At 41.0% G+C, this 144,179-nt stretch overlaps 2 protein-coding genes, 2 long non-coding RNA genes and 1 pseudogene across 8 annotated transcripts in view; 4 read left to right on the plus strand and 1 right to left on the minus strand.

The window, feature by feature from the left end:
- Window positions 1–9,461, plus strand: part of LOC121399081 (BPI fold-containing family B member 2-like) — a 12,537-nt gene extending 3,076 nt beyond the window's left edge. Inside the window, exons 5-16 of the mRNA XM_041578910.1 lie at window positions 314–463; window positions 554–614; window positions 1,329–1,389; window positions 2,159–2,247; window positions 3,228–3,416; window positions 3,987–4,040; window positions 4,342–4,512; window positions 6,461–6,528; window positions 6,620–6,671; window positions 7,322–7,385; window positions 8,435–8,511; window positions 9,338–9,461. Of these exons, the coding sequence (XP_041434844.1) occupies window positions 314–463; window positions 554–614; window positions 1,329–1,389; window positions 2,159–2,247; window positions 3,228–3,416; window positions 3,987–4,040; window positions 4,342–4,512; window positions 6,461–6,528; window positions 6,620–6,671; window positions 7,322–7,385; window positions 8,435–8,511; window positions 9,338–9,376 (1,075 nt within the window). The 3' untranslated portion in view covers window positions 9,377–9,461. The remainder of the gene's footprint in view (window positions 1–313; window positions 464–553; window positions 615–1,328; window positions 1,390–2,158; window positions 2,248–3,227; window positions 3,417–3,986; window positions 4,041–4,341; window positions 4,513–6,460; window positions 6,529–6,619; window positions 6,672–7,321; window positions 7,386–8,434; window positions 8,512–9,337) is intronic.
- A 7,690-nt stretch (window positions 9,462–17,151) lies between these two features.
- LOC121398746 lies at window positions 17,152–30,085 on the plus strand. Of its 2 annotated transcripts, XR_005964482.1 has the most exons (6): window positions 17,152–17,254; window positions 18,683–18,736; window positions 26,634–26,795; window positions 26,891–28,111; window positions 28,697–28,782; window positions 29,537–30,085. It is a non-coding gene; the product is annotated as an uncharacterized LOC121398746 (long non-coding RNA). The 2 variants fall into 2 exon arrangements; XR_005964481.1 differs by having other exon boundaries at window positions 26,891–28,782.
- Window positions 30,086–48,643: 18,558 nt separating this feature from the next.
- On the plus strand, window positions 48,644–88,923 carry LOC108702738 (annotated as a pseudogene).
- On the minus strand, window positions 85,755–92,785 carry LOC108702739 (serine/threonine-protein kinase N2-like). The gene is made up of 11 exons (XM_041578078.1): window positions 92,770–92,785; window positions 92,679–92,698; window positions 92,433–92,524; window positions 92,006–92,179; window positions 91,666–91,728; window positions 91,281–91,357; window positions 91,018–91,160; window positions 90,626–90,703; window positions 90,341–90,421; window positions 90,004–90,179; window positions 85,755–85,857 (listed from the first exon to the last, which is right to left on the minus strand). Exons 1-11 carry the CDS (start codon window positions 92,783–92,785, stop codon window positions 85,755–85,757), a joined length of 1,023 nt encoding a protein of 340 aa, XP_041434012.1.
- A 45,929-nt stretch (window positions 92,786–138,714) lies between these two features.
- Window positions 138,715–144,179, plus strand: part of LOC108702741 — a 17,450-nt gene continuing 11,985 nt past the window's right edge. The window contains exons 1-3 of one of the 4 annotated variants that reach the window (XR_005964479.1): window positions 138,715–138,757; window positions 140,360–140,530; window positions 141,787–141,929. This is a non-coding gene — a long non-coding RNA (uncharacterized LOC108702741). Of the gene's footprint in view, window positions 138,758–139,992; window positions 140,531–141,786; window positions 141,930–142,307 lie in introns of those variants that run through there. The other 3 variants (XR_001933352.2, XR_005964480.1, XR_005964478.1) reach the window with 3 other exon arrangements.

Consider the following 144,179-nt stretch of genomic DNA (forward strand, 5'->3'; position numbering starts at 1 on the left):
TTCATAACAGATAGACAGCAGCACAACCTCTTCTCCTCTCCCTAACAAAGACTGCTGTCCCTTCATCTGTCACTCCAGAATGGCCACCGTATTTCCTATTTCTGTATGCTTTGTCCACTTTTCAGTACCAACAACTTTCACAGTTCAACTTAGGAAGCACTGCCAACTCTTGGCCAAATTAATTATACATTAACTAAAAATTCACATTTACCTCCTTACAGATGGAGGTCTCAAATATCTATGTTAAAGACTTCAAGATACAGTATGTGTTTTTATTACAGTAGTAATCAGTACTCTGCCTCTCTTCCTCTAGACTTTTTTTTGCCAATGTTGAGGTAAATGTAGGCTCGGGAATTACAGCCGATGTGTCTGTCACAAAGACGTCTGGAGGTTTACCTTTGCTAAAAGTTTCTGCATGCAAGTGTGCTATGGGACGAATACAGATCAATGCTTTCGGAAAAAGGTAACAATCCACTTATTATTCAAGATCTCATACTGTACATGAATATTATTTTTCCCATAGTTAATATGACTTTTTACCTTTCTTACACAGTTTAATACCTCCAATGATTTCTGCAATTCAAGGGCACATCCATGCTATAGTCAGCAAGCAAGTACGTTTGAAATTTATGTTCAAAATAGTTGACCAACAGGTACAACTGTACACCAGAAGTAACCTTATTCACCAAATATTGAAAGGGGAATCCTAAAGGATCCCTAGCCTGTTCTGCCACCTTGCCCTGGATACTGCCTGGTTCCTATGCTCGAGTCTGCTGTCTAATAACCATGAATAACTATGCAAAGGTTTATGGTACAGCTCTGTAGAGACTCTTGGAATGATTCCCATCTGAGGCTGCTTGGACTCATTTTTAATTTTTTGAATTTCTGACAGACCAGATCCCTTATAGCATTAATTCATGTGCAACACAATATAAAAGTATGTACCAGTTTCTAAAAAAAGTCACTAAAACACAAGGGACAGGGACAGTTTTACAAATGCACTGGCAATGTCATTTAGGTTGTCATGATCCATAGTCCACAGCCTGCACAATCATGCACCATATTTAATATGTTGCCATAAAAAGGTGGGAACACAAGCCCAATACAATATAAAAAAAAATCTAAATGTTTGAAGATGAAACTTCCCGCTTCTGCCAGCTCCCATACCTGACCAGAGCAATAAAGGAATGAGAAGGGAATGCTCTGTGGCCGGGCCTAGTGGAGACGATAGGAAGCAATAAGGGTGATTAAAGAAGAACCCAGACAAGGAGGTATTTAAGTGAAGGCCTGTTCAGTAAGATCTGAACCAATGTTTTTCTCCTATCCAGCTCTGTCTCACAGTATCAAATGTATTCGTGGATGCCAATATGAATTTGGGACTAATGTGTGGTAAGTGACAACTGCAATATCGCTACTTTTTCTGAGTGATCCTGCCTAACTGTCAGTTAATGCAGTGAGGATGCAGAATTCTGGGTAAGTCGTAGATGTGTGGGGTACACTGAGATCCACTAGCTTGTTGACTTTTTCAACCCTTCTTTGGTCATAAGACCAGAACCAAGGTTTAATAAATATGACCAAAAAAGGGTTGAAAAAGTCAACAAGCTAGTGATCTGTGATGTATTAATTTATTAATTGCGTATAAGCCAACATTCCCTAGTTCGAAAGGTTTCATTTTCCATCTATTTTCCCCTAAATTTTTATATCAATTAAAAATATATATGTCCTCTGCATGTATGCACTGATACATATAATGGCAGCAGCTCTGTTACATGACTCAATAATGGCCTTCCAGATATGCTTCAATTAAAAAACCCACTATGAGAGTTGCTGTTACTTTATTATCTATGGATGCAGTCTAATATTTGTATAAATACTTTTATCTATAAATACAACAGTTCTACTCTAATTAAAACAATATGACAGCTTGCAGCCATCTGGATAATTATCTTTTAACATAGCATTGTAATATTTATGTAGAGCTTTCAAAATATACAAGAAGTCATACTTTTGCACTGACCAGCAACAATAAGATTGCTCCCTGTCACATCACCCTGGGTCCATATTGGCTTCATAGTTTTTATTATTTAGTTGTTGTCACCTCGCCCTCGCTCACAGTTAACATAATGAGAACTTTTTGCATTGTCTTTTTTTATTAAAGCAAAGCACCTCAGCAAGAACTTTGAACTCCAGTACAAAGTGCCAACCCCTCCAGTGGTGACAAATGAATATGTGCAAATGGATATGTATGTAAGTAAACAGAGCTTCACACTAGGCGACATTCAGTGAGACAAAACTATGTCCCTTTGCTCTTACACCCTGTTATAGCCCTGGTGCGAAACTATTGATTGCTATATACTGTACAGTAACCTTATTATATAATTGTTTAATTATAATTCTCCCCCAAAAACATTGTATCATTTTCCCACAACATGGACAAGTAAGACAGACACTAGTGACATTCTCTCTCTCTACATACAGTATATATATTATTCTATATATAAAACAACTTGACAATTTATAAAATAAAACTGTTGAAGAATTCAGAATTGGGATATATATATTCTACTATATAAAAAAATGATTAACCAGAATCAAAATAGTATAATTTCCAGAAAACAGCTAAAATGATTCAATTTTCAGCATTTTTTCTCCCTTTAGCTTCCCATTACAGACAAAATTCTCTAATAACATATCTCTGACATCTCCTAACATAATAACAATTTGTTTTGATGCTATAAGGCTATGTTTTGGTAAAATGCTGGATCATTGCAGAGGACACAATTCTCACATTATTTTATAGCTCACTGTGTTAATACTATTAGCATACAATTCCCTACCCCCTGTGTTTTTGGCTATTGACCCAACCAACATGATTTGGGATGCCTGGAATAACTAGCAACTTGGAAAAACTGCTGATAGTAAATCCATGATTCCTTTGAATCCACAAGTGCACTGTCTTACAAATATATCGACAAATACATGAACTTCAAGAAGCCAGGGATCTGTTTGTAGTTGGGAAATTTAAAAAAATGTGACCAAATGAAGGCTGATTTTAACATGACAGCAAAAGCTTGTGTGTATTATTATCAACTTAAGCACAATGCCACTGTCCAATCTCACATCTTGGTTTCATCAGTGAAAAACCTTTGTGAATGGCATAAAGTTCTCTTTAAGCGCTTAATGAAAAGGTAAATATACATTTAATACTGTCTGTTTTCTATACACAGGCACAGTACAAGGTGGAGGAGAAGGTCCTGGAGCTTCCAACTGGCGCACAGGATTTTACTCTTCCTCCTCCTTCTCCAGATGCCTCAGACTCTATGGTCACCATGGGCATTTCCAAGGACTTCTTCATTTCTATATTTACAGCTCTTCACACTTCAGGAAAATTCAGCCAAGCTATTCCAACTACTACTGTAAGTGAAAGACTGATACAGTTATGACTAGAAGCTGGTCAGCCATGTTCTTTAGCTTCGTAGTCATCAACATGTTAGTTGCAACTCGATTTGCTGGTCGTTAGGCCTTAAGATAGGTGGCCAAACACAGTCCAGTCAGATAGCATAGGAGCATACTCCTATGCTAATATTTCAAATTGAATAATGTAAAAAGAACAAATAGGTAGTTTCAAGTGGCTCAGACAAGTTGGAGGTCTGATCTTGTTAATCAGTTCAAAGTCCAGAGGATGGCCTGTCTGCATGAAGCATTAATTCACTGTTAATTCATCTGTAAATTATCTGAAATCGTTTTCTTTGGTCAGAATTGGTCCCATTAGTGTGGTAGGAGCCTCAGACAGTTAGGATAAGGTTGCAACATTTCAATTGGCCAGGCCTGAAAGAACAAACATCAGTCCTGGAAATCAGAAATTGGCACAGAGTATTGACTATAATTCCAGACATATTAAACACTACAATGAACAAAGTAAAATAAACACATATAAAAAATCTATTTGAAAATACTGTGTACATATGTATTTTGTTTCCTTACAGAATTCTCTTATTAATGAGCTGAAAACATCCTATCTTGGATCCTACATTCCTGAGGTATGTATGTTACACTGATTCTAGTTGTTGCAATAGCAATTTGTTGTTACCTGTGCGCTTCCTTGTTACAGTAAACTTTATTATTACATTTGTCAAAACTTAGTTTGTGCCCTACACATATGTTTAGAGTTGTTTATTTTATAAAGCTTTGTAATGGTTTTTTAGACTGCGCCCAGTAACACAAAGAGCTTTCTCCTATACCAGCATATTCAGATTTCATCATAGTTAATGAAACAATAAACATTGTTATGTAAGTTATGTAACCTTAAATCTAATATATTATTCCATTCTATTTATGCAGATCAATCGGAAATACCATGAGTCTTTAGCTGTGGGGATAAAGATTTCTCTTAGCCAAACACCACTGGTTACATTCCAGTCTAGCCAGCTAATAATTCAACTGACTCCTTCCGTGGAGCTCTATGCTGTGTCACCCAAATCTGGTAATGAACACCTGCTGACTTTTAGTGTGGTGAGTAAATCAAAGTGGCTATCGATGAAATCGTAGGACAGATATTCTGTGATTTGGCCATACCTAGGTTTGGCCAATTACCATTCATAAACAAGAGGATGTGAGCCGAATAGAAAAGGATCTGTAGTTTCTCTAACCTTCTTTTCTGCTGCTGACTGCATTTAAAAAATAGAAAGTTCATATTCATGCTTCTTCTCCCTCTATTTAGGCAGGACATTTGACACTGCATTGAACTCTGTGTAGTCCTTTATATATTTATATCTACAGCTTCACAGAAGCATTTGGGATGCTCAGTGGGTACTACAGGTATAGGATCCATTAACCGGATACCCAGCGCCATTTCTGACGCCTGAGGCGGCTCCTGCAATGCCGCCCCCCTCGCTGACTTACCTGTCGGGAGGGAAGGCAAGAACACTATTGCGGAGCGGGTGCAGGAGCGGCTTTTTGCCGCCCCTGGAATCCTCTCTGGCGATGCAGACTGAGGCGAGCGGCTCAGCTTGCCTCATTGGCGGAGCGCCCCTGCGGATACCCATTATCCAGAAAGCTCCAAATTATGGAAAGGCCATTTCCTATAGACTCAATTTTATCCAAATAATCCATGTTTCTGAAAATGATTTAATTTTTCTCTGTAACAATAAAACAGTACCCTGTACGTGATGCAAGCTAAAATAGAATTAATCCTTATTGGAAGCAAAACCATCCCATTGGTTTAATCTAATGGTTACATAATCTTCTAGAAGACCCAAATTACAGAAAGATCCATTATCCAGAAAATCCCAGGTCCTCAGTATTCTGGACAACAGGTCCCATAAATTTATTATACTTTGGAGTTTATTGAGTGGGTTTACTTCCCCATGAAATACAATATATGACTTATTTATAGGCAAGGTGTATTTTCAGTTTATTTTTCTGTATACAATATATATCATGAGAAGATGCCATTTTCCATTAGAAAAAAAAGCATCAACAATAGGCTGAAACAGTTATCCAATGGATTTATAAAATGTTTGAAACCTGTAGAATGTCTGCTTGGCTTTACAATGACTGTATGAGGGGAGTCAATATAATAGGTACATACAACTTAAAGGACAAGGAAAGTGTATACATAAATCCTGCTTCAGATATAGTCATACCTTTTGTGTATTCAGCCTTGCCTTCCAATCGTCTCTGTGTATAGCCTTTGGTTACATCTGCAGGCTGCTTACAGAAATAACCGCACAGTACTGTGTAAAAAAATCCCATGATGCATCCGATCTCAAGACAGACAAAGGCAGAGGATTCTGCGCAATGCAATCGTTCAAAGGCAGCGCATGCACAGTAAAGCTCATATGTGAGCGAGCTAACAGAGCTTGAGGACGTGAAAACTGTGCTTTACAGTGTCGCGCGCGCACGTGATGCGCGTAATGGATTTGGCGCATGCGCATTAGAACAACCGGCGCCATCTTGATTAAAGAAAATGTCGGCGCTGAATATGATTTGCTTCACTTACAGACAAGGATGCGGAACAGGAGAACGGAACGTATTTGGCACAAAAAAACTTAGCGATCAGGTACATCATAGGGCGGACTTTACAATCATAGGGGATAAAAAAAAATACTTTCCTTGTCCTTTAAGACCAAGGAGTCGGCTCAAGAAATACAAGGGTCAAGGTATTTGGAATTAGCCTAGTAAAGAGGCATCAGTGGACAGTATCTGTATGATATTGGCATGTACTTATGTTGACCATTTAGAAGACAACATGTGATGTATGGGAAAGTACCAGATGAGTCTAAGATAAAGCCTGTGGAGCATTAATATGGAATATGGAGCAAATCCAACTCCATGGGGAAACTTGGGGATGGTAAAATATGTTGAACATCTCTTCAGTACTGGGAAAAATGGGCATATGTATGGCAATGGGCTAATATTGGATAGACACTTGTTCATTTTTTTTTTTTGTTATTTACAGGGCGTTACTTTGGCTGCCAAGCTGGACATGAACGTGGATAAACTGAAGATCTCAGTTTCCATACAAAAGTATGACATATAGTCTGTCCCTAAATATTTACTTAAAATAATGTTTTTTTCAAAATGGAAAAGTAGTACAACATGTTTTTTTTCCCCACAGGGAGCTGAGCCTTTCCCTGGCATCTTCCTCTATTGGACGGTGTGGCTGTAGTGTGAGTACAAACCTTGTGCTAAAGAAATCTATGTGTGCTTCTCTGCTTATGACAGAAGTCATTCATATTTATAATAGCATAGACAGTACCCTTACAAGCACACCAGTGCCCAGACTTATCAAGTCACCTGATCAGAATCACATCATTTCATATATGATTTTTCATAGATGCCCCATAAAAAGTCTTAATAACATTTTCTGTAATATTCAACAAAATGTATCACCTAATTGGGTGCAGAGAACGCCATCATTTTTATGAATTGACATGACCCACCCCTCCAATGACATTATCAACGGTGAGGGGTAAAAGCATTCATTCCAAAGGGGCAGACTTTGCTTTAGGCAAGAGATTTTATGTCTGGCCAATACCCAGCCTTACTTATCGGTGTAGTGCATCACTAATGTGTACATTTATGGGAGTTGCCATAGTTCCTAACTCAGCCAGGCATTTCACTTAGTTAGTATTAGAGCATGGCTCCTAGCAGATATACTGTAAGTATGTATGCTGTTCTTCTGCAGTCTACAGAGAATGCCTCCCCCCAAGAAATCAGTTTAGAAACCACTAGTGTGAATGCAGATATTCGGAGAGATTATTATCTGTTTACTAGAAATCCACTTAAAACCATTTTATTCATCCTATGTATCTTGCAGTCATCCTCAGTCTCTGGTTACATGCAGACAGTGTTTGAGAAGGCCTACTTGATTCATATCAATGGTAAGCGATTGTGTTTCTGAAAGTTTTCACAAAAAATACATTATTCCCTATATAAAAAATTGTAGTGGGGAATTATCCCCTAAAACTTTAATACAGGTATAGGATCTGTTATCTGTAAACCCATTATCCAGAAAGTGCAGAAAGGCCGTCTCCTATAGACTCTATTTTATCCAAATAATCCAAATATTTATAAATAATTTCCTATAGTAATACAACAGTACTTTGTACTTGATCCAAAAATATACTTCATCCTTATTGGAGCAGAACAAGACTGTTGGGTTTATTTAATGTTTAAATGATTTTCTAGTAGACTAAGGGGCCCATTTACTTAGCTTGAGTGAAGGAATAGAATAAAAAAAACGTTGAATTTCGAAAAAAATTTTGGCTACTTCGACCATCGAATTGGCTACTTCAACCTTCAACCGACTACGACTTCGAATTGAACGATTGGAACTAAAAATTGTTTGACTATTCACCATTCGATAGTTGAAGTACTGTCTCTTTAAAAAGTACTTCGACCCCCTACTTCGCCACCTAAAACCTACCGAACTCAATGTTAGCCTATGGGGAAGGTCCTCATAGGCTTTGGAACAATTTTTAGGTCGAAGAAAAATCGTTCGATCGATGGATTAAAATCCTTCGATTCGAATGATTCAAAGGATTTAATCGTTTGATCAAACGATTTTTCGTTCGATCAAACTATTTGCGGTAAATCCTTCAACTTCGATATTCGAAATCGAAGGATTTCCATTTGGCAGTCGAAATATCGAGGGTTAATTAACCCTCGATATTCGATAATAAGTAAATTTGCCCCTTAAAGTATGAAGATCCAAATTATGGAAAGATTCATTATCTAAAAACTCCAGGTCCCAAGCATTCTGGATAACAGATCCCATACTTGTAAAATAATGTTATAATTATCATATATAAAGTATTGGTGAAAGTAGCAGTCCCTATTATGAAATCTTTGGGAATACCTTGTTTTTATTTTTAAATCTTACTTTTTTTTGATTTCCCTTTCACATCTGATCTATCATTTTATATTACAGAGGTGCTTAGCGTAGGGGTGTCACTGCCGACATTGCCAAACATGAATCTCGTTAAACCTGTTTTTGAGGTTAAGAAGGTAGGTCTTTCTGCAAAATATAACTATATAAATAATAAAAATAAATGTATAAATGTTAATTGCTGCAAACATACTCATGTTAGTTTGTAGCTAAAACTTCCTAATATGGCAAGAAGTGAAGGTTAGAATTGGTTAAGTACTCTGGCTTATAATGATCTGTATTGCAAAGGATAAATGTAAAGACAAATTCACTATTTAGCCTTCAGTACTGTGATGGTATATATAGTGAATAAAGTACCCCCTCTTGTAAAATATAAGGATATTAAAAGATACCGAGGAGTTTCATGACCATATAAAAACACGAGGCCGAAGGCCGAGTGTTTTTATACAGGTCATGAAACTCAGAGTTAACTTCTAATATCCTCATATTTTGCAACAGGGGGTACTTTATTTATTATAATACACAAGTTTCAGTGAGTCATGTGACAGAAATGACATCAGAACTCACCGTTTATAACTATATATATACCCTAAAGACTTTTGGGGAATATATATATTCTAAAGACTTTTGGGAAAGATTGAAGAGTATTTGGTGTAGCGAAACACATAACAGCATTAGGCTCTTATGCTAACACTCCACATATGTCTATGGGAAGGAACAGCACTAGGCTTTTTGGTATACACAACTACTATGAAGAGCACAGGCTCAGAATATATCTATGAGATGCAATTTCTAGCATATCAAGCCTATCCGACCTTTTGGCATGGATATAATGTTCAAGTTTGCATTCATTGCTAATATATGGTTTAGCACAAGATTATTGGAAAACCTACCCCATTAACACCTTGCCTCTACCCATTAATGTCTTTAATTTTCTACTCACAGGATTATGCTGTCATGTCATGTGATGTGCAATATACTTAGAGATCTAAAGATGGAAGAGAATCAACAACATTTTGAGTAGCCAGATTATATGAAGAAAACGAGTCTAATAAAACAATACACCATACATTGGTTGTACTTGTTTTGATGGTAGTGATATAAGAATTTTCTGTCACATGCATAGAGTTCTTTCACCCACCCAAACACACACACACACACACACACACACACACACATCCAAACACACACACACATTTTTACAAAGGTGACTGGAGCTTACTTTTTAATGTAGTGTAAATTAAAACTACATTAATCCATTTCCATCTCAACTATGTTGTTCTGCACCTCACACCTTGGGGGGAGGCCAGTAAATGTCTTTTTTTGGGACCTTCACGTTCCTTTGTCCTGCTCACTGATCAGGGAGCCATCCTATATAATAAAGTTGAAGTGTCTCTGCATCCAGTCCCTGTGTCCGTGGGATTGCGCTACTGCTCATGTGCCCCACGGACCGTCTCTGGCGAATGTTTGACTACATATGTTCTAGCGCCCGTTAATTTAACAGGCTTAATGTCTAGTATGATATAATAAGTATAAGCCCAGAATTTTACTGTCAACGTTTCACTCCGCCATCGTCATCTTTTTCCTGGATCCACTCCATGTGCACATGCACAGTAGAGTGAAAAGTTGAACTTAGAAGAAAAAAGCAAGTTTTTGGCTGCACATACTATAAAAACACGCACCACCACATCATTAGCAGGGCTAGAAGCAGAGAGGTTGGAGAGTGGCCAGGGGAGTCATCCTCAACGACGAATCTCTATTACCCAGAGCTGGTGCAGTCTTCTTCAAACCACAGCACTAGCCTCAGTCTCAGTTAAGTGACTATAAACAAAGGGGGACCCTAACATTATAATTGCATCTCCTTTAATAATTCCAGTAATCAGTCCTTCTCAATAGTGATTGGTGAATTTATTCGCCAGGTGTGGATTCACAGAGAATTTCTGCTTTTCGTCACCTGCAAATTTTTTCAAGAAACGGCTGCAAAAACTGTCATGAAAAATTTGTTGCTATGAAAAAAAACGTGTGTGTAAAAATTGACGTTGCAGTAAAATAATTTTGATGGCCATTGACTTTAATGCATTTGGACAAATAAAAATGTACTTTAATAATGTCCAAATAAAATACAACAATGGCCATATATACAGTAAAAGGAAGATTTAGTCTTCATTGTAGGACAGTTTACCTGGTATGCCTAGGAGTTGCCATTCTGAGTGCCACTGGCAACAAGAATCTTTTGCAGCACCAATTAAATAAAGTGAATAAAGTAATTTTTCATGACAAGGGCAGTGTCTATTGACCAGTACACCCTCTGAACCAAACCACCCAAGAAAAGACTGCAGCTTGGTTTATTTAATTCTATTCTACACATAATCATATATAAAGTCAACATCATTAGATTACAATAAACCATATGCTAAATATTAAAGGCCACATAAATGACCAGTAGCTACTTAAAGCTGCATGTGGTTGAAAACTGTGGAGAAAGTGAAAGGTCCAACCTGCTTTCACTCATAGGTCAGATTCTACCTCCACCAGTCTTGTCCCTTTCTGTCACTTTAGACTTAGGCTTTACCCCACGAGACAACAACATTGGCCCCTCCCCATCACTGAAACCCCACCTCAGGGGTGCCCCTTACTACTGCTGTGACTCCTGTCACCTAGCCACCCAACAAACTTAGGTTTTACACCCCAACAGTGGTCTCCATCTTATTTTATAAAGTACCTTTCCATACTTCTATCCATGATCCATTCCTCATATTCTCAAAGCCAGTATCTTTGGACAGTCTAGCTTCCTATTCCTAAGCCTGTCTTGGCCATATCATTCCCCAGTCCCTGACCCATCATACTTGAACAAAATCAAATGTATGTTCCATGCAAAACATTAAGTGATTTAATTAGGAGAGATATTGGCATAAGAAAGATTAATACACAAAGGAAACATCTAGTGGAGATAAGTCTAGAGCAACTGGATTTTTTTGAGTATTATTGTAAATGTTTTACCACTCATCCAAGTCTTGATTGTGATGGTTGAGGGTGAACCATTTTCAAGATTTATGAGACAGTCCAAATGCTTTAAATTTATTCTACTAGATGCTGTATTATGACCCAGGTGAATGAAAACCTTCAAAGACAGATACTTTTGTATTTTTAAAGGAAAAAGTAGCACTTTGGCAAAGGAAAAGACAACACAATTAAAGAAATATGGTTCATATATAGTTACATAGTTAAATTGGGCTGAAAAAAGACCAAATTCCATCAAGTCCAACCCTTCTTATATGGGTTTAGTTTGTGTTTAACGATCCATTTAATTTTTATGTCCTGCCAAGTGACAAATTACATCCTTTTCTTCCTAACAAGAGCACATACTTTATTTCCTGAGATTAAATAAGGAAAATACACTGCAGCTTAATCTTGTTAGCAAATAGATTAAGGTTATCCCTTAAAAACGCTCAGGCACTGATAATGGGATTAATCAACCATTAATTCATTTTCAGGACAACATTTCTAATCTACAGCAGTTAAGAAATTTAATCAGTGAATATTAGACATTTCAGTAGGGGAAAGAATCTGTAAAGTACAACAACACTATCATGAGAAATAAATTGCCTTTAATTTTTCTATTTCTATCACGTAGTCCGTGCATAGATCTTCCTACATTAAATTGAATGTCGTGAAAGTTTACTTGTACCTGCATTCCTCTGATACAAAACTACAGTCAGCTGTTTTAAGGCAGAGACCTTCTGCAGAGATTCTAGGCAGTTATATTGTCTACATAGTGTAGGTAACAGGTTACATTTTTGTGCATGCTTTACTACTGTAACACAAATGCCTGTGAGGCGAAGTTAATCTGTGAATAAATAACCCTAAAAACATTCTTGTAAAACACACAGGGATGAAGCGAGTTTGGTATGCAAATAATGTATATCGACGATTGTTTCCTGACGGGGGCAAACTTAGCCCGTGTTTTTTCAATTAGATCTACAGATGGAGCACAGTTTATTTTCTTGTCTTTTCCAAACAACTCACAGTTTATGGTAACAAGGGGCATGGCAATGTAAAGCAGTAATCTCAATTAAACTATGTTTAATCTGTACACCTGGGAAATTAACACAGCTATTTACAGTGGAATTAGCATCCATTACTTCAACGCATGGGTACTTGGAAGTACAGGACATAAGCATTAGTATGATATTAGCTGTTGGATCATTGGTGGTGATGAAATTGTTCTTGGCTCATCCAACATTCAGGAAACCAATGACAACATTAAGCAGGAATATTTATGATCAACGGACTGCAAAACCCAGAGTTACATAACCATACTAAACGAGAGTCTGTAGATGCAAGCACGCTGTCTGTGTTTTACCAAGCTGTAGAGGGTGAGTAGAAGGGTAAAAAAGACATTTGGAAATTATTTAGAAGAGATTGTTTCAAATGTTTTTGTCTAACTTGAATTTTTATTTAAATGATGTTTTGTGAATAAACTATTACTGAAAATTACCACTTTCGTTGGTGTTGGCTTGGAGGAGGTAAGTCCACTACTACCTCCTCTGAATTACCCATTGGGTTTTTAAGTGTTTTTAGCTAATTTTATCCTTTTGGCGCCTCTGTTTTGTTTTACTACTTTATTTAAATGATGTTGATATTGGATATTTGAGAAAGAAGTGGGTTGTATAAGAATACCATATTGTTTTGGAAGAAAAATAAAAGCTGTTGCTGATCTGGTGGTGGCAGTAAGGTCATAAATGGTGGTACTGTTTAATTTCAGTGATAGTTATGGTCAGATAAGGTGTATTTCAGTTAGAGTAGTGGCAAAAGGCCTGGTAGTTTACTATTCTGGTATTGGTAGCTGGTTTAGAGGTAAACTGTTAGTATACAATACTGGTGGTGTCAGTGTCAGATGTTTTGTATTGTTGGGGGAGGTGGAATAAACAAAAGTAATATGATTTTGCTGTCCTGGTGGGTTTGATAGTGTTAGAAGAGTGGAACTGTGCTGTCCTAGTAGTGGTGCTCTTGAAGTCCATGAATTGATCTGGTTGTATCTATTGTTTCAGATTGCATAATGATTGCCTGTTCAAGGTGGCACATACTGTTGATTTCATTCCTTCTGCCCCTGTCTCAAAGCCAAGATCCCAGGGCATTCTTGCAATTGGATGGCTGTACTTTACAAAATGGTGAGCAATATCTTGATGATGGCTATATCTGTTGGGGAAATTCATATGTATCCTATACCAGATTTTTTTTAAAAAAAGAAAGACTCCCATCTCCTTATAAATGGTAATTTAGTACGTGGCCCTGTTACAACAGACTGTTAAGGTTTATGTCAATCCCTATATAAAGACTCAATGCGACTGCTTCATTTTTAAAGCTGAGGCAGACACTGATATTCCCAGGCAGATTGCAACTAACCATCATATGTGTTTTTTTTAATTATTTGACTCTCTCAATTTGTTTGACTCTAAATTACAATTTACAAGTGCTATTGGAATTCCAGCTATTGCTAATGCAGGTGATTTATTCTTATAGCAACTATGATTTATTATTACCGTATATACTCAAGACAAATGGAGGACACGTAAGAAGACATCCAAGACACCACACACTTGCTCTTTTATAACAAATATTGCACCATTGCAGTGAGTGTTATGATGCTGTGAAGTGAGATTTCTATCATCTGAGACCCTTAGAACTTACAATCTCTGGGTCCCATAAGCACACTGACATACAGGGACAAAAGGGAGAGGGACAAAAGTCCCAGTGCTCCTGGAAGGAACAGAAGCAAGGTTTTGTAACTGGGAAAGCAACAAACTTTAATTTATCACTGTTTTCAGTTGTCACAGGAATCTTGACGGACAAAGAAATACTGAAGAAACTGGCACAGTCCCCAATAGCTAAGAAGACCTTAGGCAAAAAAGGGAGCCCTGTCAAAGGCTTTAAAGAGTAAGATAGAACATTTAAAGCAGTTTAGAATATATAAAATAAAGAAAAGGAAGTTTTGTGTTCTCAGGACATATGTGGTTTATTGGTGTGATCAGAAGTTTGGTCACTTAAAGGACAGGCTAGTTCAGTGAGGTGGGGAACAAAATGTTAGACACTGCCGGGTCAGTCAGTCAGTCAGTATTTCGTTTTTGTATAAAATGTACCTACCTAAGGTAGTGCCACCATCTTGTGTAGCACAATATTGCTGCTTTTTATTAAATTTTGATGGTTTTTAATTTATACTACATTAGGCACCTTTTAAATCACTAGTATAATATCCACATGATTGAGAACAAGTACTGTATATTAGTTATACAATTTTTTTATTATATTAGCATGTTTACTCAAAAATGCTGAGCTTTTAAATTGTCAAACATGTCAAGGAAACTTGGAAATAGAATCTCTACAAATTAAAAGTTAATGTAGGATTTAGTAGAAATATTTTGTCCATTTATCTCTTTAAATATATGTTTCATTATATTTTGACTACAGCATTAAAGTGGATAGTCTGAACTTCACCCACATTTCACTGAGCCTAATACCAGGTTCTGGTATCAATATATCTGTGTTAAACAATATTGATATCAGTGGAAAAAGGTAAGATTATGGTTAAGAATCTAGGGTTGATAATAATGTTATTTGCCAAGAGGAACAGAATATATAAAACAAATTATTGGTTTCATAGCTTTCTAGGTGGGAAAATAGTAATGAAATTGGAAGTCAACATTATAACCATAACAAGCCTCAAGACAAATGGATCCAACTGCCCACAATTCACTAGAGATGAATGCCAAATCAATCTCATTGATGTAAAAGCCAACATCCCAAAAGGGTATGTTGTCTAAAAACGTTTTTCCCCATTGTCATAGTTGTGTTCATTTGGTTTAACAAACTAGGTTCAATAGGGACCCACTGAATTATTTGTCTATAGTACTGAGATAGCCTGGTGGTGTTGGACCTCTTTAGTCAAAATTCCATCACAATAGCAGCAGATGTTACTATGTCAGACTCAATTCATCCATCTGACAAGATAAACTTTCAGTTGTGTGTTAGAACTTGGACAACTTAAATTGGTTTAGTCTGACCCTGCAAAAAACAGTATTTGACATGATATATTTCTTTTCCAAAGTATTCTTCCAAACCTGATGAATAATTTTCTGGATAAAAATCTTAAAAATCTATTGCCTATGACGGTGAGTGTTATGGTTTTTTTTTTATATTTAGTGCACCGCATTTACTATTTGAAATACAAAAAAAGGGATTGTTATAGGTACACTGGCATAAATGGTATATTGTGCTAAACAACATTACCTACACACATATACACATTGCAATATTAAAAGCTGTTCATGTTTTATTAAGTAGGAGCCAATTTAAAAGCTTAAATACAAAATGTATTTCATAGTTCTATGTTTATTTCTAAATAATCAATTAAGTGGCTTAATTACTGGCTTCTTTGCATTATGTAAACGCCTTTTGTCTTTCAGTTGTGCCCTGCAGTGGACTGCGTGCTTTCCTCTGTCAGTGAAAAACTGTGCTTGAGACACAGTAAGTGTGATAAACTGATTGAAAATGATGGACAATAAATTATTGTATAGAGTATTCACACACACTCCTCAAACAGGGCTGTCATCATAAATCACAGGGCCCTATACCACTAATTTAGCAGGCTTCCCTCCCCCAGGAGGCACCAGTGGTCTGTTGGTTACCTTGGTCATATTGGACCCCTGAGCCAAGGACCCTGCTAACAATTAAAATAGGCCTCATTATGTGTTCCTTAGAGACACCTACTCCTCTCAAAGTGAGAGTGAGGTAATATAGAGCCTATTTTTATAAGAATATTCCATTTGTATTAGAAACATCCAATACACAAAACGAGGCCATGTTTAAATGCATCAGTGCCACAAAGACAATCACTAACCACTCAGTGTAATTCAATTCCAGTTGATTTTCCTTTTGGTAAATCTGGAAACCTAATCTACAGTGTGTCTTCTCGGGTGCCAGTTGTGACCAAGGAACATATCATAATGGATTTGAATGTAAGTACTTATATCTGTATGGGTTTATCTATTACATTCTTGCCTAAACCAATGAAAGGAAATAGTGTTTTTAGTCTACACACGCACTTACGTTCAAATCAAAAAGCTGTGTAGAGCAGACATGGGCAAATCAGCTAGCAGATTAGTAGTCAGCACAACTGCAACTCACTTCTTTGGCTGGGTGCACGTCCTCCAGTGGCCACCTTCCACTGGCAATATTAGCGAAGAAAGTTAGTCCAGCACCCACTGTTTCATGAATAAAACGGCCTTTATTGGACCAAGGGCATTACAGCTGTAATGCCCTTGGTCCAATAAAGGCCGTTTTATTCATGAAACAGTGGGTGCTGGACTAACTTTCATGGGCAAATCAGCTGCCATGGGTACTGAGCTCTGTGGTTCCATAACAGCTGGAAGACTGCAGGTTCCATATACCTGATTTTCTTTCAAAACTTTTTATTGGATGAAAAAACAGCATATACTTTTCTCATAACAAAGTTTTTTATGCATTCGTAGATATAGAAAATGTGTATCCTCCTACGCAGAGGGGATTATAGGCATAACATACAAATGTCCTGAGAGTGAAGGAAGACCATATACCTGATTTAAACGATTCTAGAATGCATTATCCAAACTTTTGTATGTGAGCAACCATCTTTTTTAACCTTGGCAGATCCCAGTCCTCCATGGAGAAGATGTCATCAATCCACCAACTGATATCACCAATGTTGCTGACTTGCCATCATTTTCTGGTGTTACTTCTTTAGTTCTGACAGCTAATTTTCTTGGTAGTGCCATGACAGTTCTGCAGGAAGATGGAGCTTTTCACTTCCAAGCTAGTGAAATGGAAGTAAGGATAAAGTCATTGTTGCCCTCAAGATATTCTTTTGTTCTCCTGATTCTAGCCCAGATGGTCATCAATCATATAAATATAGACAACACTATATTAGATGTCTTAGAATTAAAGTAGTTTGAAGCTTCAAAGAGTTCCACTGATATCAAAAGAATTTTCAATAATACATATTAGAATGATGTATGGAAATAAATTAAAGGCAAACTATACCCCCCCAAACAACATAGGTCACTATAAAAAGATATTGCATAAACAGCTCATATGTAAAACCCTGCTTCATGTAAATAAACCATTTTCATAATAATATACTTTTCTAGTAGTATGTGTCATTGGGTAATCATAATAGAAAATCACAATTTTAAAGGAGAAGGAAACCCCCTGGGTGCAAAAATCCCTCCCCCCTCCCCTGTGTTTCCCCCCCTCCCTCCTCCACCCTGGCCTACCTGTCCCCCTAGGCAAATGCCCCTAACTTGTTACTCACCTCTCTGCGCAGGTCCTGTCCACGGAGCTCACAGGCGCCATCTTCTCCCAAGCGGTCTTCTTCCTGGATTAATCGGCATCTTCTGGCTCATGCGCAGTAGGAGCATTTACCGATACGGATCTAATGCGCATGCGCCGAATGTCACAAAGTGAAATCGGAAAACTTTGTGACTTTTGGCGCATGCGCAGTAGATTCGTACCGGTAAATGCTCCTACTGCGCATGAGTCAAAAACGCTGGTCAAAGCAGGAAGAAGACCGCTTGGGAGAAGATGGCACCTGTGAACTCCGTGGACAGGACCTGCGCAGAGGGGTGAGTAACAAGTTAGGGGCATTTGCCCGGCGGGACAGGTAGGCCAGGGGGGAGGATGGAGGGGGGGCAACAGATTTTTTATCAGTATAGTATGAGGCCAAAATACCTGTGTACCTGACTGATATCTTGTCACAGTTCAACCAGATATCAATTATGCTTGTTGGAAAGTTGTATAGGGATGAGGCCCCGTAGGATGTTGAATATGATCCTTTTCTGACAGGTCTACATCGGCTCTTAATTCAACACTATTTGCTCAAACATCAAACCATAGGATAAAGCTGATTTGGCCCATTTACTTCGTTTCAAAGTAACCTATATAATACGGTTCATTATGTATGAAATTATTATCTTAATCATTTGGTTAGCCTTTGGGCTGGGATTCCAGGGAGCAGCAACACTGTATGAAAACCACTGCTTAATACTATTTCAAACACTATATTTTGAACTAGGTTTCAATAAGATTTTTACAAAATTTTCCCCCTATAATAAACAATGTTTTTTTATCAGTAAGTAGAAATAAAATTCACGCTCCATATACTTAAAAAAACACATTATTAGAGAATAAAGTGAAATGAATATCTAATGCAAGTAAGGAAAGTCATTTGTAATACTGATTTCCTTCTGTATGTTTTAGCTAATGGAGGCAGGTGTAATGTCCCAGTCTATGCTTGGAGAAATCTTTCCTGAGGTTGGTGCATTTATATAACTAGACACTCATGTGCATTAATAGTCTTGAAAATAATAGCCAGAAAAGCTCTCAGTCGGTCTATTAATGAGGCAAGAAAAATAATTAGTCTGGACTTGAATGTAAGTCAGAACTCTGATTTAAGGAAAATTGCATTATTGCTTGAAGTCTAGCAGCCTATATGAAGCATTGAGAGGTTTATTTTTACAGAAACTGTACTTATTTGCGACCACGACTTACTAAACCTGGACCAAATGTTTCACCTGTAATACCAATATTGCCTTACATTATAGGATTCATCGGGGCCTTATCATGGGGGTAATGCAGCCAGTGGAGTTGCAAATAATTGCAGCTTCCTTAAAGCAAAACATTTACTATGTAAATGGACAAAATTAACACACATTTTTGGAACAACAATGGGTGTGTAAAAGAGAGTCTTCATCAGAATTATACATAGACTTTTCAATAACAGCTTTATCATCAGACTCCAGAATGCCAACGTAGGAAGACCAAAGTTGCACTAAAACCAATGTTGCTATATCTAAAATCTATTGCTTAACCTAAGTAATGCAAATTCATGAGATAATTTTACAATAGAAAAGACTCACGTGCTTGAATCCCAGAGTTCCTTTCTGAACATACATTCTGCCAAGACATATGCCTCCTGAACTGGTCTCCGATCCAGTAGAATTGCACTCCACACAAAATACGATTTTTAAGGAAGCATTAGTAAAGAATTCCAAAAAAAACGTTATTTCCAGAAAAGCGACAAACAGGCATCATCTTTTAGACACACCATGGGGCAGAAGGAAGGATTTTTCAAAGTCGAAGGATTTTTAAGATCGTACGATCGTACTTCGAATCGTGTGATTTAATTGTACGATCGTACAATTTAATCATATGATCGTACACTTTTACAAAAAAATACTTCGGCTTCTAAAACTTAGCCAAATACTGGCAATAGGTTCGAGGAGGTCCCCATAGGCTAACATAGCAATTTGGCAGGTTTAAGGTGGCGAAGTGTCGAAGTTTTTTGAAGAGACAGTACTTCGATTTTCGCACTTCGCCACACTTTGCCAGGCATATTTTCGCCAGCGCTCCGCAAATTCACTAAAATCCGAAGTTGCGCACAGGGGTAGCGTAAGGTTGCGAAGTTGCGCTAGCGTTGATTCGCTAAGCGAAGCGAAGTTACGCTAGCGATGGTTAATTTGCATACGGCGCCAAATTCAAATTTCAATGGAGGAATACGTAGAATCACTACAAATGCCTGGGAAACCTTCAAAACATCAAATAAAATTTTTTTTTTGCCCTACACATGTGCCCACTGTATAGTTAAGGTGCCATGAGTTAGGAAATGTAGGGGGGAAGGAGGGTAGCCCCAAAAAAACTTTCGATCTTTTTCAGCCTATCACCCATAATATAGAAAAAACACCAGCGTTTTTTGGGACTTAGAAAAAATTTGAACTTTTTTTGAAGCAATCCCTATCTACTCTATTGCGCTTCGCCTGGTCTGAGGTGGCGAAGGAAGTCTAGCGTAAAAGGTAGAGTTCAGTACACTGCGCGCGTTAGTGAATTTGCGTAGTTACGTCCGTAGCGAAAATTCGCCAGGCGTAAGGGTGCGAAGTAACACTAGCGAATTTACGCCAGCATTCGTGCGAAGTAACGAAAATGTCCAACGCTAGCGAATTGACGCTAGCGTTAGGGTTTCGTCGCTTAGTGAATTTGCCCCATAATGTGTTTATTAAAATTCTTATTCAAGGATACTCTAAGTAATATTAACTTTTAATAAGGATGACCAATTTTTTGCTAAGTTTTGTAAAGGATGAAGATTGTCAGGAGAGGATCGAAGACAGAAGTCAGTAATATATGATATTCTATTAAAGGCAGGTTCATCTATAATTTTCTGAATCCCTTTGTACAGAGGAAGTTGTTCAACAGCAACAGTATTTTTATCTATGAGCAGGGCTGATCCTATCAAATGTGGGGCCCAATTGGGACCATGTTGGCGGGGCCCTTAGACAAAGTGTTGCTGGCTACTGACACACCAAGTATTTAGGAAAATAAGGGCATACAGGCACAAAATAGAAAGGAAAGGGGCAGACAAGGTAAGAGAGTGAGACGGATGAAATAGGGGCACATAATAGGGGCACACAGGGTAAGAGAGAGAGGGAGGAAATAGGAGAGTGGACTGGGCCAATTAGTTTGGGGCAGGCTGGGCCGATTCAGCTTGGGAGCAGGCTTGGTTGGATTGGGGACAGGCAGGGCCTATCAAGGTTGGAAGAAAGCTGGGCCTATGAGAGTTGGGGGCAGGCTAGACCTATGGAGTTGGGGGATAGGCTGGATTATCAGAGTTGGGGGTGGGCTGGACCTATGGATTTGGGGATGGGCTGGACTCTCAAAGTCGGGGGCAGGCCAGGCAGCATCATGTGCTGAGGGAAATATTATCTGTGTTGCCCTGTGGTGCGGGGCCCCCAGAGGTGCGGGGCCCTATTGGGCCCAATTGGTCCAATAGGCCTAAGGCCGGCCCTGTCTATGAGGAGGTCTATACCACACAGAAATTTTGAATGAACAAACCTATCACATTTATTGAGATCAAACTTAAATTTTAAGTCTTCCCATAATAAAGGTGAACCAGAGACATTATCAACTAAGTGCATCAGTTGGGAAAACAGGATTTTTTATACTTACCGTTAAATCTGTTTCTCTGTGATCAATAGGGGGACACAGGGACGATGGGGTTAAGCTCCACCCTCCAGGAGGCAGGACACTTACTAATAAATTTGTGGGCGTGCCTAACCGGCTTAACCCCCACACTCCAGCTTATCCAATCAGTTTGTCACAAAAAAAGCTGTAACAAGATTACGTAATAATCAAAATAATAATAACCCACGTAGAAGGTAAATCAGGGAATTATCCCGACATGACCAAACGGTCAATAAACAAAAGTTTTAGGGCGGGCCGCCCTGTGTCCCCCTATTGATCACAGAGAAACAGATTTAACGGTAAGTATAAAAAATCCTGTTTTCTCTGTCATCATAGGGGGACACAGGGACGATGGGGACTTAACAAAGCAGCCCCCAAAACAGCAGGGTGGGAAAACGAATTAACCATTACTTCAGCACAGAATGTAGCACCTTGCGCCCAAAAGATGCTTCAGCTGAAGAAAAAATATCAACTTTATAGAATTTTGAAAAAGTATGTACAGAGGACCAGGTAGCCGCCCTGCAAATCTGGTCCAATGAGGCTGAATTACGCCAAGCCCAGGAAGCTCCGATTGCTCTTGTAGAATGAGCTCGAATTCCCTCCGGTGGAATCTTCCCTTTGGCCATGTATGCCTGTCTGATGGTCTCCTTGATCCATCTAGAAATGGTAGCTTTAGATGCAGGATGACCCTTCCTGGGCCCTGATGGTAATACGAAGAGAGTTTGAGACCGTCGAAAAGACCTTGATTTTTCAATATACCATCGTAAGGCTCTAACTACATCTAAGTTGTGTAGCCGACGTTCCTTATCATTCTTTGGTTCCGGACAGAGAGAGGGAACAACAATGTCTTGGTTGATGTGAAATGACGAGACCACCTTAGGAAGGAAAGACGGAACTGTGCGTAGGACTGCCTTATCCTTGTGGAACACTAGAAAAGATGGATCTGCCGATAGTGCACTCAGTTCTGACACTCTTCTAGTGGATGTAATTGCCATTAAGAACACTACCTTCCAGGTAAGCCAAGTATCTGAAATAGATCCCATCGGTTCGAATGGTGGATCCAGAAGGGCTTCAAGAACAACATTCAAATCCCATGCTGGAACTGGAGGCTGATATGGAGGAACTATATGTGCCACTCCTTGTAGAAAAGTGCGTACTGTATCATTCAAGGCTAGTTTGGACTGAAATAGGATTGACAGAGCTGATACTTGTACTTTCAGAGAGCTGAGTTTTAGACCTCGCCTGAGCCCGCGCTGCAGGAAAGACAGAACTCTCGGAATGCTAAGCTTGTGAAAGGATAGATTGAACTCCTCGCACCAACTCCGATAGGATTGCCAGACTCTGTAGTATGATTTTGAAGATGAAGACTTACGAGCTCTCAATAATGTGGCAATAACTTCTTCTGTTAACCCTTGTCTTCGCCAGATGTCTGCCTCAACAGCCATCCCGTCAAAGCGAACAACCCTGGGTTGTGATGTGCCACGGGCCCTTGGAACAGAAGGTCCGGCCTGTTCTCGAGACGTATCGGTTGTGCTATTGACATTTCCTGAAGGTCGTAAAACCAAGTCCTCCGAGGCCAGTAAGGAGCCACCACAATTACCGTGATGTCTGACTGTCTGATCTTCTTGAGGACTCGTGGAAGCATGGGTAGCGGAGGGAATATGTACGCTAGACTGAACTGCCACTTCTGTGTCATGGCATCGACCCCTGCTGCCAGTCTCTCTCGGTAACGAGCAAAGAATCGAGGCACCTTTGTGTTGTTTCTTGACGCCATTAGATCGACCTGTGGTTGTCCCCAATGGAGTACTAGTTTTGCAAACACTTCTGGGTGAAGTTCCCATTCTCCCGGATCTAGACGAATTCTGCTGAGGTAATCTGCTTTGGTGTTTAGAACTCCTGGGATATGGATCGCGGACAGCTGTACTTCGTTGGTTTCTGCCCAACTGAGAATTTGTTGAGCTTCCAACAGCGCCGCTTTGCTGCGAGTACCTCCCTGGCGATTTATGTACGCCACTGCGGTAGCATTGTCGCTCTGTAATCGAACCGGACTTGCTTGTAATAACTCTGTCCATTCGGCCAGAGCTAGTCTTATTGCCCTTAGCTCTAAGATGTTGATTGGAAGTTTGGACTCCCTTGGAGACCATTGACCTTGGGCAGACAAGTTGTCCCAGGTTGCTCCCCAACCCCTCAGACTGGCATCTGTGGAAATTATCTTCCAATCTTGCGTCGCCCAGGATTGACCCTTGGAGAGATTGGTCGGTCGCAGCCACCACTGGATGGCTACTCTTGTCGACTGAGATAGATTGAGCTTGCGAGTGAGAGCTCCCCCTCTCCATGACGTTAGAATGTTCGCTTGCAATGGTCGTAAGTGAATCTGTGCAAATGGAACGGCTTCTATGGTAGCAACCATGAGTCCCAGTACTCTCATTCCTAGATGAACAGTTGGACTCTGATCTCGGAGGAGTAGACGGACTTGCTTCATGACCTTCATTTGCTTGTCCAACGGAAGATGCACCATTTGTGTAATGGTATTGAACTCGAGACCCAGGAATGTCATGTGATGACTGGGTCGCAAATTGGACTTCGACCAATTTATGGTCCAGCCAAAATTCTGCAGAAGACTGATTGCCTTGCTCCGATCTTCCTCTGCCTTTTCCTCTGATCTGGCTTTCAGAAGCAGATCGTCCAGATAAGGAGTGACTGAAATCCCTTGCAGACGTAATGCCGCCGCCGATACTGCCATTAGTTTTGTGAACACTCTGGGGGCTGAAGAGAGTCCGAATGGCAGAGCCACAAACTGGTAGTGTTGGTTCCTGAATGCGAATCGAAGGAAGGAGTGATGCGGCGGCCAGATTGGTACATGGAGGTACGCATCTCTGATATCGATAGACATCAGCAGTTGATTTTTCTCCATCCCTCTTATCACTGATCTCAGAGTCTCCATTTTGAATCGTACTGATCTGACGAACCTGTTCAGCTGTTTGAGATCTAGTACCGGCCTGAAGGAGCCGTTTTTCTTTGGCACAATGAAAATGTTGGAATAGAATCCGGAAAATCTCTCTGAATGTGGCACTGGAACAATCACTCCAGTTTGTTCTAAATTTGTGATGCAATTTAGAAAGGCAGCAGCTTTGTCTGGATCTGCAGGAACCCTGGACATGATGAATCTTTTGCCAGGAATGGTTGAGAAATCTATGTGGTAACCTTCGGAAATAATTTCGTTCACCCACATGTCTGACGCATGGTTGATCCACACCTCCCGGAATTGGAGTAACTTGCCCCCAATAAGTGTGTGGGGCAGTCAGCAACCGCTTACAACTCGCTAGCACTTGCAGGAGCGGAGAAATGGACCATCCGGTGCGCAGCAGAAGCACTATGCGCAAGATGGCCGCTGGAACGCATACGCGCATGCGCACAAGTGCGCAAAATGGCCGCTGGAACGCATACGCGCATGCGCACAACGTGCGCAAGATGGCCGCCGGAACGCATACGCCGCATGCGTTCCAGCGCAGCGCGATCCGGCCCTCTCCCCCCTCAGCCGTCTCCTCACTTAGACAGAAGGCGCAGCGAGCGCCCAGACACAGCATGGAGGGAAAGAACCGGCCAGTACAGGAGCACGCCCTGCACCTCTTACCAAAACAGTAAGGATAAGGGGGGGAACGGGGGGAGGGCTACCGTGCTAGGGGGGAGGCTGCCAAGCCAGACCTGTGAGGTGAGTTGTTATGCCCAAGGCAGGTACTCACCTCGTGCCCATCCCGGCCAGACCATCTGCCATCGCCAAACTTAGCAGGGATACGTCTGGGTGGTCGTTATAGCCTATAGCGGCTAGAAATGACCCCGGTGGGCGGAGAAATACTGGGACTGTACTAAGGACAAACATGCGCTGCCCAGAGTAAGACCACAGAAAGAGAGTAGTCATCCTTGACTAACATCGCTGGACGTCCATCCTCCTGGTAACAGGACACTTAAAAAACTGATTGGATAAGCTGGAGTGTGGGGGTTAAGCCGGTTAGGCACGCCCACAAATTTATTAGTAAGTGTCCTGCCTCCTGGAGGGTGGAGCTTAACCCCATCGTCCCTGTGTCCCCCTATGATGACAGAGAAATACCCTTTATCCTCCAATAGGGAATCAGAAATGTTCTCTCTGCTTAAGTGAATAAACACAAATCAAAAGGGAACAGAAAGGGAGAGATTTGGTAATTGCTACCATGCAATTTACGAATTAGCTTCAAAGTCGCAAAAGTGTCACGTCAAAGAATGTTTTTCTTAGTAAGGCCACTTCATTTCTATGAAGAAAAGCAGAGATATAATCTCCCCCTTCCAAATAGGATTCCAAAGAAGGATTAGTATAAACTTCCCCACCTGATGTATCTACATAATGAAGCTGTATTGAAAAACCTAACACTAGAAATATTTAGCCCCCCTAAATTTTTTGATTGACGTAACTTAAAGGGGTGTTCACCTTTCAGTTAACATTTAATATGTTCTAGAATGACCAATTCTAAGCAAATATTCAGTTGGTGTTCATCATTTATTGGATTATTTACCATTTTCTTCTGATTCTTTCCAGTTTTCAAATGGGGGCCATCTAAAACTAAATGCTCTGTAAAGCTACACGTTCTATTATTGCTCTTTTTTTATTACTCCTCTATTCTAGTTAGGTCCTCCCCTATTCATATTCCACTTATTGAAATCAGTGAATGGTTGCTAGGGTAACTTGGATCCTAGCAACCAGATTGCCTAAATACTTTGGGGGTTATTTATCAAAATCCGATTTTTTAATTAAAAAAAGTCTGACCAAACTAGAATCCATGATTTGACCTTATTTATTATTATTAATCGGTTTGGGTAAAAACTTGATAAAATCGAGCGAAAACCTGAATTGTATAGTTTTTCGGATTTTTGCCTGAAAAGGATTTTTCAGGCTAATTCCAGCACAGACCACAGAAACTTCAAAATAGGATAGGATGTATAGGATGCCATTGACTTATACACAACCTCGGCAGGTCTGAGATGGCGGATTTTTGCAGCATTGGGCTTTAAGAACTCTTGAAAACCTGAAAAATTCAAGTTTTGCACCAAAAAGTTTAGTAAATGTCCCCCTTTATGTTTGGTGCTTGGACAAGCCAATTTTTTTTGTGATCTGCCTACTAATAGTCCTGTAAATTAGTTTTTTTTATTATTTCTTATGTTACAGCTTTCACCAGCATTTCAAAACTATAAAGTAGAGATCAAGGTGGATGAACTACCAATGGTCACCTTGGAGCCAGCCAAAGCCATTCTCCACCTTTACTCTACCATGGAAATGAGGGCAGATTTACAAGACACTTTAGAACAGTCTTTGTTTGTGATAAATCTGGTAAGCAGAACACTTTTCTGTTCTTAAAAATAAACTGCTTTCATAAACTAGTCATGTCACTTTAAACAAATATCCACAATTATATTTATTTTTAGCACATGAATTTCAGAATACAGTTTTCCATTTATAAAACAAGCCTCCACTGTGAGCTTTCACTAGACAGGTAAGAGAATGGACCATATTCATGACTTTCTACAGTGTTAACAGTGCAAAACAATTCTGTCATGTAGTAAAACGTGCTAAGATTGTTCCAGGTGTAGCAAACCTCAGTAACCAATCATATGCTTTGCTCTGCCAGACAGGAAACCGGGGAATACTACCTGCTGAATGGTTGTTGTGGGTTACTATAACTTTCTCGTTTAATACTTTATCCTCTTAGTTTCAGTAGAGAAGGAAGGTACAAATATTGGCATATAATTTGAAAAGACTTCCTTCAATGTATTCTCAATCTTCATAAAGAGTGAAAAATATAAATATTAGAATAGGGTAGGGCTGGGACCCACAGCCTTTTTTTTTTTACAAGTGAGCCACATTAAAAGGGCATAATAAGAACCAAAGTCAGTTTAGCTCACTTTATTTTCATTAATGCAAGGCATGGCATTAGAGTTATCAAGGCAAAGCTGCCCCAAGTTTGCTCCCCAGTTGCCTTCAAGTTGTCATTGGTTTGGTCCATCTTCCTGCTCCTCCTCTACTTTGGTGCAGCACCTATGTACCAGTACTGTGCATGACATGGCTACAAACCTATAAATAAAGAATTCTCCACTGAAAAAATTCACTGGAGGAATCTAGAATGTAAGTGGTGGGGATAAAAGTCTGTGGTAAGTCCATTTATAACATGTAAGGTCAGGGTGCAAAGTCCAAAATACAGACGCAATCAGAGCACCTTTTGCTCCTCTTAGTTTTCCTGGACATTTAGCAAGGGCAGATTTAAATGAATGATCAATATTAGCTAGACCTTTAGTTGTACTCAAATAATCTTTTCAAGAATCATTATGATTAGTTTTAATTGGATATGCCTACTTACTGTATCCAAGATGATTACAATAATGTACCTAGACCTATTTCCTCTACTGCACGCTCATCATTTTTTATTTTATGTGCCAAGAACTTTCCTTACGCTGAACTCATCCTCAGTTGGCCAGTTTGACGTAAGTACCATGTGGCACAAGCCAAAAGATTGACTAGGCTATAAACTAAAAATTAGTGGCCATTTAATGTAAATTGTCATACATACAGTATCTGTTATGTTTAGGTTCAAAACCTTGATGACTTTATCAGATCACTGATTCATGAACTGTACACAAACTCAGTGAATGGTATGTATGTAGGTAACTTTAAGTTGTATTATAATTGATGTTCTATTCCATAAATATCCCAACACCAATATCGAGGTTCAAATAGGTATATAGTTTTCACTCGCTCGATCCGTTATAATATAAAGCTTAATAGCGGTTGATAGCCGCTCACCGTTGGTAGTAAATGGCTCGGGTGCACCTGCCCCGAACCCTGCTCTTGTTACACAATCCTCCACACATTATTCCCAACGCTTGTTTTCACACATAGATAAATACAAGGATCGGCTTACCCTCTCCACGGGGTGACCCGGTTGCTGCTGCCCCGAGTCTGTTGCTAAGGGAGACGTTTTGACAATACACATCCAAGAGTCAAAAGATCGTGCAGGTTCGTATTCAGTTAAAAGATCATCCTTTATTAATTACAACGAAATGTCTTACACATTTCGTAACTATGTTCTTCATCAGAGACCTGATCAGGATGATCTTTTAACTAAATACGAACCTGCGCGATCTCTTGACTCTGGAGTGTGCTGCAACGTCTTGGATGTGTATTATAATTGATGTTCTAAAAATAAACTCTTATTTTGATTTGATTGTCTTGTTTAGGTGTACTCCAAGCAGGTATCCCTCTACCTGATATGGCAACGATATTGGATATAGACTTCACCAAAGGTCACATTAAAGCAATCAAGGTGAATATTATATAGAACACAAAGGCGGATAAATATAGATGAAGACTATGGGAGGTGCTTAGAATGCAGTGACCTTTCTCTTTTTAGAAGTTAGGTATTTGGTTTCCCCTTTAAATTCTGCCCATAAGTGACAAAAAATATCTGGACAAATTACTTTTCTGGAAGCATCTGGATTGAAGAGGCTGAGGGAAAGTTTCATATGGGGAATTGATTGAGAAGTAAAGAGCTACAAGAGAGGAACAGTAACACCAAATAATGAAAATATCATGCAGTGTTGCCCTGCACTGGTAAAACTGGCCTGTTTCATTCGGAAACACTACTATAGTTTATATAAAAAAGCTGTTGTGTAGCAATGGCTGAAATTGAAAAAAACTATATGGCACAGGTTAAATAGCGGATAACAGATGACACCATTATGTTCTACAGAGCTTATCTCCTATCTTTTGTGTAACCTGAGCCTTTTCTCCTTTGAATGGCTGCCCCCATTGTTACACAGCAACTTATTTATATAAACAATAGTAGTGTTTCTGAGGCAAACACACCAGTTTTACAAGTGCAGGGCAACACTAAATTATATTTCAAAGAAGAGATGACAAGGAGTATATAGAGAAAAATGTGAAGAGAAGTAGTAAGATGTGGAGGAGAGATGGGTTTTTTATGTTTTTATGAGTTATCTTTTTTGTTGACAGACAAGTAGAAGTTTCTCTTTTATATGATGTCTTTCTCATGCCACTCTTTTCTCCCTACTTTTCAGAATTTTCTGGTGTTTTCAGTCAATGTTTGCAAACACTAAGTTAAAGAGTTGGAGCAGTCTATTTGTTACTCAAGAAAACCGCAATCAAAATGTGCACAACTTCTAAAGTAATTCTTCTTGACCATGTCCAGTATGGTCTCATAATCCCATGATGGTTTTTATTTTCACACCTTTGGATGAGTCCTGTAGTCCAGCCCACAACACATAAAATGAGCACCATATATAATGAACGGCAAAAAAAGTTTTAGTCCCATCAATATTGTTTTAAATCTTGTATTGCAAATGCTCAGATGTCTTATAACATGTAGTTATGAATAAATTCCATTCTGTTGCTGTGCAAACTTTTTTTTGGTCACATTATAACAAGACAACTATAAGCTCCAATGGCGAGTCAGAGTACAGCACCATTTTGCATTAAAACCCTTTATTCCAAACACATAGCTCAGATCATGGAAATCAGCAACATTTCTGGCAACCATTGGCCATTTTTAAGCTTACAGACAACTGGCAATCAAGCCTTTTTATAGAAAGTGCCATAATGCCATCTAGAAACACAAAGATAATTAACTTACATCCAGACAACAATTGTTTCAAATTATCAAAGCAACAATTATCTGTTCACAAAATTTGGATTGTCCAGTGCTGGAACATATATGGAAAAGATACAACATTTAAATCAGCAAACTTTATACTTGAAGAATGGCATGTGAATCATATTCTGTATTATGTCCATGTGGGGTTAATGTCTCAAGCCTACATTTCCAAATTGGCTTCTTTTCATGTTATGACTTTCCTGTTTGACTCACTCTGACTTTATGACTCAAGTTGTGAGGATATCTGATAGGGAGATACTAGTTATGGTGCAATCATCTAAAAAATTAATGAGCGTTTGATCATTTTTCTTAAAAATGGTTCAAAAGTCTATAATAGAATTAGGCATGGTCCAGTGTTGGAGACTAATTTGCCTTGGTTTTATAGAATGGCAATAGGTCCACACCATTCTGCTAGCACCATGTATTCTATGTATTTGGGTGCCTTTTTTATATTTATGGCTTAATACCAAGTGTAGCAAAGATCAGAATAGCTGGCATGACAAAATATTGTACATACGTACATGGCCGCCATTGGAAATACAACAACATTTTCGGGGGCCCCCTTATAAGTTTATTTTAAAAAAGCATTGGTGCCAGGGCCGCCCTTACAAGTAAAAAAAAAAATTGGGGCCCCAAAAAAATATTTTTTAAAAAAAACATTGGAGCCAGGCACCCCCTTACAAGTTACAAAAAATTGGGGACCCAAACATTTATTGTTAAAAAAACATTGGTGCCAGGGCCCACCTTATAAGTTAAAAAAATTGGGGCCCCAAAAAATATTTTTTTTTTAAAAAAAACATTGTCACTAGGGCCCTAGTTAAAAAAAAAATGGGGCCCCAAAAAATACAATTTAAAAAAAAAAATATTGGTGGAAGGGGCCTATAGAATATTAAAATAATACTTTGGTGGCCAGGGGATTAAAAAAAAAAAAACCCTGCCCTCATGTTCATAGATTCTGGATTCGGATCTATACTATTATATATTCAGTGACACGGGTTAATCTTAAGAAAGATCCGATTCAGGCTTTATTGAACCAGAAGATCTCCAATGTTCATAGTAATACAAAGTCCCTAATTACTTTTATGTTCCTTGCTGCGAAAATTACAATAGCCAAACATTGGAAATCGTCTCAGATCCCAATACTGCATTTTAAAGAGAAACTAAATTGGATCATGGTCAATGAAAGGTTAACTAGCATACTTGTGGACAAATATCAAAAATTCAAGGAAATCTGGGAACCATGGTACAGATATTCCTTTCCATTGGCAGAAACCCCTTCTATTCTCTGGTAATCCCCTCTGAATGTAAAGTGTTTATAATCATTAGACAGTACCTGACGTGACCTGAGGTAATGGGCACTTGATACTATTGTTTGGATAAGCATTGGTTTTTTCCTGAGCCGTGAGCCAACGAAAATGAATCCATCTCATCAAGATATTCTACATAGTCAAGGGACCCCGCTGAAGTCGCCAACATCTCTGCTTCACATATACAGTTAAGCATACGTCAACTGTACCATGTCATCTAAAGTTAGTACTATCATTGTTGTAGCTCGTCTCTTTCCCACTTCTGACAGAGTGTCTGGAGGGGGGGAGGATGAGCTCGTTTCATTATCTTTCTCTCTTCTCTGTTTTCCTCTGTTTGAAAATACCTGACGACACTGCTTGATTGTATAACCTTTTTCTTTTCTTGGAAAATCAATAAAAAACTATTGAAAAGAGAAAAAAAAAAAAAAAAACACAAATTGGTGTTCAGTAGAATTGAACTCGTAGCTTCAGGACTTCAACTTCGCCTCCTTTCGTGACTTAGGGTCTTTTCCCACTTCAGGACTTCAATTCGGGCTGTTTTCATGACTTCGGGTCTTTTCGCCACTTCAGGACTTCAATTCGGGCTGTTTTCGTGACTTTGGGTCTTTTCGCCACTTCGGGAGTTCGGCTTTTCGGCACTTCCGCATTTTAGGCTGGCAGCAAAATCTTGGGCGACTGGCAAGAGGGGCCCCGGCTCTTTCTAAACTGAAGCACTGCTTCATGCCCGGGCCCGGGTCACTTGTCCCCCCTGTCCCCCCCTGATGGCGGCCCTGCATACGTGCAAATGGGAACATACGTAAATGGACTTATGCTTGTCTGGAAATCCTTGAAAATAAATCATGCGGTCAGTGGCGTAACTACCGGGGGTGCACAGGGTGCAAGTGAACCAGGGCCCTTGGTTCCTGCACCCCCGGTGGGGCCCCGCCAGGAAAATACTGCTCCTGAATCCCCAGGCTATTCCACGGCCACCTAAGGAGGTCCTTCAGCACGAAGGTCCTTCAGTGTGCAAATAGGCCAATTAGGGAGCTTTAACAGCAGCACTTTCAATTTGCTGTAAAACCTGGAGCGCCCCGTGATTGGCCAGTTTGTATATTGAAGTACTTTGTGCCAAAGAAGTTTTTTTTTCTTTGTCTCTTCTGCTGGCTCCTGTCTGTGTCTCCTGATTCCCCCCCCCCCCGCACAGAACACACAGCTAAACAGAGAGGAAAGGAATCAGCTGACAGCAGCAAGGAACACTATTTTCTTATTCACCTGCTGCTTCCAAAGTAAGATTATGTTGCTTATAATATTTTACTTAGTCAATGGTGCATCACAATGGAAATCTGGGGCTGGGGTTATTTTACATGTTATTTCCAATTTGTCATTTTCCTATGACTTCTGGGGGTATTTATACTTGTAATTGCCACTGTACCATCTTGCTCTGAGTTCTGGGGGTATTTATACATGTAATTGCCACCGTACCATCTTGCTCTGAGTTCTGGGGTATTTATACATGTAATTGCCACTGTATCATCTTGCTCAGAGTTCTGGGGTATTTATACATGTAATTGCCACTGTATCATCTTTCTCAGAGTTCTGGGGGTATATATACATGTAATTGCCACCGTACCATCTTGCTCTGAGTTCTGGGGTATTTATACATGTAATTGCCACCGTACCATCTTGCTCTGAGTTCTGGGGGTATTTATACATGTAATTGCCACTGTATCATCTTGCTCTAAGTTCTGGGGTATTTATACATGTAATTGCCACTGTATCATCTTGCTCAGAGTTCTGGGGTATTTATACATGTAATTGCCACTGTATCATCTTTCTCAGAGTTCTGGGGGTATATATACATGTAATTGCCACCGTACCATCTTGCTCTGAGTTCTGGGGTATTTATACATGTAATTGCCACGTACCATCTTGCTCTGAGTTCTGGGGGTATTTATACATGTAATTGCCACTGTATCATCTTGCTCTGAGTTCTGGTGGTATTTATACATGTAATTGCCACTGTTCCATCTTGCTCTGAGTTCTGGGGTATTTATACATGTAATTGCCACGTACCATCTTGCTCAGAGTTCTGGGGGTATATATACATGTAATTGCCACCGTACCATCTTGCTCTGAGTTCTAGGGTATTTATACATGTAATTGCCACTGTACCATCTTGCTCTGAGTTCTGGGGGATTTATACATGTAATTGCCACTGTACCATCTTGCTCTGAGTTCTGGGGTATTTATACATGTAATTGCCACGTACCATCTTGCTCTGAGTTCTGGGGTATTTATACATGTAATTGCCACTGTATCATCTTGCTCAGAGTTCGGGGGTATTTATACATGGAATTGCCACTATGCCATCTTGCACAATCCCTTGTAGGCTATACGTTGATTGCTACTTTTTTTTTTATTCAGGCTCTCTGCAAATCAATTTATAGTTGCTAGGGTAATGTGGACCCTAGCAAACAGACTGCTCAATCTGCAAACTGAGAGCTGCTGAATAAAAAGCTAAATAATAAAAAACATTGCAAAGTTTCTCAGAATATCCCTCTCTGCAGCATATTAAAGTTAATGTAAAGGTGAATGACCCCTTTAATGCTGCACTGATTAACCCTTGCCATTAACACAGTAAAAATTTATTTCAGATTCTCATGCTTAGATCGTTTGAGAACAGGTATAGGACCTGTTATCCAGAATGCTCATGACCTTGGGGTTTCCGGATAACAGATCTTTCAGTAATTTTGGCTCTACCTTACCTTACCATACCTTAAATCTACTAGAAAATCATGTAAACATTAAATAAACCCAATAATCTGGTTTTGCTTCCAATAAGGATTAATTTTATCTTAGTTGGGATCAAGTACAAGCTACTGTTTTATTATTACAGAGACAAAGGAAAATAATTTTTAAAAAGTTGGATTATTTGATTATAATGGATCCTATAGGAGACAACCTTTCCGTAATTCAGAGCTTTCTGGATAACAGGCAGTGGCGTAACTAGATATTACTGGACCCCACAGGAAATTATTTTTCAGGCCCCCAAAATGTTTAGAGGTTGACTTGTTTCTCCAATATTTATTGAAATTGTATATGAATTATGGCCTCATAGGGCCCCTATACCTCATGGGCCCCCCTGCAGCCGCAGGGTCTGCTTCCTCTATAGTTACGCCTCTGATAACAGGTTTCCGGATCCCATACCTGTACTAAAAGACTAGTTGTCTTTCATAGATTGTGCGCGTGTGTGTGGTGCAGCTAGAACAGGAACATGATTCATACATATATATTTAGGCAGAGATATATTATCATTTTGCCATCCACGAGTGCCACTATTTACTGTCCAAAGCTGCACTGTTTTCATAAGAATAATGTTGCTGTGGACTTAAATGATTGAGAACATACATGAATTTTTATTCTGAATTGGTATATATGTATGTGATGAGCAACCATATTGATCATATTAGTGTTAGCTTTACTGGAACAGTTTAACTGCTCCTATGACATTAGGTCAGTAATGCTGTGTTCCAGCCCAATACACGTGTGTGTGTGTGGGGGGGGGGAGGATTAGGGGGGCCCAGTTGTAAATTTATGTACCAGGGCCCTTAGGGGTCTAGTCATGCCACTGGTGTTTTGGCTGGTGGTATTAGCGAGGGAAAATACACTGTGTATTAGTTAGAGCCCTAGAGGGGCAAGGGATTGGTTTTATTTTACTTCTGCACCTGTTTGCTCACAGAGTCTGGTACTTTGACTAATAAATGGACTTTAACCTGCTAAAGAACTGTCTGTTCATCTGATCCTGCCAGGGGTGCTGCTGCCATGAGGCAAGTTGAGAAACTTGCCTCAGGCGGCAGCAGCACGTAGGTTACCGGGGGAGGCAAAAAAGCTGCTCCTTGTAAATTTTTAAATCAGAATTGTGGCTCTTCTAGTGCAGAGAGTGCAATTGCTCCACTCCGGCTCTTGGAAAGGTAAGGGTCGTAGGGTTTGGGGGGCGGCATCTGAAAGGCCCCCTCAGGTCTAGATCCTGCTCCTGGTGAAAGGCATACTTCATGAGATGATTACAGATGAACACAGAATAATTTTTGTTTGCAATAAATGCTTTAGCACTAATGGACACCAGGTTGCTCTGTAGTACTCCTTTGTTCAACCCAATTAAATCTATGCACAATAAATTAGTACTGTAAATATAAGTCAGATTACTTACTCTACTCTGATAGAGCCAAACTTTTTGGCCATTGCTTGTAGCTAAAAATTTGCATCAATCAAATTTGGCTGCATCCATGTACCGTAAACTATAAGGAAAGCAATTGCAACAATGAACTCATTACCTATATATATTCTGTTTTCATGAACAAGGTAAAGATCCTGTTTCGGCATATGTGCAAATACTGTATAAATGGTCTAAATTGTAAGCGCAACTTGCTTTTCTCAAGGTTAGGAATACCAATGGCTGCCCTTGTTATTAGACACCACAGTGATCACCTGCCATTAGTTGGGAATGATAAACGCTGGAAACAGCACCTCATTAATCAACAAAAAACTGTTATAATGGCTCACCACTGAACTTTTTTTTTTATTATGGGGTTGTTTCTCCTTTAAGAAGTGTACCACCAGTTCAATAAATCATTTAACTGTTTTAAATAACCACTGCCCAATGTTATTTGATCAAGAGTGAATACTGTGTGCCCATATCCAGACCTGGATTTGTGGAAAGGCCACAAAGGTCCTAGGGGTACCTGCTATGTAAATCCGGCCATATATATATATATATATATATATATATATATATATATAGCAACAAAAACCGCACTCAAAGGACTTGTATAAGTGCAAAAAATAATAACCAATTTATTGCGACGTTTCGGCTCCTGTACTTGAGCCTTCTTCAGGTGGTGTGTACAGTGCAAATAACAGCTTATATCAGCTTTTAAACACAAAATGGCGCCAAACTGCACAACCTGTGACGTCATGGGGTCAAATGTGCGTCACTAGCTAAAGTGTATAAAATTATAACATTGGTCGGCCGCTCAATCTAAAGGACTTGCGTCCCTGTAGTGAAGGAATGTGTCCGTGCGTGCTGGGTGAGGCCGATCAGTGCAGGTAATTTAATGCTCACAATGTGCAAGAACATATTCCCCGTTCGTGCTGGATGGAGATCAGTGTGGCTTCACTTACCCTAGAGGAGACAGAGCAGCGAGCGGACGGAACCGCTAAATTATCGCCTTACAGACAGGAGACATTAACCCACTAGTGGCCGTACACACCCACGTCAACCTCTCTACTTGGGCTCAGGTCGCGCCCCCGTTGCCTATGGTATGTACCGATCAGCGGGTCACACTCCCCTTTCTTTGGTTACGCCCCCTGGTCCATGCGCTGCGGGTATTAGCCACGCCAGCATCGGCCTCAGTGTTCCTCTGCGTGATCCAGCTGCGCAATCCAGCCATCAGTGCTGAGAGGCACGAGAGCGCTCAGGTGCTAGACATAGAGTATATTCAAACACTCACAATGCCCGTACCTATTCGCGCTACTCCATTGTATCTCCGCATGTACAAAATGCCCGCACCCATTAGAGCTGCTCCATTGTATCACAGCTTGACAAGCTCGTTTCGTGGCTGTGCACAGAGGAGCGTGGTACAAACCCACGCATAGACCAGAGCCTATAATTGGGAATCACCGCCTTATTGCAGCCCATACTTCGCTCACTTAGTGGGGTGTCTGGCTCCTGGGTATATCATCACTGTCAATAGGCCTACCTGCAGATGTTGCTGTTGCTCCAAACCTCATGGGCTGTCGGAACCTCTCTCTCCCCATCCTGGTGTTTGTGTGTTCATTGTGATACCGTGCAGTGCTAATAAAGATAATAAAGATAAAATAAAAACCAATCTTGTGTTCACAGCACACATAGACGTTACAGTGTCCACGTCATTCTCATTAATATACACAATAATATTATATGATAAATTAACACTGTGTGGCTATTCCATTATGCAGCCACCAATTATGCAAATAGGAAAAACCAAAGCTGGGAGGCTAGACTGTGTGTAAAGGGGGGGGGGAAAAAACGTCCAGGGCAAATAGCCCTATGTGGAAACATGAAATTCTGGAACTGAGAACAGTGTCCAACGACTGTCTAGTTTTTGTTAATAAAACTGAGACATGGGTAAAGTCTCATTTAACCCTTTAGGGGTTAGTGTCTCCAAGGTAAAGATCCACATGCTCTCTTTCCTCAGTAGTAGAAGGTTCCTGTCACCTCCTCGCTTGGGAATCGGCACATGGTCGATGATCATGTGCCTAAACTGAGGGAGCGTATGTTTCATCTTCAGCCAGTGTCTGGGGACTGGTTGATCAGCCTTCCCTGTTGTTAAAGCACTCCTTATGGCACTTCGATGATTGTTCATACGCTCACGGTATGTGGTGGAAGCTTTGCCCACGTAATGAAGTCCACACGGGCACCAAATCATGTAGACCACATGATCGGAGGTACAAGTCACTCTGTGTTGTATCCTATATTTGACCCCTGTCCTCGGGTGTACAAACTGGGAGCCTTGTAGCATCCCTCCGCAAGTGAGGCAGTTAGCACACTTGAAGCATCCTGGTTTCAGTGGTCGGTCCAACCATGTGGTACCTGTTTTCCGGTCCTTAGTCAAATTTTTGACTACTAACATGTCACCTAGATTCCGTCCTCGTCTGTAGGCCATCATTGGGGTCTTTTTGCCAAAGAAAGGTAAGTTAGCATCAGAGTTGACAATTCCCCACCGATCCCTTAGAGCTTTCTTCACATATTGGCTTGTATCTGTCCATTCGGTCACAAAAATAGGATCAGTCCCTTCCTTTGGCAATTTGGATTGTTCTTGTAGTAGGTCATCCTGTTTGTGGAGACATGCCCTCTGAAGCTGTTCCTCAATGAGGGACTTTGAGTACCCTCTGGAAGCAAACTGTTCTGCTAATTCTGTCAGTTGTAATTCCGCATTCTCCCTGCAGGAATTGTTCCTAATGATCCTTAAGAACTGGGAATATAGCACCCCCCGGGACATGTGTGGAGGGTGATGGGACTGTGCTTGTATCAAACTATTCCTATCGGTCGACTTCTTGTATAATGTGGTGTGTAGCCCTTGGTCCTGTATGTAGATACTCACATCTAAGTAATCTATTTTCCGTCCATCAAATGTCATTGTCAGCTATATATAATATAGTCTCCACTCAGCCAGTCACCATAGGGCCCCCCTTATATACATACATACATACATTTATTTTTATATATATATATATATATATATATATATATATATATATATATATATATATATATATATATATATATATATATATATATATATATATATATATTAATTAAACTTGCACTGCATTTATCCTGCCATGTGTTCTGGAAAAATGTTTTAAATAGCCCCCTCCAAAAATACACCCCCCATTGGCTTTACAATAAACAAGCCTCTTGATTTGGGCGGTGGGACAATTCAGGCTGATTATAAGGGGGGCCCTATGGTGACTGGCTGAGTGGAGGCCAGATCAGCACTCAGAGACTAGTTCTCACCTATCTGAATTGCTAAACCTGCAGGATCAACAGGCATACAAGGTCTGAAAAGCTGCCAACTCAGTCTGGAGGGCCGAGTGGTAAGTATGACCTGTGTCCACCAGGGTCATTTATATACAGTATATAAGTTAGGGTATGTAAAGGAGGAGCTAATATGTGGCTTCTCCTCTTCTTGTGAATACAGAGGTACTGAACGCAAATAGCACTATATTCATTGGGCAATGCAGGACTCAGCGGTCCATTTTGAGGTGCTGAATCCTAAGGACATTTTTCTTTGTGAGGAAAAAAGAATGCAAAGTGCCCAACAAAAGTCAAATTATATCTGTCTTTTGCACCCTGCCCTGCACATAGTTAATGACCCCTATTATGCCTGTCTAGGACAGCTGGAATACATATATTTCTATATACCTACACTAACAGGTTAAACAAACTTGCTAGTAAAAATGTATTCTACTGTATCACACTGAAGATTATTGTATCCTAAATAGTGCAAAGCTTCACTCTTTTTTAGCAATTACTTGACAATAGAATTTTGAGGGAATATGCAACAATTCTGGTAAATAAACATTGTGATTTGCTTCTCGTTAGGGTGCCATACACTGCTACCCTGTTACCTGTACCACTTGAGGTTACATAGGTATTGGGAACATTAATATGTGGCTAACAAACTTGTGTAAAGGGGAGAAATGGACCGAAGTTTCTGTTGGCTGCAGGCGTATTTGCAGGGATGGGCTGCACCTCAATGATAAAGGTCATAGGAGACAAATACAGCTTTTAAGAAATGTGGGTAAATGTATTAAAGGATACAAAGTTTGTTACTGATCTATTTATAGCAACCAGCACAGATTCAGGGGAAAACGCTGCCTGAGGCAGCTCCTGCAATGCCGCCCCCCTCCCCGGTTTACCAGTCGGGAGGGGAGGCAGGAACTCTAATGCGGAGAACGCAATTGCGCTCTCTCGCATTAGTAAAGCCGAATTTCCGGTTTTTAAACTCTTACAGGTACCAGGAGCGGCTTTTTCCCGCCCCTGGAAACCTCTCCGGCGTGCCGCCTGAGGCGAGTTTCTCAACTCGCCTCCTTGGCGGCGCGCCCCTGATAGAAACCAACAACAAGTTGTCAGTGGCTGACACAGAATATGTTGAACATTTTGGCAAAATTATTGTGAACAAAGGGCCTGATAGAGTACACCCCAGGGTACTTAGGGAGAATAAACCAGTATTAGCCAGGTCACTGTTTCTAATTTTCTCCCTGTCATCCTGTATGGTACCTATGGATTGGCAGAAAGCTCATGTATTTACATGAAATAGGGTTTATTGTGTTAACTTGGCAATTATAGGCATGTTAGTTGTTAGAAATGTTATAGTGTGCTCATATTCTGTACTAGTGAATGGCATTATAAGTATTAATTAGCATGGATTTATGAAGGACAGATAATATCAACGATGTGGGTGGAGCTTCATGGGAAAATATAAATTGCTCTATGATGAATTGGCCCATACAGATATGTCCCCCGAGGCTCCAAAAGAACCTGCAAAATCTCATCTTGTGCATCATTAACATTTCCGTAAGCCTTTATACAAAGTGTATTAATTCAACGGTTTAATCTAGCTCAGGTTACGGAATTGGGTTACACAACACTGACAACTCACTCATCAGTGAATTCTCGTGAAAGGTGGCAGTCCTGTTTGCAATTGGCTCATTTTGTTCCGTAAATCAACAGTCGCTGCCCTACCTACATACTTAAGGGGATGTTCACATTTTGCTAAGTCCTACCAAAATAGTCCTTTCCAAAATACATTTGGGTAGAATAAGCTGATGAGGTTGAAAGGCACCTTAGGTTACTTTAGGATAAGTGGCAACTTTGGTAGGACTTTGGAATAGGTTAATGTCCAATTTCAAGATAATTTTGAAACTTAACTTAGAAGACTCTTTTTATCCTTTTTTTTTTAGATTTCATATTAAGGTTTCATGTTTCCTTCCAATGCCAATGTTAATCAAGTCCAACCCCTTTAAATGAATGAAAAGCTGTGATAGTTGTAACTCAAGTGTTCATTCTTGATTCACTTTTAGAACCTGAATATCAGATGTTTAGCTAGAGATTCATGGACCCCATCTTGACTGCTTCACTGCACTCAATTAAAAGAAAAAAAAACTGGATGCTTTTGTAATTTCATCCCTCTTTTCCATTATGTGGACTGTTCCCTTCTTATGCAAATTTTTCACCCTCAGTGTAACTGCATGTATTCTAAACCATTGATTCCCCCTATGACCTCATGTTATTACTTATAAAATCCACTGATTTTACTCATGTATCTAAATGCAAAGGATACAAACAATGAAATGATGCACTCATTGCACATTATCAAGAACCACTTGTGTTGTTTGGTGACCCAAAATCCAGGGAGCAAAGCACAGTGGATAGCAGCATTTTGATCATACCGGCAAATACGTTACATAGTTTAAAGAGAGGGATGGATATATGTATATAATACACAAAAGCCATGAATATCTTGTAAATGATATCCTTATAAACTGTGAGTTCTGATGTCATCAGATATAAACGGTGAGTTCTGATGTCATTTCTGTCACATGACTCACTGAAATTTGTGTATTATAACAAATAAAGTACCCCCAGTTGTAAAATATGAGGATAATAGAAGTTACCTTCGGCCTCGTGTTTTTATATGGTCATGAAACTCATCGGGAAATTATAATATTCTTACTATATTTTACAAGAGGGGGTACTTTATTCACTATATAAAGTAAGATAATGCAAATTTACTGGAATAAACTCTTATGAAGGTCCAATTTTGGAGTTGGGAAGGATTTTTTTCTCCATTTGAGGCAAAGTGGAGACTTGAGATAGGTTGTTTACCTTCCTCAGGATAACTAGCAATCAAGCAGGTTTCAAAAAGGTTGAACTTGATGAATGCATGTCCTAATTTAAAGGAGAACTAAACCCTACAAATGAATGTGACTAAAATACCATATTTTATAAACTGAACTTATTGCACCAGCCTAAAGTTTCAGCTTCTTAACAGCAGCAATGATCCAGGACTTCATACTTGTCACAGGGGGTCACCATGTTGGAAAGCATCTGCAACACTCACATGCTCAGTGGGCTCTGAGCAGCTGATGAGAAGCTAAGTTTAGGGGCGGTCGCAAATGTTCAAGCAGAAAATTAGGTTGGCCTGTCATAAAAGCTGATGCTACAGGGCTGATTATTAAATTTCTGTGCTGCTATGTAGTAATTATCTGTATTACTAATCAGTCTTATATTGTGACATTTATATTCTATGTGTACTGTATATTGTGAGTGGGTCCCTAAGTTCAGTAAGTGACAGCAGCACAGAGCATGTGCAGGGAATCAGCAGAAATGAAGATGGCGAGCTACCTGGGCATCTTTAGATGCACAGATCTTTACTGCCAAAGGGCTGTGGTTGCCTTGGGCTGGTACAGAAGCCCAAAACATAATGTACAACATTTCTAGCCTACTTCTTTAATTAAGCTTTAGTTCTCCTTTAAGATCGTCATCTGCTATCCATGTTACTGTGATCAACATGTACAAAAAATGTAATAATCTCAAAGGGAATACAATCCAGTTGTCACATCCTTGTTTACTGTATAATGACCGATTGTAGCCTAGTCATTGCAAAGTGCCACCTGGTCAGTCTAGAGATTATTGTATTCCATTTATGTTTTCTTTTGAAAAGTCTTTAGCAGAGAGAATCCACACCAAATCCTATTATAACTACACTTTGCAACCTTAAACCTCGTTTCGCTAAGTGGATCAGAGAATAGATGCACCTCTCAGCTTAGAACGCAAATGTCACTCTCTCCCTTCAGGCTGCACAGCACACCTCCACTGCACCTCCAGGAATGAAAGCAAAGAAGAGAAAAATTGCACACAATCTGGAAACGAGGGCAAATCCCCTGCTTGGTTATTACTTACAGGATCCACTCGAAAACGATCGCATGGTTTCTCGGATGTGGTGCGGCTTGGTTAACACTTATTTCGGCTGCCTCTTGTTTCACCGCCTCTCAAACGTTGATGCGCTTCCTGGATGCTTCAGTCTCAGCTGCAGTGATTCACTCGTTGCACTCAGCGGGTTTCAAACTTTGTGGAAGAGGAAATCGTTTCAGGCAAAGCAGAGAAAGGGGCTCAATGATATAGTTTAAATTTTATTACAAACAAATTATCCACACTTACTTAGGATAAAAGCTCTCGGCCTAACGCATTTCGTGAGTTATCACTTCATCAGAGGCTAAATTACTTCTCACTAAAAATTTTCAATTATACCCCTCCTCATTGTCTTTGCCAAATTCAATTGGATAAAAGGTATGGTGAGTTCATGAAACAAATAAATTAATTAAGAGTGGTCAAAGTTCATAGAAAATGTCCTTAAAGGGTAGAGAAATTATTTGGACATTATTTCCACCTCTCCAATTACTTATTTTATGTGAGATTCCTATAACTTTCAAACCACTTGGATCATTGTTATGATATTTAGAAAAGGGTTCAGAGACACTAGGGGGCAGATTCATTAAGGGTCGAATTTCGAAGTTAAAAATACTTCGAAATTCGACCCTCGAATTGAAATCCTTCGACTTCGAATATCGAAGTCGAAGGATTTAGCGCTAATCCTGCGATCGATCGATCGAAGGATTTTTCGTTCGATCGAACGATTAAATCCTTCGAATCGAACGATTCGAACGATTTTAATCCAACGATCGAAGGAAAATCCTTCGATCAAAAAAAGGTTAGCAAACCTATGGGGACCTTCCCCATAGGCTAACATTGACTTCGGTAGGTTTTATCTGCCGAAGTAGGGGGTCGAAGTTTTTTTTAAAGGGAAAGTACTTTGACTATCGAATGGTCGAATAGTCGAACGATTTTTACTTCGATTCGTTCGATTTCGTTCGAATTCGAACGAATTTAACCAATTCGATGGTCGAAGTACCCAAAAAATACTTCGAAATTCAAAGTATTTTTCATTCGAATCCTTCACTCGAGCTTAGTGAATGGGCCCCTAGGTGTTTTTAAGCCCTTTTTTATGTTTCTTATATGTTCACCTATATGTGTTTTCCTGGTGGTCCTACCAACATATTGCTTATTGCAAGGGCATTCAAGTAAATAAACTACATTAGAGGTGTCACATGTTATTAGTTTTATTTTATATTGCTTATTAATTTGATTTGATTTAAACTCATAAATACGTCTCTCTTCCTTTTTAAATGTTTTACAAGCTGAACATTGCATGCATCTATAGAATCCTTTACTATTACCTGAAAATGTCTGTTTATTTTCTTTCTTTAGGAAATTAGGGTTCAGGGACTGTCTAAGGGTACTAGGCCGTGTGAAAATGAGGGACGGGTGTTCACCTATTATTCCTTGTAAATCTGTATCCATTTGTAGGACAATGTTTCTTTATTATATTAGTACGTTTGTATCCACCTTTACTAAACTTCGTAATAAATGGTACACTTGGTGAGACTCTTTCTTTTTTCTTAGTTGCCAATAAGTCTGTCCTTTCTAATTTATCTATTCATTTTATTGCATCTGGATAACCCCCAAACTTTAGCCTTTCTCAATAAAGGCATGCTCCATTATCTCACAATTTTTCTGGTAATCTTTTGGGTCTGAACATTTTCTTTTTAATCTTCCAAATTGGCCCCTGGGTATATTATCTAACCACTTTCTATGGTTCCCACTGTCATATGGTATATATATTCTATATAGATGTGTTCTTAGACCATTCACTGTGGTATATATGTTTAAATCCAGAAAATTAATTGATTCCTTACTGGATTCGTGGGTAAATCTCAGATTATGGTCATTAGAGTTTTAAATTACGTATACATTCCTCTAGTAATTCCTCTGTGCCTTTCCATATCATCACACAGTCGTCAATATATCGCCGCCAGGTGGTCAGATGGGTATCCATTTGGAAAAGGGGGTTAATGACAGAATTCTCCCAGTACCCCATGAAAAGGTTGGCTTAGCTCGGGGCGAATTTACTGCCCATAGCTGTGCCATTAACCTGCAGATAAAATACCAAGTTATACCAAAAATAATTATTATTGAGTATGAACCTAATTCTTTCCAAAATAAATTTTCTTTGTGGCGGTAAAATAGTCATCACGTTCTAAATAGAATGAAAATGGCACAGCTATGGGCAGTAAGTTCGCCCCGAGCTAAGCCAACCTTTTCATGAGGAACTGGGAGAATACTGGGAGAACTCCAACTTGCAGTGAAGCAGTGAGGGTTTAAGCACATGGGCAGATTCAGGGAGATTTAGTCGCCTGGCGACTAAACGCCTTTTCTTCTGGCCGACAATCTCCCCAAACTGCCTTCCCATTGCCTTCCACCTACTAAAATGAAAAGACGTCTGCGGCAATGCACTCGCGGCGCTTCGATTTACAAAGTTTAATTGTGAGGCAACTTTGGGCGACTTAGGAAATTGAAGCACCGCAATAACCATGACTTCACAGTGATAAACAAAACATTGGTACTCTCTCTCCGTTCATATTATGTAGTTTCCATTCTTGGCCAAAGGATATAATTAAAGGGCTCTGTGGTAAATTATCATATAGGTTAATATTGTTATACATAGGATAAAGAATTCATTTTATCCCAATTACAATATATATTGGACTTTCTATACTTTTGCTTGGAAAATATAAAAAAGTAATAGCAGTTAATTTACCCTGTGATCAGTATGATTATTGCTGCGGTCAAAAGTTAATTGAAGCCAATAATTTCTCATGGCTTTGAAAAAAACATCGTCATTTGAGCGTAAGATGAATACAGTTTCACCATTCACCACTTTTGACAAATCACACATGAGCCACTCATTCAGATTTTAGGGAATTGACCAGTTTGCTACCTCCTTAAAGGACCAGTAAAATTTAAAGGAAAAAAAAACACCAAGACACGTTTAACTTTAAATTCGCAAAGTTTTTTTTTAAGAAATAAACAGATTCTACGATTGCGCTCCTTTTTAGAAACGGCGACAGGGCAACTATCCATTGTGCGGCGCTCGATTTCTTCTATAGAAGGCAACTTTTTAGAACAAATCGTATCATTATATCAACAGGTGGGGCTATGATGGGGTTCTGGGAGTGTTAATCCCCTGCTTAAAGTATTTTAAACTATAATATACTGTGTAGTCTCACAATTCTTGCCCTCACGACTGATCACAATGTTATTGCACATAAAACACACTCATGTGTTAAGTAACGGTATATGGTTGTAATTGTTTTGCACCATGTTGCAATTTATGTGCTGCATTTAGTTGTATCCACCAGTGTGCCTTATTTTGCTCACTGTGGATACTGTGTAGAAGGAACTCAGGTTGTGTAAAGTAGAATCCAGGTGGTGTGAAGTACAGCTCATGTGGTGTAAAGTCCAACTCAGGTGATAAAGTGACAGTCTCTGCACCTTTATGTATTTATAGTGGCGGAGAAAACACCATGTTTGACACTAGCCTTAATGTCAAGCAGAAGACAAACGCATGACTTCAACTGCTGAAAAGCCTCATTGCCAACAGTGGTATGAATGCTATCAGGGACAATTCTAACCACTCTGCTGCCCTTATGTGGATTTTGTGTTGGCAACCCCCCCTTCCCCCCCCCAAAGTCACCTTCCGATTGCCCAGAGGGGGTCAAGGAGGGTCCATATCACTAGTGCAAAGAGCACGATTGCCCTCTCTCCACTAGATGAAATGAATTTCCAGTTTGATAACCAGAAATGTGTCTCTTAAATTTACCAGGAGAGGTGTTTTGCAAGTTTTTAAGCTCATCTCTTTGGCCCAACTCCCCTGAATGCAATTCACATCTTTTTTGCTAAAGGCAAAATCATAATTCATGATATTTGAGTCAGACTATGTTAGGATAATGAGGCAGCTGCAAATAAATCTGCTTGGTTGAAGGGGTCACCTTTGTTAGGTGGTGACTGCATACCTCTTTAGATTCTAAATTAAGAGCTTACACCTGCCAATTTCTAGTTACTAGAAAGTCCCTTTCCCCAGTTAGGTCATAGTTATACATACATGTGCACACTGGGCACATGTAATCTGCTTTGACCAGGTTGTAAAGGTGATAAAGACTCCAATGGAGGAACCTGAATGACAAAATTAGAGGAAAAGTTTAGTATCGTAGCTGTGTCAACCTAGGTGTGCTTTTGTGGAATGCAGAACACCAGCCATCGTAGAAATGGATTTAAAGCTACTTTTGTTGTGCCTTTATTTGCCCTTCAATTACAAAGCTGCATGAGTATAACTTATTTTGTGCAAAGAACATTGTCTCCATGATGATCAGCATTTGTTCCTCTGAAAAGGAGTTTCCATATTACTTGTCTCCAATATAGTTATTTGATACTTTCCCCAGACAACAGCAGTATCACTATCGTCACCAATGGCACTGAAAGACACAGTTATTATCTGGTATTAATATAATGTCAATATAAATATATGTGTGTGTGTGTAGCACTTTACAGGATTTTTTGCATTATTCCTTGCCTCCACTGAAGCTTAGTATCTAAGGCCCCTAGTAGGCTCAATTAACCTGTCTTTATGTTTTTGAAGTGAGGAAGGAAACGACAGAATGTGGAGGAAACCTATGCAGACACAAAAACTTGAATTTCGGCCCCAGGTGCTGCAAACAGAAGCCACTACCATTTTGGCAATTCCTGCCGACTTGTATACAGGCAATATACAGTGAATGAAGATATTTACCTAAAAATGCCATAATGAACACGTGTTGCGTTTCTAGAAGGTTTTTGAAGCTATTGAAACATGTCAATCATAACTCAGATTTCCAGTCTCTGTGCCTATTAATCTTAGCCAGGCTTTTCCCAGAAAACTCCCTTGGGTTCTGGGGGTAACATGCCATCTGATATCTCAGGGGTTAAGGAATGGAGGGGCTGAGTGACAGTAGTAAAGATGAGCTTTAGGCGTGCCAGAATGACAGCATGCACTGGATTGGGGAGTAGACAGACAGCTGTGGGACAGAGAGAAGTTTCAGTTCAACACTGTAAGAACTCGATACCTAATCTGTGCAACACAGTGTGACTTTAAAAGCAACGCCATGTAAATAAACTTTTTCTATTTTCTATTCCACATGTACTATAGTCTTTTTTGTATTACACAGCCATAAAAGATAATTGTTTGGCTTTCACACGTTGTACCGTCCCTGTCGTTAGATGAATTTGTTTCACTGGAGATAATGAGCTCTGCATAAACAATCCCTCCCATCACCCAGATGTTGTGACAATGGAATCCGTGCAAAATCATTGCTCTTATATCTGTAAGGGCAGAAGCCCAGATCCTGTGTCTGTTTGCTGTAAGCTGTTACCTAGCAACCAGCTATTCAGTGCAGTAGGAAGTGACACAATAGCTAGTGAGTGGCTGGCAGGAAGAGGAAGTCACAGAGACTGGCAAAAGAAGAAAGCCTGGCATAGAGAGCCGCATGGTGGACAGAGAAGGAAGCAAGAGAGCTGCTGGTGGGCCCAGAGAGCTGAGAGGCTGCACCAAAAGTATTTATTTGGATCGGGTTGGCACAGGGAAGCCACATACTGTGCCTGGAATGACAGAGAGTGTGAAAGGAATCCAGACTGGAGGAACAACCAGCAGGAGATTCCTATCTGAGCATCCAAAGGGGCTGGTAATCGCACTGTATGTCTGAATGTGTTGGATTCACCTGGAGAGAGCTCTAAAGTATTCCAAAGAGGATTTGTGAGTATCCTGGTTAAAGGAACAGTACTCAAAAGAGGCGCTGAAGAATAAAGAGACTGTGTATTAAAGGACTTTGCTTTTATTAGTTAGGCAGACTGTTTTGCGCTAGCCAGTTAGTTAGTGAGTCTTTATTGCCACCGGTTAGGAGTGCTGCATGTACTAGTTGGCCATTTACTTTAGATAAACCGTTATTTAGTTTAAAGGAAAACTATACCCCTCAAACAATGTAGGTCTCTAAAAAAAGATTGCATAAGCAGCTCATATCTAAAACCCTGCTTCATGTAAATAAACCATTTTCATAATAATATACTCTTTTCGTAGTATGTGCCATTGGGTAATCATAAATAGAAAGCTGCCATTTTAGAAAACAAGGCCCACCCCCTGGGATCGTATGATTCATGGTGCACACAAACAAACCAAACAAACAAACAAACTATATTTGTTAGGTCACATGAACCAATTAACAGACAGAGTTCTGTCTTTTGCTTCCACACTTCTTCCAGTCCTGGTCAGGTGATCTCTGAGGCAGTACACAGACTATCACAAAATGGTGGTTCAAGGCAAGAGATGTAAAAGGGCAATATTTACTTAAATATATATATACCAGTTTGATAAGATTCTTTAATATACCACTTTATTTGATATAAACTGTCTGTTGCTCAAGTATTAATTTTTGGGGTATAGTTTTCCTTTAACCAATAGTGTGTGTGTAATTACTGTATTCCAAGTGGGGCCAACCTTAGGTACATTCCCGGATCCCACTAGGTGGAGGCACTGCGCTAGTAAGTACCAGGTACCCCGTCTCTCCCCATAGCACTGCGGAGAGGCTCAGGTTTGTCCCGTACCATCAGGTGTCGAAAGGGTTACAACTGTTTTGGCTTACAGACTAATCTAGTATTCAGGGAGTTTATCCATTCACTGGTAATTTGGTTATCTAGCTTGGTAGAACCACTTAGTAAGAAACACAGAATGACGTGAGTTCCCCTATTTTTTCCTGTTTCAAGAAATAAAACCCCAAGCAATAAAAAACATCAAATTCGGGGGGCGTGGCCATGACGTTGACCTAAGGAGACGCAGATTTCCAGTGCTCCGTAGCCGATGGTCCCTTATAGCAAGAAATTGAGCATTTTACCCGCTGATTTTGGCTATTATTTTCCGCTAGGCTTCCCTGACTATGACTCGAGGCGGTAAATCGAAAAAAACGGCTCCTGTGAGCAAAGATTCGCTCCAACAGACGCCGAGACAGCGGGCAGGTACGGCATCCAAAATGGCCGACGATTCCCCTACCACTCCTCGGGCCTCTCCTCGGGCAGACTGGGAATCGGACCACGTGGAATCGGAACCGGAGACTTCCGCAACTTACTCTGGTGACGCGGTATTAATTTCCAGATTTAAGCAGCTTTTGCACACCGAGTTATCGGCGGTCGCCACCAAGATCACTGACCACGTGACGCAGGAACTGCGCGATCTTGGTAATAGAACGGCGGCAGTGGAGGACAAGGTTGATGAGGTCCTGCTCACGGTCAATTCCCACGATTTACAGATTGCCAAGCTCCAACAACAGCTGCGGGACCTCCAAGACCAGATGGAGGACTCTGAAAATCGGTCTCGGAGGAATAATATTAGAATCAGAGGCCTCCCAGACACGGTCCAGGACCTGCACCTTGAAATTCCACTGCTTCTCTCGGAACTTCTCCCAGATGTTTCCCCAGACCACCTCATCCTGGATAGGGTTCATAGAGCCCTAGGACCCCGACAACAGGGGGCCCCACCCAAAGATGTCATCGCCAGGATGCATTATTTTACTTCCAAGGAAGCGGTCATGATGGCTTCCAGAGCCGCTGCGCAATTGGAATACAAAGGCCACAAATATTCTATCTACGCTGATTTAGCTGCAGCCACGATCCAGCGGAGGAAATCGATGAAACCTGTTACTGCCCTTCTGCTTACTCACCGGATCAGGTACAGATGGGGTTACCCGTTTAAGTTGACTTTTACATTTCAAAATCGGCAGCACTCCGTCACCAACCCACAAGACGGCATGCAGCTTCTCCACCGCCTGCATCTAGCAGACCCCCCGCCTGCCTCTCGGAACTCTCCATCCCCACCTCAGGGCTCTGGTGGTCCCCCGATTGCACCCCTCTGGAATGCCAGCCCTGCCCGGGACACTTGAGTGACTTTTGTTATGGGTAATATATATCCTTTATTCTACCATGCTGGGACCGTCCGGTCGGTGCCCCCCCCATAAACAGGCCTACTTGTCACCTTCCCTGGCTTGCCAGGGAGTCCTGTTTACTTATGTCGGCACTCCTACTTATAGTGCCTTTTGTACAGAGTTATGTTGATGTTTATTCAGTTATTGTTTTACCTCATATTCTTGAACTGAGTACCTATATTTTACTGCACTTTCTATCTGCTATCCTGCTAGGAAAATGGCATTATTTTGTGTATCTCATAACGTAAAGGGATTTAACTCCCCGCTGAAACGGTCTAAAGCTTTCAGACAGTATAACCAAATGAAAGCGGACCTGCTCTTTTTACAGGAGACCTATTTCTCTAGATCCTCCTTTCCGAAATACTTTCATCATGCTTACCGCAGGGTGTACCTTGCCTCTTCTGAGACCAAACATGGGGGGGTTGCCATATGTGTCCATAATAGAGTTAATTTCCGTTTGGACTCGGCCAAAGCTGACCTAGAAGGGAGATATTTGATCCTTAATGGTTACATACAGGATTCATTGGTAACGTTGGCAGTGGTGTACGGTCCTAATGATAACCAGAAAAATTTCTATAACAAATTTTTCCCCCTCTTAGAGGAATTCAGCAGCGGTCCCATTTTGCTGGGAGGGGACTTTAATGAGGTTGCTCACCCCGTTAATGACAGACTAACTACTGCTACCTCACACTTTGCTAACTCCAGGAAACCGCACTATTTTGCTAAACTGTTAGAAAGGAATAGGCTGGTTGATGTTTGGCGTGAATGCCATCCCCGACTCAGGGACTATACTTATTTCTCCCCCCCTCATAACTCAAATTCCAGGATAGATATGTTTGTCTTAGATCAGAAGTTGCTGCCTCAAGTCGCTCAGTCTAATATCCGTTCTTGCGTTTGGTCTGATCACTCCCTAGTTACTTTGCATCTTTCCAATATAGTGGATAGACCCTCTACCTACCGCTGGAGACTGGACGACAGTATGCTGTCTGACCCCCAGATAAAAGATACCATAGAAAATGAATTGAAACAATATTTCCTACTTAATGACACCTCTGAAGTTTCCAGCCCCACATTATGGTCTGCCCACAAGGCCTACATTAGAGGCATATTTATACAAACGAAGGCGAGACTGACTAGGGCTCGTAACAAAAAACTATCTGACCTCTCCCTCCTTTTGCAAACCAAAGAGGACTTGCTCAAACTTGCCCCTCAAGATGGCCCACTTAGAAAACAAGTTGACTTAATACGTACAGAAATAAACCTGTTATTCACTGAACGGGATGTCAGGAAACTGCAATGGGTGAAACAGAAATTTTTCCATAAGGCCAACAAGGCTGACACCATGCTAGCTCGTAGATTGTCCAATAAGTTCCTACAATCCCCTTTTACCCAGATTAGAAATAGCAAGGGCCAGCTAACGGCCAACCCGGTCAAAATAGTTGAAGAATTTAGCTCCTTTTACCAATCTCTTTACCAAACGCGAACCTTGCAGGAAGCGACTATAGACTCTTTTTTAGAGAATCTGGCTATCCCCTCTCTCTCCCACACCCAGAAGGAGTCCCTAATATCCCCAATTGATCCACAGGAGATTCTGGAGGCAATAAAAGCGCTGAAATTAAAAAAATCCCCGGGTCCAGATGGTCTCACCGGGAAATATTATAAGACATTTGGCCCCCTTTTGGTCCCAAGATTGCTTAAATTATTCAATGATATTCAACTTGGCCTCCACAAATTCCATCCCGAATCTCTGGCCTCGCACATTGCAGTGATTCCCAAACCCGATAAAGACCACTCCGTTTGCAAAAATTTTCGGCCCATCTCCGTTTTGAACCTAGACATTAAATTGCTAGCAAAGATTATGGCTTCAAGATTGAATGTTTTCCTAGGCCAGCTGATCCACAAAGACCAATCGGGCTTTATTCCGAAACGACAGGTGACTGATAATACCCGCAGATTAATTAATCTTCTACACATAGCTAAATCTACCGCGATCCCCTCCATGCTTCTCTCGTTAGATCTGGAGAAAGCTTTTGATACGGTCTCATGGCTATATTTGCGTAAAACCCTTTCGCAGTATGGCTTTCCCGAGCCCTTTCTCAATGTAATCTTAGCTCTCTATGATACTCCTACGGCACAAGTTCAGCATATGGGCTTCCTCTCCTCTAAATTTTCGATAGGCCGGGGCACACGGCAGGGGTGCCCTTTGTCCCCCCTCCTGTTTGCCCTTGCCATCGAACCCCTTGCCATTTCGATTCGATCACATCCCCAAATTTCCGGAGTCAGAGTGGGAGATATTGATTATAAATGTGTACTGTATGCTGATGATATTTTGCTTTCCATTTCTAAACCAATGACTTCTCTCCCGTTCCTGTACGATTTGCTACAGTCATTTGAGGTAGTCTCTGGACTTAAGGTGAATGCCACCAAAACAGAAGCCTTAAATATCAATCTTCCCCCCAGTTTACTAAAGCTACTTGAAATTAACTTCCAACTCCAATGGCAGCCGCATAAGCTAAAATATCTTGGAGTGGAATTACACCGGGACTATGATTCGCTCTCACGGGCTAATTACAACGCAATTTTCTATAGGATATTACGCTCACTGCGGTCATGGAGCAATCTCAAGCTTTCCTGGATGGGCAGGATCAATGCCCTCAAAATGTCGGCTTTACCTCACCTACTGTACCTGTTTCGGACCCTTCCGGTCTCCCCCCCTACGGGAATGTTGAACTCTCTACAAAAGCATATGAATAAATTTGTGTGGGACGGTAAAAGGGCACGGTTAAAATTTTCAACGGCTGCTAGACACCGCTCCAAAGGGGGGTTGGGTATCCCTGATCTGCGGAAATATTATACTGCTGCCCAAGTTGATCAGTTGCTCCATTGGCATGACTCCCCAGACATTCCGATCTGGGCCACTATTGAGCAGGATACCCTCCCTGTGGGATCTTTACATAACCTACTGTGGTCTACTCCTCCCCCCAAGCGAGGCGGCTACAGTCCGGTTGTCTCACACTCCTTGAGAGTTTGGAAGTCTGTTCCCCTTTCGCACAAGTTATTTTCCCCCCATAAACCGGTGGTCAACTTTAGCCTCAACACGGAGTTCTTGCCGGGGGCTGGGAAGGGGTCTTTTCAGTGGTGGAAACTGAACGACCTCCACAGCATACATGCTTTGACCAAAACCGGCCAACTACTGTCGTGGAAACAGTTGCAGGACTCTTACCAAGCCCCACAGTCTGAATACTTCCGATACCTACAACTCAGAAGTTATATATTTTCCCTCTGGCCTGACAAAAAATTTCCTAATCCCACCTTGTTTGAGAAAATGTGTTTACAAATACTCCCACGGGAGAAGGCTCTTTCTGCGCTCTATGACCACTTGATTCATCTGGTTCCTCTTAAGGACCTCCGTTTTATTCAACTGTGGGAAAAGGATTTGCGTATCTGTATGGAGACAGATCAATGGCTTGATATCATTAACGACAACATACATTGTTCTGTGAACATTTCCATTCAGGAAACCTCCCAAAAGGTTCTTCACCAATGGTATTTGGTCCCCTCTACATTGGCCAGGTGGTACCCTGCTTGCTCCCCCCTATGCTTTCGGAACTGTGGCCTCCATGGTTCGTTTCTCCATGTGTGGTGGGAATGCCCCAAAGCAGTCCGATTCTGGATTCGAATATACACGATGATTACAAATGTGACAGGACTTTCGCTTAAAAAAGACCCGGGGGAAGCATTGATCAATAAGAGAATCCCAAGGACTAACAAGTTCATCAGGAAATTATTAACACATATTTTCTCTGCCTCCAAGCAGGTCATTGCTGCAGCTTGGAAGTCTCCTATCCTGGACTTTCCTGAGGTTAAAAGGAGGCTGGACAACGTCCTAATCCTTGAGAAATTGACTAGCTACACGAACGGTTCGCAGAAGTCTTTTCACAAAATCTGGTCCCCCTGGTTATCTTACCGAAATATTTCCTCAACCTAATTTTTTTTTGCATGTCCTCCCACTCTGGCTCCGGGGAATCCCTAAATTTTCTTGTCCTATGCTGTCCCAGTTAGTGCAGAGATGTTGACAGTACTCACAAGTGTTATAGGCAACTGTTTATTCAGTTCTTGGTTTATTTTTGCTTATTTCTTTTCTTTTCCTCCTTTTTCTGTTTCTTTTCCTTTTCTTTTTGTTTAAATTTTCTTGTCAGCTACTTGGGCTACTTTGCTATACTACTCAGGAATAATGGTTTTGTGCTTATGTGCCGTGATGTTACTGCAGCCTGGGGATTGTCCAGTACCTGCAGTTTCTGAGTTTGACTATGTGCCACTTATTGCTACCTGCTGATATTTGAAAATAAAAATTTTAAATACAAAAAAAAACAAAAAAAACATCAAATTCCCCAAATTAAAACAATGGGCAAACATATGTTTAGTGTACCCCCCCCCCCCCAGGTTAGCCCTGAGGAGCAGCAATTTATTCATGTGAATAGAGGATCCTTTGGTGCTGCTGTATATTGAGTAACACTGATTTACAATAACAGTAACATGTTCAAAGCCATATTTTATTGCTCGCTCTCTGTGCTCAGAGGAACAGCTAAAACAACCAGTTTGGGTCACTGAGAGGGGACATTATTCATAGACTCATTATTAGAGTGTGCTGGGAGGAAGTAGGTGTCCCTGATCAAAACGAGGCTCTATATCAGGTTTTTATAGCCATGGCCACCTGAGAAGGAATTTATGTTGGGCTCTGGAAGGCACAAGTGCAAATTCTGCCTTGGCTTTGAGGTTCGCATTTAACCCATTGCATATATATGTTTTACTGCAGGTCAGATAGCAGGGAATGTGAGGATGTCCTCTTTCCATGAACAAGATACCTAACATGATTGAAAATAATAGAGAATTTATATAAAATGTGGGTTGATGTAAGGAGTTGCCCTGGTAACATCAGGAATATGCTGCTGTTTAAGTGGAAGTTTGTGTGAGAATTAACTGTATGTGGTAGACAATTTGCATTTGGTCTTTATTGTTTGCAATATAAAGATATCTGGTTGCTGGGGTATTCCTTAACTTAACAATGAGGCAAATAAACAGTATAGAGCAGGATGAATAGGAGAGCAAATGAAATGAGTAAAAATAAAAAATCTATAACAATAGCATCATACAAAAGTTATTTTTTAGATTAATTTTATTGATCCACACCTAAAGACAAATTTATTAACATTGGGGATCAGAAATAAGATTTGAACAATCACATACAAGTTTGAAAAGCAAAGATCTAATTGCTATGAGTAATATCCCCAGTGATGTTTCCCCCCAGTGTTCATAAATAGCATACCTCCGAACTGTCCCGTTTTTAGCGGGACTGTCCCGATTTTGACAGCTCAACCTGCAGTCTCTTGGCTTGTTACTGAAATTTCCCGACTTTCACTTAGCTCTGTGATCGCCAAACCACTTTACTTAATTTTTCAGGATTCATTGAGGTCTGGCACATTACCAAGAGAAAATCGCTAATGTGGTGCCGCTATTCAAAAAGGGGATCCTGTTCTCAACCTCAGAATTATAGGCCGGTTAGTCTGACATCAGTGGTAGGAAAGCTTGTATTAAGGGATAAGATACTTTACTTCACTGCAAATAATAATACTTATATGAGTCTGTGTCAGCATGGTTTTATGCATAATAGATCTTGCCAGACTATTTTATTTTAGTTAACTAAAATTCAAAAATGGGCAGCAAAGAGGAAAGTCCAAAGTTGATAAATGCAAGGTTATACACTTTGGCAAAAATAATATAAATGCAAGTTATACACTAAATGGCAGTGTGTGGCTACTAAAGCAAATAAAGTTCTGTCTTGCATAAAAAAGGGCATAAACTCAAAGGATGAAAACATAATTATGCCTCTTTATAGGTCCCTGGTGAGGCCTCATCTGGAGTATGCAGTGCAGTTTTGGACTCCAGTCCTTAAGGGATATAAATGAGCTGGAGAGAGTGCAGAGACTAAGTGCAACTAAACTGGTTAGAGGGATGGAAGACTTAAATCATGAGGGTTGGGGTTGTTTTCGCTGGAAAAAATACTTGCAAGGAGACATGATTACACTTTACAAGTACATTAGAGGACATTATAGACAAATAGCAGGGGACTTTTCTACTCATAAAGATGATCACCGCACCAGAGGCCACCCCTTCAGACTAGAGTAAAAAAGAACTTTCATTTGAAGCAACACAGGTGGTTCTTTACAGTGAGGACAGTGATGTCAGGGAATGCACAGCCAGATGTTGTTGTGATGGCTGATTCAGTTAATGCTTTTAAGAGTGGCTTGGATGATTTCTTGGACAATCATTATATCCAAGGCTAGTGTGATATTAAAAGCTACAGTTAGTATATATGGGTATATATAGTGTATGTGAGAGTATGGAGGGGTCAGTGTGTGTGTGTGTGTGTGTGTGTGTATGGATGCTGGGTTTCATTTAGAGGGGTTAAATTAACCCGATTTAACTGTGTAACTATGTATTATGTAACTATGTTCTCTCTTCTGTGAGCTGTCCTCAGTAGGCCAGTTCTGTATAGGCTGTTTCTGGGCAAATATTTGCATAAAGGTATTAAAGATACTTAATTCCCTTTACAATGTCAAAAAATCATAACTTATGAATTAACACTAAAGGCCCGGTGGGTTCCGGCCAACTTTCTCATATGATCGCTGGGTCAAGGTGGGTTTGTTTTGAGATCTTCCTTCTTCTCTCCACTCCTTCTTGAGCTAGCTTCCAGCTGGGGCAGCTTCTTTTTATAGCCATGCACCTGCCCCCTTTTGTCATGACAGAGATGGGTGGGTCAGATGGGGGACTATAAATAAGGCTGCTGTACCGGGTTGAGTAGGGTTCAGGTTCGGCGGGATCGGGTCCAGGTTGTGTGCTAATCCTATTTTCTTGACTTGCTCATAACTAGTGGTTATAAATACAGTATATACTGTATATATGGGCCACAGTGAGAAGGATGGGAGAAGCTTGTGCAATGTATGAGGACACGACAGAGATGAGTAGTAGTAACATGAGAAGGGTAGTGGGGCCCTCAATGTCTAATGGCACTCTTCTAGTGTACTACTTCTATATGGCAGGGGCACTGGAAGCTTTGTGAGAGGAACACTGTGAGGGAGAATTGAGGGTGTGAGAGAATTCTTGTAGAAGTTTTGATTTTATTTGTATGTAACTGAAAAAGACACCCAAAGGTTGCCTGATTCACAGAGGCAATCCTGGGCCCTCCACCTCCTGAAGCAGCTTGCTGTTGCTGCCGGTGTGCGTACCTTTTTGTAGTGGAGGGGATCAAGGGGGTCCACGAAGAAGATGGTGGGGTCCAGGGGGGGGGGGGAGAATGCTAGTGCAGAGAGAATAATTGCCAGGCTGGATTTAGAAATGGGGCACCCCTAGGCCTTCTCTGCTTATCGCCCCCCGTAAACATACCCCTCTCTGTCTGTGTCCCCTTCTGCCCCAGGGGCTCTCTTCCCTTCCCCTCCTCAGTAGCGCAGTGCCCCTGCTGATTCATCATGAGACAGTGGTGTAACTAGATATTACTGGGCCCCATCGCAAAATAATTTTTCAGACCCCCAAAATGTCTACAGGTTGATCTGTTTTAATAGTATTTATTAAAATGTTAAATGAATTAGTGTCTCGTGGGGGCCCTATATCTCCTGGGCCCCCCTGCAGCCACAGGGTCTGCTTCCTCTATAGTTACGCCCCTGGTGTGAGATGTATGTGTTGCACAGTAAAGGTCTTGCCTTTTCCCTTCCCTGTGATAGAGATCTGTCCAAGCTGGGTAGCCCCGTTACAAGCTGGTTGGACCTCTGCCACAGGGCCGTCCATAAAAAATGTAAGGTGGTGGATTTACTTTTCCTTTAGCTTCTATTTCAATGCAAGGAATATTTATTCAGTCTTAAGATCTGTGCTTGGACCCAAGAGCATGCAACTAATCCTGCCCTTATTAAATATTCAGACTACGAATAGAAAAAAAAATGCACACAGTCTGTTATATAAAGCCTATTCATAATGTTGGTTTATTGCTGAGTTGAGTATCTTATAGTATCTTATTATTTTTTATTTATATAGCTTTAGCACTCTACTGAGATTATACATCATTCACATTAGTCCCTGCCCCAGTGGAGCTTACAATCTAAATTTTTATTGCAATAACACATACTAAGGTCATATTTTTTAGAAACCAGTTGTCCTGCCTGTATGTTTTTGCAGTGTAGGAGGGCAGGGCATGTTTGAGATTTTCCCATTTGATGAACATCACTTTTAGGGAATGGTAAGAGCATTACTTTGGCCATTAAAAATTATGTCTCTCTAGAGTCTGAAGGCGCCAGTGAGCTCACTACGATGACTTCATAAATGAGGATTATAAAAAACTGCTTTGTACTAAGAGAACATCTTATTCTGGGCAGACACTACTGTTACAGGATTTTTTTTTTCACATAAGACAGGAACTTGGAAGCGGTATATGTTACTGTGTACCTATGCTAGGCGCAGTTATTAAGTGGCCGTGTGGGCTGATCCTCTGCTGGTGATGCTTGACAATGTTCATGCCGTTTTCTATTTATTTAATTGTAACCGCCAGTAGAAACTGTTTACAATCTGTCAGTTCTAGAGATTCCTTGCTACAAAAAACTGATTGGCCATGTTACTCAATAATCCAATAGTTGGTCAATCAGATTATTGACAGAGAGAGACCTGGGAACAGAGTGACTTTCTCCCTCAGCCGAGAGCAGAGTTTACCTGACGTAGGCAGCCTGAGACCAAGCCCAGTTTCTAATTTATTCAGTTCCACTTTCTCATTCTTCCTTCATTTCCCCGGTATCAGATTTAAGGTTAACACCCCTTTAATGCATTGCTGTGGTACATTCAACTGGTAGATCTCCTATTTCCCATAATGTTTTTACACTCAGCTGGGCAGCTCTTTGCAGACAGCTACAGCCTTGCTATGAACGATGCCTGTTTATATAGAGCAGGGACGCCCAGCTCCAGCCACTCCACCAGCAGTCATGTATTTTGACAAATGCTGATGGGTATAGTCTGCATATTATAATGTTACTTTACTTGTGTATATAAAAGGAGATTATATTGTGCGCACAAGGCGAGTACCTCTTGTTCCTGCTCCCGACTTCCATCACTTGCCCACCCACTACCATGATCCCTTCTTGCCACCCCAGTCCTCCCACTCGCTCACCTACATGCTGCCTCCACTCATGCTTGTCCTTGCAGAACTTAGAGTAAGCCTCAAGGGATCTGCCTCTCCTTTCTATTCCTTGGTTTAGCCCTGGCATTGTGACAGTGGATGTGGTGTCCCACACTTATGAAACGCACAGAGGTTGAAGTTATTCTGCTACATGAACCCCAGGAAACAATGGCATGTCTAAAACTAGGCCCCACATAAAGCTACTATATGTCAGTGCCCAGTGGGCCCCCTTATGCCCTTTGGGCCCCTCAGCAGCTGCAGGGTCTGCCTTCTTTATATTTATCTATGCATTCAGAATGTGTTTAAAAAAGTGAATAAAGCTCAAAATTCTTATATTTATTTCCATACACGCAAATGCATTGGGAACACTGCACATTCTATTCCAAATTAAAACTTGAAGAAAAAAATCATCAAATTTGTGTTATTCCCATTGCTTGAATTGGGGCGGGATGCCACTTTTTACTAAATTGTATCCCGCCAGACGGGATGCAAAGATCTTGCATACCGGAGCTCGGTCTACGTCCCTATACAGCAATTTGAAGAAGGCGCCAAATGGCACGTGCTCCTGGCGTTCTCCGCGGCTTAACGTCGTGTGTCAGTGATGTCACTCAAGGCCTATTGGCAGATAGTAAAGGCCTGCAGTGATCCTGTATTGGAGGTGGGGACCAGTGGCCGTGCGCAAATGAGGACGCCGCGCGTGTGCGAGGTAAAGGGGTGTAAAGGTTTTCTTCCATGACTGCTAATGATAATATGAAGCACATCAATAAAAGGCAAATCAGAACTATTTACACATCCAGATGCTGGTGGAATAAATATGTGCCTAAATGTTTCCTAAGGCAAATACATCAAGAACAGCTGCACGGGGAATTCCTAGCTCCTTTCAAAAGCAACAAGGTAACATGGTCCTGGTCGCTGTATTTTATCTATTCCTATTTAACAGTGGCATGGCATCATATTTTAATTTAAAAATGGCATCAGTTATAGGTTTGCAAGTTGCTAAAGTTTACATTGCACAATTATTTTAATATATCTGTCACATTAATCCTCAAGTGGTGTCTCTATACATGTCTCTCAATCCCCCAGATTCACCAAATTTCACAATGCCCCAGATTCACTAAAAATCAGTATTAAGTGCTAAACAATCATTGCTTGTTTAGCATTAACAGGAGAAGAAAAAGCATAATGGGGGGGCAATTTGTTATGCACCCCTTAGTGATTATATTGCTAACATCACACCTAGGACCAGAGCTAATTTTAGCTGTAAAATATGCTAATAAGCACCATGCCACCATCTTGTTTTACTGGGATTGTTGCTGCTACCCAGGGCAAATACATGCTCTGAATATCTTTCAATTGTGATGAAAAGGAGGTGCCTGAGCTAAAACATTTGAAAAATGTTATTGCAGGAAAATGCCTTTGCACACGATTTAGCTATTTCAATGTTTTACCAATATTGCAATAAGTAAGTGACTCGAGGCCTATTAGCAGATAGTAAAGGCCTGCACTGATCCTGTATGAGGTCGAGACTGTCTCAGCATGCCCCTCTACTCAGGTATTGGAGAGACACATTACCATGCAGAAATTCCTCACACACTTTCTTTCGGCCTTTGCTAAACTACAGTTCCCAGCATCCTCGGCAAAAGAGTGTGCAACAGTCATAGACTATTAGATTATTTGAGAGGGATGTGGAACGCGCATCCCTTTTTCTGCTGTTGTTGTCAGCCTCTGTTGCTGTTATAGAATGGTGGGAGGTGTAGTTCAGAAAAATCTGTCCAGGCGCTGGCGTGTATAGAAGTTATTTGAATGAGACGTCTGCTAATTGCCATTTTGGTGTGTTATGCCTATGATGTGTGGGATTAGGTTTGTGTATTGTGTTTTAAGGTTTGTAAAATCCAGAGATTTGCAGGGGCATGATGGAGAAGAAGCGTCAGTGTTGTATATATAGTAGCAAACTTGTTCTCTATATAGATGCATGCTGCTTTAAGACGACATTTTTCTTCCTCTGTAAGTACAGGCATGGACAGTGAAAGGTTCTTCCCAGATTATATGTACAGTGAGTGAGTGCTTAAAGGAGAACTAAAGATCCACAAAGCATTACACAAGAATTGTTGTACATTATGTGTTTGTGGTTCTGTACCTGCCCAAGGAAACTGGCCCTTCAGCAGTGAGGTCTGTGACACTAAACATACTGCTGCTACTCCCTGTCTTCTGTTTTGCTCATTCACTGCACTGTTAACTCAGGGACCCACTCACAATATACTGCATGTATAGAATAAAGAAGTCACCATAGAAAGCATTTTGCAGCAGTGATTTATTATTATACCTAATAAAATGTGGGAAATACGATGGTGCAGGATGGAAGTTTTGAAGTGATTTTTGGAAGTGTCACCAAAATTACAGCACTTAGAAAAGGTTTGCGGCTTGGTGCTTTGGAATAGAAAGAGATGCATACCCAATTTGGATTCGGGGGAATGTGTTCTTTCCCGAAAATGTATGGTTTTCTGTGGTGAACATACTGTTTTCTACCTTTGCTCCCCCCAAATCGATGTAAATGTGTTGATTTTACAGAAGCTGAAATGACAGACCATATGGGGGGATCTTCTTTTTGGGGCCCCTATATGCCACGTGCTTAGGTACACCAATACGTATTGGGAGGAAAAATGTTCAGAGGACCCCAGGCTTTCATATTTTGAGTGATTTATTGTGATACCTAATGAAATGTGGCCAATCTGATGCTCCAGGATGGAAGTTTTAACTTGATTTTTGGAACTGTCACCAAAATTGCCGAATTAAGGAAAGGTTTGCGGCTTGGTGCCTTGGAGGAGAAAAACATGCTTACCCAATTTGAAATTGGGGGAATGTCTACTTACTGAAAATGTATGGTTTTCTGTAGTGAACATACTGTTTTCTACCTTTACTCCCTCCAAATCTATGTAAATTTGTTGATTTTGCAGTACCTGAAATGACCATATTGGGGGGTTTTCGTTTTTGGGCCCCTATATGCCACATGCTTAGGTACACCTATACGTATTGGGCAAAAAAATGTTCAGAGGACCCCAGGCTTTCATATTTGGAGTCAGTTATTGTTTTACCCAATAAAATATGGGAAAACGATGCTGTAGGATGGAAGTTTTGAGGTGATTTTTGGAACTGTCACCAAAATTACAGAACTTAGGAAAGGTTTGAGGCTTGGTGCTTTGGAGTAGAAAGACATGCATACCCAATTTGGATTCGGGGGAATGTGTACTTTCCAAAAATGTATGGTTTTCTGTGGTGAACATACTGTTTTCTACCTTTGCTCCCTCCAAATCTATGTAAATGTGTTCATTTTACAGTACCTGAAATGACAGACCATATTTGGGGGTCTTCATTTTTTGGCCCCTCTATGCCACGTGCTTAGGTACACCTATATGTTTTGGGCGTAAAAATGTTGAGAGGACCCCAGGCTTTCATATTTGTAGTGATTTATTGTTTTACGTAATAAGATCTGGGAAAAAAAGATGCTGCAGGGTGGAAGTTTTGAGGTGACTTTTGGAACTGTTACCAAAATTGCCGAATTTAGGAAAGGTTTGCAGCTTTGTGCTTTGGAGTAGAAAGAGATGCATACCCAATTTATATTCGGGGGAATGTGTACTTTCCGATAGTATATGGTTTTCTGTGGTGAACATACTGTTTTCTACCTTTGCTCCCCCCAAATCTATGTAAATGTGTTGATTTTACAGTAGCTGAAATGACAGATCATATGAGGTGGTCTTGTTTTTGGGGCCCCTCTATGCCACGTGCTTAGGTACACCTATACATATTGGGCATAAAAATGTTTAGAGGACCCCAGGCTTTCATATTTTGGGTGATTTATTGTTACACCTAATAAAATACGGGAAATACGATGCTGTAGGATGGAAGTTTTGAGGTGATTTTTGGAACTGTCACCAAAATTGCCGAATTTAGGAAAGGTTTGTGGCTTGGTGCTTTGGAGTAGAAATAGATGCATACCCAATTTGGATTCGGGGGAATGTGTACTTTCCGAAAATGTATGGTTTTCTGTGGTGAACATACTGTTTTCTACCTTTGCTCCCCCCAAATTGATGTAAATGTGTTGATTTTATAGTAGCTGAAATGACAGACCATATGGGGGGGGTCTTCTTTTCGGGGCCCCTATGTGCCACATGCTTAGGTACACCTATACGTATTGGGCGGAAAAATGTTCAGAGGACCCCAGGCTTTCATATTTTGAGTGATTTATTGTGATACCTAATGAAATGTGGGCAATACGATGCTGCAGGATGGAAGTTTTAACTTGATTTTTGGAACTGTCACCAAAATTGCCAAATTTAGGAAAGGTTTGTGGCTTGGTGCTTTGGAGTAGAAAAACATGCTTACCCAATTTGAATTTGGGGGAATGTGTATTTTCTGAAAATGTATGGTTTTCTGTAGTGAACATTCTGTTTTCTACCTTTGCTCCCCCCCAAATCTATGTAAATGTGTTGATTTTGCAGTACCTGAAATGACAGACCATTTGGGCCCCTATATGCCACATGCATGACAGACCATAGGGGGGGGGGTCTTTTTTGGGCCCCTATATGCCACGTGCTGAGGTACACCTATACATATTGGGCATAAAAATGTTCAGAGGACCCCAGACTTTCATATTTTTGGTGATTTATTGTTACACCTTATAAAATGTGGGAAATACGATGCTGCAGGATGGAGGTTTTGAGGTGATTTTTGAAAGTGTCACCAAAATTGCAGAATTTCGGAAAGGTTTGCGGCTTGTTGCTTTGGAGTAGAAAGACATGCATACCCAATTTGGATTTGGGGGAATGTGTACTTTCCGAAAGTGTATGGTTTTCTGTGGTGAACATACTGTTTTCTGCCTTTGCTCCCCCCAAATCTATGCAGATGTGTTGATCTTGCAGTATTTCGATTAACATAACTGATAGCTCAAATAGGGTGTCTACATTTTAGAGCCTCTGACTTGCACTATTAAAACAAAAGGGGTCACTTGGAACTGAAAATGCAGAATACAATTTAGGAAGCAAACAAGATATATGGCCACACACAGTGCAGGGTTTTCCCATTGTTTCAGTGTAATTTAGTCAGCAGGGTTTGTGGCTGATGCAACTGTGACTGATGCATTGACATTTGCTTTCTGTGCTTGCATTTTATCACAAATCAGATACAAGTTGCTGTAATTTCCGGCACTCAAGGTTAATATTTAGTTATCTTTTGTGCTTCTGATTCTTTAGGTGCAAGTATGCTGCTTCTGTTGATACAGACAGATATGGAAATCCTGCAGCTACTGCCATCTTCAGAGGTGGTGGTAGCTCCAGGGTTCCCCTTCAACAATAGGTGCTGCACCCAGTTTGGAATAGGACGGGGTATGGACAGAATGGCACTGTTTCTATGCTATAAGATATACAAGGGGAGACTTTCAAAAAAATTGCACTTCTGGGAATGGGAATGACTAGGACAACTGCAAGTGTACTTGCCGTCATAAATGCTCCCTGAAAACTTCTAATTCAACTATAAACTATATAGGTTTCAGTCTGGGTTCCAGGACCTTTTCAAAGATATATATAAATGTGGCATAAGCAGTCACTGTGCTATGGTTCCAGCCAGGACTTCAGCCAGGATCGCTGCCACTTTAATGCCATTGTGAGTCCTGTAAAACAACATGTATTTATAAAACGGGACAATCGTTTTATGCGATTGTGAAGATAAAGTATAAAATGATATGCTTGAAAAAAGCAGCAAAAACACTGGTGATTTCAATGGGTTCCAGGATCCCAAGTTTCTTTACAACTGTGCCATACCAAATTATATCATTTTTTTTAAATGAAGCTTCACACAAACATTATATATATATTATTATATCAGCTGTTTGGGTACAAGAATGATGAAAAAGAAGCAGAAAAAGTTCTGCACTTATGGGTCTTAGTGAAATAAATGAAAACTATTTATTGATCATATGCAAAGTCCTATACTGTACTTTGGTCATTACAGACCTTTCTCAAGGACCTGTATATCCACTAACATACAAAGGTATGTGACTATGTATTAGAGCACTTCAAATAGTGCTGCATGTTTCTAGCACCAAGTGAGGGTTTAGACTGCCCCCTGCTGGAGGTATATTTTGTAGCAAAGCTATTATGTAAATGTAGAAGACAGGCGTAAGCTTCATCAGTTGCATCATATGAAGAGGAAGCTTTGCACTTGCCAGTCATGAGGTCACTGTGTGTACAAACATTTTAATGTGTGGGATATATGAGTGTAAAGTCACAGAAATTAGCGGGGGGTTTCCAAAGGAGGGCACTTACTGGCTTACTCAGTCTTGTTCTCTAGGGACCGGTGTTATTGAAACATTATGGTCTGAGGAAGGAACAAGCCCTTAGAAATTCTACTTTGGAGACATTATCTAACTCTGAAACATCAGCTAGCTAATGATCATTGCTGAGCCTTTCAGATACACTTTTCTTGCTGGGGTGATAGTCTCACTGATTAATTTATTGAGGGTTGGCTAATGTCTAGACTATGACCCATATTGACTTATTGTAATCAAACCAGCAGACTCCTAGTCTTCTAACTGAAATAATTGTCATGGGAAGGTATTAGTATGTTTTTAATGTATGTTAGACCCATAGGATCATGGCCCCTATGGCTTCGTTCCCTACTAGGGTTGCCACCTTTTCGCAGGGTGAAATCCAGGCAGGGGGCAGGGCAGTGATGTGGCAGAGGCGGGGCAGTGATGCAGCAGTAGCGTAGCTGTGATGTCAGGGGTTGGGCTATGATGCAGCGATTGGCCAGCCACCTTGTCAATCATAGGAAATCCTGCCTGGTTTGCCTAATTTGAAGGCAGGCAGCTTTAGGCCGGGCAACCCTTCAAAAAACCGGGCTGTCTGGGTCAAAACCGGGCAGGTGGCAAACCTATTCCCTACCAATAGCAATACCCAGTTCATTGGCCCTTAGGTTGATGACCATATCCTTCCTCACTATAACATAATGCTTTGCAAGGGAAGGACCCCGTGAACAAAGTTAGCTAGTTTGCAGGATAGCCACTGTTATAGCACTCTCTAGGAGAAGTGAGTCAGTGAACATTAGTTAGCAAGAGCAGCATTTCAGCTTCAACAAGGAGGATAGACGGGAGTAGCTCTCCTCCAGGCCCTGCTTGTCTGTAGTGAAGGGTCCATAGTACTAAGAAGGGAAACAGGTTATTGTTCTATCCCTGTTCCACGTCTACTTTTGGGGATCCGGACCTCATGGGGTACTAACAACCTGGAAGGTGTATATTTTCAACTATTCCTCCAGTGGTGCCATTCTGGATGTATCTGCTACACCTGTGACTATACCTGGCATTTATTGACTTTCTCGTGTATGAGTATTATCAATCCTGTGGCTCTTTATATTGAATAAAGCCTAATTCATTTTTCCTGTTATTTTGCACTTTTGGCAGTATAGAGGTATAGTCCAACAACACCCTTATGTGCTCGTTTCACTCAGCGAAAGCCCATCCATCCTGTTGAAAGAGGGTCCAGTGTAGCCCATACTCTACCTCACGAATTGCTATTTGCCTGTTTAAGCCAAATTAGGGTTACGGGTTTCTGTGGTCCTTTTCGGTAAGCCATGCCTACTTATTGGGCCTACAAATAACAATTAATTTACCTAATTAGAGTCAGATGAGGAGTGGAAGGTACCATCACATCCAGACATTGCTATGAGTGGTGGTATAACACTGATTTACAAAGGACACATCCAAGTTATCTTATTTTAGAGACATTTCAGCAAGTGAAAAATACATTATAGTACGGGCCTTCTCCATGGACAAGTGAATTATACATTAAAGAGCAGAGTTTCTCCATAGCAGTTATTTTAGTGATTAATATTATGGGGAAAGGGAATGATGGGTATAACAACAGTAGGTAGTAGTGTTTTCAAAGGAGCAGTAAAGCATGAGAAGATGTTGCAGTTGGTCCATGCTCTAACTCAAGAAGAGTCTGTTTGTGGAGCTGATATTGTTGATATTAGAGGGGGCTGTTATCTTGTTAAAAGAATAGGATGGTATAAAATACAGAATCATACTGCAAGAGAACCTGCTTAATTCTGCTCACAATTGGATGCAGTGACAGTGATCCCAAACACAAGGCCATAGTCGCATAACTTAAAGCATTTAGGCCCCAGGTAAAAGTTTGCTCTGGTGCCCCATCTTTGCACTGGGTAAGGTGCCACCTATCCCATTTTTCATGGGGCTGTGCCAGTGGGGAAACTTACCTGACCGGGCTTCCAAACCAAAAAATTGTCCAGGTTAGCCCCTCACCGTCCATACATTATCTGCCCATGCATTGCCAACATGACTTATGAACATTGTGCAAAACTGGCACATACTGCTTTTAAGGAGAACTAACCCCTGAAAACAAATATTCTAGTAATGCTGTATTTTATATAGTGAACTTATTGCAGCTTACATCCGCCTTATGTTTCAGAATCTCTTTAATATTAATGATTGAGGCCTTCACCGAGAGTCACCATCTTGGGTTTTGTTAGGTTGTGTCAGTGACACTGCACGTGCTCAGTGTGGTCTGGGAAGCTGTTGAGAAGCTCAGCTTAGGGGTTGTCACAGTTCATCATGCAGAACCTGAGGTTCACATGTTGTAAAAGTTGATGCTACAGGCTGGTTAAATAATGGTGCAAACTGCACTGGTTTCTGAGCTGTCATATTATGACCTGCTGAAGTAATTACTAAAACATTTATATTACAGTATATTGTGAGTTTGTTCCTAAGCTCAGTAAGTGAGAGCAGCACAGAGCATGTTCAGTGAATTAGCAGAAAAGAAGATGGGGAGCTACTGGGGCATTTTGGAGGGCTGTGGTTGACTGGGTGGTAGAGAATCCCAAAAGATAATGTAAAGCTTTTCTAATCTACTTCTTTGTTTGGCTTTTTTATTTAAGGGTAAAACACATATGGTGGAATGTGATATGTTTCATTAGTGCAAAAAAGGCTTGCAAAGACCATTGCAAATGTTAGCGACCATTTTTGCATCCTTTTTGACCAATTACAGACCTCAACAACGTTTGCGACCAAGTGGCTTTTATGAACATTTGCAGTGTATGTAATAAAATGTTGCGACTAAATATTTAATGAAACTTCTGAACGTTGCCTCACGGAGTTCGGCGAGATTGTCACTCAGAAGACGAGGCGATTAGTCGCCAGGTGACAAAATCTCCCCAAATCTGCTCATGTGGACTAACCCTTAAGTCATGAAGATCTAAATTACAGTAAGATCCATTATCTGGAAAATCCCAGGTCCCAAACATTCTAAATAACAGGTCCCATACCTGTATTATGCGTGGTGCTTAAATTAATTACTAATAAGATCTTAGTAAAAAATAACCATCACAGACTGTGGGGAAATAAATAGAAATAATATAATGTAGTAGTTATGAACTCATGTATATTTGTGCACTGTATAGGTGATGGCAGATTAAAAGAGTTTGTATTATTGTATTTTGTATGATATATTGTAAATTTTGTATGATGTAGAGAGTGATGTCCTGGAACAATTTTCATTTTATATTCCAATTGGTTTTCATATCCCAAGCAAAAAAGTCAAACTATAATAAATAATGAAGACCAACTGAAAGTTGATTAGGATTGACCATTCTTTAAAGGGGTTGTTCATCTTCTAAAGACTTTTTTCAGATTGTTTTTAGATTGTTCACCATAAACAAAGACTTTTTTATATATATATTTTTTAACATTTTCCCAAAATTTAAGTTTAAAGTAAACCAATATTTACTCCTAAAAAAGGTTGTCAGGATTCATTGATCCAAAATTTGACATTCTTGCTCGATTTTTCTCCTACTACTACTTTCTCCTGTTCAGTGTCGGACTGGGGGGCCCGAGGCCCACCGAGCCTGCAGCCTCAACAGCCCTCCACACTGTCCCCCGGTTCCCCAGCCGCAAACGATACCTCTTCCACCCCCTCCACGGATGCACACGTGTGCTGGTAAGCAGAAGTTTTTAGTGTAGAAGAGGTAGCACAGGAGCAGGTCTGGGCCGACGGGGGCCCAAAAGAGCCTGGGCCCACCAGGTTTTTTCCCGGTGTCCCACCGGGCCAGTCCGACCCTGCTCCTGTTACTATTATAAAAAGATTAAATATACTGTGCACACAGGAATCCTCTTGCGTCTGAAAAAAATCTTATAAATAAAGCATGTTTTGCATTGAATTTAGGCATATCAAATTGCCCATCCCCTTAAGTGCTCTGCCTTATCTTTGGGAGAACTTGATTAAGACATCACACAGAGTAGCCCGGGAGAGCACAGAAATGAATTTGCTTGCTGCCTCGTTTACATTCTCCCAACACATACGGACTTAGCCTTAAGTAACTGATTATTCCTTTTTCTAACCTAAGTAACATAGGAAACCTACATAAATGAATATACAATTTACCAACATAGAGGGAACATGTTCTGGTTCAACTGCAATGTTGTGTCACACTATTTACAGGGCATTCATGGCAAGCCCAGACTGGCAATTTGTGGTTTTGGGCAAATGCCAGAGGGGCTGCTATTAAATGCTAAATACAGCCATTGTTTAGAGGGCTGTTTGGGCCTCTGTGTATTTGACCTCCCAGGGCCTGGTTGAGTTGACCAATGCTGTGAACTTCGAAAAAAGTTGCTTTCATAGTTTAAGATTGTAATCTCATATAATGAACTTCCCTAACCCAACTAGTTGCTTGGGCAGGAGTTGGGGGGCTCCTGGAACATGTGTACTAGTTGGTAATGCACCTAGATCTTACTCCGTGTGTGCTTTGAGTGAGGAGTTTCATAGACCCACCCTGTGTCTACACATTGGATGTCTTTTTACATTCACCCGTCCAAGAAGGGGGTTGAAATGAACAGGGCTGGATTTAAGAACGGTGTGCCCCAATGCCACCCTTGCAGCCATCACCCCACTCACACGCACCTACCCTCTTCACTCCCAATCACAATCCTCTTATCACCCTGCTGGCTCTGATTTTTCTTGCCCTTTCCCAATCGCTTCCACCAAGGGCAGGAAGATCCAAAGGCTGTCAAAATCAGCAGCCCCCCTGTGAAGATGTGTGGCCTGAAAATGAAAGTGCTGGTATTAACAAAGTATGTTCTCAATTTGCAGCATGGTCATCCGTAGCTTCCAGTTACCCAGCTCCCAAATAAGCCCTGTTTCCAATGTTGGCCTGAAACTGAGCATCTCAGGGGCTTTTATCCAGGTGGATGGAAAATGGAACGCTCACTATTTAGTGTAAGTATACTGTGCATAGCAGACAATAGCAACTGGGATTGGAGTGACTAAGGAAATGTATAACCTGCCTGTGTTACTTCAACAAGGGCTTAACCACACAATAGACTTTGGTCGATAGCTGCTGAACTGAATGTAGTTTACACTGCATGGAAGTGCTTAGATGTAGACTGTACTGTATGTAGTGTACATTGCATGACAGAGCTCAGGTCAGCACAGCAGGATTCACTTCTTTGAACTTCTTTGAATTTACAGTAGATGTTCCAAGTTATTATTTTAGCATGGCAAGGTCTGGCAAGTCACACATTTGATCCAACCATATGCAAGATGAAGGTAAAACTGTCTTTAGGTGGATAAAATAGGGTGACAACCCTGTGCCCAGTTCTGGACTGAAAGTTAAAATAGGCAGTACACAGACACCCAAACAGCTTCTCACAGGTCCAATAAATAGTGACTGTCTATATCATCTGCTCTTAAAAGCTCTAGTTGTAGCAGGTATTATAGAGCAAGCATAGAGATAGTGGGCAAGATTACAACAATAGGACAAGATGGAGCAGTCAGTATTGCTCAATATGCAGTTATTCGGCAGCTGTTGAAATCCCAGAATGCAACAACAGTGTAATTCCCCAAGTCTGCATTTTTTATACAGTATGTTGTATACCTTATACATTATATATTTATAGCTGCAATAAACTTTGATGTGAGATTTAAATAGATGTTTCTAATTGTAAAGTCAGCAATTTACCTTTTTTACTGTAGATCAGATAAAGGAAACTTTGACTTGAAGGTGGAGGGGCTCAGCATCTCTGTTGGCCTACTGCTGGGAAGCGATGCATCTGGGACCCACCATCTCCCCTTCTGATTGTAGCTGCCATATCTCAAATGTCAATATACATGTGTGGGAAGTTCAGGTAAGTTATAAATGGGCTTGGTCGATAATTCCATTTGGGCCTTATTTTTTTAAATAGTGAATCCTCAATTGCTGCTGTATTAATCCTGCTGCAAAAATACATCAGTACAACATATTTGCCATTGGAAATATTGTGCAGAATAAATCCAACATTCTAAATTGGTATATACAGAGAATGTTGCACTCATTCTGCACAATAATAACTTTCATTATTTTCTTGCAAACCGTGACCTATAATGTAGCAATAAAAGGCACAATCTCTAACCTTGCTGTCTGTTCTGATGTTTTTTTATAGCTGGTTGGTTGATGTGTTCCATAAAAGTATTGACAATGCCTTAAGAAAAGCCATTGAGGGTCAGGTAAGGCTAAAGGGATATTGTTACATAACTTGAAATGATTTACAGTATATTATAGTATAGAACTGTTTACAGAGCCTTAAATATTGATGTAGAATATTTAAATGATAAAAGGGGAAAAAGTCACACGCCAGCAAAAATCACATTGTTCCATTTAATTTCAAATAGGCTAAATATTTTTTTAATGAACTGGGAAAATAAGTAAATGATTAAGTTGTTAGAAGACAATTACCATTGCCTTCTATTGAGCCTTGCTAGCTTTAACGTGGCAAATTTTTTTCTGGTGACCTTTGGTTTTATTCTTGACTATTTGAGGTTCCAAATGATATCCTCGAGGATATTCGTGTTTTTTCACCTAGTTTTTCCTTAAATCATGAAAGACGTAAACTTATTTTTTTGTCACCAAGCTGCTCATGGCACTAGCTGAGTGTTTTCCCTCACTGACCTTTTACTGCTACATGTTTGGCTTCTTTGGGTGACACACCTGCATAGATGTTTTTCATTAACTAAAAAAATAGAATTATCGAATAATTACAGAGTCAAAGAATTATAGAATACTGATTGTGCTTCAAGATAAAAAGACTCATATCAATGGCAGGAAACTAATGTTTCCTGCATTTAGCGGCTCTGTATTTATAAGGGCAGGCTGGGGGGCAACATGAAGGCATCGCTTTTTCTGTGCCGTAACTTGTGCATTGTGCAAAAGAGAACTGTCCATACTCGCTGTCTATGGCAGGCAGTAAGTACTTGGCTGCCTTTTGTTAGATCCAATATAAAGGGTGGCACTTGTGTAACCCTTAGTGCTCTTTCACTTGCATCCTGGGCTTTTATAAATGACCCCTAAAATATATATGTCATAGGTTGAACTAGGCTGGTGGGACACCATGAAAAAACCCAGTGGGCCCTGACAACCCAGGTCCGTTCTCTGACAGTAGCCATGGGCGATGCTGCCCTCATCCCTGATTTGGCAAAAAGCACAGGCCATTCACACATGGGGGGTGTCAGTATCAGGCTTGCCATGCAGAGGATCAAGGCTGGGGTGGGGGCCTCTCATGCTTTAAATAATGTTTGGATTGTGAAGGCATTAATGTTAATTGGTAGAACAATTTTATTAATTAGCAGAAGCCAGAAACACCCCTTTTAATTAGAAATGCTCTCTGGTATTTCCTTTTTCTAGATCTGCCTGGTGGTTGCTCAATCTATTACTAGCAAACTCCAGCCACTTTTACGGACCCTGCCAGGTAAGAGATGACTCTTGGGGCTGATTCCAGTATACCAAAATAAAGGGTAAGGATTTAAACCCACACAATGTTTTCAAAAGCTTGCTCTGGGTTCTTCAAGCTCACATAATAAACCATGTGGAAGTGCATCAACAGGTGCTCTCCATTGCATCTATCCTGGAGCATCTGCAGCCCAGGTGCATTGTTATATGACCCTTAGGGCAGTAGCAGACTGGGAGATTTGTCGTCCAAGATTTATGAGCAACTGTAGGCGACCAATCTCCTGAAAAATGCCTCTGCATTTGAAATACTTGAAATCACTGGTGCTATGACCAATATATTGCTAAGTCGCCAGAAGTTTCCTCCAGAGGTAATTTCGAGCTACTTAGCAATATGTTGGTCATAGCACCAGCAATTTCAGTTATTTCAAATGGAGAGGCATTTTCTGGTGATCTGATGCCTGCAAAAATAATAAAAAAATAATATTCTTGGCTGACAAATCTCCCCATCTGCCACACAGACATATCACATTGCTTGCTCACTTGCTCTTTTAATCAAACTTGTGATTGGCTGCTGCTTTGGGAGCTTGCGAGTATGTAGCACTGCTGCCTCAACCTTTTAAAATCAGATTAGTGATTAGTTTAGATAGAATACATGGTGCATGGCATCGAATGCAGCCTGAAATTCATTCCAGGTCATCAACAAGAATGTGATACTTTTTAAAATATAAAGCAAAGCTAAACCAACTTTGATTATGCTAAGGCATTCTGTGTTTAATGCATTTTTTGTATTTACTTGCAGCTGTCAAAGATGTACCCAAACATGCACATGATTTTGATGATTTCAGTTCCTACTGCACCATTTCTGACCATAGAACCAGTAAATCTGACCACTTCACCCAGTGTGGACATTAAAGCCTATGTCATTCTACCCAACAGCTCCCTGGCACTTCTGTTTCTTCTTAACCTGGTTAGTAGCATGTATACTAAGTAATTATTAATGTCCTTAAAAGCTAAATCCAATGATATGCTATCTTCTTCAATTGTCTGAGTTAAAGAGAACAAACATATACTGTAGTAATTTATTAGATCTTCAAAAAGACTCACTCAAAAGAACCATTGCAGTCCAAAGATTCATATTAGTTAGTTTAACAAGTTTATACTATATCTATAACCTTGTTAAACTAACGGTCCTTATCCAAATGTTAAGCCTCAAAGGTGGCTTGAAGAGGCTTAAACCCAACATATGTGATTGCACTAGATCGATCAGCTGTGTAAATGGTGGCCAATGTGGTGTTTGCCATTTTGCAACCTGGTAATTTTAACATCTGTTCCACAGACAACCACTGTTTTGATGAAAGTAGCAGTGAATTCAGGGAGAATTGTGGGTAGCCTGGAACTTAAAGGAAAACTATACCCCCAAGATGAATACTTGAGCAATTATCAAATTGAATGACATATTAAAGAATCTTACCAAACTGGAATATATATATTTACATAAATATTGCCCTTTTACATCGCTTGCCTTGAGACACCATTTCGTGACTCTTATCTGTGCTGCCTCAGAGATCACCTGACCAGAAATACTACAACACTAACTGTAACAGGAAGAATTGAGGAAGCAAAAGGCAGAACTCTGTCTGTTAATTGGCTCATGTGACCTTACATGTGGTTTGTATGTGTACACAGTGAATCGTACGATCTCAGGTGGCGGCCCTTATTTTTTAAAATGGCAATTTTCTATTTATGATTACCCAATGGCACATACTACTAAAAAAGTATATTATTATGATAATGGTTCATTTACATGAAGCAGGGTTTTACACATGAGCTGTTTTACTCAGTATCTTTTAATAGAGACCTACATTGTTTGAGGGGTATAGTTTTCCTTTAACAGGTAAGTGAGCGATGTCATTTTACTTTTTCAAATGATTCACTCTAGTAAACAGTAGACCATGAATCTTTAGAAGGCGATGATGATGATGGAGTTTATGCGGTAACACAAGTAAATGTCCGAACAGAGGTACTCTTATTAACCAATAAGATGTTTTGCTTTGGTGCTCAGAGCATTAAGAAGCATGCTTATTTTTGTTTTTGTCCCTTGATCCTGGTTCTAGGGTAGAGATACAGCTGGTACATTCAGATGTTGGACCCGTCTCAGTAAGTGAAGAGGGCACAGTTTGTATATATCACACATATATTGATATGTTGACCCTGTATTATCAGCACTTTCTAACTCTCAGGCTCATAGACTTTTACTTCCTAATATTGGTCTCGTTACCCTCTTCCCTGATAAGCTTCACGTCTCTCTTGTTTTACAGCTTTTTTCTCTTAGACTCCATAACCTCTGCAGCACTTACTTCTCTATTACTTCTCTTATTGACTTCTCTATTTCCTTTCTCTAACACTTACATACAATGTTTATTTGTGGTTCCTTCTTGGCCCCCTCCCAAGGTCCCAATATTTCTGCAGTTGATGGTAAGATACAGGCTGTAAACTGTCTATCAATAAGCTAACCACCTCTTTTCCTGTGTGTGTGTTTTTTATGGATTTTAGGTAGCAATATGAAACACAGCTGTGAACTATTACATCTCAAGCATTCTCCTTCATGTGGTCAATGGTATGTATTTGTATTTTTTAGCAAAGAACCCATATACATTGCAAAATGCTGTCACCTTGGCAGTGTTGTTTCCAAGGAATAATAGTGCATATCATGCCAGCAACAGGGATAACAATGCAACCGGGACTGCAAGACTTGGAGCTTAAGGTGGCCATAGACATAACAATTACGATCTTTCTTGGTATAGGGAAACTCTTTTGAAATAAAAAATAATAAAAGTGGTATAAAGGTGATACCTTTATTGGCTAACTAATATAATCATAGCAAGAAGAAAGATCGTTCATTCAATACACACGTGTAGACGATCCAGCACTAACAATGGACGATGTATGGGTGCCTTCAAAGGGACTCAATCAAAATTTTCCTTTCAGCCCGATCGAAGAGCCGACCGATACCCAAGTCTTATGCTGACATCAGTCTGCTCTTTTCCCACCATACACACACCGAATCATATCATACAAAAATTAGTTTTGTGCGATATTATCTGTGCATCTATGGCCACCTTTCGTCTAGGCAGCTCCTGTAGTGGACACATTTGTCCTTTGCTCTGAATTTGCAAAGCCAAATTATGTTGTAATTATGATTCAATTGTTTCAGCCAGCACTTATGAAAAGGCTCACACAATTTGAAGCATTGTATGTGACCAGAGCAAGTGGGGCCTGGTACAAATAGTCCATCTGTGCACCCCCATATATACATATGGTCATATCTTAACTGGGACACTTAGATGCTATGTGGATATATGGCCCAACATGGGTTTTTCAACCCACCTGGTTGTACTGCCTCCAGCTCGGAGTTTCAATAGCAATCTGATTGCTAGCGTCCAAATTACTATAGCAACCAGGCATTAATTTAAATAAAAAGCTGAAATATTGAAAATTTAAAAACATTTTAAAGCTGAAAATAGCCAGAAAGGCAAAAAAAGGCAAATACAGAGAGTTCTCGAGGTACATACACCCAACTTACATACAACTCACTATTACAAATGGAGTCTATTGCAGTAACATACTATCGTTTGTTTGACTTTTATTAGCATTTAGTTTTGATAAACCACCTGCCCCAATCCACTCTGGCATCAGTGGCGGAACTACCGGGCGAGCAGGGGGTGCGAGCGGGCCAGGGCCTGCACCCCCTCAGGGCCCCCCGGCAGTCTGTGCGCCACTAACAAATGCGGCCAAAAGCAGCCGTACGGAGGGGGGACGGGTTGTCTACTGAAGAGCACAGAAAGGTAGAAAAAAAATATGCACAGAAAGATAAAAATATATATGATGTTAAAACAAGCATCTGTCTTGTTGCATTTAAAGGAGAAGGAAAGGTAAAAACTAAGTAAGCCTTATCAGAAAGGTCCATCTAAATACACCAGTAAACCCCCAAAGTAATGCTGCTCTGAGTCCCCTGTCAAAAGAAACACTGCATTTCTTTCCTTCTATTGTGTACTCATGGGCTTCTGTATCAGACTTCCTTTTTTCATCTTAAACCTCATTGCCCTGGGCAAGAGCATGCTCAGTTTGCTCCTCTTCCCCCACCCCCCTCCCTTCTCTACTGTAATCTGAGCCCAGAGCAGGGAGAGACTCAGGCAGGAAGTGATGTCACACCCCATTAATACTGCAGCTCCTATCCTAAACAAACAGAGAGCTTCTAGAGCTTTTTACTCAGGTATGGTAAAACATTCTACAGAATAAATATAGCATACTAGATTGCACTGTTGCAGCTAATCTATTGGCAATAAAATGCCTCCATAGCTTTCCTTCTCCTTTAATAAGTAAATGTATATGTTTCAATTTATATACAATTCATCTTCAGAACAAACCTACAGACACTATCTTGTACATAACCCGGGGACTGCCTGTAATTAAAAACTATAAAAAATAAAGAATACAAGCCAGTTGCTTTGAGTTAGCCATCTATAAAATATTAAAGTTAACTTAAAGGTGGACCACCCGTATAAAATGCCAGGAATGGGTGATTTTAAGATGTGATTGAGATAGCTGATGTCCCTGTATCTATGGGGAAACCTTGGTTTATACCTTATCCCTCTTTATTATAGAAAACTTGCAGAAAGGATACCCACTGCCGCTGCTTGATCACATTCAACTCACAGACGTCATCCTAAAGCCCTGTGAGGTAAGTGGTTTTATTTCCTCTGAGACCCATGTTGTGCTGTGGTGTGACAATAATATGAATAGCTACTTGGATAGAATGCTCACTGTTTGGACTAAAACACAACCAGAATTTATAACCACAATTCCCAGCCTTCCATGAAATCTCAACATGTAGCTCAGAACCACCCTGGCAGCCATGAGAACAGAGCGCTATGTTATTTCTTTTTGTTTTGCTTTTTCGCTACTTATAGATAGATAAATAAATAAAGACCCAATGTAAAATAAGCCTCTAGAAAGTCAGGCCATCTCTTATAGACTGCATTTTAAGCAAATAATATGAAATTTGTAAAAGTATTTCTTTTTGAAAATAAAACATTACCTTATACTTGATCCCGAATACGATAAGATAGTTAAATCCTTGTTGGTGGAATCCTATGGGTTTGTTTAATATTTAAATTATTTTTAGGCGGCTTAAGGTATGGAGAGCCTAATTATGGAAAAATCCGTAATCCAGAAAATCCACGGTCCGGATCATTCTGGATAACAGATCCCATACCTGTGTGTATAAAATAAATAACCAGGCAAATTATGTTTCACTTATTTGTCTGCAACTTGTTGGTTCCTCCTTTTCGGGGCAAATGTTCAATATGGATAAATAATAAATACAATAGGATGTCTTTTTTCTTTTTCTGCAAATTTTCATTTCTATTGTGAGTGGACGCTGCCATATTCCTTGGTCTGGATGAAACCTTCTGAATAAACTGCTGTTGGAGAGCAGCGCTCAATGTATGACCCAACTCATTCCCAATAAGAACAGCCCAATTTGGAGGCCCACATCAGGACTATTCAGGCTATACTAATGGTTATACATAAATGGTTCTGTTTCTGCTGTTGACTAGATTTAAGGCAGATCCTCTAAGCCAAATACATACTGCATTACTATGAACCCTCATTTTATCATTTTTACAATTATGTAGATTGTTTACCTTTTCCTGATTTGCATTCTACATATGTATGTTGTTAACATAAGATGCAGTTGAGAGTAATAGAGAGCAATATAAGAGTAATATTAATTTTAACCTGTGAAGTAGGATTAAAGGTAAATTAAAAGTTCAATTTAGGTTTAGCTGTTTATCTTAAATTATGAACCACAAGCTTTATCTTTGCTGGACGAAATATATGGGCTATTTGTTTGACATGGAAAAGCAGGCAGTGGCGTAACTATAGAGGAAGCAGACCCCCCAGTCGCAGGTTGGCATGGGGAAAAGGGGGCCGGGGAAAAGGGGGCCTGGACTGCGGTCTATAGCCAACAAGAATCCCCCCTTACACAGCCACTTTCTTACCTGTGGCTGGGAATCAGAAAGAGTCGGTGCGGTGGATAGTGGTCGGAGTCTGTGCGGGGAGTGGGGAGGGTCCAGGCCGGAAGTGAGCAGAGGCGGGAAATGGGGATTGGAGTGCGCTGGGCTGCCATTGTTTTCCCACTGGCGTCACTAAGATGGCCGCTGGATACCAAAGTGCATGAGCTGACATTAACCTGCGATTCTTTATCTGCAGTTTTATGTGCATGTACAAGACAGAGGACTGTCATTTGTGCTCCAGTCTATATAACATATAAACTGAAGGCTTATGGGAAAGTAACGTAATGCAATTGGTGACTTTTTCAAGTAATCTCAGTGCCACAGGGAAAGCATGCATTACGGATATGAATTTTAAGGCTTCTGAATTCACTAAAAATGGGCTTATCTTTTGACACACTTCTTGATTTTTCCATCGGCACCAGGCTCTTTGCCGTAGATGAGCTGCACCTCAATGATGGTGGTGCATCTGCTTTGTGGGATGTATTTGGCTGAAGTATCATATTCAGCTGGGTTCTTTTAGGTAGAGGTTGAACTTAATGTTAATGTGTCCTTTTTTCACCTTACATTATTATGTTACTATGCTCCTATGCAAAGATAGAAAGAAATCAGTAAAAGAGGGGCTGACTATGGTACTTTGTAGTTGAAGGAGAAGGAAAGCCTAAAATAATAGACACCCACACAAATATTTCAAAAGTTGCTGTATCATCCATAGTGTCTATTCAACTATATCTAGGCCAGCAAATAAGGGTTTACCCCAAGGCTTAATGACCTTCAGGTAGGGCTTGTTTGGAGTATTTAGACTCTAAACTTTAGAGGAGCAGATAAACATTTAACTCCAACTAACTAGTCGCAGCTAATGCTTTGAGTCCCCCCCCCAGGGAACCACAAGTCTAAATTACCCTGCACTTTATAGTTAAACAGCTAGAAGACCATGTTTATTCATGGGTCATTCCAAAAACAAAAACCCAATTCTCAATTTTGTATATATTAAAAAAAAAAAAAAGATATACGTTTTATACACACACCAAACACCTGGACTTGTATGATGTCTAATTGGCAACTAGGCAAAAACACACACGCACACACAAGTATAAACACAGCATATTTATTGTAAGTAATCATTACTGACTAGAAGTGAAATGTAAAAATGTACATTAGTGGTTTATTGTAAACACAGCTTTTTTTTAATTTACATTTTACAAAGCGATATAGAGCTTTATAAATAGGTTAGAATAACAGAGAAACCCATGATATGGAGTATTCTAAGGTGAAATGCATGCTGGTCAGCTGCACTTGCTCTGAACAAACTTGTCTTGTATACAAATTTCTGCTAATGGCATGTGTATTACAAGTCAACTGGAATTTAGAAGCTGCCAAGTTGTTCCAGGACCTGTACATATATACCGTTTTTCTTTTTGCCTTTTTTTTAACACTAAATAGGTCACCACTTTTAGAAATTGTTTGTACAGAAGGAACACTTTAGGTGTGAAACACTAAATATGATCTATAGAAGGGTTTATTAACCTATGGGTCAGGGCTACCGATGCCAACATATCACCTAAAAAGAAGCTTAACGCCAAAAAATACAAGTCGGGGGTGGTGGTGACCCTAGGAGGCACACAAATCAGTGTGGGTGTCCATTATATATTGAGATTTCCTCTTATAGAAAACCAGAACTTTGTTTAAGTAACACAGGGCTTAAGGATCATTATTACTTACTGTATGTTTTGTTTTTTTCTAATTTTAGATTGCAAGCCATATGGGGCAGGGGCTGCTTATGTCTAATAGCTCATGGCACAAAACTTTTTATATTATACAGTTTACCCTGCTACTTATACTGTATTGTAAAAACAGTGCTGCATGGTTTGCATATTCAATATCAAGCTGCAAATAACCATCAGTAAGTAATAGGGCTACCAACTTATCTGGGAAAAAAGTTTCATATATACAAACACTTTTTTTTACCGAAAGGCACCGATAATGCTGTTGCATCCCTGCAATCATATGGTAAAACTGATAGAAGAAATACAAACTGTAGTAACTTAAAGGAATGGTTCACCTTCAAACAACTAGTTGTTTTTAGATAGATCACCAGAAATAATAACTTTTTCCAAGTACTTTCTATTTTCCATGTGTCATTTTTCACCTTCTGATGCAGCTCTGGGAGGGGGTGTCGCCGACCCTGAACTGATCTAAATGGATACATTTAGTTGATACATTTCTTATATTTGTCCCTGCTGAGCAGAATCTCTGGGTTTCATTACAGGCAGCTGTTAGAATTGATACAATAGTTGCTAATACTCCAGAGATGCTTTTGAGAAATGTATCAACTAAATGTTGCAAAATTGTAACAGTTTGCACCTGAATTACTGAGCTGCCAGACTCAAACACCAGAGACCGGGACATTCAACTTTAAACTTAGATTTTGGAAAAACAGTAAAAAATATATGATGGAAAGTAATTGAAAAAAGTTTGGGGATCAATCTGAAAACAACTGAATTGAAAAATTGGAAAGTAAACAACCCCTTTAAATATGTGATCTATTAAGAAATCATAGACAATCTTTATATTCCTTTGGTGAGTGTTAGAGACAAACTTATACAATTCCGGATCATACACCAAACATACCTCACTCCACAGAAACTGTATAATATGGGGAGGGTGGCTTAAACCAGCTGTCCAAGATGTGGTGCTTCTGTTGCCAATTTTATGCATTTAATGTGGGATTGTCCAGTGAAACTCAGATATTGGAGGGCGATTGTGAGCTTTATGGCTACTGAACTGGAACTTCCCCAAGTTCCAGTTCCCCTGCTACCTGTCTCCTGGACTCCGTGATACCCAGAGTAAATACTAGATGTCTGAGGAGGCTGCTCCTCTTCTACGCAAAAAAAGTGGTTGCCCTGCACTGGATGGGCCCAATGCCACCGACATTGAGCATATGGATTGGACTGATCAATTCGCAATTGGAACTGTACAAACTCACGTATTTAGCCCGAGGATGCCCAAAGAAATTTGAAAGTATATGGAAACCTTGGCTCGAGTCGCCAGCCACATCAACTAACCAGTGAACATCAATTTACAGCCATACTTCCCCCCCTCCTTCCCCCTTCTTTTCCTTTTCTATCTAGCTTCTCTTCCCTCTATCTTCTTTAAGTTGTAAAATTCAATAAAAATTAATCTTTAAAAAAAAATTATGTGATCTATTATATGGATTTCTGCTAGTTTTAAAAGGCTTTTTTTTTTTTTTAAATAGGATTTTTTTTGGAAATCAGAGCTTTCTGGATAATAGATTCCTGGATAAAAGCCACTGTACCTGTATCAAGTTATAGGTACAAACCAACAGTTTAGTTAAAAAAAGCAGCAACATTAGTACTGAACTTAGTATTAAAACACAAAGACTGGCTGGTGCTTTACACATCAATATAATATACACTGGGACTCCAGTATAAAACTGATAAAGTATGTAAAAATGTTGAAAAAGTCACAGATGCAACAGAGGAATGTGCGAAGAAATACAGAGAATATTATAAGAATAAAAAATACTTTAATAGTGAGTGACTGATGAGACCAGAGCTGCTTAGTTTCACATTCAGTCCTCCTACACTCACAAACAAACAGGATTTGCTCTACTTTACATTCACTTCAGCTAGTTTTCCCCCACATAATGTGACAAATTAAGAGAAATATTTAGAATAATGTAGGTAAGGAGTGTCTTTGTGTGAGGGAGAGGCTGTTTTTCAGTGTGAGAGGCCAGAGTGAGCAGCAGCCATGCCAGGCCCAGCCTGAGACACACACACTGGCCCACACACAGGGAGCTAGAGAAAAAGAAAATGACGCAGAGACTAAGTCCCACCTACTGGAAGGCGACATTCAAGCGAGGAAAGGAGAGGGAAAACGCGGGCCAACAGGCCGGGAACACTGGCGATAGGCAGCTTGGTTTGGGCTGAAGGGAATTAGGGGTTCAAGGCCGGATGGGCCTTATGCTGGTCAAAGACGCAAAGATCCTATTGTACGAATCGAGGATTCGTATGATTTTCGGATCATGTGTGGAGAGTCCCGATATTTTTTGTCCGGCGGAGATCGGCCTTTTGTCCTGCCAGAGCCCATTGCGCTCTCACCATAAGGCCGAACGTTCAGATTACCCCCGATATAGCCGTGCCTGTTAGTGGCATATCGGGGAAAGATCCGCTCGTTTGGCGATGTCGCCAAATGAACTGATCTTTGCGTCTATGGCCACCTTTAGTCTCTGGTCTGCCCTTTCCCAGAGGAGGAAGGAGAATGGGAGGGGGAGAATGGGGCAAAGGATAACAGGGGCCGGGGCCCTACAAGTCACACACATCACACCCCAAAACAAACAGCACAGTCCCAGCTATACCCCAGTACTAAAATTACTCACCGTTTACCTGAAAATCCGCCTCGATCTGCAGGGGGAAAAGGGGGAAGAAAAAAAAATCAGTTGTGGGGGGTCCCCTGGTTTAAAAGGAATAAAGGGACAGCTTATAAATACATATCACCTGGGAGGGGGGTTAATGGGGGTAACAGTATGTAGAGAACAAAGATTACAAAATGGTGGGGTGCAGGGAGGAAGTCCACCCCTACTTTTAACATTCATCAGCTCGCCCCTTCAAAACAAAGCAAGTCCCTGGCACCTTTAAGTGACAGCTGAGACCTCGGGCGGCACAAAAGCCAAACGGGTCATTTATCAGTGGAGCGGAGTCACCCCTTCAGTAACTGGGGTTCAACACTTTAGGACATTATTTGGGGGCTCGGGGGAAAGCGTTGGAAACTTTACTTAGACAATACTAATAGTTAGTGAGTGATTGGGGGCTGCATATTGTTTAGGCCGAGTTCTGCCCGGTCTAAGGGAAGTTGTTAAACAGCTGCGCCTTCTGACTCGGTCTTTCCCAAGTGGCGAGGCTTTTGTTGAGCAACACAAGGAAGTGAGTGAGCGGCCGGCACTCAGGACCCATGGATTGTGCTGGCTCAGTTGTAGTGGATCAGTGGTACAAGAGAAGGCCTAGTTTAGAGCTCCTCCCCCAGGAGTGGCCCCAGAAGTGTCCGGCCGGGTGGGGGGATTTTAGGAATAGTTGGTGACACGCAATGACCCTGTAAGGCGGAAGGAGTGATTTAAAAGTCTGGGGACGAGCTACGAGGTGGGACTTGGGGTCGGCTGTTGGGGGCATCGGGGGCAAGCGCTTACCTGTGAGTCGTTTTGTACATGATCCCCACTCATCCTTAGGAGATTCAGGGGGCCCAGTGAATGAATGGGGGCTGTGAGCAAGTGGGACAGCAGTTACAACGGTGATGGAGGAGGAGGGGATTGTGCGCGATGTCTCCTGCGCGGCCGAGGAAGAGAAGCCGGCTGGAGCCGAGAGCAGAATGAGAATGGGCAGAGACACTCAGTGGATTGTGTCACGATTTAGCTGGACTGTGCACGCGCAGCAGGACTAAAATAGCCTCAGATGGGGATTTGCATAACGAACAGTTTCCAGATTTTGTCTTCTATGCAACATTTTAAATGAATTTTGCCAACATTTTTTTCTGAATTTGTCTTTAGCTCATCCTAAACCAGTCTGTCATTAGGTGCCTCTCAGCAGTACATTTGCCTCGTAATAATTGTTATGCCCTTCAGAGAAGATACCCTGCCACTTTAAAGGAGAATTCAACCCATAGCATAAAAACCCTTCCCCCCTACCCTACAAAGACCCCTCTCCCTACTCCCCCCTCAGCCTACCAGGTACACGGGGCCTAACTTTTTACTTACCCTCGGTGCATATTCTGTCCTCAGGAGTTCATGGCCGACATCTTCTTTTCTTCGTTAAACTTCGGAAGCAGACCATCGTTTTTGGTGCATATGCAGTCGGAGTAATACTCCGGTCCTGAACAACTGCACATGTGCCGAAAGTTACAAAAATTATTGGAAATTTTTGTGACATTTTCTGTGACTTTTGGAAATTTTCGGGACTTTCTGTGTATGAGCAGTTGTTCTGGACCTGAATGTTACTCCAAATGCCTATGCGCCCAAAACAACTGGCTGCTTCCAAAGTTTAATGAAGAAAAAAAGATGACGGCTATGAACTCCCGAGGACAGAATCTGCACCGAGGGGTAAGTAAAAAGTTAGGGGCATTTGCCCCAGGTACCAGGTAGGCTGGGGGGGAGGAGGGAGGGGGTCTAGGTAGGGTAGGGGGGTAGGGGTGTTTTATGTTATGGGTTGAATTCCATTTAAAGTGGGATTTCTGACTACACAGAAAACAGGGCTTATACTCTGACAATAGGCTGCTAAGTGGAAGAGTTACACTGAGCTTAACTCCAATTAAAACAATTTTGGAGAAAATGTGGTTAAAATGTAGTTTTCTTCTCCTTTTTATATTTTAAAGACATATTCACAAAAGTGTCTGTAAACTGTTCTTACTTTCACCAGAATATGGAAAGTGTAGGCTGAGTCAGTATTTTTTCAGAATTCTGTTTGTGAATATGGAGATTATATTTACACCAGTTTTAACACCATTGCAGCACTTGAAGAGGGACAACATGTTATGATAGTATAACAGATTGTATGTATCAAAATTATATATATATATATATATATATATATATATATATATATATATATATATATATATATATATATATATATATATATATATATATAAACAGGATTTTGGTGCCAGTACTAGGGGCAGTTTAGGAAGGGTGTTTCAAAGGCCTCAATTTCTTATCCCAAACTTTGTATCCACCCATATGTTCATGTGTTTTCTCCTTCACACTGTATTATTTCCTTGTGTGCAGAAAGATGTGTTTCAAACACCTCTGTGTGTTTCTTATGGTCTTAATCAGAGATATAGCTATAGGGCACACAACTTGTACACTATAATGTAGATTTGGGAAGCACTCACAACAGCAGGGATGACTGCAATTAAGCTTGAAAAAGGGCCTGTGAGCCCAAAACATGTCGTGTGGATGCACAATAAAAGCTTAATTGCAGTTATCCTGCTGTTGTGAGTGCTTCCAAAATCTACATTATATTGTATGAACATCCTCCCGCGCCCAGACATTTAAGCGAAATTAAAGACCACTGGGTGTTTTTATGGTCACTAACTAGCCCAGGCTTTTATAATGTGTGTGTTGGAGACTTTATTTAAGAGGGGGCTGTTTTCACCTTTGGACTTAATTTCTAGAAATGTCTTAGTTGGCATTGTTTACTATTGTGTAATATAGTTTTAGAGCAATGTAATAATGCAGTCTGTGACCACTTTATACAGTGCCAGCTGCAACAAGCACATTTTCATAGGCCACTCATTGAAGTAGTGATTCTTCACTTTCATCCTGGGGCTGCCTCGCTTGGGGCCAGCTGGGAACTTCTGCTTCAGCTTCCGGGTCACTTCACTGGGGTGCTCAACCCAGCACACTCTTCCATTTGGATTACACGCTATATAGTTCAGGGTGCGCTCACCTGGTCTAGCCCCCTTCTCCCTGCTATTAAAGGTGATTGGTCAATGTAGCTATCTCTACCCTGTGTAGCTCAGGTACCACCTCTTAAAGGTACAGAAACAGTTTATCACTCAAGCTCTGCTAGAGCTCATTCAAGGTACTGTATGCCTATTGCAGTGAAGGAAAATGAGCTCAGGACCTTCTCTTGGTAAAGAGAGCTAAGGATACAGGCTTGCCTCTTTCCTTAAACCCAATGCCTACTCTGTGTTTGCACCTTAGCTTCCCTGTGCCAGAGGAGAGTTTTCACTCTCTTCTGGCACAGGGCAACAAAGGTGCAAACACAGACTCAATACCAACAAGTAGAAGCAGTTTAACTTAAAAACATACTGCACACCTTTCATATTTACAAAGTCTCCTATGACTTTTTTTTTTTGTTTTGAACTCTACCCATTCTTTCCAACCACAACTTTCAAACCCTGCATGTGACATGGTGAGCCGGCCAATCAGGGTAGGTTATGGGAGAAGGGGCTGGTGGTAGATTAGACACCTGCCAAAAACCTGAGCATCCCCTATCAGACATTCACTGCCTGGTCGATGGGAATCCCAGAATATGAACCCCCATGTATTTTAAAAGGGGAGTGGATTTGACACATAAAAATTCATTAGCTGTGTGCCACAAATCCAAAGGATTTCCCTATAACTCTGTTATGCAAATGGATTCTGTGCATTATTGCTCACCTACCAATATTTTGTGTTAATAGGAGAAACAACTGCATAGTAACTCTACAGGGATAGAGTTTTTAGGCTTTGTACCCACAGGCATCTTCACATCTGACAATGAATGTTTTGTTGTGCATGTTAACATTCACTGATTTGGGCTCAGGTCTGGAGAGTGAGGAAAGGTGAGAGCCAGTTTGCTCATGTGCATTATATTCCCTATGGGAATGGCACCTGATCAGCTAGACTATGAAAGGGAGAGTGGGATCCATTCCTTATTCTGAATACAGCTGCAGCATTTCACAATTTAGATATCCTTATGTCCTTAAATACATTCACAATTTTGTCTTGTGCTTTTACATCTCTTTTATAAGGATTTACTCTTACTGTGATACATTCAAGTGTCACACTAAACCCTGAGTTTATTTTACTAATGTTGTTTTTTCTCTTCCCCAGCTTTTTGATGCGTGCATGTACCAGCAGGTGCACTGAGCATTTAACCTTCATACCATGATGATGAATGGTGAGAGAATGCAAAGAATAACCATTATAAACAAAATCTCCGGCCCAGTGTCATAATGCTTGGTGGAGCAGTCAGGTAGGACTGGTGTCACTCACAGGTACTGAACCTTTCAGTGTTTCTTTATTGCAAGCCATTTTCTTACTCCCTCCCCCCCTCTATTAACATAGACAGACCAATACCCAGAATAAAGATACACACAGTGACATGGAAGTTAATTAATTATGTAACAATGTATTTATTATTGATAATAATTAAAGAACTAAGCTTTTTTTGATCCTGAGGAAGGCGAAAAACCTCTGAGAAACTAGAGGAAAAAATTCCTTCCTGACTCCTTAAGGGCAATCGGATTTGCTCCCAGGATCAATGCGCCATATTTAATTAAGGGAAATAGGGTAAGGGAAACAGAAAGGAATATGGCAACATGCACATGAGCGCCTTTAGGCTGCTAGGTGAACGCTGCATTCTGTTCCATTCCATTGGACTCCACCTAGCCTGTAGACCCGGCTTCTACAGTCTGAGGGATGGAGTGAAAAAGAATGCAGGGTCTACCGAGTGGCTTAAGGGGGCTTCTGTCTATGAAACCATATTTTAGATGGAAAGGGAGGCACTGCTAGTTGAAGGATGGGAAATTAAAAGCAATTTGGCAGCATACACATGAGCACCATTTAACTGCTAGGTGAATGCTGCATTCCATTTCATTCCATTTGGACCTCAAGCACCCTGCAGAACCCGGCTTCTGCACACTGAGGGATGGAGTGAAAAGTAATGTAGGGTCTACCGAGTGGCTTAATGGTGTTCCAGTTTATGATACCATATTTTATATAGAAAGGGGAGGCACCGCTGGTATAACTATGATATAAGGGGGTGCTGGTGTAACTATGATTTAAGGGGGGGTCAACGCTGGTGGTATTATGGTGGAAGGAAAAGAAATAGAAAGCAATATGGCAGCATACACATGAGCATCATTAAGCTGCTTGGTGAATGCTGTATTCTATTCCATTCCATTAAACCCCAGCTGCCCACAGACCCCGGCGTCTGCACACTGAGGGATGGAATGAAAAGGAATGCTGGGTCTACCGAGTGGCTTAAGTGTGCTCCTGTTTATGATACCATATTTTCGTTTGAACTGGGGGAGCACCGCTGGGGAGCTATGGTGGTAGAAGGAGGGGCAACGCTGGTGGAGCTGTAGTGGAAGGAGGAGGGGCACCGCTGGTGGAGGTGGAAGAAGGAGGGGCACCGCTGGTTGAGCTGTGGTTCAAGTTGGGGGAACCACTGGTCCTACTGCAGAGGAAGGAAGGGAAATACAAATCAAGATCTCACGCTGATGATTTTGGCATTGCAGGTTGATCCTGGAACTCTACATTGCGGTATAATCAAAGCTCCTAAAGGCTTCCACAATCTCCTTTTCCATTGCCAAGGAACCCTCGGAGGGAGGAGTTAGAACTAGATGTTGATCTCCATCCTCAGAAAGTCTAACATCCTCAGGTATGAACGGGGGCTGCACTTTTCTCTCTATCAAAGCCATCCAGTCAATGCTCTGGTTAATAGACAATATAAAAACATTCATTATTAATTATTACTTAGCATATTTACACTTTTATTTAAAATATGTTTGATTAGCATATAAACATTGGGAGTACATCTGTACCTTTAGTTCATTTCTGTAGCTACCAAAATTTGACTGAAATATAAACTTACTCGAAAGAAGTAATGATGCATAAGATCACATGCATCTTCCTCACTTGAGCCCAGCCGCTTCAATGGGTCCCGCTGTAAGAGCTACAAAGAAAGAGAATGATTGACATTAGAAACATTAGCAGATAAGCTCTGTTGCAGCGCTGTGTGACTATATGGCTATAAAGGCTAAAAGTTAGACTGCACAACTTGGAAGGAAGTGATTTAAGGGATGCAAGGATAGCGCTACCTGTTCATGAATTACTGATTAAACCACAGCTTGCGCTCTTAACTTATTGAGTAACTTACCCCTGATATTAAGTTGACTGCATCTCCTGCCAGGAACATCGGGACGACTAAACCAGTAGATGGTCTCAGCATTGGTCTCTGCAACGTGGAACATAAGAAAGTTATCTGTTACTATAGTTTATAGAACTAATCAGGTGTAAGTGACTAAGATGGCTGCAAAACCTATTGCTACATACATTAAGGGGTTTTTGTAAGGATAGCTTGTAGTGGGCATATCTCAGGATACCATGAAATAATTATATTCCCTACAAATGCAATCAATACAAAAGTGCTGCCACACAAACAACTTATTGCTCTGTGGCCATATGTAACTAATATAGCTGATGCTTGATGTTATTTCCAAGTTAATAAACAGTTGTCTATTCAGTCGAGTTATTAAGCTTTCTACTTACCTCCCCAACTAGCATCTCATAGATTACAATGCCCAGAGACCACCAGTCGACAGATCTTGAGTATGGCTCCCTGGCGAGGATTTCTGGAGCCATGTAGCCAAAAGATCCTTTCAGGCTACTTGTTCGGCCTTCGTAGCCAATTCCTAAAAAAACAGTTATTGTAAGTAAACTGATGATCAGTTGGGGCTTATTTATCTATATCGATTCAGTTTAATAATGAAACTGAACCTTTTTTTGACGTGTTAGTTTATGAGAATCCTTACCGTCTTTGCTCAGCCCAAAATCAGCCAGTTTAACGTATCCACCGCTGTCTAAGAGCAGGTTTTCCGGCTTGAGATCTCTGTATTAAAACAACAGCAAAAGTTAGCAAAGTACAACATATCTGGGACACTGTGACAAAAGGGGAAATAATTAGTGATGTAGAGTGAATAATACAACTCATTTTGTCAAATATAAGGATATTATAAGTCACTGAGTAGATCCTTTTAAAAAGCACAAGGGTGAAGTTCTCTTGCTCTTGTGGACATGCTCTACAGGGGATATTAATATTGGCTTCTATTCCTTTGTCTGATATGTTTAGCAGTAATGCTCACTTACATTTTATATTGCAAAATGTTTCATATACATGACAATAATAAATATACTTACCGGTGTATGATGTCATTTTCATGTAAGTAGGAAATGGCCATCAGGGTGCAAGCAGCATAGAACCTGCAAAGAGACTCCCATCATTAGGTTATTGAATACAGAGTCATATATTTGTGCAGTGTATCTCTGTCTAAATTTTACTGGCTCGCTGTGAGTCAAGAGACCCACTTACTATCATGGTATGTTCTCCACTTAAATAAATGTTGTGTATTTCCAAATAATGATGTTTTCTTACATCCTCTTGCCTTTGTTAGATAAACAAGGAGCCAGACCCCATATACTATTTACTTTGTATGAATGGCACCCGCATGACTCTAGGTAAAGGTTCATTTGTACTTACATAGCTCTTGGTTGTTCAAATGCACCTTCCCTCTGCAGGTATGTCTTTAAGCAGCCGCCAGCAACGTGCTCCATCAGAAAGAATAGATGGTATTCTGACTGGAAGGTGGCGTGGATATCCACAATGAAAGGGTGGTCAGCAACGGCGAAAGCAACCCGTTTCTCTAGCAAGATCCTGAACATTAAAAGCATTTATTGTCAAAACAAGCTAGTAGGAAAAGTGTCTCTCTGCCCATATGAGCCCTATTCTTGTCTTAGATTATTTAGTGTAGTACTAATAGGAGATGTTAGTGCAAGTCCCAAGACACATCACTAGTTTGGCATTGCTTTTATTATCAGGGTAATCTCTGAGTGCTATAGCTGTTTGAAAGGGACATGGGTAAGTAACAAAACCAACCATGCTAAAATGATCATTTCCATAAACTGACCTTTCAATGCCCCTTGAGGTGGTGATGCTCTCTTTTTTCAATATTTTCAGGGCATAGGATCTTTTGGTTGCCACGTGTTCAACAAGGAGAACCTGGAATAAGAGAGAATCTCAGGAAACGCAGTAAGATACATGCAGAACATCCATACCCCTTTCGGGGCATTGCAAGGTAACAGAACTAACTGTTTAGCCACTGTTCTTGCATGTGCCAATAGTCATCCTAATTATGGATTAAGTTTAATATTACCTTGGCAAATCCGCCCTCGCCTAGGAAACCACGTTGATTGAAGTCTTGCAGTGTGTAATTGGTTAACTGCAAAGCCCTGAAAAAGAAATACCCAAAATGAAACTCATTTTTATTTCAAATGAAATGTTAATAGTATCATCATGTTCAGGTTGCATCTTACTGTGGGTCCTTTGTCACTGCCAGTGGAAATCCTTCTGCTGCGTTATCAGGTGGAGTTGGGCTGATGTTCTCTTCAACCACAGATATCTCACTATAAGGAAAAAGTAAGTTTGTTATTTTGCTTTTCTTTTTACCCTTAGCAGATTCATTCTCCATAATACTCAATAGCACAGCACCCCATAGCCATAATTCATAGGCGGCTTTGTGCTACTGAATTATGTATTGTGTAATCTCCCAGCCCAAGTGCAGGTGCATTTTACCATCTGTCCTCTTCTGTACCAATCTAATACTTTACTTTAATTAGAAGAAAAATCCTGTTATTGTGAAGATTTTATTGCTCTTATTTGATGAAAGTATGGGGTAGGCATTAAATCTGGTCTCAAATAAACTCCATAATATCCTCACCTCTCTGATGACTCTTCAGGCACCTCTTCTACCTCTGGCACTGGTTCTTCAGTGGATTCGTCATGTTGATGCTGCAAACAAGGGACAATTGTGCAATGAATGAACGTGGGATCACATGGATATGATAAAAGCAATGTTTATGTTCTGGCCAAGAAATGAATGGCATCAGTATAAAATACTCACTTGGAAAGAATCACTGGCAAGTTCTGAAATAACCTGAACCTCAGGTGCGCTGACCTCATCTGCTGGGAGGTTTACACCAGAGTCACTAGCAGTCTCCACTGCTGCATCTAAAGACACAGTAAATAAACATAGTGAATGAATTTTCAAATATAAAAACTTTCTTGAACCTAAGGCTTAAGGATGTTTCCTGATTTGGTAAGATGCTATTAATAATCAGTGGTTTGAAAAGTACATGCAAAAGCCATAAAAGTCATCTATAGTTCTGTGGGGCTTAAGGTGCCCATACACTGAGAGATCCGCTCGTTTGGCAATATCGCCAAACGAGCAGATCTCCCTACGATATGCCCACCTTGAGGTGGGCAATATCGGGCTGATCCAATCGTGGGCCTTAGGGCCCAACGAGCGGATCCTAATGATGCCTAACGGGCGGTCGGATCGCGGGGCCGCATCAACCAATAGATGCGGGCCCGATGCAACGGGATTTTTTGTCCCATCCGATCGAGATCTGGCCGACTTTCGGCCAGATCTTGATCGGTGAAGCCAGTCGGGGGGCCCCATACACGGGCCAATAAGCTGCCGACACGGTCTGTCGGCAGCTTTTATCGGCCCGTGTATGGCCACCTTTAGTCTAATGTCCATGAAGGGGTAGTGGATGGGATGTTAGGATGACACACATTACTCCATATAATGCCAATAGAAAAGAGGCTAGAGCCTGTTATGACTCACCTGGAACATGCTCTGCTTCCCTCCGAGCTATCTCCTTATTGAGCTTGAAGAGAGAGGAGTAAAGGGCTTTCAGCCTCTTCTCACTGCTCTTCCTCAGCTCCTTCATCAGGGCTCTGGTCTTCCTGTCCTTGATGGCATGGTATAGATTTTCGGCCCCTGCTGCTATCTTCATCTCCTTCTGGATGACTCCCACCAGCTCCTGCTTCATTCCTAAAAGTGAGACACTTACCTGGGGCTCACACGCATCAAAAGACTGTTTGATGTCGACAGTCTATCGAGAATGGGAAAAAATTAAGAAACAATGATCAAGTGCTTGCAAATTATATTGAATATTGAACAATGAAACATGATATTTGTGGAGAACATCAGAAAAATATAACAACTGTTTGTCAAATGGGTTTATGAAATATTTCTTGCAATCTAAGGAATTTTCTCTTTCTATCTGTTGGTAAGGTCTCTAATCGTCAGGCATGAAGCGACAGCTTGATATTTCCATCTGCCTTACCTCAGAATGCCGGTGCCGACGCAAGATGTTAGAATGTCCGGCACCCATCTTGATGCTCCTGTATGAGAAAAAAAAGGTTGGTGTAAGTGGCTGCTTCAGTGGAGATAGAGAATACAACTGTTTGTAGCTGCTGGTAAACTACAAGCTCAAGACAAGCACCTCTCTGTAACCTCACTGCTACACATCTGAGCAGGTAGGGAAAGGGAAGTTGATATGGGCAAAGTAGTAATTTTATGACATTTTCACACTTCTTATCCCATTTGTTTAAATCAGTACTAGTATTATTTCTTTACAGCCCATCTACTATTCATGTCCTAATTTTATTTCCAAACTGGTGTGTGGTAGTTATGGTAATTAAACTATAGCAACTAGACAGCAGCTGCAAAAGTCTTTGCGTGACCAAACAAAACATTTCTTACTTTTTTCTGTTTAAATTCTTCCTGATTCCCATTTACAATTACACATTGTAATAATGCCACCTACATGGCCAGTTAGTGTTATTAGTGCCACCTACATGGCCAGTTAGTTTACCCCTGGAATTGTGGAAAGCAAACTAAGTCCTGCCCTGGGGTCTCTAAGCCCCTGTCTTACAAATATAAATGTGGGAATATTAAATAATGGCTGGGACTAAAACTATATTGAGCAACATGGCAATGTCTACAGCCAAGAGTGATACCTTACCCATATTATAGGGGGGGGGGAATGCTGCCAAGAAAAGGTAGTTCGAATTGTATTGTATAATGTCATGATCTGGGCTGGCTGTGATAAGACTACAGATCCCATCATGCATTGAGATTCATTTGTCCTATTAATGCAGAGATCATCCCTGTATGTACCCAATGTGCCTGCTTCCCATAACCAGCTGTGCTATGATTCGTGCTCCTGCGCCATAACACAATAAGTCCTAATGCTAGGCATTTTTTTCTGACATTTACTACTTTTGTTTCTATTGCAGCCCTTTTCTTATATATGATCCACGCCAGTGCTGATGCTAGTGACAGTTGCTTTTAACAGTTGCTTTTGACAGTTGGTAGGATGAGTGGGACCCTAGATGTCAAGTCACAGTTGGCATTTATAACTAAAGAGCGGCTTAATAAAAGTTCAAAAGTAGCAATAAATATACAAGGAATATAAAATACACATTGGCTTAGAGTTATAACTCATAGGGGATGCTGGGAATTGTAGTTCAGCTGTATCTAGAGAAGCACCGGTTTAGCTTTAGGGTCAGTGAGGTTTTGCTAGCAGTTACATAAAAAGGTTGAACTTGATGGACTTGTGTCTTTTTTCAGCCTCATCTACTTTGTAAAACATTTTACAGAAGTCAAATGCAGGATCCTTACCTTCCTCCAATTGACCCTCAATGGGTTGGGCAGGTTGTTGTTATTCTTCTGCCTTTTGATGTTAAAAAAGATTTTTCTTTCTTCTTCAAGTCACTGAGAATTTGATGGAAATCTCTAAAAAATCTCTAAAAATCGCAAATCGCTTTATGGGAAGAGAAAAATAGAGAGGAGAATTTGTGAGCTGAGCCCTCTCTGCCATATATATCTGTATATACTGGGTTCCCTTTCACTATGTTTCCCAATTGTACTGCACTACTGAATATGCTTGCCCCTCTATAAATAACCAGTAACACAAATCAGTAGCAGATTTAATAGAATGAAGCTGATTAGGAGAGATACAAAAGGTTGGTGCAATCAAGGACCCTGGACACCCCTGCCACCCAAGTGTGGATCCTGGTTACCAAATACACATGTAGGGGGGACTTTACAGAGTAATAGCTAAAAACCCTTTTTGGGTGTTGGTGATTGACATAGAAATGAATTGTTGTGATTGGGATTCTTATGTTGGCCATACACAGGCAGGCATACGTACAATAGCAGGCAATGGGGGTCAATTTTGAGAGCTTTTGGTACCAGGGGTAGTTTTGGGTGGTTTGTCCTCATTCCCCTAAGCTTCCATAAATCATGTGGGCAAACCAATCCTAATTCCCCTTTTGTAATATGTCATATTCCCCCCCAGATTCTGTAGTAGTTCCACTTACCTCTGAATCCTGAACGGAAATAACTGCCATCCATACCTGAGCCCTCAAGTTAACTTCCCTGGCAACTTTCATCCAATCAGAGCTTCCCTGGGAGTGATGTCATACTGAGCTAAGTCATGGCATCCCAGTCACTGGCAGCCAATCACATGCTCAGGTACATATGTGACATGTGACCAGTCAAACTTGTGCTCAATGAAACAGAATCAAACCTAAGCAGCTTTAGAACCAGGGCCATCATCAAAACTCATGGGGCCCCTGACTAGACTCCCCAATCTCCACTGATGGTTGTCCTGCTTAGATCTCCTCTGTCTGGTGGCCCACCAGCTGTATACTGAACTACAACTCAGATACTGCTTGTCACAGGGAATGCTGGGACTTGTAGTTTGGCAATGGCTAGACAACTACAAGTATCATCACCAAGTCAGCCAGAAGTATTCTATAAGGAATTCGATTTTTTTATTTCAGTTTATATCCGATTTGCAGCTCTGTATGTTTGACTTTCAATAGGCTTCGTGTTTCTAAGGCTCTCACCTCTTAGCAACCAGGGAATGGCTTTAATAGTCATAGCTAGACATAGTATCCTTGGAAGTTTGCAGGTTTCCAGTTTATATGCAGCTGTGATCACATGGCTACAGACTGGGATTAGACTTGCAGCCACTGCATTTGCATTTTGATTCTCAGAGTCACTGGCCCCCAGTTTCCCTCAGTGCACTCTCATGTCTATATTTAGGGCTGTTGGTATTTGATGGGATGTACACTGGCCCCTCTTTTCTCCTTGATCTCCTGAGGGTTTGTTTCCCCTATTAACCCCCCTGCCAGTAACACGCAGCTTTAGGGTAATGACACAGAAGGGGATTCTGTACCAGCCAATCACATGTGAGCTACATGTGACACAGAACCAAGGCCACCATCATGGGGTCCCTGATTGGACTTCCCCCCCCCCATTCCTACTCATGTTTCCCAGATCACTGCACTAAAAGGTTCCTTTGGTTGACTTCTGTACTTTATTGGCTAGTATCTTGTCACACCTGCACGTGGCTCCTTTTATAACCTAGCCACTTATTAATAAGAGGGATTTAAAGCACTGACAGATGTAAAGCCATGCACTTTAAACCCTCTGTGTTAATGTATTTCCTTGTCAGAGTGATCTATGGTCAGCAACAGAAAGATTTGTTATATCCATATTAATCTTCTCATCTGCTGCTTTATATGCCTTTTTAACAGGAAGGTTTGAGACACACATTAGAAGTATTTTTGTTTTGAAGTTACATTACATAGTTAAATTGTTTTGAAGTTAAATGACATAAATGCACAAGGCTGCAGGCTGAGTTATTCAAAGAACTCTTAGAATCTTTTAATGTATTATATGGGATTATATACTCCTACTCAGGCCCGGACTGGCTGTGGGTTCTGGCAAATGCCAGAGGGGTTGCTGTAAGGTCTCATAGACAGTCACTGTTTAGTGGGCTGGTGGGGACTCTTTGGGCCAATCTGTACTTGGAAAGCCAGGGCCTATTTTGACTCCCAGTCCAGCCCTGCCCCTACTGTAAATTATAAGGATATTAGAAGTCACTGAGAAGCTCTGTGACCATATAAAGGCACAGTATCAAAGGCAGAGAGCTTAAAACCCTGATTAAATACCTTTGTGGTATCAGGTGCTAAGCTGAAGGACTCACGCCTGCTTCCAGGGTCAAACAATCCAATTGAAACAGATTTCAGCAGCACACTGTCGATTTGAAGAAAACGTGTCATTTATTGTGTCATTCAAAAATGGGCAACGTTTCGGAAAAATTCTACAACATTTGATACAAATTTACTCCAAATGAAAAATCATTGATTGATGCAAAAGGTCACATATTCGATGTTGCTCAACACATTTTGTAAGGTAACCGCAACACATTTTGATAATAAATAATTAAGGAATATGTCAAGTATTATTGTTTTCAAAATGATTTGCAGTTACCTTACAAAATGTGTTGAGCAATATCGAATATGTGACCTTTTGCATGAATTAATGATTTTTAATTTGGAGTAAATTTCTATCAAATGATGTAGAATTTTCCAGGCAATGTTTTCCAATTTTTTCAAAAAAAAAAAAAATGTCAAATTTTTTTTTCTTGCAATTGGTCCTCATTTTTAATTTTTGCTTAGATGTTTTTACATTTTACCAATTTTTCACTTTTTCACTCGTTATAGTAGGTGATTTGTAACATGGACTATGATGGACGTTTTGAACACGATTGGACACAATGAATGATTTTTAATTCACTTGCATAAACTCTTAGGAACAATTCACCTTGCACAGGTTTAGCAATGGTTAACATGATAACCTTTTTCACGATGTCACAGGAAGGGGAGTGGCTGTTTTTTCCACACCTCCTCCTCACTCTTTAAATGTGATTGTGGGACTGTAACACTTGGCTTGATAAAGGGCCCAGGAGGCCTGAAACGTTGCCCGTTTTTGAATGACACAATAAATTACACGTTTTCTTCAAATCAACAGTGTGCTGCTGAAATCTGTTTCATATAAGGGCACAGGGCTGCAGGATGAGTTATACAGGGATCACTCATGAATTATATGTGTACCCCCCACTGTAAATTATAAGGATATTAGACAGCACTAAGGCTTTCTGTGACCATATAAAGGCACAAGGCTGCAGGCTCAGTTATACAGGGAACTCTGAATATCACTCGTATTATAAGGGATAATGTACTCCTTGCTGTAAATTATAAGAATATTAGAAGTCATGAAGGAGTTCTATGACCACATAAAGGCACAAGGTTGCATGATGAGGGTCATGGAACTCCAAGGTAACTTCTAATATCCTTATATTGGTTATATCCTAATTTACATGTCATGAAATATAACTATAAGAAAAACGAGATCCTCTGCACTCACCCCTAACAATATATTAAAGAATTTTTTTCATAAAGCTTTCCTATAAGCAAAACAGGGGTTGATTTACCATTTACAGATATGGGGTATATTATCAGGGAATAAGTCATTCAGAAAGCTCCATTTAATGAAATAATTCACATTTTTAAAAATAATTTCCATTTTTCTCTGTAATAATAATACAGTACCTTGTACTCAATCCCAACAAAGTTATCTTTATTGGATGAAAACAATCGTTTTGTTTAAACTGTTTTTGTTTTAGTAGACAAGGTATAGAGATCCAAATTTCGGAAAGACCCTTATCCAGAAAATCGTAGGTCCCAAGACTTTTGGATAACAGGTCCCATACCTGTATTACTGTATATATATTTAAGCTGCCAATCATGTCGAAGACTTTACCTCCAACTTGATTTTCCAGGGATAGAATGGCCAAATGGCCTCTGCTCTTGCATTAATGTTTGCAAATATATGAGGCTGGGGTGCAATGCTGGTGTGACATCACTAAGCACTGATAACCTATGACATCACATAGCACCATTCATGGTATATATTTTACAGGTAACCCATGGCTCTGAGTTTTAGAGGAATATAACCCTGAAAGAGATCACATTTTCAGTCATATCAGCTTGCAAACTTGTAGCTAAAAGACAAATATATATATATATATATATATATATATATATAATTACTTCAGGAGGTACCTGCACTCTTACTCAGTTCATTAACGGGTGCTTGGTCAAAGGTTGCATGTAACACCATCTCTGTGTTGGTCCATGATTTTTACTCTTGGCAGTGAGTCAACCGCGACCATGTCTGTCTCTTTGGCCCGATAAGTTGCCAATAATGTTAACTAGAATGTCTAATCTTTTCAATACTTATTCAAGCTGAGATCAATGTATGGATGGAACATGGCAGCAACTTAAGCCTTTGCCTGGATTTGTTGTTGATCAGTGTAATACACCCATTTAGCCCAGGGCAACACCCACAATCTATATCTGGAGAACATCATTATTTAAGGTAGCATCCGAAGTCTGATTACCAACCATGCTTAAAGGAGAAGGAAAGGCTAAAATTAAGTAAGCTTTCTCAGAAAGGTCTATATAAATATACCAGTAAAAACTCAAAGTAATGCTGCTCTGAGTCCTCTGTCAAAAGAAACACTGCATTTCTTTCCTTTTATTGTGTACACATGGACTTCTGTATAAGACGTCTTGTTTTTAGCTTAAACCTCCAGGGCTAGGGCTTGAGCATGCTCAGTTTGCTCCTTTCCCCCTCCCTCCTCCCCACCCTGCTGTAATCTGAGCCCAGAGCTATGAGTGAGACAGGGAGAGACTCTGGCAGGAAGTGATGTCACACCAAGCTAATATGGCAGCTGCTATCCTAAACAAACAGAGAGAGCTGTTTACTCTGGTATTGTAAAGCATTCTGCAGAATAAATAGTCTTGTAGCTTGCACTATTGTGGATAATCTATTGGCAATAAACTGTCTGCAGCTTTCCTTTAATTTAACAAAGGCCGCGCACATTTCATCTCCTAGATGGCCTGGTATGAATAGTTTCCAGTATAAGTTCACTGAGATCACTGATTGTGTTTGTTGGAAAACATTTTCATGAGCGTTTGAGGTGGCATGGGTTATTGGTTTAGCACCTGTGTTCAGATAAGGGCACTCTAAACTCTTCCTCATGTAGCTGGACCTGGCTGGAGGACCACAAGGCCAACATCCATAATATTCCATCTAGAAATGGAACAGTTGCCCATTTACCCAAAGCATTGCAGTAACAGTAACTGATTCTGCTTTCTTTTCAAGATGCAGAACTTCCCTGGAGCATGACCAAGTTTGGGCACTGTCCTACCTTCCCATAGGGATAAGAAAATGAGGTGAAATTCCAGTTCTATAAAGCAGATTACAGACAGCCAACAATGAAAGATGGTTGTAATCAGAACAGTGAAAATGTCACCGTATTAATTAGGCCACTAATAATTGGAACTAACAGGTCAGCCAGGTCAACAGAATGCAATGTACACACTAACGTGATTATTTCTTCTATATTATGTGGCTTTTCCAATAGGAGGCTGCAAATAAACTGTAGGACTGCTCTAAAACAAATGGACGCGTGCTGTGTAACATGTCGCACATCATTCACTCATTCTTCTTGCCTAGTGAAATGTGCAGACAGGGGCTATTAAAATAATTCATATTATCCGTGATTAAACCTATAATAAAAGATTTACCTGTATGTATCAAATGGCCTACCAGCACAGACATTACACAGAATCAAAATGCACTAGTTCCAGTTATGTAAAATACTTCCGTAATATTTTGTGCCATGTCAAGGAGTAGCGTTTCCAGACGAAAATCGCTGAGGGCAAAGATTGGATCAATATTCCTCATAGCAGAGTTCAGGTGAAATGAGGGGCACTGATGGATTTAGAGATATCAGAATTGCAGCATGCACAGGGGCGGTACCTGTTCTAAAAATTTCCATGATCCCTCAAGTTCTACCCCTTTGGTCCCTTCAGGATGCCAAATCAATTTGACATAGGCAGAGGGAGGTAGGCTAAAACATCGTCACCATTGACTATAGTGTGTGTCAGTTGGTGCAACTGTGCCTGAACATGGTGGAACATGAAGGTGCCCTCACACATGCAATTTAAGTGGTACAACATTGAGCATATATATACCTATAGGCACTGCCAGTGTTGTAACTATCATACAGCAGAAGGGGGGCCCTGACAATAATAGGATCTGCTGTAAAGTTCTAGTTCTGCTGTAAATGAGCAAGGTAGGCGGGGGGGGCCTCATATCTTTAACCTCTAAAGTCAAACAACAGCAGTATCCCGCATAGCAGTAGGATGACAAAAGGAGCAGATATATTAACATTAACCAGTTTGTTGTAATTAATAAGACCCTAGCCCAGTGATTCCCAACCAATGACTAGTTAGCAACATGTTGCTCATTAACCCCTTGTTATTGCTCCCAGTGACCTCAAAACGGGTGAATGTTTTGGAATTCCTGGTTTGGAGGCAAGTTTTAGCTGCATAAAAACAGGGGTACTGCCAAATACAGAAGCTTTTGCTGCTCCCCAATGTGAATGCATGTGGCTCATGGGTAATAAAAAGCTGGGGACCCCCGCTCTAGGCCATCAAAGCAGAAAAGCCCAACTGAAATCATTTCCAGTTTGACACAGAAGGGAGTGAAATGACTTTCTGACTCCAAAATGGAAATCAATCCAGTTAAGTCCAAGAATCAACATTATTTATATTAATATCAGAAAGCTTTTGGTAGTGGCCATCAAATATATGGCTGCACTAACTCCTATCACAAGTCATGAAGGATCTTGCAACCAAGCAAGAAAACGCAGCAGGTCAGAAGTCAATGAGGGAGAAAGGAAAATATTGAAGTTGAGCAACAAGAGCCAGGAACAAATCCCTAGCAGACTGGGAATTCCATGCACCTCAGAGCAGGGTATTTAGGATGTGAATTAACAGAACACTCTTTCCACCTACTTTGGCAGTTACTCTTAGATTAATTGTGTGGATACATTTTCTTGGTTGCTAGGGTCAATGAGCCCAGCAACAGGATATTACATTAAATGGCAGAAAGACAGAAGATCTGCATAAATATCATTAAAAACACACAAAGGGAAAACTAACAAAGTGTCTTAGAATGATTATGCTTTCATTATAGTAAAAGTGATCTTCAAGTTGAATTATCCATGGCATATAGAATTTAGCTACAATCCTTTCCTCTCCTCAGTTTCAAACTCATGTTCGACAGACACAAACTGTCTTTGGTGTTCGTTGAACATGAGCTTGAGATGGGTTGTCTCTGTATTTTTATACAGTATCACATTGCATAATAAGTAATGCATTCACTATGAAGACTCTGTCCTGGTGGGGTTGTCGTTCAATTGTGAAGGTTAGGAGCAGTTGATATCCGGTAGAGTGAGCCCACATGCAGGGAATCTGCAAACCGGTGTATCCAGAGGAACCGTTCTGGCTGCGGCTTACAAACAATTGGGAAATTTTGGAAACTGACTTCACCATAGCTCATAGTACAAGTTGATCCAGGGACTGGTCCGATTGCTATTTCGGACTTTTTCAGGGCTGGGTTAGCTTCATAGAGAAGAAATAGTGTTTCTGCACTATAGCTGATACATTGGTAATAGTGATGTCCGGGTCTGGTAAAACCCGACCCACAACCGGCCTCCCTCCACAAACTCCCACCCGAGCCCGACATCTGGGTTCTTTTATAGACCCGTACCGCAAATGATGTCACAAAAGGGGCGGGCGAGCGAGCAGGCGCGTGGCTATAAAACCAGAACGCAGAAGTCGGAAGCTGGCAGTCCACGGATAATTACAACGTATTCACGTAACAGCTCACAATTACGTAGGGTAATCCAGAAACACTGGAGAATTTTGGGACTGGATCCTAAACTGAAAGATATTTTGCCTACACAACCCAACTTTCCATACAAGAGGGGTCCTAGTTTGGGATCCATTCTGTCCACACATTGGCTAATAACTGAGGGTTGCTATAGATGTGGTGGAACTCGTTGCGGCACCTGTCGCTACATGAGGCCATCTAAAACATTTAAAGGCAGGCGAGATTCCAAATCATACAATATTCAGTTTTATGCCAATTGTGGGACCAGCAACATTATTTATTTAGTCACCTGTGAATGTGGTCTCCAATATGTTGGCAAAACAACTAGACCTTTCAGGAAGAGACTCTCTGAACATCTGGGGTGTGTAACACGTCGTTATTGTAGTTCTGCAGTTGCTAAACATTTGATTGAGTGTCATAATAGTGTTCTATGTGTCCATGTTCAGATTATTGATAGGGTGATGTTAGGGGTACGTAAAGGCACTACCACTTCTTAGGAAAGAGGCTATGTGGATATACAGGTTGGGTACTGTGGCCCCAAATGGACTCAATAGGGAATTGGAGCTAAATTGCTTCATTGACCGTTAGGGATGTGAATAGACTACTTGGGCCCAACTTGCTTTTGCCCTGTACTCCCCTGTACGCCCCCTGTTCTATTTTCAACTTCTCCTCTTTTTTCTTTTCATTTCCTGCCTTTTCCTAATCTACGTTGTATGGATTATAATAGTATTGCAAAAATATTCGAATGATAATTGTTTTATACGTATAATTATATACATATATACCGCTGTATTTTTCATTTGTTTCTCCTGTTTTTCAGTTATTTCAGCTATATTGATACATTGTTATTTTGATATTGTAACATATCCGGTGAAGTCCGTTTGCAAAATTTCCGAATTGGGGTTGTCGTTCAGCAGACAAGGTCTGAGGCATTATGGGTATTCAAGTTTAACCACAGCTGGGGACCCGAGACTTGTTTTTTTTTAGACTTTTGCACCCTTATTTCTTCTTTACAATGTTATATAAAAATAACTACAACTTCCAGAACCTTTACATAGCAGTATACGTGAAACTGAGAGACAGGGAGTAACATGGTAATTTACGCAGTGGCACTAAGGCAAAGTCAGTGCAAACCTCTATAACTTCCCCCTAATTTCACTGAAGCTGCAAAGACTGGACGTTAGCGCTACTGACTACTTAACCCTGCTATTGCACAACTTTCTTTTATTGTTACCAATTAGTGATGTGCGGGCCGGCCCGCGGGTTGGTCAAGTTTGTGCCAACCTTGCACCCCAATTTGCAGGTGCCAAGTCCGTGTTGAGTTCTTCCTACTGCTCTCCTTACACTGCCAGCTTCCGACTTCTGGCTTCTGGTTTTATAGCCACGCGCCTGCTCGCCACCTCTTTTGTGACATCATTGGCGGCACGGGTCTATAAAGGAACCAAGATGTCGGGCTCGGGTGGGCGTTTGTGGAGGTAGGCTGGGTGTGGGTCGGGTTTTACCAGACCCGGACATCACTATTACCAATGTATCAGCTATAGTGCAGAAACACTATTTCTTCTCTATGAAGCTAACCCAGCCCTGAAAAACTCCAAAATAGCAATCGGACCAGTCCCTGGATCAACTTGTACTATGAGCTATCTTCCATAACCCTGTATTCCCTCACTTGCTAAAAAGCCATCCAACCCCTTCTTAAAGCTATCTAATGTATCAGCCTGTACAACTGATTCAGGGAGAGAATTCCACATCTTCACAGCTCTCACTGTAAAAAACCCCTTCCGAATATTTAGGCGGAACTTCTTTTCTTCTAATTGGAATGGATGACCTCGTGTCAGCTGGAAAGACCTACTGGGAAATAAAGCATTAGAGAGATTATTATATGATCCCCTTATATATTTATACATAGTTATCATATCACCCCTTAAGCGCCTCTTCTCCAGCGAGAACATCCCCAATTTGGCCAGTCTTCCTCATAGCTAAGATTTTCCTTCCCTTTTACCAGCTTAGTTGCCTTTCTCTGTACCCTCTCTAATACAATAATGTCCTGTTTGAGTGATGGAGACCAAAACTGTACAGCATATTCTAGATGGGGCCTTACCAGTGCTCTATACAGTGGAAGAATGACCCCTGTTTCTGTGACTCTATGCCCCTTTTAATACAGCTCAAGACCTTATTTGCCCTTGATGCTGCTGACTGGCATTGCTTGCTACAGCCAAGTTTATTATCTACAAGGACTCCAAGGTCCTTTTCCATAATAGATTTGCTTAGTGCAGTCCCATTAAGGGTATAAGTGGCTTGTATATTTTTACATCCCAGGTGCATGACTTTACATTTATCAACATTGAATCTCATTTGCCACTTAGCTGCCCAGATTGCCAGTTTGTCAAGATCATGTTGCAAGGATGCCACATCCTGGATGGAATTAATTGGGCTGGATAGTTGTGTGTCATCTGCAAACACTGATACATTACTTACAACACCCTCCCCTAAGTCATTAATGAACAAGTTAAATAAAAGTGGACCTAATACCGAGCCTTGGGGGACCCCACTAAGAACCTTACTCCAAGTAGAGAATGTCCCATTAACAACCACCCTTTGTACCCGATCCTGTAGCCAGTTTCCTATCCATGTGCAAACGACTTCATTAAGCCCAACCGACCTTAGTTTAGAAAGCAGTTGTTTGTGGGGCACGATATCAAACGCTTTGGCAAAATCCAAACAGATCACCCCCACTGTCTAGCATCTTACCTCATCATAAAAAGCAATCAAATTAGTCTGACATGACCTATCCTTCATAAAGCCATGCTGATTGCTGCTCATAATGCCATTCACGAGGACAAAATTTTCAATATGATCCCTTAAAGGAAAACTATACCCCCCAAACAATGTAGGTCTCTATTAAAAGATACTGAGTAAAACAGCTTATGTGTAAAACCCTGCTTCATGTAAATGAACCATTATCATAATAATATACTTTTTTAGTAGTATGTGCCATTGGGTAATCATAAATAGAAAATTGCCATTTTAAAAAATAAGGGCCACCCCCTGAGATCGTAAGATTCACTGTGTACACATACAAACCACATGTAAGGTCACATGAGCCAATTAACAGACAGAGTTCTGCCTTTTGCTTCCTCACTTCTTCCTGTTACAGTTAGTGTTGTAGTATTTCTGGTCAGGTGATCTCTGAGGCAGCACAGATAGAGTCACGACATGGTGGTTCAAGGCAAGAGATGTAAAAGGGCAATATTTATGTAAATATATATTCCAGTTTGGTAAGATTCTTTAATATGTCATTCAATTTGATATAAACTATCTGTAGCTTAAGTATTCATTTTGGGGGTATAGTTTTCCTTTAACAAGCCTTCAAATAATTTGCCCACCACAGATGTCAAAATTACTGGTCTATAATTAATTAAAAAGTAATTTCTTTATGGCTTATACTGTCCATGGTGCATCCCATTCTGTTATTCATTTTCCTCCATGTGACTGAGCCCCTAATCCAGGGGTCCCCAACCTTTTGTACCCGTCTAAAAAGTGTTTCATTGGCTACCTGGTAGCACCTATGTGAGCTGAAAAATTACAGGAGGCTCTGTTTGGCAGTACAATTGGTTTTAATACAACCAAAACTTGCCTTCAAGCCTGGAATTCAAAAATAAGCACCTACTTTGAGGCCACTGGAAGCAACATTCAAGGGGTTGGGGAGCAACATTCAAGGGGTCGGGGAGCAACATGTTGCTCATGAGCCACTGGTTGGGAATTACTGCCCTAACCTAATGGCCTGTGTTCTTTACATCTATTTCAGGTACTGCTGGCAAAAGACTGCACCACCCAGGGATTGGTGGCAGGGAAAATAGTGAAAAAAGGAGAATGCTCAAAAATGCAAAAAACTGTTTTATGATCGAGTGACAGGTGCTGCAAGAAGCCAAAAACTACCCTTCCTCACGTGCGCTTATGGAGCATTCCAGACCCCGGGAATTATTTGTCTGCTTTCATATGTTCTAAGGTAGTGAGCCTGACAAAGTACAAACATCCAAGTGCTCTTGTTTTGCAAGACAGACCAAATTCTCTCAATCAAATGGAGTTTTATAGGCATAGTGGATGTATGAACAAACAGTATATATTGGGGAAGGGGGTGTAGTCAAGCTCAACAGGGAGTTGAAATATATAGAGCTGCTGTACACAAGCCAATAAACAATTACTGTAGAAAAGATAGTCAGACCATCCTATTCCCAACGAGCTCTGTATCTTAATGTGAAACCTGTGCCCCTGTTTCTGATTTCTATCGTAGAAACTCTTGTGCTTCGTTATGGAATACTTACCTGGAGGAGACCTGGCAACATTTTTGTATAGACTTGTACCCCTGGAGGAAAGAGATATACAGTAAGTTCTAGCAATAGAGAAGCAGATGTGCAGACAGAATTCTGTTCACTGGTGTGCAGGAAAAAATAGTGATTTTAACTTTGTTTTTCTATCTTCAGATTCTTTGCTGCTGAAATAGTTGTGGTCTAAAAATCTTACACTGAAAAGGCATTGTTCATCATCCGTAAGCTCCAGCACCCCCCTTCCCCCTTATTAATTTGATTGGTCACATCAGGGCACATTTATCAATGCTCTGTTATCCTCTCTAAATGTACAATACCAATGGCTCTCACAATCCCTCTCTCTACAGAGATTTGAAGCCCCAGAACATCCTCATGGACAGCCAAGGGCACCTAAAGATTGCTTGGACTGGCACTAGAAGGTATGTTTGAAGGAAATACTGCAACTGGATATGCAGGGTCTGATGGCTACATAGCCCCAGAGGTACGGGATGGAGTTATTTATGTCTATGGTCATAGGCCAACACTATGTATTGTCCTTCTGTCCCCAGGGCCGGATTTAATGGGAGGGTGCCCCGAGTCCTGGTGCCCGGCTGCGCAGTCCTAACACCCGCCCGTATACCCCCCCTCCGGTGCAAGCCCACATGTGCGCCTGCACCGGAGTGCTGTGCTCCCCAGTAAGCGGCTGGATGGTATGCCTCCCCTATTATTCTGCTGCCCTAGGCCCTTTGTGGCTTGCCACAAATCCGGGCCTGTCTTTCCCAGGATGAGCCTTAACACCTTATTGGTTTCAATAAGAGAATTGCTTATCATTATTTTAAATCTATTAGAATGCCTTTATTACTACATACAGTATGGACATTTCTGCTCCACATACAGATGCTGTTTGGCATTGCTCCAACCTAGACTGCCAACTATCAATGCTCCTATCAAGGAGTAATGTAACCACCCCCAAAAGGAATAAAGGGATTCAGCTATATAGTAAGGGGGTTATTTACTAAGCCCCGAATGCAAAAATCACGAAAAATTTTAGATTGTTTTTTTAAATCACACATTTTTTGGAATTTATTAAACCGAGAGGCTGGAAAACTCTGAATCTGAAATCCCAGCATCTCAGACCTGTCGAGGTTGCATATAAGTCAATGGGAGAAGTCCCAATGATTTTATTGCTTTGCGCTGGGTCTAGTGCCAAACCCCAAAGTTTTCGGAGGTTTCGGGCAAAAAACTGAGGTTTCGTGTGAAACAATTGATTTTTTAATACGTCTCTAGTTAGAGTTCAGCGACTACACTTTCCACCCACTTTGTATATGTTGCGACCATTATACTTCAAATCCTTTGTTGTTTATCACAACCTGCCCATGCAATTAGTTCCCAAATACCTCAGTATTTACTCGCTAACAGTCAGTTTCATATAAAAGCCCTCCATCTGGGCTACAGCCAGTGCACAAACTTTTATCTCCAGCTTTTTCACCCCTAGCAATTGTAGGCTGACATACGGTACATAAGATGCAAGGGAGGTTGTAATACATAAGATACCCAGGGCGTCCCGATACCAAAGATTTATATAGCCGTCTGCAACAGTGGAATCACCACACTTTTCATATCAAGATTATTTTGCTTTTTCCGTGGCTCTCACTCTCCGGTTATCCTCCAAAAGCAGAACTGAATATTGGTTCCAGTGGGTCTTGATGCTATAAAATTGCTGTCCCTTAATTAGATAAATAATTAAACTCAGCATTAAAGATTTATAGGCAAATAAAAGACAATTCTACCATGGATTAAAGCTGGCTAATTCCTGACAATTGGATGGACTGTGGGTAATATGACAAACAAATTGGTTGTACAAGCTGCACTCATGTGACTGGTGGGCCTTTCTAGCCAAACAATGACATTGGGGGAAGTGATAGGGAGAAATCCAACAGATAAAAAAGAATCACCATAGAACTAGGGATACAGAACAATCTTTGATTGTTTGGTCTAAACAGGGGCCGGAAGGACACTGGAAAAAACGATGGGTGGTGGGGCAAAAACAGATTTGCGGATGGGCTAGGGGAGTCAGTTGATGCAGAACCCCCCCAGTCCGATGCTGGGTCTGAATATATTCTTTTATGGAAGTGGACAAATTCTATACCAAGTTTTATCTTATTTTTAGGAAACAAAGAAAATAAGTACATGCGACAACACCATTAAGGTTATATCCTCAGAGAAATCCCTTAAATTAAAATCTTATTCATTTGTCATTTAGTGCCTGGTATGTCCTTTCATTTGAACCTGAGGGAGAGGAAATAGATATAAAATATTGAGGGGAAGAAGAAAATGTGTATCATTTATGACTTTGTGTGTGATTTGGATGGATGTGCACTTGTGATTAGACTTGGCTTTAATAGTACCTTATGGCTGTGCTACAGTGGAGCTGGTCTTTACAATTAAGGGGTATTGTGGCGGTCTCAAGATGTCAGTCTCTCTCTGAGCCCAGTGCTCCTCCAGTCGAGTCAGAAGAGGCAGCAGTAAGCTGACTAATACAGACTGTACTTTCCAGGAGCAGTGAAGGCCTCTGTGGAGCAAACAGGGCAGTTAGTCTGACAATGAAAGTCCTTCTGGATCAATTACTAACATTTGGCTTTTACAGGGATCTCTGAGTATCACTCGTATTCTAAGGGATAATGTACCCCCTACTGTAAATAATAAGGATATTAGAAGTCACGGAGGGGTTCTGTGACCATATAAAGGCACAAGGCTGCAGGCTGAGTTATACAGGGATCTCTGACTATCACTCGTATTATAAGGGATAATGTACCCCCTACTGTAAATAATAAGGATATTAGAAGTCACTGAAAAATTCAAGTTATACAGGGAACTCTGAGTATCACTCATTTATTATAAGGGATATTGTACCCCTTGCTGTAAATTATAAGGATATTAGACATCACTGAAAAATTCTGTGACGATATAAAGGCACAAGGCTACAGGCTGAGTTATACAGGGAACTCTGAGTATCACTCATGTATTATAAGGGATAATGTACCCCGTACTGTATTAGAAGTCACTGAGGGGTTCTGTGACCATATAAAGGCACAAATCTGCATTCTGAGTTATACAGGAAACTCTGGGGGAAATTTACTAAAGGGCAAAGTGGCTAACGCTGGCGAAAATTCACCAGCGTGACGTCATTTCGTCACCATGCCAATTTACTAACGGTAGCTTGCGTAATTTCGCTGGCGTAATTTCACCAAGGAGATAGACTCTGGCGCACTCTAACGCCAGGCGAATTTACGGTCTGGCGAAAGAGCGTTACTATGCAAATTCACTAAGTTTTTTATTTTACTGACCGTTACCTCTATCGCCAGACTTGCATTTGCTACCTCAGACCAGGCGAAGTGCAAAAGAGTAGATAGGCGTTCCTCAAAAAAAAAGTTGAATATTTTTGTAAGTCCCAAAAAACGCTGGCGTTTTTTCCTATTTAAAGGATGATAGACTGAAAAAGATCGCAAATTTTTTTTGGGGTACCCTCCTTCCCCCCTATATTTGCTAACATATGGCACATAAACTATACTGTGGACACATGTGTGGGGCAATATAACAACTTTATATAATTTTATTAAGGTTCCCTGGCCTTTGTACTTTAACTGCACGCCGTATGCTAATTAGCCAACGCTAGCGTAACTTCGAACTGCTGAGCGTAATTTCGCCAGCATTCAGTACCCTGTGCGCAACTTTGGATCTTCGTGAATTAGCGTTGTCCAGGCGAATTTACGCCTGGCAAAGTGTTGTGATGTGCGAAGCCATCGCTGGCGAATTTTCGCAAGTTAGTGAATTTGCCCCTCTGACTATCATTTATTATAAGGGATAATTTACCTCCTACACACATCCACACACTACCAGATGTCGCTCAAATAACTTCAATATCTATAAATATAAAAGTTCCCAAAGAGCTAATATTGTATACTCTGGTCAACACATTGAGCGAACAGTTTTTCCAACTCCAACACATAGCTGCATATAGACAGACAGATAACTAAAATCATTACAGAATTTTAAATTGTTCATATTGACAAAGTTTCTGATTTTGCATGAAATGAAGCTTATATTACATTTTTCATTTAGTTCCCTTTTCTGGGGCACACAATTTCACAAATGCCATCATCGTTTTTACGTAAAAAAAAGATGCAGTTCTATTGTTCGGCGTTTTACCACTGGGTAGGGGCAGAAAGGCAGGAACATTTGTTTTATTGGCTTCAGGCGTGGAGATTCCTATTCTGTCATGTAGTCAATTTAGTAGTCAGGATAGATACCAGTGTCGATAAGTCAAAGTCAGAACAGGTACTGGTACTATACACATTATCTCACAGTTGCAAATCTTCATAGTCATAAGCAGTGTGACTCATTTTCGAACACAGGGATGCAAGGGCAAGAAAGCAAGAGCACACCCCTAGTGCTCAATTAGCATAACTTGCCCCCCTACATTGTAGCTTTTTGCACTGAACTGAAAATACAGCACTCTATGTACACTGGATGGTGTCTTGTAAATGACCACTTTTGTCTCCATCAGGGAAAATATTCAACACCTTCAGTATCACCAGGTAACCTGGTCTCCCCCGATTTATCACCCATAGAATTATATAATCCTGAAATCCTTTAGGCTGTGAGCTCATATACTGAAGGCCCTGGCTGTTGTCAGCCTGTGTATTTTTTTGCAGATCTGCTCAGTGCCCCTGCTCCATTGATTTGAATTCCACCAGCCTGTGTGTGCCCATAGCCTAACTGCTAGAGGCCTATTGAAATATACTGTATAGTATCTGCTGAATGAGCCAATATATCCTTTAAAGCAGTGATCCCCAACTGGGGTTGCCACCTGTCCGGATTTCACTGGGATAGCCCAGTATTTGGAAGGGCTGTCTGGGTGAAACCTTCTTGTCTGGATTTCCAAATTATGAAATCCAGACAGGACATTGGAAATAATTACGTCGCCTAGGGTTGCCACATTTTCTGGAAAAAAATACCGGCCTTCCTATATATTTTTCTTATTTCCCTATTAATAACATTGGGATCAGCCATAATTTTTACAGGCCACGCCAGGTGGCAACCCTAGTCCCGCCCCAATGTCACTAGTCCCACCCCGCCCTACCTCTGATGTAATCCGTCTTGCCCGTTTTCTGGCTCCAGAAAGGGTGGCGACCCGATTCCCAGCCAGTGATTCTTGAGTAACATATTGCTCACCAAGCCGTCGTTGCTGCCAGTACATGCTTATTTTTGAATTCCTGGCTTGGAGGCAAGTTTTAGTTGCATAGAAACCAGGTGTTCTGCCAAACAAAGCCTCCTGTAGGCTGTACGTCCACATAGGGTCTACTAATAGCAAATCACAGCACCCCCATGAACTTTTTGTTGCTCCCCAACTCTTTTTGCATCTGACTTTTGCTCACATGTAAAAATCCATTTAACCACATCAGGGGCCCTTTATCTGACTGTTATCACTTTCATGGTCTGGCTAATAAGGATTTCCCTTGAGAATGCCTTGGAGTGACCCTGGGTATATTTGTCCAGATTAGAGGGCAAATAAAGCCTCCTTTTTTTTAACAAATAAGCACCTTTCTATTTTGCTGTGTATCTGAGTGCTACCTTTTAGTGCTTGGAGGCTTAAACTGGCCACAGACGCAAGAAAATAGTTGTACAAAACGAAGATCTTTACGACCATGTGTAGTAAGAATAATCTTCCCAACATTTTTCTACCATGGGGATTGGAAAAAGCCAAAGTCTCAAATGCGGAAGTGCCGAACAGCCGAAGTCCCAAATCAGCAAAAAAAAAACGAAGCCACGAAAACAGCCGATGTCCCAGAGCGGTGAAAAGACCCGAAGCCACGAAAACAACCGAAGCCAAAGTCCAGAAGCGGCGAAAAGAACTGAAGTCACGAAAACAGCCTAAATTGAAGTCCTGAAGCGGTGAAAAGACCCAGAGTCATGAAAGGAGGCAAAGTTGAAGTCCTGAAGCCACAAGTTCAATTCCTCTGAACACCAATATGTGTGTGTGTGTGTGTTTTTTAATCCCTTGGCCACCAATGTATTATTTTAATACTCTATAGGCCCCTGCCACCAATTTTTTTTAAAAAATATTCTTTGGAGCCCCAATTTTTTTTAACTTGTAAGGGGGGCCCTGGCACCAGTTCTTTTTTTAAAAAAAATATTCTTTGGGGCCCCTTTTCTTTTAACTCGTAAGGGGGGCCCTGGCGCCAATGTTTTTTTAAAAAATATTTTTTTGGGCCCCAATTTTTTTTTAACTTGTAAGTTAACTTATAGGGGGGCCCTGGTCACCCATAGCTTTTTATAACTTGTGTGTGTGTGGGGGGGTTACCTTTTTTAGCGCTGTCTGTGTGTACTTTTAACTGTGATGTAGAGTGGGCGGGGTCTGCGGTGGGGCTTGGGGGCCGGGGTGGGCTGGGCCCGACAATTTTATTGTACGGGGCCCCATGATTTATAATGGCGGCCCTGAGCTTGGGTATGTAATCAAATTTTGTTTGCTCTCCATAAGTGACTGCACAATACAGCCCTCTGATATTGCTCCACCACCTACCAAGCTATTGCACACATAATGCCAGATTTTCTAAACTCTTACCCTACACCCAAATATGCCCAGGCTCACCTCAGATAGATGACTCTCTACATGTACTTGATATTTGTGGATCAAGACTGGCAGCATTCCCACCAAGGTGCCATGCTGCAGGAACTTCAGGATTTCCAATTCATCAGTCAGCCCCCTGCAGGGGAGAAGATAAGTATACATGGAAAGTACAGGTGTCATACTTTAACAATTATCGCATTATATAATAGAGCAGAAACAAATCCCTGCTATTCAACTCTGCACCATACTTTGGTTGTACCTACAGGCACAGTGTCGGTCTGGGTGCAGACACATGGAGCAGATTTCAGTGTGGAAACGTTAATGAATGCATTTTTGTGTTGAAATCTGCTCCATGTCTCTGCTAATGCCATGCCAGTGAGTGCAGACATATCATGGAGCAGAGGTGAGCCACCAGGCTGTGTTTATCCGTCACATCTGACTGTAACTTCAACAGTGAACCCGTTTGCCTTCCAATAGATTTCCTTTTTTTAATCTCTCACAACCAGCCAGTGTATGCAGGGGCCAGGGCCAGTTAGGCACTCAGTGCCAAAATTCATTTTTTAAAATTGGAGTTTCAGCTCCTAAAATTAAAGTTTTTTTGCTGCCCTGGGTGTTGCCATCTGAGCCAAGTTTCTCAACGCCCCAGAGTGTATGGCCATTTGACAGAGTGTATGCCAGGGATGACATTTGATGACTGTGCTCTCTTTTGTGTCAAGTCGGCAACATGACATCTGTAATGCCTGTTGCAAGGTTCTGTCTCATGTAAAAATGGGCAGATAAAAATGCGAAATAGTTGGCAATGTGTGTGTTTGTACAGGTATGTAACCAAATGCGTACTTATTTTCCTTTGCTACAATTGTGCTGCTTAATCATTTTTCTTTCAAGTTTTACCCAACACAAAGGGCTGCACTAGGAACATGTATAGTGTATAACAAAGGCTTTTGCAGCAATATAAGCACAAATCACTCTCTGGAACAATAACAAACTTTATTTTCCCACAATCTGCGAAGATGAAAGACAATTCGAATTCTCCTTTAAATGATCCTAAAGTTAGGGCCAGATGAGTCAAATCTCGGCCTTTGGAGAAACCCAGGCTGAGAATCTGTTCTTCTTCTGCTGCCCTTCTGCACTTCTACCTGATAGCTGAGACCATAGTTTCTATGTCCTGTTAAAGGACAAAGAAAGCCCAAGTAGTCTTACTCTGTGTATCGATAGTGCACAGTCCCTCCACCTAAATGCATCATTTTCACTGCATTTTTTGCTTCCATCACAAGTACCGCTGCTTTTTATAAAACCGATTCTTACGTTTCACCCGGATGCCATTTTCACCCAATCACCTTAAACCAAACCAGTGCACTGTATGCATTGCGTATCTTGAGAAAGTGGACACACCAGTGCCTGACTGTACCATAATGGCAGCCCTAGGGCATGTATATATATATATATATATATATATATATATATATATATATATATATATATATATATATATATATATATATATATATATATATATATATATATATATATATATATATATATATATAGACATGGCTGCCATCAGAAATCACGGGGCCCTACACAACTAAATTTTCTGGGCCCCCTCCCTCACCCATCAGTATGAAGGCAACACAAGACAAAAGAGTTAAAACATTAAGTACCCCCCTACAATTTTAAAAAAAAATGGTCAGGGCCCCCTACAAGTTTTTGAAAAAAACATTGGTGGCCAAGGACCAACTACAAGGTTTAAAAAAAAACAAAAAAAAAAACATATGGCCAGGGTCCCTTACAAGTTATTTTAAAAAAAAAATTGGCATGGGCCCCAACAAGTTATTTAAAAAAAATAATTGGCCAGGGCCCCTACTATTTATTTTAAAAAAAAATAGGCCAGGGTCCCTACAAGTTATTTAAAAAAAAAATCTCGCCAGGTCTGAGATGGCGTATTTTCGGATTCTGACTTTTTGTAGCTTTGGGGTATAATAAACCCCACAAGAAATTCCAATTTGAATTTTAGCATTTTTGCCTTTCGGACTTTAATAAATAACCCCCTTGATTTTGGTTAATATCAAAATAATTTTGGAGCTGGTTTTCCATTTTTCATCTAGTATGCAACTTGTGTTCACTCCTATGCCTATACTTGCTATTGGTAGGAAGAATGGCTTGTTTCACCTGTTGCCAATTTGGCCACAGGGGATTTGTGTAAGCCATTTGACTGGACTGGATATAAAAACCCCTACTCTGCTCTGACTCATTGCCCAGTATAGGTCTACTTCAGTAGACCTGGCTGTGACCTGTTATTGTTTGAGCTGTGTTTACCCTTGCCTGTCCCTGTTCCTGAATTGTCTGCCGCCTGTCCTGACCCTTGCCTGAACTTTGACTATTCCTTTGGATCCTGCTTTGTACCTCGATATCGGTGTGTTTGACCTTGGCATGCGACCGCCTCAGCTTCCTGATTTGGTACCGTATTGTCTGTTTGGTATTGCCCCGGTTTGTCCCTTGACAAGGCTACTTGTTCTCCGTTCCAGTTATACATTATGGTTCCCTTGCCTGCCCAGAGCTTTCCCCTTGGTCCACTCTCGTTAAGTCCTGGGGTTTACTCTGGGTTTTGGGATTCCATATGTTACAATAGGTCCATCCAGTGTGCAAAACAAGGTTCTTAAAATACATTTTTGAAGATCTGCTGCAGAGCTGTACACCTTCTACTTACAAATACCAAGGATTTAGCCCACCTATGGCCAGCCAGCACACCTCAGGGACAACAGCCATGTTTTCAGAGCTTTATTTATTAGAATGCTTGCCCATTGCCTTATTTGTTCACCACACTAATTATTCACACAAAGGTTCTCTTATGGGTTACACTTTCATGCCCCTTATATTATGCATCTGCTAGATGTCCACTGACATTGTCCTCATGGATATATTCTCATGATCCTCAGAGATTTTATGACCATTGAGTGGTATGGTGGCTCAGTGATTTGCTGCTGCTTTGTAGCATTGGAGTGGAATGAGTTCAATTCTGACCTGACCCCATCTGCATGGAGTAGGTATGTTCCCTGATCTACATGGTTTCCTCCAGTATAAGATAATATTAATATGAGATAATATAATCAAGGATAATAATCAAAAGATAATAATCAAGAAATCTAAGCAAAAGAGCTGGTCTGTTTGTATTCTCCGCTTCACTGGCAAATAGAAACCAGTGTAAATGGACTTGTCATCCACGGTGAATAACAGCATAAGTAGAATCCCTTACAGTGTAGGCATATTCACAAGTAAAAAAACAAGCAAATGAGTTGGGTGCAAGAACTGTTCCATTACTGTGTGTATAACGATATCTTGCTTCTTTCTTTGATATATTGAGAAAGTTGGTGTATCAAATATAATTTTCCTGCCACCCTTCCTAACACCTAATAGGTACAGTCGAAGCGATAATACACCTGTGAACAGTGGCGTAACTAGACCGGTACAGAAATTTACAACTGGGCCCTCATAAAGGGATTGTTCACTTTTGAGTTAATTTTCGTATGTTCTGAGACAATTTGCAATTTGTTTTCACTTTTTATTATTTGTGGTTTTTGAGTTATTTAGTTTTTTATTCAGCAGCTCTCCAGTTTGCAATTTCAGCAGTCTGGTTGTTAGGGTCCAAATTATCATAGCAACCATGCACTGATTTGAATTAGAGACTGGAATAGGAGAGGGTCTAAATACACAAATGATACACAAATGATTCATTATGCCTGCCTTGAAAAAAATGTTTAACCACCCTCCGTAACTTCCTAGCTGTTTTCTAGCTGCTTCACTAACCTCCATGATTTTTATCATTGACAATCAACACATGACTGCAGACACCAGGCACATTTACAAATAAAACTTCTAGCATGGGAGATAAGCTGATCTGTTTCCTTGCTGTATGAGTATGAAGTCATGTAAACAGTTCTATAAGGCCTTTCCTTCCTGGGAGTTTTACTGTCTTGCATATGGTTTCAGGGCTGGGTGAGCAAAAATTGCCTGCCTTACCCTCTATCCCTTCTGCCAATCAGGGTTGGGGGCAGACTAGGAATGATGTCCTCCACTACAAAATATTTTGTGCAACTTTGGTCAGAAACCAAACTAGAAGGGGGCTGGCCCTGGCGCAGGATACGCAGCCGGGTCCCCTGCCCCCCTCCGTACACCCGGAACTGGCCGGGAATATGCGGCGCGCGGACTGCCGGGGGGCCTTGAGGGGGTGCGGGCCCTGGCCCGCTCGCACCCCCTGCTCCCCCGGTAGTTCCGCCACTGACTTTGGTGACCAGTATACAAATGTGTGCACAACACTATGGATTATTATACATAAGAAATAAATACATTTCTCTCATTACTCAGCAAACTTAGGGGTTGTTCCTTCTGAATTGTGCTTAGTACAGAGGAATACCTATGCTGCCTTAGTTTTCAGAACATATAGAAGGATGGCACAGTGGCAAGGAGCACTTTTAAATAATGTCTACAAATTTTGTTTGTACACGCTAGGTTTCATTACGATGGTGGGTAAAGAAGAATATGTTTAGCCTAATTCCCAAATGGCACAAAAGATCTGAAGTCTTTCTGCATCTTTTGTGGCTTGCAGTCCTGTGCACTGTATGTGCGGCATATTATTCCTTGTAGGTTGTTTGGGGCAGAGGTTCTGTCAATATTTTTATAGTGGAGTTTTTGTTTCTAAATTACACTGTTTAGACTGAATATAACTGATTCTATCATATAAGATGTTATTCCTGAAGTATATTTTTTTAGCTATAATATGGGTGTGTAGACAGCTATCTCAGGCAATTTTGCCTCGTCAAAGTTAATTGTAGTGATGCCAATAATTTCTTATGGCTGTGAAAAAACATTGTCATTTGAGAGTAAGATGAATACAGTTTCACCATTCACCACACAAATCACACATGAGCCACTCATTCAGATTTCAGGGAATTGACCTGTTTGCTACGATCTTAAAGGACCAGTAACATAAAAAAAAATTTAAAGGAAAAAAAACACCAAGACACTTTTAACTTTAAATTCGCAAAGTCTTTATTAAGAAATTAACAGATTCTATAACTGCGCTCCTATTTAGAAACGGAGACAGGGTGACCCATTGTGCGGCACTCGATTTCTCCTCCCTATCTCCTATAGAAGGCAACTTTTTACAACAAATCGTATCATTATATCAACAGGTGGGGCTATGATGGGGTTCTGGGAGTGATAATCTAGCTGTGGAGGCTTCATTTTGGATATCCCCTGCTTTAAGTATTTTAAACTATAATATACTATATAGTCTCACAATTCTTTCCCTCACAACTGATCACAATGTTGTTGCACATAAAACACACTCATGTGTTAAGTAACGTGTAACGGTATATGGTTGTAATTGTTTTGCACCATGTTGCAATTTATGTGCTGCATTTAGTTGTATCCACCAGTGTGCCTTATTTTGCTCACTGTGGATATTGTGTAGAAGGAACTCAGGTTGTGTAAAGTAGAACCCAGGTGGTGTGAAGTACAGCTCACGTGGTGTAAAGTCCAACTCAGGTGAAAAAGTGACAGTCTCTGCACCTTTATGTATTTATAGTCGTGGAGAAAACACCATGTTTGACACATGGTGTCAGGCAAAAGACAAACGCATGACTTCAGCTGCTGAAAAGCCTCATTGCCAACAGTGCTATGAAAGCTATCAGGGATAATTCTAACCCCTCTGCTGCCCTGGGGTGGATATTGTGTTGGCAACCCCCCCCCCCCCCAATCCAGGATTCGGTTCGGGATTCGGCATTTTTCGGCAGGATTCGGAAGCCTTCTGCCTGGCCGAACTCAAATCCTAATTTGCATATGCAAATTAGGGAAGGGGAGGAGAATTGCGTGACTTTTTGTCACAAAACAAGAAAGTACATTTTTTTTCCCCCTTCCCACCCTAATTTGCATATGCAAAATAGGATTTGGTTCGGTATTCGGCCGAATCTCTCGCGAAGGATTTGGGGGTTCGGCCAAATCCAAAATAGTGGATTCAGTGCATCCCTAATCACTATCGCCTCCAATGGCACTGAAAGGCACGGTTATTATCTGGTATTAATATAATGTCAATACATATATATATATGTGGCACTTTGCAGAAATTATTGCATTAGTCCTTGTCTCCATGTATAATATGTATAATATGCCCACATAGTAGGGTCAATTAACCTGCCTTTATGTTTTTGAAGTGAGGAAGGAAACGAGAGAATGTGGAGGAAACCTATGCAGACACAAAAACTTGAATTTCGGCCCCAGGTGCTGCAAACAGAAGCCACTACCATTTTGGCAATTCCTGCCGACTTGTATACAGGCAATATACAGAGAATGAAAATATTTACCTAAAAATGCAATAATGCAATTGAAAAATGTCAATCATAACTCAGATTTCCAGTCTCTGTGCCTATTAATCTTAGCCAGGCTTTTCCCAGAAAACTCCCTTGGGTTCTGGGGGTAACAGGCCATCTGATATCTCAGGGGTTAAGGAATGGAGGGGCTGAGTGACAGTAGTAATGATGAGCTTTAGGCGTGCCAGAATGATAGCATGCACTGGATTGGGGAGTAGACAGACAGCTGTGGGACAGAGAGAAGTTTCAGTTCAACACTGTAAGAACTCGATACCTAATCTGTGCAACACAGTGTGATTATAAAAGCAACGCCATGTAAATAAACTTTTTCTATTTTATATTCCACATGTACTATAGTCTTTTTTGTATTAAACAGCCATAAGAGATAATTGTTTGGCTTTCAGGCGTTGTACTGTCCCTGTCGTTAGATGAATTTGTTTCACTGGAGATAATGAGCTCTGCATAAACAACCCCTCCCATCACCCAGATGCTGTGACAATGTAGGGAATCCGTGCAAAATCATCTTATATCTGTAAGGGCAGAAGCCCAGATCCTGTGTCTGTTTGCTGTAAGCTGTTACCTAGCAACCAGCTATTCAGTGCAGTAGGAAGTGACACAATAGCTAGTGAGTGGCTGGCAGGAAGAGGAAGTCACAGAGACTGGCAAAAGAAGAAAGCCTGGCATAGAGAGCCGCATGGTGGACAGAGAAGGAAGCAAGAGAGCTGCTGGTGGGCCCAGAGAGCTGAGAGGCTGCACCAAAAGTATTTATTTGGATCGGGCTGGCACAGGGAAGCCACATACTGTGCCTGGAATGACAGAGCCAAAGGGGCTGGTAATCACACTGTATGTCTGAATGTGTTGGATTCGCCTGGAGAGAGCTCTAAAGTATTCCAAAGAGGATTTGTGAGTATCCTGGTTAAAGGGACAGTACCCAAAAGAGGCGCTGAAGAATAAAGAGACTGTGTATTAAAGGACTTTGCTTTTATTAGTTAGGCAGACAGTTTTGCACTAGCCAGTTAGTTAGTAAGGCTTTATTGCCACCGGTTAAGAGTGCTGCATGTACTAATTGGCCATTTACTTTTTTTTTGCATTACCTGAAATGACAGACCATATGAGGGTCTTCGTTTTGGTGCCCCTCTATGCCACGTGTACACCTATGTGTATTGGGCATAAAAATGTTATGGGGACTCCAGGCTTTCATATTTGGATTTATTGTTATACCTAATAAAATGTGGGAAATACGATGCTGCAAGGTGGACGTTTTGAGGTGATTTTTGAAAGTGTCACCGAAATTGCAGAATTTAGGAAAGGTTTGCAGCTTGGTGCTTTGGAGTAGAAAGACATGCTTACCCAATTTGGATTTGGAGGAATGTGTACTTTCCGAAAATAGGTGGTTTTCTGGGGTGAACGTACTGTCTTTTACCTTTGTTCCCCCCAAACATATGTAAATGTGTTGATTTTTGCATTACCTGAAATGCCAGACCATATGGGGCGGGGTCTTCGTTTTGGGGCCCCTCTATGCCACGTGCTTAGGTACACCTATACGTATTGGGCGTAAAAATGTTCAGAGGACCCCAGGCTTTCATAATTTGGGGGATTTATTGTTACACCTAATAAAATGAGGGAAATACGATTCTGCGGAAGTTTTGAGGTGATTTTTGGAAGTGTCATCAAAATTGCCAAATTTAGGAAAGGTTTGCGGCTTGTTGCTTTGGAGTAGAATGACAGTAGCAGACATGCATACCCAATTTGGATTCGGGGGACTGTATGTATGGTTTTCTGTGGTGAACATACTATTTTCTACCTTTGCTCCCCCCAAATCTATGTAAATGTGTTGATTTTGCAGTAACTGAAATGACAGACCATATGGGATTCTTTGTTTGGGGCCCCTCTATGCCACGTGCTTAGGTACACCTATTAGTATTGGGCGTAAAAATGTTCAGAGGACCCCAGACTTTCATATTTGGGTGAATTATCTTTATACCTAATAAAATATGGGAAATACGATGCTGCAGGGTGGAAGTTTTAGGTGATTTTTGGAAGTGTCACCAAAATTGCAGAATTTAGGAAAGGTTTGGTGCTTTGGAGTAGAAAGAGATGCATAACCAATTTGGATTCAGGGGAATGTGTACTTTCTGAAAATGTATGGTTTTATGGGGTGAACATACTGTTTTCTACCTTTGCTCCCCCCAAATCTATGTAAATGTGTTGATTTTTGCAGTACCTGAAATGACAGACCATATGGGGGGGTCTTCGTTTTGGCGCCCCTCTATGCCATGTGCTTAAGTACACCTATTAGTATTGGGCGTAAAAATGTTCAGAGGACCCCAGACTTTCATAATTTGGGGGATTTATTGTTACACCTAATAAAATGTGGGAAATACGATGCTGCAGGATGGAAGTTTTGAGGTGATTTTTGGAAGTGTCACCAAAATTGTTGGGTTTAGGAAAGGTTTGTGGCTTGGTGCTTTGGAGTAGAAAGACATGCAAACCCAATTTGGATTAGGGGGAATGTGTACTTTCTGAAAATGTATGGTTTTCTGGGGTGAACATACTGTTTTCCACCTTTGCTCCCCCCAGACCATATGGGGGGTCTTCATTTTGGGGCCCCTATATGCCACGTGCTTAGGTACACCTATACATATTGGGCATAAAGATGTTCAGAGGACCCCAGGCTTTTATATTTGGAATGATTTCTTGTTTTTCCTAATAAATGTGGGGAATACGATGCTGCAGGATAGAAGTTTTGAGGTGATTTTTGGAACTGTGATTAAAATTGCAGAATTTAGGAAAGGTTTGCGGCTTGGTGCTTTGGAGTAGAAAGACATGCTTACCCAATTTGGATTTGGGTGAATGTGTACTTTCCAAAAATAGGTGGTTACCTGAAATGACAGACCATATGGGGGTCTTTGTTTTGGGGCCCCTCTATGCCACGTGCTTAGGTACACCTATACATATTGGGCATAAAAATGTTCAGAGGACCCCAGACTTTCATATTTGTTGGAATTATCTTTATACCTAATAAAATATGGGAAATACGATGCTGCAGGGTGGAAGTTTTGAGGTGATTTTTGGAAGTATCACCAAAATTGCAGAATTTAGGAAAGGTCTGTGGCTTGGTGCTTTGGAGTAGAAAGAGATGCATACCCAATTTGGATTCGGAGGAATGTGTACTTTCCGAAAATGTATGGTTTTCTGGGGTGAACATACTGTTTTCCACCGTTGCTCCCCCCCAAATCTATGTAAATGTGTTGATTTTGCAGTATCTGAAATGACAGACCATATGGGGGGGGGGGTCTTCGTTTTTGGGCCCCTCTATGCCACTTGCTTAGGTACACCTATACTTATTGGGCATAAAAATGTTCAGAGGACCCCAGGCTTTCATATTTGGAGTGATTTATTGTTTTACCTAATAAAATGTGGGAAATACGATGCTGCAGGTTTGAGGTGATTGTTGGAACTGTCACCAAAATTGCAGAATTTAGGAAAAGTTTGCGGCTTGGTGCTTTGGAGTAGAAAGACATGCTTACCCAATTTGGATTCGGGGGAATGTGTACTTTCTGAAAATGTATGGTTTTCTGTGGTGATCATACTGTTTTCTACCTTTGGTCCCCCCAAATCTATGTAAATCTGTTGATTTTGCATTACCTGAAATGACAGACCATATGGGGGTCTGGTCTTCGTTTTTGGGCCCCTCTATGCCACGTGCTTAGGTACCCCTATACGTATTGGGCATAAAAATGTTCAGATTTGGAGTGATTTATTGTTATACCTAATAAAATATGGGAAATTCGATGCTGCAGGATGGAAGTTTTGAGGTGAGTTTTTGGAAGTGTCACCAAAATTGCAGAGTTTAGGAAAGGTTTGCATCTTGGTGCTTTGGAGTAGAAAGAGATGCATTTCCAATTTGGATTCGGGGGAATGTGTATTTTCTGAAAATGTATGGTTTTCTGGGGTGAACATACTGTTTTCTACCTTTGCTCCCCCCCAAATCTATTTAAATGTGTTGATTTTACAGTAGCTGAAATGACAGACCATATGGGGAGGTCTTCTTTTTGTTGCCCCTCTATGCCACGTGCTTAGGTACACCTATACATATTGGGCATATAAATGTTCAGAGGACTCCAGGCTTTCATATTTGGAGTGATTTATTGTTTTACCTAATAAAATGCGGGAAATACAATTCTGCAGGGTGGAAATTTTGAAGTGATTTTTGGAAGTGTCGCTAAAATTGCCGAAATTAGGAAAGGTTTGCGGCTTGGTGCTTTGGAGTAGAAAGAGATGCATAACCAATTTAGATTCTGGGGAATGTGTACTTTCTGAAAATGTATGGTTTTCTGTGGTGAACAAACTGTTTTCTACCTTTGCTCCCCCCAGATCTATGTAAATGTGTTGATTTTGCAGTACCATATGGGATTCTTTGTTTTGGGGCCCCTCTATGCCACGTTCTTAGGTACACCTATACATATTGGGCATAAAAATGTTCAGAGAACCCCAGGCTTTCATATTTGTAGTGATTTCTTGTTATACCTAACAAAATGTGACAAAAAAGATGCTGCAGGGTGGAAGTTTTGAGGTGAGTTTTTTGAAGTGTCACCAAAATTGCCAAATTTAGGAAAGGTTTGCGTCTTGGTGCTTTGGAGTAGAAAGAGATGCATACCCAATTTGGATTTGGGGGAATGTGTACTCTCCGAAAATAGATGGTTTTCTGGGGTGAACGTGCTGTTTTCTACCTTTGTTCCCCCCACATCTATGTAAATGTGTTGATTTTACAGTACCTGAAATGACAGACCACATGAGGGTCTTTGTTTTGGGGCCCCTCTATGCCACGTTCTTAGGTACACCTATACTTTTTGGGCATAAAAATGTTCAGAGGAGTAATTTATTGTTTTACCTAATAAAATGTGGGGCAAACGTTGCTGCGGGTTTGAGGTGATTCATTTTACACTACCTGAAATGACAGACCATATGGGGGGGGTCTCCGTTTTGGGGCCCCTATATGCCATGTGCTTGGGTACACCTATACATATTGTGCAAAAAAATGTTCAGAGGACCCCAAGCTTTCATATTTGGGGTGATTTATTGTTTTACCTAATAAAATGTGGGAAATACGATGCTGCAGGGTGGAATTTTTTGTGGTGATTTTTGGAACTGTCACCAAAATTGCAGAATTTAGGAAAGGTTTGCAGCTTGGTGCTTTGGAATACAAATACATGCTTAATCAACTTGGATTTTGGGGAATGTGAACTTTCCGAAAATAGATCGTTTTCTGGGTTGAACGTACTGTTTTGTACGTTTGCTCCCTCCAAATCTATGTAAATGTGTTCATTTTACACTACCTGAAATGACAGACCATATGGTGGGGTCTCCGTTTTGGCGCCCCTATGTGTCATGTGCTTGGGTACACCTATACATATTGTGCAAAAAAATGTTCAGAGGACCCCAAGCTTTCATATTTGGGGTGATTTATTGTTTTACCTAATAAAATGTGGGAAATACGATGCTGCTCCTTTGTAGGGAATTGCACAGCCTGCTGCTCTGCCTCCTCCACTGCCCCCTCCAATCCCTGCTGCTGCCAGAGTGCCTGCTTTTTATATGCGGAACCCAACTGCCCCCTTAGGTATGCCTTGAATGCATCCCATATAATCATTGTTTCCGCCGTATTGTCATTGTTTTGAAAAAACTTGCTAATAGTGGCGTCTATGGTATCCTTGTTGTCAAGCACATTCAGCCAGACTGGATTTAGGGACCACCTCATTTTCTGCACCACATTATTTAGGTGTAGAGTTAGCTCTAGCGGTGCGTGGTCCGATATCCCCCTGGGTAAATTCTGCACACATCAACGGTAGAGTGGGGTGATCCGCTAAGGCATAATCTATTCTAGACAATGAACTGTGAGATTTTGAGTAGCAGGAGTACTGCTTTGCTGAGGGGTGCTGATACCTACATACCTCAACAAGGCCTATACCTTCCAGCACTTGCTGTAAATCATTCGGTCTGCTCTTTTTTGTCTGTCCAGACCTGTACAGCTTGTCTAATGATGCATCTAACAAGGCGTTAAAGTCCCTCATTGCTATAATTTTCGAGTGTGGGTACTGGACGAGGAATTGTGCTAGGTGCATTAGTGTATCATTGTCGTAGGGAGGAGGGATATAAATGTTCGCCAGGACAAACTCAACATTTGTTAAGTGGCAGTGAACAAACACATACTTCCCATTGGCATCGGTCTTAACACTGTCTAATGTAAAGGGCACTGATTTGTGAATTAGCACAGATACACCAGAGGAGTGATTGGAGTAAGTAGAATGCTACGCCCACCCATGTTTTTTTCAGGGACAAAATTGTACTGCCCGTTAGATGGGTCTCTTGAAGAAATGCTATCTGCACCTTTTTCTGCTTCAGGTGGTCTAGAACTAACCTCCTCTTGATGGGACAGTTAAGGCCCCTTACATTCCACCTTATCATCCTCACATCCATATCCTATAAAACCCTTGCATATCTCCAGTGCAAATAGCAAAGACAGAGCATATATAACCAATTCTTGAGCTTTAACAGTAAAGTCTCATCAGTGACATAACAAAACATCCTCTTCCCAACCATCCCACCCTTTCTACCCCTGGGGGCAGAATGCATCCCTAAATTAAACTGAATGGGTGTGTCTCTTTAACTTGGTCCAGCAACAGACAGTTAATTTGTGGTAAGCGGGGTCGGCTTCTCTCCCCTCCCAGGCCTTGGGTGTGTTAATGTAGGCCGCTATAAACAATATTGTGAATAATCAGTCCGGGTCTTAGTGTTCGCATATGCGCCTGAGTTTATCACCAAATAAGGGGCCTTCCTCAGGCCGGACAACCCCCCTACAAAAACATGCTGGTAAAGGTGGGGTGCAATAAGCCCACTGGGTTTTAAGAAACTTGCCTGTTTCTGGTGCTTCCCCGGTCTGCCCTTATTGTCCCAATTCAGGGACATTCTTGGCATCTAGCCAGCTACGTACGGGGAGTTAAAAAACTGTGCGGTGCCATTAATTGTAATCTGGAGACGTGCTGGAAATAACATTGTGTAGGGTAGGTTTGCCGCTCTAAGCCATTTCTTGACCCCGAAGAACTTGGCCCTCTTTCTCTGGATCTCCGCCGAATAATCTGCGTAGATAGACACTGATGGCGCTTGGTATTGTAGCGCTCCCCTGGTTCGAGCCATCTTAAGGACCACATCGCGATCCAGTGCATTTAGGAGTCAGGCAATGAGCGGTCTGGGCGGGGCACCCAGCGGTGCTGGTTTAGTGGGGATCCTGTGCGCTCGTTCCACCTTGAACGCCTGGGAGAAGTTGGCGCGCCCAAAGATCTCAGTCAGCCATGCATCCACAAAAAGCTCCGGCTTGTCTCCTTCCACCTCCGGGAATCCCACCAGACGGATATTGTTCAGCCGAAGACGGTTTTCCAAGTGGTCTGTTTTCGCAGCAGTTACCTTCACCTGGCGCTGCATCTCCCGCAGCCTTTCTGGTATGGGGTCACAGGCGTCCTCCAAGTCGCTCATCCATTGCTCAATTGCGGTACTTCTTTCCTGTAGCTTTTGGAAGTCCTGCTTAATAATGGAGGGGTCCGGTTTGATCTCATCTGTTTTTGTGCTGATAAGGGTGGTGCAGGATTCATTGGAGGCCCTAATCTCATTCAGAATCTCAATTATCATGGGTTCCAGGGCCAGATCTGGAGGAACTGGCGATGAGGGAGCATTTGCAGGGGTATCGGCAGGGGTGGCGAAGTTGTTCCTCTGAGGCTGTGATTGCTTAAAAGGTTTAGCGTTATTGCAGGATTATTAAGGCCCTGGGAGAGGAGCTCGCAAACGTGCGTCTGTTCACATGTAGCTTCAGGCCACGACCCCCATCTGGCTAATTTTTAATTCTGGCAACAAATATTTCATTTTACTACAGGTATGGGACCTGTTATACAGAATGCTCGGGACCTGGGGTTTTCCATCTAACAGATCTGTCCATAATTTGGATCTTCTTTGGACCTTAAGGGGCAGATTTATCATGGATCAACGATCGAAGTTAAAAAACTTCGAATTCAAAAAGACCAACCGAATAAAGGTTATTGGGGGTCAAAGTGGTCCGTATTCGGCCTACTTCAAATCGTACGATCGAAGGAATAGCGCCTTCGATCTACTTCAATTCATCGTTTTTCCCTCAAAAAACTTTTATCACTCAAACTCCACCAATTGCCTCCATATAGGTTCTAGGAGGTCCCCCATAGGCTAAAACAGCACTTGAATGGTCGAAGTTTTAAAGCTTTCAATAAGGACTAATTATATCTTAGCTGGGATCAAGTACAAGGTACTGTTTTTTTTTTATAGAGAAAAAGGAAATCATTTTTAAAAATTTGGATAAAATGGAGTCTATTGGAGAAGGCTTTTGCATAATTTGGAGTTTTCTGCATAACAGGTTTCTGGATAACCAGATAACCAGGTCCCATACCTGTACTCAAAAGTTCCAAATGAGCAGTAACATGTATCTAAAAATGTTGCTTAGTGATACTATCAATTAAAGTGATCTCAGCTGTGCTTATTATTATGTGTCTCACATAATATAAAAAATAATGTGCCCCCCTGTAGTAAAATATAAGGTTAATAATGGCCTTGATATGGTCAGGTAACTCCTTGGTGATTCTTAACACAGGCATCCTGATGTTTTCCTTTATATTATCCTCTAATAAACCCCTTTTAGGAGGAGCCATAAAAACATATTGTGCTATAGCCCCCTTAATTTCAGCATATAGGGCTGCTGTTCAATATCCTATGTACAGCAGCAATATGAACATTTAGGGTAGGACTCCATGGACGATTTTGGAGCGATCTGACGCACTTTGCAAAAACGTAGGTGTTAAATCGGATGCGACGGAAATAAGGTAAGTGAATGTGCATTGTTGGATGGTGTTGCAGTGTTGATCCGACGCGACACTGCCATTACTTACCTTATTTCTGTCACATCCAGAGGGACGCCTGCGTTTTTGCGAAGCGTGTCAGATTGCGCGGAAATCATCTGTCAAGTCCTACCCTTAGACTTCCCCTTTCCATTGTTATTACCTCTACATGTATAGAGGCCTCTCCTTAACGACTAAGGAGCTCCATTATTTAAAATCCAAACTTATTAATAATCAACTCTTTTTCTTATTGAATTAAACCGCCACCACCCCCCAACAGCCCATGGCCTTTTCCAAAAATATAAAGTTAGTGAGCACAATGATACTGCTATTTTGGGGAAAAGGTTAGATTGTGTGTATAAAATATTTTATTTTGTGTTAATTCCAAAATGTTCCTTCTCCTGCATAGGGTTTCTCACCAATGAACAATTTCAACCAGGCATCTGCGGATACAGATTTGACGCATCATCCCAAGCTGAAGATGGAAAGAAGAAATAATGTGTAGAAAAGTGTCTTCCACAAAACAACCACCAGAGGTCACTCAGAGGAAAGGTATTTATTGTGTTTAATCCTAGATGTTATTAAGAGAAGCCTACAGAAAATGAATGCAGCTTTACAGTGAATGATTCAATTTCTGCACAGCTTCTGGGATATTAAGATGTTTATTCAAACAAGCCTGTGTCCCTACCAATTCTTTAAAATCTCATCTGTTTGTTTGAGCTTCACTCATTCTCCCACAACTCTGGACAGTTATGGAGCACTGCCCTATGTTATAGAAAGGATATGACTTGTGGAAAATCGATCACAGTGCACCTGCTCTATAGAGATTGTTCCAGTAAGTGCTGCTTATAATCTTATTTCACTCTAATTCTCTCACCCATACACACATAATACCAATCACTTTTCTCTCTATGGGACATTAAAGCTCCCCCTAGACCCGACGATTCTTCTTGCCGAACGACCGATTTTTGCGAAGTCCGACCAATCCTTTGAAATTATTGTGCAGTTAGTGGGATTCGAACGATCGTACATCTTACGATTTTTCAGCTGACATCTGTCAGGAAATTGAACGGCCAGGTTAAAAAATCTTTGTCGGTCCCAGTGCAATCTATCTATGTTTGCAGGGCCGAGCAGGCAGCTCCCCTTTGTTTTCTTGGCAAATTGGTCTTTTTAGTTGATTCGTCAATTCGTAGGATCGTTCCGAGAAAATCGTAATTGTAATGCAATGTGTAGGGAGAGGGTACTGGGATGGACTGGCCATGCATGTACTTGGAGTCTCCATTGTCTTATCAGGGCTCTGCATCCCATAGTATTTACCCCTTCCTTGCCTGTTTTCTATACATGCAAGATCAACCTGGGCTCTGAATTAACCCCTCCAGAGGCTGTTTTCTTTCCTTTCCCCATGACCTTTTTATCTGGTTAGAAATAAATGTGCCACTGATACCACCCAATCCTGGCACCTACCCTGTGCCCACAATATACCAGGCTGCGGCCAAAGTAGCCACAACCCCCATTCAGTCTTATGTCTGCTCTGTATGTCTGATCTGATGTGTTTGAGAATCTCTGGCTGCCCCTAATCTCTTAGTCCCATTCCTTCTACCTATCAGTCCCTTTAGGGCTGGACTCCACAAGCTTTCTTGGTCGGATTCACGCTCGCCGCAAAACGCACACGACAAGTCGGATGGAGTCACAAACGTAAAGATATAATTGGACTGAATGAAAAGTCAGAGTTAACAACTACACGGTCCAGCTGTCGGATAAAGACGCTGCTGTCTGCATCCACATCAAACAGTCGTGTCGGATGTAATGTAGTTGTTACCTCCGACTTTTCATTCTGTCCAATTATATCTTCACGCATGCAACTCCATCTGACTTGTCACGTGCGTTTTGTCGGCGGGCTTCAATCCAACCAAAAACGCTTGTGGAGTCCAGCCCTTACTTCTCCATGTCAGTGCTGGAAATTGCATTTTTAACCTTTTGGTTAAAAAATCAGCAATAAGTTCACTTGAGCCGTCACCTAATGTAGTTGAAGTTCTTACAAGACTAGTAACTCACACGTTTGCTTTCATTATGAGAATTGAAATAAAGATGAATGCACATGTATGAGTGATTACAATGAGGAGCAAATTAAATTTGTATGTTGGGCTAAGATGAAGCAGGCAGCAGGGGGCACTGCACTACTGGACAATGATTTCACTTTGCTATTTCCCAGCAGAGAAATTTAAAAGGGGCATATGTACAGATCACTTTTTATATAGAGCTACTTGTAAACACAGCAATGTACATTTGTATAATATAGTAAAAATACTATCCCTTTGTCCCTAATTTTTTTTATGTCAATGTAGAAACACAGAACTCTCCCAATCCATGTTAAGCATTCATCGATTATAAGCAACCAAATACCCAGCCTGCTGCTCTGAGATTCTTCTGCCCAGCAAAGGATATAAATATATCTATTGTATATATAAATGCTCTGCATATTTCAGGTGCCAATGATCCTTTAACTTCTCTGCTAGGCAGTGGCGGAACTACCAGGGGTGCAGTGGGTGTGGCACCAGGTCTGTGACCCTGCACCCCCAATGGGGCCCACATCCCTTAAGAGTAATTGCATGTATTCACATGCGCCATTCAATTGCGCATTGCCCTTGATATCACAGTGCTGCAGGCCTTAGGCCGATTGGACTGATTGCGTCCAATCGGGCCCTGTGCACCTGGTGGCCCGCCCACACCTTCTCTCTGATTGCATCACTATATTTCTTTCTGTGAGGTTTGCTTTTTCTCCTTCACCCATTCCCTCCATTCTTAAAAAAAGGGATAGCAGCGATCTGTAATTAACGATCCTTCATGATTACAGGGCCAAATGTCATGCCATTACATAAATAAACCTGCCCCTAATAGAATTCTTTTAGTGCTGTTGCAATGGGTGCTTATCTGTGTTGTGTCTCCCTTACTGCCTGCAAAATCTGTGGTAATAGAAAGCATTTGACTGCAGGTTGGGATGCACACGTTATCTTATTTAAATCCTCATGGCTCAACTCTGCATTTAGAAAAGCCTACGATCCGACCTGCAGTCAAATGCTTTCTATTACCGCAGATTTAGCAGGCAGACCGGGAGAAACAACACAGATAAGCACCCGAACAGGTAAAGGATTTGTGTAAGACAGCTGGGTCTTCCGTGATACCAGGGAAAATCTATGCAGTACATGGGAGGAAGAGGACTAGTCCACGCAGCGATCTAGCAAGCCGGGTGCAAGCTTACATCAACTGCCTGCCTACCCCATCCTTACTGACTTTACTGACACATTTTTCTAGCTTACTGGGTAAAAGCGATGGCTCCTTAGGGAGTTGTTGAGCAGGATAAGAGCGGAAGAAGGGAAAGGGGCGGGGCCTAAGCACTATTCAGGATTTTTAACAGCAAATAAGTCTGAAAGGTACGCCAAACATAGCACTTCCTTCAATTATTAGCAATTTGGTAGGTCCCCTTTAATAGGAATGGAAAGGCGCTGAAGAGTACAGCACCCGGCAGTGCAAGAAAGTGAGAGTCCTGTCCTGCAGCTACAGATCAACTGTGCTCATCTGCCCTGGGGCCCGGCAGGAAAAAGGTGGAGCAGAGGGAACATAGAAGGGAAAGGAGCAGGGCTGCTGGTGGCAGGGGAAAGGTGGCGTGAATCCCCAAGGGAGCTGACACTGGGTTGGAGGAAGACTAGAGAATGCACTGGCACTGCTGTTAAAAATCCTGAATAGTGCTTAGGCCCCATCCCTTCTCTTCTTCTGCTCTTATCCTGATCAACAACTCCCTAAGGCAGGCATGTCCAAAGTCAGGCCCCCGGGCCAGTTGCAGCCTTTTTCAAATTTACACCGGCACTCAGCCTCCGTCAAGAAATGAATAATAATGTGGCCCGCCAGCACAGTGCAATCAGGAATCTCGTAGCTGTAATATTTGGGCACATTAGTGAAATGAACTGCCACTTGGTCTATAATACTGCCTGTGTGCTGAAGGTGTTAGTAATAGGCCAGGACTGGCACATAGTGACACAACGCTGAAGGTGTTAGTAATAGACACAGACTGGCACGTGACGCGCTGCTCTCACATACTTCTTTAGGGCTGAAGATGTCAATAGATGTACTGACGTGCCTGTACAGTAAACTAAAGACATATGCGAGGGTGGTGGGTCACTACGTGCAAGTACGTGTCTATTGCTAACACCTTCAGCACACAGGCAGCAGTATAGACAATCATTTCACTAAACAGGTGCCCAAATATTACTGCTACAGTTACGTGATTCCTTGTCTAAATGAGGAGCGGAGAATAAGTCCAACCAGACTCCACTTCTCCACTTCCTAAACGCCGTGTACACGTCCATCTCCAGTAGTGAATGATTCTGATTGCAACCTAGCTACCTTAGAATGGATGTCAGGCTGAATGGTCGGCCCCCACACATTTTCACCTCACCAAATCTGGCCCTCGTTGCAAAAAGTTTGGACATCCCTGCCCTAAGGAGCCGTCTGCTTTTTCCCAGTAAGCTAGAAAAAAGTGTCAGTAAGGATGGGTGGGCAGGCAAACGGACCGCATTTTAGGACATCCTCCATGCAATGTCCTACGGCTTAGGAATGCTGCATCAGGTGCTTTTAAGTCACTCATCTTCCAAATATGCAGTCATACCTCCGTCGTCTACACTCCCTTCTCAGCCGTCAGCCATACGAACTCCGCCCTCAGTCCTCTGCCTTCCACCCTCTTCCCTTCACACTAAGTCCTCCGCCTTCCCCCCCCTCTTCCCTCCCTGCTCAGCCCTCTACCCTCAGCACTCAGGCTTCTGCTTTACCTCTTCATCCCTCCGCACTTCTCAGTATTATTATAGAGATGTTTTAAATACATTTCTGCTTTCTCGGATTGAAAGCTTAGAGAGAAGACTGACAGATAAGTTCTGAGGGGGGAGAGTGGAGGGCAAAGTGCGGAGGGTTGTATAGGTAAAGGGGAAGGCTGATTGCTGAGGAAAGCGGGTAGAGGGCTGAGCAGGGAAGGCGGAAGGCTGAGGGAAGAGAGCTGAGGGCGGAGTTCGTATGGCTGACGGCTGAGAAGGGAGCGTAGAGGACAGAGGTATGACTGCAGATTTGGATGATGAGTTACGGTAAAAGCACCCGATGCGGCATTCCTAAGCATGGAGGACATCGCATGGAGGACAGGGATTTTCCTGAGTATGTCCTAAAATGCGTTCTGAACAGGCAGTTCTCAGTGATGTAAGCATGCACCCTGCTTGCTAGATCGCTGCGTGGACTAGTCTACTTCCTCCCATGTACTGCATAGATTTTCCCTGGTATCATGGAAGACCAAGTCTCCCTGTCTGCCTGCTAAATCTGCAGTAATAGAAAGCATTTGACTGCAGGTCGAATCGTAGGCTTAAGATTATTTCTCTCCTTCTGAGTTTTTACAGCTTTCAAATGGGGATGACAGACCCCCTCTAAACAACAATGCCTTGTAAGGCTATACATTTATTGTTATTGCTACTTTTTCATTCAGGCTCACTGCAATTTGTATTCCAGTCTTTCATTCAAATTAATTCATAGTTGCTAGGTAATTTGTACCATAGCAACCAGACTGCTGAAATTGCAAACTGAAGAGCTGCTGAATACAATAATTAAGGTTAGTAATCAACTGTATCATCAGTTTAAACCAGAACAACTTTCTCCTATTCTCTTGCCTAGGTTTTTTGTCATCCATGTATTGTAAATGATAAGGCTATTACATTTCATCTCCATGAATGGGCTGAGATTCATAACAAACCCTGGCATTTTAAATACACAAAGGCCCAATATAAACCTCTCGCCAATTGCTTAAAAGAAATTAATGCCCTGTAGAGTCTGTTTGGCCCAGGTGCCCCATTGCAATTAAAGACAGCCTGGAGTAGTATAATGGCAATAAAGACTAGAATACATATTTGAAAGGTAAAACTCTGGACTAGTGATTGTGCAGGTCTGCAAAGAACCCCTGGGATCTGTGGATTGATGGTTTTGGCATGACCAATTGCCTTCAGAGACAGGTGACGATCCAAATTCACATGTTCACAAACTCTTTACAAAGTCACAGCCCTACTAGTGATTGGCAGGTCTCATTTTTATACTCTCTTTCCCACTGCCCCTCTGATGAAATTAAAAAGAGTGTGGTTTGGGTGTAGGTAAATAAATTGGAATAGCCGGTCGGGTCTGGCTAGACTTAGGTTAGGTTAGGGGGAGTCTCATTATTTTCAACCCTTGCCTCACTGATCTGGACCCTATTAATTAAGCACTAGGGCCTTTAGATTCAAGTTTGCAAACTGATTTGAAATGAAAGAACCTACTCCTGGCACCCCATTGTGCTGGCTGCCCCCTATGTAAAGTCCTTAACAAAAATGTTTGTAGCTATCTCCACTAAATGTAGGAGCAGGAGAACGACCGGTGATCTATCACACCTGCCAATCCTTACTGGGCCCTTCTTCTCCCAGACCCCGTTAAAGTCTACTAGCACTATAGATATAGCACTGGTAACAATGATATTTAGGCCTCCATGCACTTTGCCATATTTAAACTGTTTATATATGGCTTCACAGGTTTTTCATACATGTCAATGAATAACCAGCCATCATAAATGGGTAGGTGCCCAAATGACTCATCCGCCAGTTTATCCCTTTCCAAAATGGAAAATCTGAGCTGGAACAAATAGGAACACTGTGTGCTGGACGATTGGCCAATTGGGAAACATCAAGATCTCCCATGTCTTTGTAATCTGTTATTCTTTATCTTTCCATCAGACCAGTGCAGTTACCCATCTATAGGTTTGGCCAAATTGCTGTAATGTTTGACCACCCATTATCTCTGTACTAAGCCTTTTCTATGGGCAGTGGTAGGTACCAAATGTTGGTGCTATTTATGAAAGGGGTGGTTTACCTTCAAACAACTGGATGTTTTCCGTTAGATCACCAGAAATAATTACTTTTTCCTACTACTTATTATTTTCTATCGTTTTTCTAATATTGAAGTGTAAAGTGTCTTTTTTCACCTTCTAAAGCAGCTCTGGGAGGGGGGTCGCCGACCCTGTAAAGTGTTCTAAATTGATACATTTAGTTGATACATTTCTTATCTTTGTCCCTGCTGAGCATAATCTCTGGGTTTCATTACAGGCAGCTGTTAGAATTGATACAATAGTTGCTAATACTCCAGAGATGTTGCTGAGGAATGTATCAACTCAATGTTGCAAAATTGTAACAGTTTAGAATCTGCACCTGAATTATTGAGCTGCCAGACTCAAACACCACAGACAACTTTAAATTTAGAATTTGGAAAAACAGTAAAAAATAGATAATGGAAAGTAATGGGGAAAACAACTAAAAAAGTGTTTGGAAGGTGAACAATCCCTCTAAGGCCTTGGCTAATAGATTTCTCTTTATCACGTAGAGTGCATCAAAATATGGCAGGACATCTATACATCCCAATCCATCCATGGAACTCGTTGATGCAACCGATCAGAAATTTGCTTTTGCTTTTTCAAATGCAGTGTGTCGTTGCACCTAACATTGGGTTGTGCCAAAAACGTGCCGCCTCTTCGAAGTCCCCAATTGCCGAAGTCACAAAAAGAGCTGAACTACTGAAGCCGCGTAGAGACCCGAAGTCACAGAAAGAGCTGAACTTAAAGCCCTGAAGCCACGGAAAACCCAAAGTCATGAAAGGAGCCAAACTTGGAAGTCCTGAAGCCACGAGTTCAGTTCTATTGAACATCAATATGTGTTTTTCATTTTTTTAAAGCCCTAGCCACCAATGTATTATTTTAATACTCTACAGGCCCCTGCCACCAATGTTTTTTTTTTAAATATTCTCTGAGGCCCCCATTTTTTTTAACTTGTAAGAAGGGCCCTGGTGCCAACATTTTTTTTAATTTATGAGGGGACCTGACCACCAATGATTTTTAAAAAAGCTTTTATGTGGGTCCCTTGAGCCAATGTTTTTTTTTTTTGCCTGCTGCTAATATGGAACACCCCAGAGAGGGTCTATGGGGGCAGAGCCTATAAAGTTGTCCTTTTTAAACAAGGATCCACCAACTCTATTTGTTGGCCAATTTGAAGTTGTGTGAGTTTTAGGTACTGTTAGTAATGGGTCTAAAAATCCAAGCATGCTTAACAAAGGGGAGCTACCCTGAAAAGTTGCATTTTCACAAATAAACCGCAGGGACTGGCCCTACTTGCATTTGTCATATGTGCCAGTAAAATTTCTTACCTTCTTTATTATGAGGGCGCCGATTAAGAATCGGAAGACCAGGGTGTGCAAGTTTGGGTTTATTCCCGTATAACTATAAATTAAATTGCCAGAAGGTTTGGATCGGATGCGGGTTGTGAGAGGAAAGGTACAGGTTATGAGTGGGCGGGTTTGGGTCGATTTTTTTGTTGACCCTGACTTCACTAACAGTGATGATCTATAGGAAGCTCCGATAAAGAGGCCTAACTAAGGAGGAAGCAGACCCTTGAGGTACAGAGGAAGCAGACCCTGGAGGTACACCGGCACCATAAGGCCCTAATTCATATACAGTTATCCTGCTGTTGTGAGTGCTTCCCAGATCTACATTATATTGTATGAACATCCTCCCGGGCCCAAAACATTTAAGGGAAATTAGAGGCCACTGGGTGCTTTCATGGACACTAACTAGTCCAGGCTTCAAAATGTGTGTGTGTTGGAGCCTTTATATATGGGGGGGGGGGGGGTTTCACCTTTGGACTTAATTTCTTGAAATGTCTTAGTTGGAATTCTTTACTATTGTGTTAAATAGTTTTAGAGCAGTGTAATAATGCAGTCTATAAACACTTTATACAGTGCCAGCTGCAACAAACTCATTGGCCTAAGCCACTCATTGAAGTAGTGCTTCTTCACTTTCATCCTGGGGCTGCCTCGCTTGGGGCCATCTGGGAACTTCTGCTTCAGCTACCGGGTCACTTCACAGGGGCGCTCATCCCAGCGCACTCTTCCATTTGGATTACACGCTTTATAGTTCAGGGTACACTCAACTGATCTAACCCGCTTCTCCCTGCTATTAAAGGTGATTGGTCAATGTAGCAATCTCTACCCTGTGTACCTCAGGTACCACCTCTTAAAGGTACAGAAACAGTGTATCACTCAAGCTCTGCTAGAGCTCATTCATTGTACTCTATGCCTACTGAAGTGAAGGAAAATGAGCTCAGGACCTTCTTTTGGTAAAGAGAGCTAAGGATACAGGCTTGCCTCTTTCCTTAAACCCAATGCCTACTCTGTGTTTGCACCTTAGCTGCCCTGTGCCAGAGGAGAGTTTTCACTCTCCTCTGGCACAGGGCAGCAAAGGTGCAAAGACAGACTCAATACCAACAAGTAGAAGCAGTTTAACTTAAAACACATACTGCACACCTTTCATATTTACAAAGTCTCCTATGACTTTTTTTTGTTTTGAACTCTACCCATTCTTTCCAACCAAAACTTTCAAACCCTGCATGTGACATGGTGAGCCGACCAATCAGGGTAGCTTATGGGAGAAGGGGCTGGTGGTAGATTAGACACCTGCCAAAAACCTGAGCATCCCCTATCATTCCCTGCCTGGTTGATGGGAATCCCACAATATGAACCCTCATGTATTTTAAAAGGGGAGTGGATTTGACACATAGAAATTCATTAGCTGTGTGCCACAAATCTGAAGGATTTCCCTATAACTCTGTTATGCAAATGGATTCTCTGCATTATTGCTCAACTACCAATATTTTGTGTTAATAGGAGAAACAACTGCATATTAACCCCACAGGGATAGAGTTAGGCTTTGTACACACATGCATCTTCACATCTGACAATTAATATTTTGTTTTGCATGTTAACATTCACTGATTTGGGCTCAGGTCTGGAGAGTGAGGAAAGGTGAGAGCCAGTTTGCTCATGTGCATTATATTCCCTATGGGGATGGCACCTGATCAGCTAGACTATGAAAGGGAGAGTGGGATCCATTCCTTACTCTGAATACAGCTGCAGCATTTCACAATTTAGATATCCTAATGTCCTTAAATACATTCACAATTTTGTCTTGTGCTTTTACATCTCTTTTATAAGGATTTACTCTTACTGTGATACATTCGAGTGTCACACTAAACCCTGAGTTTATTTTACTAATGTTGTTTTTTCTCTTCCCCAGCTTTTTGATGCGTGCATGTACCAGCAGGTGCACTGAGCATTCAGCCTTCATACCATGATGATGAATGGTGAGAGAATGCAAAGAATAACCATTATAAACAAAATCTCCGGCCCAGTGTGATAATGCTTGGTGGAGCAGCCATACCTGCAGTAGGACTGGTGTCACTCACAGGTACTGAACCTTTCAGTGTTTCTTTATTGCAAGCCATTTTCTTACTCCCTAACCCTCTCTATTAACATAGACAGACCAATACCCGGAATAAAGATACACACAGCGACATGGAAGTTAATTAATTATGTAACAATTTATTTATTATTGATAATAATTAAAGAACTACGCTTTTTTTGATCCTGAGGAAGGCGAAAAACCTCTGAGAAACTAGAGGAAAAAATTCCTTCCTGACTCCTTAATGGCAATCGGATTTGCTCCCAGGATCAATGCGCCATATTTAATTAAGGGAAATAGGGTAAGGGAATAGGGTAAGGGAAACAGAAAGGAATATGGCATACACATGAGCGCCTTTAGGCTGCTAGGTGAACGCTGCATTCTGTTCCATTCCATTGGACTCCACCTAGCCTGTAGACCCGGCTTCTACAGTCTAAGGGATGGAGTGAAAAAGAATGCAGGGTCTACCGAGTGGCTTAAGGGGGCTTCTGTCTATGAAACCATATTTTAGATGGAAAGGGAGGCACTGCTAGTTGAAGGATGGGAAATTAAAAGCAATTTGGTACCATACACATGAGCACCATTTAACTGCTAGGTGAATGCTGCATTCCATTTCATTCCATTTGGACCTCAAGCACCCTGCAGAACCCGGCTTCTGCACACTGAGGGATGGAGTGAAAAGTAATGTAGGGTCTACCGAGTGGCTTAATGGTGTTCCAGTTTATGATACCATATTTAATATAGAAAGGGGAGGCACCGCTGGTATAACTATGATATAAGGGGGTGCTGGTGTAACTATGATTTAAGGGGGGGGTCAACGCTGGTGGTATTATGGTGGAAGGAAAAGAAATAGAAAGCAATATGGAAGCATACACATGAGCATCATTAAGCTGCTTGGTGAATGCTGCATTCTATTCCATTCCATTAAACCCTAGCTGCCCACAGACCCCGGCGTCTGCACACTGAGGGATGGAATGAAAAGGAATGCTGGGTCTACCGAGTGGCTTAAGTGTGCTCCTGTTTATGATACCATATTTTAGTTTGAACTGGGGGAGCACCGCTGGGGAGCTATGGTGGTAGAAGGAGGGGCAACGCTGGTGGAGCTGTAGTGGAAGGAGGAGGGGCACCGCTGGTCGAGGTGGAAGGAGGAGGGGCACCGCTGGTTGAGCTGTGGTTCAAGTTGGGGGCACCACTGGTCCTACTGCAGAGGAAGGAAGGGAAATACAAATCAAGATCTCACGCTGATGATTTTGGCATTGCAGGTTGATCCTGGAACTCTACATTGCGGTATAATCAAAGCTCCTAAAGGCTTCCACAATCTCCTTTTCCATTGCCAAGGAACCCTCAGAGGGAGGAGTTAGAACTAGATGTTGATCTCCATCCTCAGAAAGTCTAACATCCTCAGGTATGAACGGGGGCTGCACTTTTCTCTCTATCAAAGCCATCCAGTCAATGCTCTGGTTAATAGACAATATAAAAACATTCATTGTTAATTGTTACTTAGCATATTTACACTTTTATTTTATTTAAAATATGTTTGATTAGCATATAAACATTGGGAGTACATCTGTACCTTTAGTTCATTTCTGTAGCTACTAAAAGTTGACTGAAATATAAACTTACTCGAAAGAAGTAATGATGCATAAGATCACATGCATCTTCCTCACTTGAGCCCAGCCGCTTCAATGGGTCCCTCTGTAAGAGCTACAAAGAAAGAGAATGATTGACCTTAGAAACATTAGCAGATAAGCTCTGTTGCAGCGCTGTGTGACAGTTAATGGCTATAAAGGCTAATATACAGTTAGACTGCACAACTTGGAAGGAAATGATTTAAGGGATGCAAGGATAGCGCTACCTGTTCATGAATTACTGGTTAAACCACAGCTTGTGCCCTTAACTTATTGAGTAACTTACCCCTGATATTAGGTTGACTGCATCTCCTGCCAGGAACGTCGGGAAGACTAAACCAGTAGATGGTCTCAGAATTGGTCTCTGCAATGTGGAACATAAGAAAGTTATCTGTTACTATAGTTTATAGAACTAATCAGTATTGCTACATATATTAAGGGGGTTTTGTAAGGATAGATTGTAGTGGGCATATCTCAGGAGACCATGAAATAATTATATTCCCTACAAATGCAATCAATGCAAAAATGCTGCCACACAAAAAACTTATTGCTCTGTGGCCATATGTAACTAATATAGCTGATGCTTGGTGTTATTTCCAAGTTAATAAACAGTTGTCTATTCAGTCCAGTTATTAAGGTTTCTACTTACCTCCCCAACTAGCATTTCATAGATTACAATGCCCAGAGACCACCAGTCGACAGATCTTGAGTATGGCTCCCTGGATAGGATTTCTGGAGCCATGTAGCCAAAAGATCCTTTCAGGCTACTTGTTCTGCCTTCGTAGCCAATTCCTGAAAAAACAGTTTTTGTAAGTAAACTGATGATCAGTTGGGGCTTATTTATCTATATCAATTCAGTTTAATAATGTTTAGTTTAATAATGAAACTGGGTAAAATATTGTCTGTGCAAAAAATTAAACTACAAATGTCAGTCACTTCATGAACTTCAATAACATTATGTGAAACTGAACCTTTTTTTGACGTGTTAGTATGAGAATCCTTACCGTCTTTGCTCAGCCCAAAATCAGCCAGTTTAACGTATCCACTGCTGTCTAAGAGCAGGTTTTCCGGCTTGAGATCTCTGTGTTAAAACAACAGCAAAAGTTAGCAAAGTACAACATATCTGGGACACTGTGACAAAGGGGGAAATAATTAGTGATGCAGAGTGAATAATGCAACTCATTTTGTCAAATATAAGGATATTAAAAGTCACTGAGTAGATCCATGGCCTTTTAAAAGCACAAGGCTGAAGTTCTCTTGCTCTTGTGGACATGCTCTACAGGGGATATTAATATTGGCTTCTATTCCTTTGTCTGATATGTTTAGCAGTAATGCTCCCTTACATTTTATATTGCAAAATGTTTCATATACATGACAATAATAAATATACTTACCGGTGTATGATGTCATTTTCATGTAAGTAGGAAATGGCCATCAGCGTGCAAGCAGCATAGAACCTGCAAAGAGACTCCCATCATTAGGTTATTAAATACAGAGTCACATATTTGTTAGTGTAGTGTATCTCTGTCTAAATTCTACTGGCTCGCTGTGAGTCAAGAGACCCACTTACTATCATGGTATGTTCTCCACTTAAATAAATGTTGTGTATTTCCAAATAATGATGTTTTCTTACATCCTCTTGCCTTTGTTAGATAAACAAGGAGCCAGACCCCATATACTATTTACTTTGTATGAATGGCATCCGCATGACTCTAGGTAAAGGTTAATTTGTACTTACATAGCTCTTGGTTGTTCAAATGCACCTTCCCTCTGCAGGTGAGTCTTTAAGCAGCCGCCAGCAACGTACTCCATCAGAAAGAATAGATGGTATTCTGACTGGAATGTGGCGTGGATGTCCACAATGAAAGGGTGGTCAGCAACGGCGAAAGCAACCCGTTTCTCTAGCAAGATCCTGAATATTAAAAGCATTCATTGTCAAAACAAGCCAGTAGGAAAAGTGTCTCTCTGCCCATATGAGCCCTATTCTTGTCTTAGATTATTTAGTGTAGTACTAATAGGAGATGTTA

Source organism: Xenopus laevis, chromosome 9_10S (assembly GCF_017654675.1).
Source record: "Xenopus laevis strain J_2021 chromosome 9_10S, Xenopus_laevis_v10.1, whole genome shotgun sequence".
NCBI lineage: Eukaryota > Metazoa > Chordata > Amphibia > Anura > Pipidae > Xenopus > Xenopus laevis.

Bases quoted from the DNA above. Each gene is read 5' to 3' on its own strand.
- LOC108702739 (XM_041578078.1), bottom strand. The intron at 92,525-92,678 runs GTAATATTAAAC...CTCTTATTCCAG, and splicing joins GCGAGGGCGGATTTGCCAAG to GTTCTCCTTGTTGAACACGT. The intron at 92,180-92,432 runs GTCAGTTTATGG...TTTAATGTTCAG, and splicing joins ACCTCAAGGGGCATTGAAAG to GATCTTGCTAGAGAAACGGG.